The sequence below is a fragment of the Lutra lutra genome, chromosome 3 (genome assembly GCF_902655055.1).
Source record: "Lutra lutra chromosome 3, mLutLut1.2, whole genome shotgun sequence".
Taxonomy (NCBI): Eukaryota; Metazoa; Chordata; class Mammalia; order Carnivora; family Mustelidae; genus Lutra; species Lutra lutra.
Window position 1 is genome coordinate 181,652,194 of NC_062280.1, and position 144,179 is coordinate 181,796,372.

Here is a 144,179-nt window from a genome sequence, read left to right on the forward strand (position 1 = left end):
AAATATGTCCATCATGGGGCTGCTGGGTGGCTCAGGCCCAATTAAGCATCTGACTCAACTTTGGCTCAGGTCATGATCTCAGGGTCATGGAATAGAGCCCTCCCTAGGGTTCCGCACTCAGCACGGAGTCTGCTTGAGGTTCTTTCTCTCCCTCTTCCTCTGCCTCTCCACATGCGTGCATGCATGTTCTCTCTCTCTCTCTCTAAAATAAATACATCTTAAAAAAAAAAAAAAAAGAATCTGTCCATCACCCCAAAAGATTTCTTCATGCCACTTCTTGGTTAATCTCCTCTAGTATCTAGTCCTGGCAACAAATTATGTGATTTATACCTTTATCTTCCCTACAGTGTTTTACAGATAGAATCATACCATCTGTAACAACAGTAAATGGTTTACTTCACTCAACATAATTCTTTTGGGATTCATCCTTTTTTCTTGTATCAAGGTTCATTTCTTTATTTTGCTTTTTATTCCACTGCATGAATATGTTGCAGTTTGCTTACTCATTCAGATGAACATTTGGATTCTTCTCAATTTTTGTAAATTATAAGTAAAGCTTTTATAAATATTCAAATACAGTCTTTGTGTGGACATATACTTTCATTTCTCTTGAGTAAATAAATATCTAAGAATGGGATTTCTGTGTATGGTAAGTATAGGTCTACCTCTGAGAAACTGCAAAAGTGGCTAATTAATAATATTATGCATCTATTCATGTGATGATTTGGATTTACACCTCTTACTTTGTTACTGTTCAAATATTTTGCCCAATATTATTCTGTTTGTCTCATCACTGAATTATAAGAGCTCTGTACATGTTCTGGATAGAAGCACTTTATCAAACGTGTATATTGCATTATTTTCTCCCAGTGTATAACTTATCTTTTCATTTTGTTAACACTTTCTATTAAAAAGCAGAGTTTTCAATTTGGATGAAGCTTAATTTATCAATTTTGTTTTTAATGTTTGTGCTTTTTAAAACTGCCTAAACTAAGATCACAGGGATTGTTGTTGTTGTTGTTGTTGATTCCTTGAATTTTATACCAAACTAAAATGTTGATCTACGGTCAAATTCAAAACTGATTTTGTACATGGTGCAAGGTAAGGTTTGAAGTACACTTTTCAAGGAAATGTTCAGTTGCTCTATTAACACTTCCTTAAAAGTATTATTACTTCTCCATTTTACCACTTTGGCGTGTTTGCTAAAAGTTATAATTGATCATATATGTAAGATTCTACTTCTGGACACTATTCTATTTTATTGAACCATGCTTTTCTTCTACATGTAAAGACCACACTGGCTTGGAATTAGAAAATTGTCTTTTCTCCATCAAATAATGCTGTAATAACTGTATATACATCTTAAAATTTACTTAATAACACAATAAACATAAATATCTTATACTTATATAAGGGAGTCTTATATAAGGGTGAATCTTAAAATTTACTTAATAACATAATAAACATAAATAAAAATACTATTAAAAATTGGACTTCAGGGGCGCCTGGGTGGCTCAGTGGGTTAGACCTCTGCTTTCAGCTCAGGTCATGATCCCAGGGTCCTGAGATTGAGCCCCACATCTGGCTCTCTGCTCAGCAGGGAGCCTGCTTCCTCCTCTCTCTCTGCCTGCCTCTCTGCCTGCTTGTGATCTCTCTCTGTCAACTAAATAAATAAAATCTTTAAAAAAAAATTGGACTTCATCAAAATTAAGAATTTTTGTCTGTCAAAGATGCTTAGAATAATGAATGGGTGAGCAATAGTGGTAGGGCATAGTTGTAGTACATGTTTCTGACAAGACTTTTACACAGAATATATATAACCATTCCTATGAGTCAATAAACAAGAAGAAAAACAACCCAATGAAATGGACAAAGAAAAAAAAAGAAAACAGAATTTGAACACATAATTCAAAAAATATGTGATAAACACATGAAACATTTCTCAGAGTCATTAATTAGGGAACTATAAAATCAAATCCCAATACTACTCAATAGAATGACTAAACTTTCATCCATTTTGAGTTTGTCTTTGCGTATGGTGTAAGAGAATGGTCGAAATTCATTCTTCTACACATAGCTGTCCAATTTTCCCAGCACCATTTATTGAAGAGACTTTTTTCCACTGGATATTTTTCCCTGCTTTGTTGAAGATTATTTGACCATAGAGTTGAGTGTCCATATGTGGGCTCTCTACTCTATTCCACTGGTCCGTATATCTGTTTTTGTGGCAGCACCACGCTGTCTTGGTGATCACAGCTTTGTAATAAGGCTTGAATTCAGGCAATGTGATACCCCAGTTTTGTTTTTCTTTTTCAACATTTCCTTAGCAATTCGGGGTCTTTTCTGATTCCATACAAATTTTAGGATTGTTTGTTCCAGCTCTTTGGAAAATGCCAGTGGAATTTTGATCAGGATGGCATAGAAAGTATAGATTTCTCTGAGCAGTACAGACATTTTAACAATGTTTATTCTTCAGATCTTTTTGTGTCTTCTTCAATTTCTTTTCATAAGTGTTCTATAGTTCTTTGAGTACAGATCATTTACCTCTTTGGTTAGGTTTATTCCCAGGTACCTTATGGTTTTTGGTGCTATAGTAAATGGAATCAATTCTCTAATTTCCCTTTCTGTATTTTCATTGTTAGTGTATAAGAAAGCAGCTGACTTCTGTGCATTGATTTTGTATCCTGCCACATTACTGAATTGCTCTGTGCGTTCTAGGAGTTTGGGGGTGGGGTCTTTTAGGTTTTCCATATAAAGTATCATGTCATCTGTGAAAGAGAGAGTTTGACTTCGTCTTTGCCAATCTGAATACTTTTTATTTCTTTTTGTTGTCTAACTGTTGTTGCTAGGACTTCTAGTACTATGTTGAAAAACAGTGGTAAGAGTGGACATCCTTTTCATGTTCTTGATCTCAAAGGGAAGGCTGTCAGCTTTTCCCCATATAGGATGATATTCCCTGTGGGTTTTACATAGTTAGATTTTATGAAATTGATGTATATTCCCTCTATCCCTATACTCTGAATCGTTTTAATCAGGAATGGATGCTGTATCCTGTCAAGTACTTTTTTTGCCTCAATTGAGAGGACCATGTGGTTCTTCTCTCTTCTCTTATTGATTTGTTCTATCACATTGATTGATTTGTGAATGTTGAACCACACTTGCATCCCATGGATAAATCCCACCTGGTCATGGTGGATAATCTTTTTAATGTACTGTTGGACCCTAATTGCTAGGATCTTGTTGAGAATCTTGGCATCCATATTCGTCAGGGCTATTGGTCAGAAATTCTCCCTTCTGATGGGGTTTTTGCCTGATTTGGTGATTAGGGTAATGCTGGCTTCATAGAAAGAGTCTGGAAGTTTTCATTCTGCTTCTATTTTTTGAAATAGCTTTGGAAGAATGGGTATTATTTCTTCTTTGAATGTTTGGTAGAATTCTCCAGGGAATCTGCCAGGTCCTGGGCTCTAGCTTTTTGGGAGGTTTTTGATCACTGCTTCAATCTAGTTACTAGATATTGGTCTATTCAGGTTGTCAATTTCTTCCTGATTCAGTTTTGGAAGTTTATAGGTTTCCAGGAATGCATATATTTCTTCTAGATTGCTTAACTTATTGGCATTTAAGTTGATAATAATGTCTGATGATTGTTTCTATTTCCTTGGTGTTAGTCGTGATTTCTCCTTTTTCATTCATAATTTTATTAATTTGTGTCCTCTCTCTTTTCTTTTGGATTAGTTTGGCCAATGGCTTATGAATCTTATTGATTCTTTTCAAAAAACCAGCTTCTAGTTTAGTTTATGTGTTCTACTGTATCTCTAGTTTCTATCTCATTGATCTCTGCTCTAATCTTTATCATTTCCCTTCTTATGTGTGGGGTTGGCTTAATTTGTATAAAAGACCTCAACATAAGGCAGGAAGCTATCAAAAGCCTAGAGGAGAAAATAGGCAGTAACCTCTTTGACATCAGCCACAGCAACTTCTTTCAAGATATGTCTCCAAAGGCAAAGGAAACAAAAGCGAAAATGAACTTTTGGGACTTCATTTAGATCAAAAGCTTCTGCACATCAAAGGAAACAGTCAACAAAACAAAGAGGCAACCCACAGAATGGGAGAAGATATTCACAAATGACACTAGAGACAAAGGGGTGACATCCAAAATCTATAAAGAACTCCTCAAACTCAACACACACAAAACAGATAATCATGTCAAAAAATGGGCAGAAGACATGAACAGACACTTCTCCAAAGAAGACATACAAATGGCTAACAGACACATGAAAAAATGTTCATCATCATTAGCCATTGGGGAGAATCAAATCAAAACCACATTAAGATACCACCTTACACCAGTAAGAATGGCCAAAATCAACAAGACAGTAAACAACAAGTGTTGGAGAGGATGTGGAGAAAGGGGAACCCTCTTACACTGTTGGTGGGAATACAAGTTGGTGCAGCCACTTTGGAAAACAGTGTGAAGATTCCTTAAGAAATTAAAAATAGAACTACCCTATGACCCTACAATTACACTATTGGGTATTTATTCCAAAGATACAGATGTATTGAAAAGAAGGGCCATCTCTACTCCAATGTTCATAGTAGCAATGGTTACAGTCATCAAACTGTGGAAAGAACCAAGATGCCCTTCAACGGATGAACGGATAAAGAAGGTATGGTCCATATATACAGTGGAGTATTATGCCTCCATCAGAAAGGATGAATACCCAACTTTTGTATCAACATGGACAGGACTGGAAGAGATTATGCTGAGTGAAATAAGTCAAGCAGAGAGAGTCAATTATCATATGGTTTCACTTACTTATGAAACATAAGGAATAACACGGAAGACATTGGGAGATGGAAATGAGAAGTGAGTGGGGGAAAATCAGAGGGGGAAACAAACCATGAGAGCTATGGACCCTGAAAAACAAACTGAGGGTTTTGAAGGGGAGGTGGGTGAAGGGTGGAATGACCCTGGTGGTAGGTATTATGGAGGGCACGTATTGCATGAAGCACTAGGTGTGGTGCATAAACAATGAATTTTGGAACTCTGAAAAAATTAAATTAAATTAAATTTAAAAAATAGAATAGCTAAACTTAAAAATATTAAACACACCCAATATTGGTAAGGTTGTGGGACATCAAAAACTCACACATGGTTGGCACATTTGTACAATAGCATGACCACTGCTGAAAACTTCATGTAATTTCTTATAAACAAACACCTATTCTACAATTAAACCATTCTTTACACAAATATAAACCCAAAGGAAGTAAAAGCTTTACCCAAAAACACATGAAAGTATTCATAGCAGTTTCATTTACAATAGTTAAAAACTAGAGACAATCCGTAACAGGAGAATTACCATAAACAGGAGAATAGACAAACAATTTCGGAATATATCTGTACAAACTAGCATTAAACAGCATTGTTAAAACTCAAAAACATTATATTGAGAGTAAAAAGCCAGACCCATAAAAGCACAAAGTGCATGATTTCATTTACATGCATTTCTGAAGCAAGCAACACTAATCCAATCCGTGGTGATAGAGATTTGCATAGAGCTTGCCTCTCTAGGAGCACAGTGACTGAAAACAGGCTCAAGGGGACTTTCTGAGTGATGAAAATGTTTTTTATCTTGGAAGAAGTACAGGTTACAAGGTGCTGCTTTTGTCAAAACTCAAAAGAATTTACACATTAAATGTGTTTATTTTGATGTATAAAGCAAGAATTTGATAAAAAAGGAAAGCAATTATGGTACATTAATAAACTACAGGATATGGCACCATGAGATATTCATATAAGTTCTCTGCATATGTATGTGCCTGTGTGAGTGACTGTGTGGTGTGTGTGTGTGTGTGTGTGTGTGTGTGTGTGTGTGTGTGTGTGTGTGGCTTGAGAGCAAAAAAATATGTATGATAGAGTGCTTCTCTTTTGGTTTGCTGAATTAACATTAAAGCAAATTTGTACCAGAGTGAACTCAGTACCAAAACAAAGCACATATGTGGTGATAGTTAAGATGTAATTGTCCTCAAATTCCTATATCTCTTTACCCAGTTCAATATGTTTCCTGCTGTAGTATGAGAGATATGTCCTGTCCCAGTACAGATTAATGAATCTTCCTATGCAGATCAAGGTAGCACAAAATTGGTTTATTAAAGCAACTCCTAAATAGCTCTTACTATGTATAGTTTAGGTCTCAAGCTGTGTTCTAAACTTCCACACCTCTGCAGTATTTTCTTCCTAGCTCACTTTTGAGCTGCAGGTTTTATCATATTAGTAAGAAAGAATCATAACTCAGTCAGAGTTAAGGGAGTGTAGGTTGTATATCACCACTGACTGTCTTGGTCTCTTTGCACAGCTAAAATAAAATACCACACACTGGGTGGATTACAAACAACAGAAATTTATTTCTAACAGTTCTAGGGACTGGAAGTCTGAAATCATGGTGTCGGAATGGTCAGGTGAGGGCCCTCTTCTGAGTCATAGACTTTTTTTTTGTATCCTTACATGGTAGAAGGCAGTAGAGAGCTTTGTAGTTTCTCTTTTATAAGGGCATCAATCCCATGCATTTGGACTCCACCCTCAAGATCTAATCTTCTCTCAAGAGCCCCACTACTAATACCACCACTCTTGGAGTCAGGATTTCAACATATGAACTTTAGGAGGACATAAACCCTTAGACATAGTGTTGACATTATAAGAAATTATAACAAAAGTGTGGGAAGAAGTTCTAAGAGAAGCAGGGAAGATGTTGTACATGGGGAAAGGAGTAACCTCTGATTCATACGGTGAAATTGCAAAGACAGAAAAAAGATAATTTTGTGGAGAAATGACCCATGTCATAACATCCCTTGTTCTGTTTCTTGGGAAAGTAGGAGCCTATCTTCAGTGGGTACCTTGCTCCGAGTTGTAAAACTACCTCTGGTCATAAAGATAGAAGAATTTACTTTTCCTTTGAGTAAAGTCAATTAGCAAACAGAGGCCTGTGACTGGACTATGGGAGACTAGGACTCCATCACTACCTCCACCTCAGCTATTAAAAACCCTCTCGCCCTCCGATTCAAGGAGTCCATTTCCTACTCTTTTCCCTATTGCAATAGTCTTCAATAGTCTTCACCTGTTTAACTTGGCCCTGTGCAATTTTTACTTTGACACCTGGTTATCTTCCTTGAATTCTCCTGGGAAGCTGTACTTCTCCTGACTTGCCTTCATGCACCGGGAGGTCTAGCTTGCTGCTTGGAACACAGTGTTAAAATGTTCTTACAGACAGGGGCAATAATTTGGTTTATAGCAATCAGCTAGAGAAGAGGCACGTTATCCTTTGGGAGTAAAAACCTTCTTAGATTAAGTAATGCTTAAGTAACAGTCTCTGTTTTGTCAGTACTGTATGACATCTTTTCTCTCCAGATGCTGACAGGTTCTATTTGAAGAACTGTGTAAACAGTTGTGACTGATATTTAATGAGGCTGCGTCTATAAGCCACACATATATGCAGTGTGCATTCATTTATGAGCACAGCTTCATGGTCGTAGCCATCCTAGGAACCCACATTGCAAGATGCAACAGAACTCCTTCCTTTGGTGGCATTGGTGGCTTCAAATTCTCAGAAACTGCTCCATTAAGTAGGCAAATGCTGTGACTGTGGTGGGGACAGTAGCTGTGCCCACCTCACAGAGTTGGTGTGAGGGACGCTGAGGAGAGCTGCAGGCAGCTTGTGGAGGCATCTCCTCAGCGTCCCTCACACCAACTCTGTGAGGTGGGCACAGCTACTGTCCCCACCACAGTCACGGCATTTGCCTACTTAATGGAGCAGTTTCTGAGAATTTGAAGCCACCAATGCCGCCAATGCATTGTCTAGGCAGTTGGAGATTGCTGCTTCAGGTGTCAGTGTTGTTCCAAGCTTCCTACTGATGCTATGATGTTTCTATCAATGCATATTATTCTCTAACTGGAGCTGAAGTATGCTGTTTAAATGTTTTAAAGTGGAATATTACCAATTAAAGTTAGTAGATATCCCTAGAAAGTGTGTAAATTTGCAAATGCACGTATCTTTATCCATCTTTCCCTTTTTCAAAAATTCTGAATTTGAAAATCAAGCATACCAGAGAGCAAAAGTTCTAAGTGGTTTAATTATTCTATCTGCTTTGAAGAAATAGAAAGAGACAATGCTTCAGATAACCAACATTCAAGCTATTTAGAGATATACAGGATAGATTCATCTTTTTGAATTGCTCTTGACACTTAATAATTTTTAGTTTGAAGTAATTTTACTTTCTTTGATTTTCATGCTTTTAGATTTTTCCAAAAGTATAATTTATTCAATTACATGAGATAATCTCTATTATTAGGATGATATACAGTTTTCAGATTCTTTCAAACTTCTATGTTTTCTCTTACTATCCACTCTATTTTTTCTTACTTTGAGAACTCTTTTTCTATTTATTTGATTTAGGCCTACCATCTAACTGCTAAAAACTTAGATTATTATGTTTACACATAAACCATTCAGATGTATTTAAAATATTAAGTTAAAAAACATATTTGACCTAATTTTTTCCAATGTCTAATTTGCTTATTTGAAAAATGTTTTTGTTATAATTTTTGGTTAGTTGGATAAATTAAAAATATATATATACCAAAATCCTGTTTAGATACCCTAAAGGTCCAAATGAATTCACAAGTCTTCATTTTTTAAAAAAATATTTTATTTATTTGAGGGAGAGAGAGTACATAAGCAGGGGGCAGAAGGAGAGGGAGAAGCAAACTCCCCACTGAGTAGGGAGCTGGATGCGGGACTGGATCCCAGGATTCTAGGATCATGATCTGACCCGAAGGAAGACACTTAACCAACTGAGCCACTCAGGTACCCACAAGTCTTCATTCTTGACACTCAAAGAAAGGATACCAATATATTTAAGCATTATGAACAAACCTAAACCTATGTTTAAGGAGGAACCAAGCTATTAACACTCTATTTCCCCACCCCTGATCCTAAAGGAAAATAATCTGGAGATTCAGATTTTTATCTTTTTTTTCTTATGATGGATTGCTAGTAATTAATGTGGTGTTAACAGCCCCTTTAGGAGTTACGAGTCTCAATTTCCAGACTACATTAGAAAATAAAAATTAGGAAGGATATATAATAAGAAATAAAATAGTGAATTCAACATAGTTGACAGAGATGAATAATTAATAAAAATATATAACATATGAATCTAAAAAGTAAATTTGCTGATTTTAAAAACCCAGGATTGAGAAATTAAAAGGATGATGAAATGTATGTCACATAGTTCCTGCATTAAAAGCAATGCAAGGAAGATTAACATACACAAGTAGAAGCAGAAAAATAAAACATTATGTGAACATATAGGGATCTTTTTTATTAATATGTTAAATTTCAGCTTGTGAAATTGGCAGTCATAACTCATTCTGAACCAAAGAATTTAGCATTAAATCATGTAAATAACAATTGTCAAAAATAAAGGAGAGATGAAAGAAACAAAACATAAGCATAGACGTTAGCATCCAGTCTACCTCTGCAACCTGTCAAATAATTAAAAATTATTTATATAATCACAAATACAAAGTACCTATAATCATAAATACATCATAAATACTAAAATACATAGTACATATACTAGATATACTTTGTGCTCATCATGATAAGAATACTCTTAATTCCCTTCACCTATTTCACCCATCCCCTTCCCACCCCAAACCCCCCTCTTGTAACCATCAGTTTCTTTTCTATAGAAGATAATCTATTTTTGGTTTGTCTCTTTTTTTCTTTGTTCATTTGTTTTGTTTCTTAAATTTCACAGTATTTGTCTTTCTCTGTGGCATTTGTCTTTCTCTGACTGACTTACTTCACAGCATTACACTCTCTAGATCCATCTATGTTGTAAATGGCAAGATATTCTTTTTAAGGCCTGAATACCCCACTTTTTCTTTATCCATTCATCTATCAGTGGACACTTGGGCTGTGTCCATAATTTGGCTACTATAAATAATGCTGCAATAAGCATAGGGGTGCAGATATCTATTTGATTTAGTGTTTTCATATTTTTTGGGAAAATACCCGTAGTAGAATTATTGGATTGTATGGTAGTTATATTTTTAATTTTTTGAGGAGCCTCCATTCTGTTTCCCACATTGGTTGCAAAAGTTTACATTCCTACCAATAGTGCACAAGGGTTCATTTTTCTCCACATCCTTGCCAAAACATGTTGTTTCTTGTGTTTTCTATTTTAGTCATTCTGACAGGTGTGAGGGGATATCTCATTGTAGTCTTGATTTGCATTTCCCTGATGATGAGTGATGCTGAGCATCTTTTCATGTGTCAGTTGGCCATATCTATGTCCCCTTGGAGGAATGTTTATTCATGCCTTCTGCTCACTTTTAACTGAATTATTGCATTTTTCGCATTGAGTCATATAAGTTATTTATGTACTTTGCATACTAACCTTTTATCAGATATGTCAGATATATATATCATTTGCAAAAATCTTCTCCCATTCAGTAGGTTTTCTTTCACTTTTCTTGGCTGTTTTCTTCTTTGTGCAGAAGTTTTTTTATTTTGATGTACTCTCAATAGTTTATTTTTGATTTTGTTGCCCTTGACTCAGGGGACCTATCCAGAAAAAGTATCGCTATGGTCAATGTCAGAGAAATTACTATCTGTGCTCTCTCCTAGGATTTTTATGGTTTTGGGTCTCAAATTTAGGTCCTTAATCCATTTTTTAACTGAGTCTCTTATAAGCAGCATATAGATGTGTCTTGGGTTTTGTTTTTGTTTTTGTTTTTGTTTTTGTTCTGTTTTGTTTTATCCATTCCATCACCCTATGTCTTTTGAAGGGAGTATTTAGTCCATTTGCATTCAAAGTAATTATTGATAGGTATGCACTTATTGCCATTCTGTTACTTGTTTTATAGTTGTTTTTGTAGCTCTTTTGTAGTTCTTTTCTATTCCTTTTTTCTCCTGCTCTGTCTCTGGTCTCTTGCTCTCTTGGCTTTTTTTGGTGATGTAGTTGCATTACTTTCTCTATTTTTTGTATATCCATTACTGGCTTTTGATTTGTGGTTACCATTAGGTTTGTTTATAACATCTTCTGCATATAGCAGTCTATGTTAAGTTGATGATCATTTAAGTTTGAACCCATTCTTTACACCTATCTCACCCCACCCCCCACATTTTAGATATATGGTATCATATTTTACATCCTTTTATTTTGTGAATTTTTTGACTGATTTTTAAAAAGATTTTATTTATTTTTTGGATAGAGAAAGAGATAGAGAGAGCATAAGCACAGGGAGAAGAAGAGGGAGAAGCCAGCTCCCTGCTGAGCAAGGAGTCTGATCCAGGGCTTGATTCCAGGACCCTGGGATCCTGACCTGACCCAAGGGCTGTCACTTAATCAATTGAGCCACCTAGGCATCCCTTGACTAATTTTTATAGATACACTTACTTTTACTGTTTTTGTGCTTCCTACTTTTCTTACTCCTATTTATGGTCTTTCCTTTTTAAAGTGTCTCCTTTATCATTTCTTGTAGGGCTGGTTTAACTATTCTTTGTCTGGAAAGTTCTTTATCTCGCTTTCTATTCTGAATGACAGACTTGATGGATAGACTATTCTTGACCATAGGTTTTTTTCCTTTCAACACTTTGAATATATCAAGCTGCTCTCTCTGGCCTGCAAAGTTTCAGCTGAAAAAATATGCTGACAGCCTTATGGAGTTTCCTTTACATGTAACAGTTTGTTTTCTGTTGCTGTTTTTTTTTTTTTTTAAATCCTCTATCACTATTTTTTAATTACTTTGTGTCTTGGTGTGGACCTCATTGAGTTGATTTTATTGGAGGCTCTCTGTGCCTCCTGAATCTGGATTTCTGTTTCATTCTCTAGATTCAGGAAATTTTCAGTTATTATTTCTTCAAATAAATTTTCTGCCTTCTTTTGTCTCTCTTCTCTTTTTGGGATCCCTGTAATGCAAGTGTTATTAGGCTTGATGGTGTTGCTGAGTTCCCCCAGTCTATTTTCATTTTTTATTGTTTGTTTTTTTTTCCTCTATCCTGTTCAGCTTGATTGCTTTCCATTACTCTGTCCTCCAGGTTGCTGACTTGTTCTTCTGTTTCCTCTACTCTACTGTTTATTCCATCTAGCATATTATTAATTTTAGTTATTGAGCTCTTAATCTCTGATTTTTTTTTAATGTTTTCTATCTCTGTTAGGGGTCTTACTGAGGTCCTTCCTTATTTTTAATTCTGGGGTGTATCTTAACTCCAGTAAGTCTATTACCTTAAATTCTTTATCAGGCATACTACTTATCTCTGTTTCATTGAGGACTCTTGTGTGATATTGTCCTGTTCTTTCATTTTGGACATACTCCTCTATCTCCTCATTTTGTCTAACTCTTGGTGTCTATTTCTATGTTAGGAAAGTCAGCTACATATCCTGCTCTTAAAAGTACCAACCTTGGGGCGCCTGGGTGGCTCAGTGGGTTAAGCCGCTGCCTTCGGCTCAGGTCATGATCTCAGGGTCCTGGGATCGAGTCCCACATCGGGCTCTCTGCTCAGCAGGAAGCCTGCCCCCCCCCCTCTGCCTCCCTCTCCGTCTACTTGTGATTTCTCTCTGTCAAATAAATAAATAAATAATAAAAATAAAAAAATCTTTAAAAAGTACCAACCTTATAAAAGTTCCTATAGTGCAAAGTTGCTGCAGTGAAATGTCTCCTATTCATGAGAACCTGGTGTTTCAGGGGTGTCTCCTTGTGTGTTGCATGTGACCAGCTGCTGTGGCTGAGCTGCATTTACCTTCACTCTGGTCATTGGCCATGGCTCTTTGCCTGTTGTGGGCAGGGTTTGGTCCCTGTGTTGTTAGTGGGTTAGTCTGGGGCTGCTTTGGGCTTGAGTCAAGTCACATCAGATGTTTGCCAAAGATGTAGTAGCCCTCAACTGTAGGGTGATTTCCTTGTTTTATCCCCTGGGAATCTATAGTCAAATGAGATGTCTGCCTCCAGCCTACTCTTGGGGCTGCAGACTAGTATATTTTGTTCTCTTTTCCTCTCCCTAGGACAGGAGTCACTTTGAAGGTGTGCTGGCCCTGTCAAGCTGGCTGGTTACACATGCTAGGCTTGTGATAACTTTTTGCTGGCCCTGACCAGGGTGTACTAGAGGGGGCAGGATCATAGAAGAATACAGGGGCAACATGGGCAATATTAGGAAGGTTTCTGTGGGTCTGCTGTGGGAGGAGACCAGAAGCTTGCCTGGAGGGGGCATGTCTATAGAGGAATGTGTATATGTGGTGGACTGTTAGCAGGTTAGGTCGTGAATTTCAGGGCCACATTGGTTCCTGCAGGTGTCCATGTGTCTAGGATGGAGTGGGGGGGGGTGGAAATGATGCCCACCAGCTCTTTTGTTCCTGGAGAAGTTGCCCAGGTATCTCTGCCCCTCCAGCACAAGCTTTGAGATTAGTAAACAAATTTACCTCCTGTATACCCTGGGTATTTTTCAACTGCTGTTTCAACTGCTGTTTCTCCAAGGGACTGTTTGTTCTTTGTTTCTTTAAGGGTGGGGACACAGTTTCTCTCCCCCTCCAGGCTCTCCCAGAACTGAGCCTGTCAACAGGTTAAAGTTCTAGGTGTTAAGTCCCACTGATTGTAATAACTCAAGAAATTAGGCACCCTGATTTTCAAAGCCAAATGTTATGTAAAAAGAAAAACTAGAGCTAAAAAAAAAATAAATAAATAAAGTAATGTGGATTCTTCTTCCATATGTGGGCTTCCTGGTATAGTAGTCTTTTTTCTCCCTTCCTCCTGCTTGGATGGTGCCTTCCTATTGCAGACAGTTCCATAGGTCCCTTTAGCTCCTGACTGCATCTCTGCCCTTCCTACCCTCTTTGAAGTGGCCTCTCCTCTACATTTGGCAGTGAAGAGTCTGTTCTGCTAGGCTTTGAGTCATTTTCTGGGTTATTTACACTGATGTGAGTGTTGTCCAGTTGTATCCGTGGATGAAGTGATATCTAATTCTCACCCAGAGAAAGTTGTTTTCCAACAAACTGTTTTGGTATAATTAGAATTCCACACTAAAACAACAACAACAACCACCTTCATCCACATCTTGCATCATATTAAAAATGAATTCAGAAATCAATCATAGGCCTAATGTAACATACCATAAAGTTTGAAGAGTACAAGACAATATCTTTGTGACCTTGGGTTAAGCCAAGATCTCTTAGGTATGACACTAAAAACACAGTACATTAAGTAAAATCATAAATTGGACTTGATCAAAATTAAAGTCAACTGATTAGCAACATTACTTCCAAACGTAGGGTCTCTTCTGCTATGTAAGATCCCATAATCTCAGGTTCCAAGAATGAGAGTGTAGATATCCTTGGAGGACCATTATATAGTTTACTACAAATCTCAAATGAAATAATAAATTTAAACGTGAGAGTCAAAGGCTACAGGCTGTATGATTCTGATTACATGACATTCTGTATGAGGTCAAAAAGAAGTACTGAAAGTAGATAAGTAATTTCTAGGTTTAAGAGTAAGCAGAAGAAATGAACATCAAAGAGCCAAAGAAGAATTTTTGGTACTGATGGAACTTTTCTATATCTTGATTACAGTAGTGATTCTACAACAAAGCTTGTTAAATCTTGCAGAGCTATATGCCAAAAATTATGAACTTTAGAGTATATTAATCATAACTTAAAAATAAAGGAAAATATAAAAATAAGAGAGTGCAGAGAATTAGTTTCCTATGTAAATTATCATCATATGTAGAAGGAAATGTAATATATATTAAAAATAAATGCATTATAATAGAAAAAAGATAAAAGAAAAACAAAATGGTTTTAAAAAGTAGGAATGAGATGTCATCAAGATCTTCTCAACTTTAATACCTAATGATGTCTTCATCAAGATATGAAGTGGTTCTTTAGAGTAGTACAGTCCTTAATCCTTACTACTGCCTTGTAGCTCAACATTTTGAGACACAAGGAGAAGCTTGTGCAATTTGTGCACTGACATTCTTTTTAAACTCTTATGCAAAGTTGTCAATTAATTAGAAATTATAGGATATTCATGCCAGCAAACCTCATCTTGTTCCTTAAAAATTGTCCTGGACAATATCCTATTGTGTGTCACTATTCAATTTAATATGGTAGGCTTTCACAGTTTTCCAACCTGAGTTATAATAATAGAGGTAGCTTTATCATTTTAATTATTTTTTATTTTCATTAATTTCTTAACACCAATAAATAAATAATACAAGGATCAGCACAGTTATATATTACCAGTGGAGACAGACTGAGCATACAGTGTCAATTTGATTAAAGTAATAGCACTGCACCTAAAATGCCCTTGTGGCTTTTCTCAGTACACTCTTTCCTTTTAATTTGTTCTTTCCTGGAATTTAGCAAGTATAATTTGTTCTCATTGTTTAAATTGTGAAGAAATAAATCTCATAATTATTACAATTTTTTTCCTTCCATTTACTATGCCTCATATGCTCCACAGGAAGTAGTACACACAGAGGTCATTGCCAGTATAAAAATCATTTTGAACTCCACTTATTTTTTTATTAGATTCCCCTAATTTACTCCAAAGAAAGGGAAAGCAATTTTCATTATCTTTTCAGAAAAGTACTATAATTCCATATATCATTCATTTAATTTTAATTCTATTTTATATGTGACCATTTAAATGCCTTTCCAAGTGATAGGTGGATCCTGTGGTTAAATGTTTGAACCATATAACTTGAGTGAGAGATAGTAAGGCCAGATGCAGATCAAGATGAAGAAAATGAAGAGTTTTACAGTTTTATTATACTCACAGTTTCTCAGGGAGAGTACAATATACCATGCAGTGCAACTCAGAGAAGCATGTGATCGGTCATGATGCAGAGAGAATGAAGCTGTAAGCAAGCACCTTTTCTGTGGTCTCCACAGGAAAGAAGAGTGAAGCAGGGTAAGGGAGTTTAGGACTGCCTACCTATGTTTGAAAGTAGCTCCCTGGAAACTTCATGTTCACTATAACCATGAGAACTTGTGGTTTGGGACTATCTAAAATCTCCAGATGTTTAGGGTGAACCAGGATTTACTTGGGAAGAGCTATTCTATAGATGTTAAATTTTCAATTTGCAGAAATTAGAAGTAAATTTAATATATTAAGCCCAAGAGAAATTTTTTTTAAAAAGTAAGATCATATTTGGATGATTTTAGTAAATTCAATAATAAAAGATGAATTTCTATATTTCTTGCTTTTTGCTTTTTGATTTGCTCCATAATTTTTACATTATAATGCTGATGTTCTAGTATCAACAATATACATGAATATAAACTATACATTTTAAGTCCATGTTTTAAAATTAATATTTGTGACCAAATAAAATTCCTAAGTGAATAGATAATATTAGAATATACAATGTCTAAGACTATCCTGTCTGAAAAAAATTAAAATTTTATAACAGAGCTCATCAAAATAAATGCATGCTGACTGATGTCTTAAAAATCATTAATCTAAATGGATCAGATCTTGAACAAAGTAAAACAAGAAGCTATACCAATATTAATATTTGCCTTATAGACTTTTAAATTAAAAATTAACATTTCCAACTTAATCTTTATAATTGAATATTTGAATCCTATCCAACACAACAATAAAAATAAAAGGCAATAAACACATAATGTGGACAATCTCACTTTTGAGAAATAATTTATCATGTAACATGTGTTATTCAAGAATTTTCTGAATGATTTTTAAAAGTGAATTGGGAACAAACAGAATTACAGTATCTGTTGAATATACTTATCCACAAACCTTACTAACTTCATTTTGTATAGTGTTCATTGTTTAGTGCATGATAGAATTCTCAGAAAATTCTCAGAAAAGCTGAAAAAAATACAATTGAAGGAGAATTCTAAAGGCAAAGCTAGTGTCTCTATAGCACTCCCTGTCCCTTCTCCATTTGTGCACATAAATATATACATAAGCTCTGATTACTGTTGGAAGCCACCTTTATCAATCACGGAAACCTGTCTCACTTCCTCTGCCCCTCCTTTCCATAGCTTCTACATTACTCCTTCATCACTTCCCTCCCTTCTCCACACACAATGTTCCTCTGTACAGGGTCTTTCTTATGGATAATAAATTGTGAGACTGTCCCCCCAAATATCTCATCCACAGGTTTTTTTGGTCACTTTACTCCTTTTAACTCAAATGAAGTGTATCACCTGGAAGAGGCAACTTCTGTTAAGTCCAGGGCAATCATTATAAGATTGATAGGGAATAAGCTCTTGGATGGCACAAAGGACAATCTATCTTTGCAACTAGCAATGAAGATAGATAGAAGAGGAGCTGGAAGAAAGAGATGGAAGAGATTAGAAAAAGTGTGATGTCATCTCAGGGATAATCTAAGAAGAAAGAATCAATTGGGTGAAACTTGTTATATAGAAAGGAGAGAAGAGCTTTCACATTTTTCAGAATATTGTATATACCATTTCTTCCCTAACCGGAGCAGAAATTTCTCTAAGTCTACACTAACAATGCATGATGGTCAGTGAACTACTGATACCAGGAAGTAACTGTGTTTGTACAATCGTAGGATCCAGAAAAACACAGCGCTGTCCTAGCATCCAGAACCAGAAAAGGAAGCAAAAATGCGATCTGACCTAGACAGGGACTAGAATATCCTAGCCCCTCTCTACTCAAGGGTTGGCCAACATTTGGTGAGAGAAGCCTATAGCTACCCTCAGAACCACATGACAATTATACTAAAAACTTCTTATAATCTACTACTATGTAAAGGCTACAGTGAACTCTTAGCCAATGACATTTAACACGACTTTACTAGAGGATATAAAAGTGGAAAGAATGGCCAGACAAACAACTGAGATCTGAGTAAATAACATCGCAAGGGGAACCAAAGGCCAAACTCTGGCAATCAAATGAAATGACTAACGGTATGTGGTGGGGAGGTGGGGGAGGGCACTATGGAGTTAAGGATCTTTCTGCCAAAACTGGGAGAAGTTTGTGAGGGACACCTTGGCTGTGGAGTGGTGATGCCATCTGCAGAGTTCAGGATGGCCAGCTGGACACAGAATGTGTAGCACCTTGAGCATTAGGGAGGTTTGCTGCAGAAGTGCTCCCAGATAAAAGTACTTGCCGTATGCTCAGGCATGCCTTACATATTAAAAAGTGCAGGAAATAAAATACCTTGAAAGCTTGATATTATAGTGAATGGGAATTGAATTTCCAATTTTATTCCTCTCAAATAAATGCTCACATGTTGTTTCATGCTAGCCTGCTGCCTAGACAGATTCCCTCTTTTGAACATTGACAGAGAACAAAGTCTTTAGAGAAGCCTTACTTCTGCAGCAAATCCTTACAAGAATGCCATGCTCTAGACAACCATGCTATGTCTGGAGGTGTGCAGGCTTGAGCATTCTGAGCACCAGAACAAGAGAGAGCAGAGAGCTCCTCCCCACAGCCAAGGCTGTTTAAGAAATAAATAAATAAATAAATAAATAAATAAATAAATAAAATTTAAAAATTAAAAAATAGAAAGGAGTGTCTAGTTACTAAACTGTCCTCTAAAATACAAATGATACTTGAGCTGGTTTCCTGGATTAAAGACAAGCAGTCATTTCTGCTAGAGATAACTCCAGTGACTGCATGTCTTTAATCCAGAAGACCAGTTGAAATATCATTAAACAGCCTTGATTATTTGTGATAAAAGGAGCCATACCACTTTATCCCACATATCCTTTGTCCACTTTATCCCACACATCCTTTCTCCTTTGAAATCTTGTAAGGGAAGATACACAAAATTAAATTCTGCACTTACTGAAATTTCCACAATATAGAAAATCACTTCCTATTTATTTGCCCAAATGTATTTTCTGCATCAAGACAAAACACTACTTGTCCAGTGCTCTACACATTTGTCTGTATTTAACCTATATCATAATTTGGTTTTATGAAAAATGCACTATTCTTTCAAAGCACTTATTTTTATTTCATTGCTATATTATATATACACATATATAAAAGGTACCTTCAAATTATATATATATATATATATATATATATATATATATATACACACACACACATATATATGTATATATATGTAATCTATAAAATTTTTCCAGTTCATGAAAAAAATCTTTAACATATATTTCTCATTAAAAGTTTAGAACAACCAGGGCACCTGGGTGGCTCAGCGGGTTAAATCCTCTGCCTTCGGCTCAGGTCATTATCCCAGGGTCCTGGGATCGAGCCCCACATCGGGCTCTCTGCTCAGCAGGGAGCCTGCTTCCTCCTCTCATTCTCTGTCTGCCTCTCTGCCTACTTGTGATCTCTGTCAAATAAATAAATAAAATCTTTAAAAAAAAATGTTTAGAACAACCATGTGATTCTTCTATTATCACTCTCTCAAAGATGAGGAAACTAAAATTCTAAGAGTTGAAATCTACTTGCTTGAATTCAAATGAATTGAAGCAACTTCTGAATGCCAGCTCAGAAATTAAACCTCATCTTAAAAAAAAATAAAATCTTAAATTCTTTCACAAAGACATAGTACTTTCATTGCTTAAGTTCCTTAAAATCTTTTTAGGTCCATCTTCCCCTACATGAATAAATTAAATCTTTTCTAATCCTTCCAGTTGTGCTATTGTAAATTCTGCTTACACGGATTAAATTTGGGTTTTTGATGTCCTGTAGCAGTTAAATTCCAACTAATATACAACATAGACAGAAATTCCAAGACAGAACATTTCCAAGACAGAAATTCACACTGAACTTAACCAAAAACAGCTTTCTTAGAAGGGTTAATCTCATTAGAATCCCTCCATGTAGGTTCTCATGTAGGTAAATAACCCAGTGGTAAAGGAAAATGAGAATAGCATATATACTGTATTTCAAGGTTTTAAAAAAGAAGAAATCTTCTCTCCAAAGAATAATTGGTCACCAGAGATCCCAGTAGTCAGCTAACCTGTCTATTAACCTACAGGGTAACTCAACCTGTAAACTAAAATATCTCATTACTAACAACTTTGATGTTTGGGGTTGTGGATAAATGCTTGCCTACTGAGTATAACACTAGAAATTGATTTTATTTTCCCTAAAGGAAACACTGCAAAGACTTTCTGTCTAGTAACTGTATTTATTTCAAGCTCTAGGCCCTGATTTTAGGGACAGCAATTGTTCAATTTTTGTTGTTGTCATTGTTGGTACTTTGTTTTGGCTCTGTAAATTTTAGATACAGAGGATAGAGTTAATCAAATTCCAAAGCTATCCATGCTATTATCAGAATCCCTGCTGGACTCCTCTTTTATTTCTTTACTTCTGCACCTGTTTTTTACTCCCATTTGTGCATATATATTCATTCAAGGAAATATTATTCTGCTTTGACTTCATTTTATTTTTTGCTTATTTTTACTGAGAATCTGCATTCCAAAATCTATCATGCTTTCTGCGAATATCTAACAAATTGCTTTTAACTGCTTTGCATGATTTTTTTTATATGTATCTGCCATTTTTCACCCATTCACCAACTATCAAGAAATTGAACAGTCCCTAAATGACTACTACAGTCATTTGGAGGGCCTGCAAGTGTGACATAGATTTGCCCAGCAAGGAAAAGACACAATAAGCCTAAATACACACACAGCGTAAGCAAGATCAACAGGGTGTCAGTTACTTGTGCCCCATAGGTGTCACTGAAGTAGAGGCCAGATGTTAGATGATAAGCACTGAGTCATGGAGGATCAAATTCTTGACCATAGTTAGGTGATTTTATAGTCTGCAGATGCACCAAAGGGGCAGGGGCAAGGGGGCATACTCTATGCATTGCCAGAACCAGGGTGATGTATAAGAAATTGTGCCTTCTGCAAAATAAGATATCTCTCTGGCACACACAAGGGCCTTGTGGCAATTGCTCACAACTGCCTACCTTTGTATATTCTGGGGAATACATAGGGACAGTCTGCTAAGGTTTTGGTCAAACGGGGGCTGAGCTTGTGAATACTGCCTATGTGGTATTATGGATGGACACCCCACGGATGGACACCCAGCTTGAGTACTACTCCTCACATCCTTGTTCAGGTCTCTTAGAGATGTGTGAGACTCTCCCTGGAAAAATTCAAAGATATATATATACTTCATTTGACTAAATTGTACCAAATTACTCTGTAGCATGCCTCTAGCAGGTTATATGCTCAGCATCCATGTGTAAAGGTTTTGTACCTCTGCTACACTCCTCCTAACACCTAACATTGTCTAGATTTCTAATTATTAACAATTTAACAGGTGTACAGTGACAATTTTCCTGTCATTAATTACTAATGAGTTTGTGCGTCTCTTAATATGCTGTCTGTCCCTAAACATTCTATTTTACTCTACTGAGTTATTTATCTCTTCTTATGCCAATACCACATATTTTTTCCCTAGGGCTCTGTTTTGCCTTTCAATTGTGTTAATTTTTCTTCCTTTCTCCTCTTTTCTAAGGTTGAATTCCTTCTTGAGAAATACTTCTATCAGTTTCTATTTCTAACCCTTCATTCTGCAGGTGTTTCAAACCAGTCCAAGAAACAGATGGGACAGATGTCAGAATGATGTGTCCCATGTCTTACTCATCATTTCCACAAGGCTAAATACTAAACATCTCAAAAATGCTAAGTCTAACACTATGCTACCTAACATTCCCACTGCAAACATGGTCAACCTACAGTCCTTATATTAGTAAATGACTATTCCAACCTTACAGTTCTTAAGGCACTGAACCTTGAAGTTATCTTTGTCTTTCCCCTGCTTTCTTACTACATGCAATTGTTTCATTAGCAATTTCTATTAGTTTATATGCTCTATCAGTTATACAGTCAATTCCTGACAACACATTGTGACCAATGATCTCCTTCTTACATCTTAACTTTATATATGATGTCTGATACATATTTTCCTAATAACTCATTTTAATTTCATTCATTTTTGTTCTTTATGTTATTACTATTCTATACTAAACAGAAGCTAATTCATTATACTTAATGGAGAAAATTTGGAAGCATTCTCTTCAAAATCAGAAACAAGAGAAAGATACCAGGTATTACAACCATTTAACATATCGTTTGCGGTTTTGGCCAATGTTGTGAGGGGAAAAATAGCTGAAGTATCAAAAGGAAAGAAAAAAATGTCATTACTTGTAGATGTTATGACTACCTTATTCAGAAAACTAGCAAAATTTATGACTAATGCATAGTAGTAACAAGAATTAAAAGGAAAGTTCCTGCTGGAGTTTTAAAATTAGGGACTCTTTTTTAAATTACGAAAGTTATTTCAATCATGGAATTGGGTGTTTACAAAGGGAATGATATAAATACAAAAAAAAAAGAAATACAAGACTTAGCCCTGAGTCACTCAAACATTTAGAAGTGGAGAATATTATAAAGTATAAAAGTTTATTAAGAACATGAAAAGAGGCCAAAAACAAGTGCACAACAAAGGAGAAAATAGCTTGAATGTGGTCCTGGAAACAAGAAAAAATAAAGTCTTCCCAGGAGAAGAAATTGACCAAATATGTCATATGTTATTGCTAAGTTAAAGAAAATAGAAACTGAGGGTTGACACTGGATTACCTTTCACAGCATCAGTGACCTCGAGAAGAGCCATTTGGTTAATGGTGGAGGAAAAAAAAAGTAATTGAAGTAATTATGAAGTACAAGAAAATTATACACATAAGTATAACAACAACTTTGATGAATCTTCTTTGTTTTTAGTTTGATAAAAAGGGCAGCTTATTTATTTGTTCATAAAAATAATGCAGTAGGGGCATCTGTGTGGCTCAGTTGGTTAAGTGTTCAATTCTTAATTTCGGCTGAGGTCATGATCTCAGGATTGTGAAACTGAGTCCTCCATTGGGCTCTGCACTGGGTGTGGAGTTTGCTTAAGATTCTCTCTCTCCCCTCCTTCAGCACCCCCTCCCACTATTTCTTTCTCTTTCCCTCCCTAAAAATATACAGTAAATAGGAAAGGACAGTTTTAATAGGCAGAGAGATTGAAGAGAAATATTGGAGATATGTACCTACTGCACATTGGTGTCTCTGAGAAACACACACTGAAACATATATTTTTATCCATATTTTTTTTTATTTATTAAAGTTCACTTAAGATTAAGGCCTGTGGGCAGGGTAGGCTTCACATGAAGGTTACCTGTATGCGACTCTAAAGAGCCTCATATTCAAAAGGACCCCACTCTTAGTTTTATGCTCTGCTGTCACCATTCTGGAATTATTAATCATTTTTGAACAAGGGGCTCCATAATTTTAAATCGCACTGAACTCTGAAAATTACATAGACAGCCCTGTCTATAAGAGAGCAAAAGATGCAGGGCTGGGCAAGACCAATCTAAAAAGGACCTTTGAATCTGTGCTAAATCTGAGTGAAGGAGCGAGACTTCTGCACCTTTTATTGGCTAGTCACTGGAAACTGGCTGCCCTGGAAAGGGGGCACAGCTTTGTATAAGAAGCTGTCTTCAGCAGAAAGTAAACTCTGGACAGAGATACCAATGTGGCCAAGTCAGTCATCAAGATTTCCAGCCACTACACCAAGAGTGCTTCAGCCTTGGAAGGAAATCAAGGCAGGAAGCAATGAAAACCACTATAGTGTTTGAGGTAAAGATGGGGGATATAATGCACAAGGTCATGACCTTTTATAGGAGTACAGAGACTTATCATTATAGGAGAAAAGCCAATAATGTATGCTAATTAAATGGGTAGAACTGGATATGGCAGTTTGTGGATTTTTTTTTTCTGATTGCTTCACTGTACTCAATGAAATACCACGCTAGGTAATCAGCTGAGAATAGGGTAATGAGTCAGAGCTGAAGTTTAAGAGAGATAGCAGCAAGAAATATAAGAAATGCTAAATTACTCCTGAAAGTCCAATATTATTCTAACAGAATTTCTATAAACAGGATGAGAATTATTGGGTGGATGTTTTGTGGGATGAAGTAAAGAAAACAATAAAAAATAAAATCTAAGAAGGAAGTTTACCTGAGCTTAAGAAATTAAGCTTAAGAAATTAATGATAAAAAAACTCCTTCTAGACAAATGTTTATAAAATTTCTGTGCTCTAAGAATAAGATATAATCGTGCTCGCTTCGGCAGCACATATACTAAAAAAAGAATAAGATATAATCATAAAACCATGGAGGAAGAAAGAAAAGAGATTACCTACAAAGAGACTATGAACAGATGGCATGCACCTTCTAATTAGCATCATGAAACTCTAAAAAATGTCAGACAAGTGCTTCAGATACCTCAAGGGACATTTTTAGAACCTAGAATTGCATATTCAAAATACTTTTCATCAGTGAAAGAAAATAAATACACTTTCAAATAGTCAATTACTAAGATCTTTTTTCTCCCATGCAGTTTGGTATGAAAGTTGCTGAGAAAAAACCTGCAGTAAATGGAGAAGTCTCAGAATGAGGAAGTCCTGGGGATCAGGAAACAGAGACTCTAAACCCAAAGAACATCTCAGAATGGCATAGCTAAAGGAAGCCTGTGGAACAAGTGTACTATTTTGGATTAGTAGTCCAAGGAATTCTAAAAGAAATATTCCTTGGGAGAAGCACTGATTGGTATTATTAGAAGCCGGAATAGTTATGAATAATGTGTAAATTCACTATTCTTCAATTAGTAAGGGGGAAAGAGAAAAAAATTCCAAAGGAAAAGTTAAAAAAAATTATCTACAAGAAATATAGATTTCAAATATGAAGTGAATTATTTTAGGACACAATTTGAGCAGCTAAGGGTCAAATAAAACCATGTGACTTTGATGGTATGGACAATTTTCACTGAGAGGCACAGATACCTTAATTTTAATATCCAGGTAAAGCAGAGGAGGAAATGTAATTATAGAACATTTGATTTTACAGAAATAAATAAATAATAAATAAAGTGATAAAATAAATGACATAGTCTCAAATTCTGTTTAAAGATTTACAGTTTTTAGAACCAAGGGATGACAAAAAATAAAACATAAGTAGAATTACCAATGAGAGTATCCACATGATGCTTCTTGATAATGTAAAAGTCATGGTGTAGCTGCCAGTCACAAAACCGAAGGAGACATGAAAGAAGGGACTAAAGTATGAATATTTCTCTAGTGGTGTGTCAGAAGGCAGATAAAGGAAATGAAAGAACAAAAATAAGGTAACAAATAATGGCATGGATGGCAAATTGAATATGGAGATAGAGGGAAGATGGTAAGTTAAAAAGGGTTTAACTCTTATCTAGAATTGGAAAAATCAATGAATAAAGGTGGCAATAGTTTCTTCAGAGTTGTCTCAGCAATAGGAAGCAGAAATCCATTCTGAATAATTATAATTGGAGGAAAGAAGGTGAGAAGGGCAGCTCTTCTGTATGGAGGACAATTATAATATTTGTGTATATTGTTGTTACAAAATGTTTTGTTTTGTTTTAATTTAAGAAGCAGAGCAGAACTGCTGAACCATATGTTAAATATATAGTTAGCTCTTCAAGAAGCAGACAAGCTACTTTTCAAAGTTTGGTACCATTTTACATTCCCACACAATGTAGGGGTGTTTCTGTTTCTTCCCATTGTTCCCAACATTTGCTTTTGCTCATCTCTGATTGTAGCCATAGCAGGTGGGAAGTGGACTGGCACTGTGATTTTAATGTGCATTTTCCTTATGACTAATGATATTGAGCATGTTCTCATGTGCATATTGGCCATTTGAAAATTTCCTTAGTGATATACCTGTATAGATGTTCTGTCAAATGTTTCATAGGGATATTTTTTATTACAGAGTTGTAAGAGTTCCATATATATTAATACAAGTTCTCTAACAAATATACAATCTTCAAATATTTATGCCCAATCAGATGCTTGGACCTTCGTTTTTTTTTTTTTAATGGTATCTTTTGAAGTACAAAGTTTTTAATTTCAAGGTAGTACAATTTATCTTTTTTTTCTTTTTTTCCTGGATTGGACTCTGGTGTTGTTTAAGAACTCTTTATTATCCATGGTCACAAAGATTTTATCTTAAGTTTTTCTTCTAGAAGTTGTATAGTTCAGAATCTTATATTTAATTCAATGATCCATTTTGAATTACTTTTTTGTAAGTGAGGTAAAGATCTAAGTTTACTTCTTTGCATACAGGTATCCAATTTTTTCAGCATCATTTGTAAAACAAAAGCAGCAACAAAAAACACCTATCCTTTCTTCACCAGATTGTCTTGGCACCATTGTTAAAAATAAATGTAAGGATTCTTTCCAATTGTCAATTTTATTTCACTGACTACATGCCTATCCTTATAGGAACACTACATTATGTTGTTACTGTAGCTTCATAGTAAATTTTGAAATTGGGTAATATAGATCCTTCAATTTTGATCATATTTTCAAAATAATTTTGGGTATCATAAGTTATTGGAATTACTATATACATTTTAGGATGAGCTTGACTTTTTTTTTTGCAAAAACTCTGTTGAATTTTCTTTTTTTTTTTTTTTTCAAAGATTTTATTTATTTATTTGACAGACAAAGATCACAAGTAGGCAGAGGGGCAGACAGAGAGAGAGAGAGGAGGAAGCAGGCTCCCTGCTGAGCAGAGAGCCTGATGCGGGGCTCAATCCCAGGACCCTGGGATCATGACCTGAGCAGAAGGCAGACACTTTAACCCACTGAGCCACCCAGGTGCCCCTGTTGAATTTTCATAGAGAACGTGTTGAATCTATAGATCAATTTAAGAATTGCCATCTTGATAATAATGAGGTTTCCAATCCATGAGGGTGATTTCTTATGTAACCTTCCTTTATTAGTTTTAGTAGAGGTGTGTGTGTGTGTGTGTGTGTGTGTGTTCCTTTGGAATTTTATTACAACCAGATTATGTCACCTGCAAATAAAGCTTTATCTTTCCTCTCTAAACTAGATAACTGGAAGTCTTTATTTATTTGGCCTAAAACTTCCAGTATAATTAATTAATCATATTTCACTATATCATTTGAACTATCATGAAAACACATCCTGCTCTATTAAATCTCCTGTCATATTTGGAGAACTATGAATATTTCATCATATGTAGAGCTGATGATGCTACTGCTAAAGTGATAATAATCTGCCTTGGTCCAGAAATGAGATGTTAAATTCAAGATAATATATCTATATCTTTATCTATATATATCTATATATATAGATAGATAGATATTAATGTCTGAACAATTACATGTCATCCCAAACTCAGAGTATATCTGAGATATTCAATTTATAAATTTAAAATTAATATACAAACTTCCTTGTAATTCACCTTGAATTATATATTAATTTCCATCTTTATTTTTATGTAATAGCAGAAAGGGAGAGTCCAGAAGTGCTTAACAAAACTACAAAGCATGTCATTATTTGAACAGAGCTTCCTGTCTAGCCTTATGTCCCCTGTACAGTCATTGCCTCCATATAAATTCTTTATCCAATCACAGAGATTTTATCTTAAGTCTTCTTCTTGAAGTTGTATAGTTTTGGATCTTATATTTAATTCTATGATCCATTTTGAATTACTTTTTTGTATGTAAGGTATCATTTAGTAAAATTTGCAACCATACAGTTTTCCATGTTAGTACATTTCAAGAACTTTATTATCATTGAATATTAAATATTACATTAGATATTAATTTCTACATGTGATAAATATAATTTCTACATGTGATTTTATATGGATTTTATATCTGTAAATACTAGAATATTTCAGCTATTCTCTTAATCAAAGGCATTAAGGTTATTTCGAAATTATAAATGCTATTATAAGCAATGTAAATTATATAGCAATGACATTCTTATATAGGTCTCTTTTGCACATAAACACTTCTATTTTCAGAGTGTGTGTATATATATATATATATATTTATTTATTTATTACGATTCTTTTTTATTTATTTATTTTTAATTTTTAATAAACATATGTGTTTTTATCCCAGGGGCACAGGTCTGTGAATCGCCAGGTTTACACATTTCACAGTACTCACCATAGCACATTGGACACTCCCCAATGTCCATAACTCCACCCCCACAAACCCCCTCCCCCCAGCAACCCTCAGTTTGTTTTGTGAGATTAAGAGTTACTTATGGTTTTTCTCCCTCCCAATCCCATCTTGTTTCATTCATTCTTCTCCTACCCCCTTAACCCCCCATGTTGCATCTCCACTTCCTCATATCAGGGAGATCATATGATAGTTGTCTTTCTCTGATTGACTTATTTTGCTAAGCATGATACCCTCTAGTTCCATCCACGTCGTCGCAAATGGCAAGATTTCATTTCTTTTGATGGCTGCATAGGATTCCGTTGTGTATATATACTACATCTTCTTTATCCATTCATCTGTTGATGGACATCTAGGTTCTTTCCATAGTTTGGCTATTGTGGACATTGTTGCAATAAACATTCGGGTGCACTTCCCCCTTCGGAGCAACCATGTTTGTATCTTTAGGATATATACCCAGCAGTGCAATCGCTGGGTCATAGGGTAGCTCTATTTTCAGTTTTTTGAGGAAACTCCACACTGTTTTCCAGAGTGGCTGCACCAGCTTGCATTCCCACCAGCAGTGTAAGAGTGTTCCCCTTTCTCCACATCCTTGCCAGCATCTGTCATTTCCTGACTTGTTAATTTTAGCTATTCAGACTGGTGTGAGGTGGTATCTCATTGTGGTTTTCATTTGTATTTCCTGATGCCGAGAGATGTGGAGCATTTTTTCATGTGTCTGTTGGCCATCTGGATGTCTTCTTGGCAGAAATGTCTGTTCATGTCCTTTGTCCATTTCTTGATTGGATTATTTGTTCTTTGGGTGTTGAGTTTGCTAAGTTCTTTATAGATTTTGGACACTAGCCCTTTATCTGATATGTTGTTTGCAAATATCTTCTCCCATTCTGTCAGTTGTCTTTTGGTTTTGTTAACTGTTTCCTTTGCTGTGCAAAAGCTTTTGATCTTGATGAAATCCTATTAGTTCATTTTTGCCCTTGCTTCCGTTGCCTTTGGCAATGTTCCTAGGAAGAAGTTGCTGCGGCTGAGGTCAAAAAGGTTGCTGCCTGTGTTCTCTTCAAGGATTTTGATGGATTCCTTTCTCACATTGAGGTCCTTCATCCATTTTGAGTCTATTTTCATGTGTGGTGTAAGGAAGTGGTCCAATTTCATTTTTCTTCATGTGGCTGTCCAATTTTCCCAGCACCATTTGTTGAAGAGGCTGTTTTTATTCCATTGGACATTCTTTCCTGCTTTGTCGAAGATTAGTTGACCGTAGAGTTGAGGGTCTATTTCTGGGCTCTCTGTTCTGTTGCATTGATCTACCACAACTGAACCAGGAAGAAATAGAAAACCTGAATAGACCCATAACCAGTAAGGAGATTGAAACAGTCATCAAAAATCTCCAAACAAACAAAAGCCCAGGGCCAGATGGCTTCCCAGGGGAATTCTACCAACCATTTAAAGAAGAATTAATTCCTTTTCTCCTGAAACTGTTTCAAAAAGTAGAAATGGAAGGAAAACTTCCAAACTCACTTTATGAGGCCAGCATTACCTTGATCCCAAAACCAGACAAGGATCCCACCAAAAAAGAGAATTACTGGGGGCGCCTGGGTGGCTCAGTTGGTTAAAGCCTCTGCCTTCGGCTCAGGTCATGATCCCAGGGTCCTGGGATCGAGTCCCGCATCGGGCTCTCTGCTTAGTGGGGAGCCTGCTTCCTCCTCTCTCTCTGCCTGCCTCTCTGCCTACTTGTGATCTCTGTCTGCCAAATAAATAAATAAAATCTTTAAAAAATAAAAAAAAATTTAAAAATTTTAAAAAAGAGAGAATTACAGACCAATATCCTTGATGAACACAGATGCGAAAATTCTCACCAAAATACTAGCCAATAGGATCCAACAGTACATTAAAAGGATTATTCACCACGACCAAGTGGGATTTATTCCAGGGCTGCAAGGTTGGTTCAACATCCGCAAATCAATCAATGTGATACAACACATTAATAAAAGAAAGAACAAGAACCATATGATACTCTCAATAGATGCTTAAAAAGCATTTGACAAAGTACAACATCCCTTCTTGATCAAAACTCTTCAAAGTGTAGGGATAGAGAGCATATACCTCAATATTATCAAAGCCATCTCTGAAAAATCCACCACAAATATCATTCTCAATGGAGAAAAACTGAAAGCTTTTCCGCTAAGGTCAGGAACACGGCAGAGATGTCCATTATCACTACTGCTATTCAACATAGTACTAGAAGTCCTAGCCTCAGCAATCAGACAACAAAAGGAAATTAAAGGCATCCATATCGGCAAAGAAGAAGTCAAACTCTCACTCTTCGCAGATGATATGATACTATATGTGGAAAACCCAAAAGACTCCACTCCAAAACTGCTAGAACTAGTACAGGAATTCAGTAAAGTGTCAGGATATAAAATCAATGCACAGAAATCAGTTGCATTTCTTTACACCAACAACAAGACAGAAGAAAGAGAAATTAAGGAGTCAATCCCATTTGCAATTGCACCCAAAACCGTAAGATACCTAGGAATAAGCCTAACCAAAGAGGCAAAGAATCTATACTCAGAAAACTATAAAGTACTCATGAAAGTAATTGAGGAAGACACAAAGAAATGGAAAAATGTTCCATGCTCCTGGATTGGAAGAACAAAAATTGTGAAAATGTTTATTCTACCTAATCCATTTTTTTAAAGAAATAGAACAAATAATCTTAAAATTTATATGGGACCAGAAAAGACCTCGAATAGTCAAAGGAATATCGAAAAAGAAAGCCAAAGTTGGTGCCATCACAATTCCAGACTTCAAGCTCTATTACAAAGCTGTCATCATCAAGACAGTATGGTACCGGCACAAAAACAGACACAGAGTGTATATATATTATAAAGGTGTTACCAGAGTGACACATACACACATTGTAAACCTTCTCTAAAACTTTATTTAGATATATGCCACATTTAAACTTCAGAAAGTGTGTGTGTGTGTGTGTGTGTGTGTGTGTGTGTGTGTGTACCTGTGTGTGTTTAAAACTTTAGAAAGAAATCTGAAAATATATCCACCAAAATCATAAATGTGATTACGTCTGGGTAAATAATCAGGAGTCCTATTAAGGATGGTAATCAAAGGAATTTTAGCCTTGTCCAATGTACATTTACAGGCCTACATACAAATTCATCATTGTGAAAATAGTTTAAAAAATAAAAAAGATAAAAAGTAAAAAATGTGTCTTTAAGCATCTATCCTCTGAAAGGAAAACAAAAAACTGTGTATAACAAAATTTCTTGTGCTACACTTGTCTGGAGCATATTAGATTTGCTAGCTTTAAAAGAAAGGGAACTGACCAATCATGACTAAATGTGGACACCAGAAATATTCACCAATTTTCCTGTTCCTGAGAGTATTTCTCATCACTGTACCAATTTTCTTAAGTGTTTAGAAAGCTGGTCATAACACTGACCTGCATGCAACTGTTGGTGTGTTACTAGACCACTTTTTTGTGGGTGATGAATTTAATATCCATGAAGCCCTCATTACATGGCACTGATTTAAAGGCACGACGTTGGCAATAAAAGATGATGTAGAACCAAACTCAGATACAAAGCAGTGCATATCCTTACCTCGATGTAAATGATGAGAATTTCATTAAGGCAACTGCCTAGTCTTTTCAGATAGTTGAATACAAATGTAAACATTATAAAGAAATGCATATTAATATTGTTATAAAAGAACGTATAGTTCGATAACTGGATTTATTAGGCTATTTATTTCAAGGAACACTATGCATCTAGGAAATGAGAATTTTGTCCTCAACTGTTGTCTTTCTGGACCGGTGCTTGGCTACAGATTACTGCCAATTACACATGTAATGGAGTACATTTGCAGTTATTACAGGATTAAGATTTGTCATTACAAGTTGCAAATGACCAATTTCCCTTCACAATTGTGTGGTAATTATTGTCAAAACGGAACATCAGTACAACCACTTAAACATGTTATATATATTTTTTTTCCTTTTCACAGAAAACAAATGATCTCTAAAATCAGCTATTACCATGGCTAATGAACACTCTGTCACAACATAAAGATCCCCTAAATTTCCCTCTGGACCAATCTCATTAAGTCCGAAGCATAATATAATTTAAATATCTGTGTTATGATCCACCAGCATTGCCTTCTACATGGATGGCCTGTCAGAAAACAGTAAAGGGCAGAGAATCAATTCTTTAATTTCACCATCTCTCTCACTCTGTACTCTCTATATTTACTAAATTATCAAATGCTACCCATTCTGTTCTCCTTGCCCATTCTCCCCATCCCCACTTTTAGTATCATCACTCATGCCTTCATTTCTTTTGAGGGCAAAAAGCCTCCTATGGCTTTTTCTTATGCTTAAGTGTTCCCTTATCCAGTTACAAATGCACTACCTTAGAGAAAATAATTTAAAACATAAAAATTTTCAACTTAAACTTTTTTTTGTTAGTGTTTTCCATATAATTTGTGGATAGTATTGTCAAGCTAGAGTCACAAGTTGAGATATCTGTTGATTCATTCAATTAATATTTATTAAGTACCCCTCCTGGCTAATTTTCTTTCTCTATTTAATCCCTGGTTTACTGTTGTGTTTACATATTACACTTAATAGGTGGCCTTCTTAAAACAAAACACGTTTATTCAGAGGTAAGATTTGAATTTGATCTAGTCTTGATTGCCCCATTCTGAACTTCAGAATCTTCATTTCAGAGACCTGGAATCTTCACCACTCAGTGTCTATGGCCATGCATATTTTATGGCTATATGTCACTGCACAGACTCATTTAAGCGTTTGAAGTGCAACTCTAGTTCAATCATGACAAAGCTGTTGGCTCTAATTTCCTTTGACTGCTTGGGTGATGCCATCCTCATTCTCCTGTGGCAGGCCCTAATTCTGCCACAATAATGGGTGAGAAGTCAGGAGAGGACAATTGGTCTTAATGGTCCTTCAGCCTCTTGAATTACTTTCTTTTGTAATAAACTTAAAAAAATTAAAAACAGTTATAGATTTACAGAGTTGTTGTATACACAGTACAGAATATGCTCATATATTACACATCTAGGATCCTCAATTATATAGTAGCATCTTATGTTAGGAGACTAAATGTAATTAGGATGCTTGTGTTAGTATTATTTGTGGTCTTTCAAATATTATGGATACATGTCCCTCATTAGACATCTATTTTATAATATATTCTCTCAGTTTATGGCTTGTTTTTCCATTCTCTTAATGGTGTATTCTACAGAGCAGAATTTAAAATTTTAATAAAATGCAGCTTATGGATATCTCCTTCATGGATTATGCTGTTGGAATTACAATCAAACTTGAAGGAATGTAGTTTTTTTTTTTCCTATTTTTTAGAGAATTTTCATAATAGTACATTTTATGTCCAGGTCTATCATCCATTTTGAGTTAATATTTGTGAAAGACATGAGGTCTGTGCCAATATTTTTTTCTCCATACAGATGTCTATTTCAGCACCATTTAGTAAGAAATGAAATCTTAACAGTATTGAGTCTTCCAATCAATGAACAAGAATATCTCTTAATTTGTTTAGATCTTCTTTGATAATTTTTCTTCAGTGTTTACAGCTTTTCATATGCAGATCCCAACATATCTTGTGAGGTTAATACCTAACTGTTTCATTTTTCAGGCTGCTACTTTAAATGATATATTTTCTTTCAAATTCTAATTAGTTGTTGCCAGTATATAGGAAATCAGTTGATTTTGTACATTAACTCTGTATTGTGTAATGTCTTTATTATTTCCAGAACTTTCACTTTTATTGTTGCTTATTCTTTTGGATTTTCTGGATAAGAAATTATGTCATCTGCAAACAGAGATAAGTTTATTTCTTCTTTTCTAATCTGTAAACCTTCATTCCCTCCCCCCCACTTTTTTTTTTTTTTTGGTCCTATTGTACCAGCTAACAATTCCAGTAGGATGTTGGTAGGAGTGATGAGATTGGACATACTTGAATTGTTTCTGATCTAAAGGGAAATTGTCTATCTCTCACAATTACCTGTGAAGTCAACTATAGTTTTGTTTTGCTTTTAAGTTGTTTTTTAACAAATTAAGGAAGTTCCCTTTCTTTCCTGGTTTGAAGAGAATTTCGATCATGATGGATGTTAGGTTTTGTCACATGCTTTTTTCTGTGTTCATTGATATTATCAGTAGATTCTTCTTCAATCTGTGAATGTGGTTGATTACACTGATTAATTTCTGAATGTTGAATCAGCCTTGTAGAGTTAGAATAAAACCCCTCTTGTTCATTTTGTATACTTCTGTTTGTAAATTTTTAATTCAATATGCTAATATTTTGTTGAGGATCTTTGAATTTATGTTCATGAGAGATGTTGTTCCATAGTGTTTCAGGTTAGTAATGTCTTTTGGGAACATTGAAGTTTGAAGTCTTAGAAGTGGTGGCTCACATGGTCTATTAGGAAGTTCTTTCTGCTTTCGTTTTGTGGAGAATTGATATAATTTCTTTCTTCAACGAACTCTCCAGTAAAATTGTATGGACCAGTTGATTAGTTCTTTTGAAAGTTCTTTATAAGTTAATTATTGATTAAACCTCTTTAATAAATACAGGGCTATCGAGGTAACCTATTCATCCTTGTATGAGATTTTGGTAGTTTGTGTCCTTCAAGGAACTGTTCCATTTCATCTAAATTATTTGTGGGCATAGAATTATTCCTTACATTTCTTTATTATTTTTTTTTATTCCTGCTCATGAGATTAATAGTGATGACTGTTCATTCTTTTCCGATATTGACAGTTGTGTCTTTGTTGGATAGCTTGACTAGAAGGTTATCAGTTTTTTTTTGTTTTTTTTTTTTTAAGATTTTATTTATTTATTTGACAGAGAGATCACAAGCAGGCAGAGAGGCAGGCAGAGAGAGAGGAGGAAGCAGGCTCCCTGCCGAGCAGAGAGCCCGATGCGGGGCTCGATCCCAGGACTCTGAGATCACGACCCGAGCCGAAGGCAGCGGCTTAACCCACTGAGCCACCCAGGCGCCCCAAGGTTATCAGTTTTACTGATCTTTTCAAACAGCTTTTGGTTTTGTTGATTTTCGCTTATCATTTTCCTGTTTTCAGTTTCATTGATGTCAGCTTTAAGTTTTATTCTTTTCTTCTACTTGTTTTTAGCTTAAGTTTCTCTTCTGTCTTTAATTTCTTGTCATGGAAGCTAAAATGGTTTAGCTTTGTGTCATAGAATTTAGTGATTTCAGATCTGTCTCATTTCTAACATATGCATTTAACATTATAAATTCCCCAACACTATCTTCCTGCCTTTGCTATCTCATATAGTGTTGTACCTTGCATTTTAAATTAGTTCAAAATATTTTAAATTTCTTTTCAGACATTTTCTTTGGCCCACATGCTATTTTGCAACATGTTGTTTAATTGCCAAATACTTTGAAATTTTCCAGCTATCTTTCTGTTGACTTCTAGAAAATTCTGTTTTCTGAGAATGCATTTTGCACAATTTTTACTTCTTCAAATTTGTTAAGGTGTTATGGCCAAAAGCAGTTCTATCTTGGTAAGTATTCTCTCTATGTTTGGAAGTAAATTTTATTCTGCTGTTGTTAGATAATATGTTGTATAGATTTCAATTAGATCAATTGGTTGATAATGCTCTTCAAGTCAACTATATCCTTACTGAAGTTTGCCTGCTTGATCTACCAGTTACGGGAGGTACTGAATTCTCCAAGTATAACAGCATATTTATCTATTTTCCCTGTAGTTTTATCAGTTTCTGTCTCCTGTATTGTGATCCTCTGTTATTAGGTGCATACAGATCTAACATTGGTGTAACTTTTTGGAGTACTGACAACCTAATCATTATATAGTATGCTTTTCAATGTACTGGTAATTTTCCTTGCTCTAAAGTCAGCTTTTTCTGAAATTACTCCAGCTGGTGTTAACATGTTTACTCTTTCTCCATTCCTTTACTTTTAACCAAATGAGAGGAATGCCCTCCCCTCACAGCTCTGGGACAGGGTTCTGATGAAGTGTTCCCGCCCGGAAGGCAGGCTTTTGTGGAGTAGGTTCTGGTCTTGTTGTAGAAAGATTATTCCTCCCCTGACCTGCCAGAATCACCGGAGTATCTTTCTTGGCTCTTAAACACGAGCTCCTAATGGGGTTCCTGGAGATAAAACCCATGAAAGTACAGGATACTTCCTGATTGCAGCCCCTGAAATGTCTATTTCTCAGGCTAGTCCACACAAAACTTGCAGCTACTTGTTAAAGATTCCATTTACATGTCTCTACAAATATATTGTTCCAGCAGCTTGTGCTCCAGGGAAGCAGATGTTGGTTATGACTCTCTGGATTTTCCTGTCTCCAATTTTGATGTCAGATTTTGCCCTACAAATTCAGTTCTCTAATAGGTCTGTTTGTCCAAATTTTTTCTTGTTGTGAAGGTGGGCATGTCAACTGCCAAGATCTTTACATGTTGGAACTAAAACCGAAAGCTCAACCAATCCCTTTTTAAATGACTTAAACTTTTTTAAAGGTCTTCTATAAAGACACCCAATTTGTTAAGCACATGCTGGTGAGTTAGTAAGAATTAGGATAAAATATCTTCATAATGCTCTTATGTACTATGTAGGAAGCCTCACTCAGTGGTTTACTAAAATGATGTAAAATAGTATAATACTGCTTATGCTTAGAACATATTTGGAAATAAATATTAACTCAAATTCATTTTTACTCTGGATTTTATTGCCTTCAGTTGTGAGTTCAATCCATCTTCCAAATAAATTTTAAGCCATCATCCCTATACCCAATATAAATGATAAATAATATCATGGTTACTGCATATGCCCTGGAGTTTTTGAGCCTGCAATATTTTGGAGTCACTATGTGTAAAAGTTAATTTTATGTGTCAACTTGACTGAGCTAAGGGGTGCCCAGAGAGCTGGCAAACATTATTTTGGGGTGTGTCTGTGAGCGTGTTTCCAGAATAGACTAGCATTTGAATCAGTAGACTGAGTAAAGAAGGTACACTTTCACCAATTTGGGTGAATACCCTCCAATCCATTGGGGGCCTAAATAAACAAGAAAGTGAAAGAAGGCCAAATTCTACCTCTTATTTAGCTGTAACATCCACCCATGTTCTCCTGTCTTCAACACAGAAGCTCTGGCAGGACTTTAGCCTAGGACTGAACTATGTACCATTGTTCCTATTTCATCGGCTTGTAGATCTCAGCCTATCTGATAGGATATAATGTATTAGCTAAGTTTCTCTGGGGAACTCTGACTGAAATACCATGCAATACACAAAGCTGTCTGAATGACTGGAAGTAATTTTTACTATCTGTAAAGAAATTAATCTTTGTTGATATAATTTTTATATTTTCTTTTAGGAATTAGCTTATAAGCAGAGTTATGTGTATTTTTGGTAGAACACACTGCTTCTTTTTTGTTCTCTCTTTTCTTTTTTGTCCTAAACAAGAGTAACAGTATGCATTCATATATTGTGTAGTATTCAGAATGATTTTACACATTACCACAGCATGGTGAAATCCCTAAATATTCAGTAAATTGTATATTAAATTAGTGCACTGCAGTGTTTATAGATTATGGAGAACACCTATGTAGTCTACATTGTAGTATTCAGTTCAAACATAATCACTTAAAAATAACATACAAAGAATCAAGTATGCTACTTTCCCCCGAAACGAATAGTAAATCTTAGCTAATATTCACTGGAAAGTTCAGTTACAGAAATGATGCTAATAAGACCAACATAAAGCAAATTAATTCAAAATTGCTTTTGAAAAATACATTTCATAATATAAATATTATCTGAATATGCTTCAGCTTAAATCATATACTTTTGTGGAAACTGAAGTTTTATAGAATGTAGTCATCTTGTTAACAATTAAAAAAAAAACTGTTGTGTTTATAATTGGAAAGACAAGGGGAGATGTGTTCTTACCTGGGGTATTCGGCAGAAAGACATCTCCTTGTGATTGACATTAATAGGAGTTCCACATGTGTATTTGGGAAAGAAAATCTCCCTAATTAGTGTTTTCCTCCCATACATTTCATTTCTCATAAGGTTTAGTTGATGAGCTGTATCAGCAATACAGTTTTAGAAATGTTTACCAAAGAAAGAATGAATCATGAAAACATTTCATCCTTTGCATTTAGCAAGAAATCCAATATAATTTCATGCATAATTAGAGTTTAAATGATGCCATTAAAACACATAGTACAAAAAAGTAAACATATACATTTCCCATCCCAGAGTTCTAAGCCTTGGCATTTGAAATTATGCTCTTTGTAGAGCTAGAAATTAAAATAAATAAATAATGATTAATGAATATAGACAGAGACTTTTTAACTTTCCAACATCTATAGCTTCACAAAGCGTCCTAAAATTAAAATCATTATAAAGCATGGAATTATTTGAACTTATTCTATACAATCATTTTGCAAAATGTTTTCAAAGTTTTACAGATCCAATAAGTTTGAAATGCCTCATTTTTTAAATTATAGGTTATTTTATTTATCGATGGTATTACTATGTCTTAGGTGTATTTTTTAAGAAAAGGGACTATAATGTTCTTATGTTTAATTGCTTTTTAAGTTGCTGTAAAGCTTCACATTCTACTTACTTGGAAATTATTGAATATATCTGTTCTGAGATAGTTACCTGATCCATCCTTCCTTCCTTCCTTTCTTTCTTTCTTCCTTTCTTTTCCTTCTTTCTTTCTTTCTTTCTTTCTTCTTCCTTTCCCTTCCTCTCTCTCTCCCTTCCTTCCTGCCTGCCTGCCTGCCTTCTTCCTTCATATAAAACAATGGACATTATTAGAGCTGGGTACCGTAGCACTTATCAATTTCATCCCTCACTCCCTACCCATATTATTTGTCCCCTCCCAACTCTAGTTATCGTTTTTCTCAAGATAATCTTTTAAAATAATGATGTATTTAATATGAGTTTTATATATAACATGCTTCTTTTAGGCAGCATAATGACTCCCCAAACATATCCACATCTTAATCCTAGAATCTGCGAATCCATTATGTTACATGGCAAAGGAAATTAAAGTTGGAAATGGAATTGAGGTTGCTAATCAGCAGACATGAAAATAAGGGAATTATCCTTGATTATCTAGGTGGACTCAATGTAAACATGAGTCCTCAAAAGTCAGAGGGAGACAGCAGCAGCATCAGAAATGTTACATAAAATAGACCCAGTTAGCAATTCCTGTCTCTGAATAGGGCAGAAGTCATGAGCCAAGGGATCTGTACAGTCCCTTGAAACTGGAAAAATAAATAAATAGATTCTTTTCGCCCTAGGACCTCTGGAAGGAACCTAGACTTGCCAATGCTTTGACTGGAGTCCTGTGAGATCCATTTAGGGCTTTTGATACTCGGAAATATAAAAAGGTTAAGTCTGTTATTTTTAGCCATCAAGTTTGGCAATATTTTACAGTAGCAATGAAAAACTAATATAATATCCAAAATATAATTAACAATTCACTTGGGCATGCTGACAATAAAATGAACTGACAAAGTCCTCCTCCTTCTCTTACTCTTCTCATTATTTTAGTTACACCTTCCTACACCTAATTTCAATTTTTAAGATTGTCTGTCTCCATTCCATACATATATTCAATTTTTTAAAATTCATTTATTATTTTTTTTAAGAGAAAGGGTATGTGTGAGCAGGGGGAGGGGCAGTGGAACGACATGGGGAGTGGGGAGAGAATCCTAAGCAGACTCCCCCCTAAACATGGAGCCTGATGGGGGCTCAGTCTCACAACCCTGAGATCATAACCTAAACCAAAATCAAGAATCAGACATTTAACCAACCGAGTGGCCCAGACACCCCAATTATGTATCTTTTGAAAATCCTTTTAGTTTGTCTGGTTTTGCATTGCCATGTGCATTCTTGGCAGTCTGATTCTCACTTTCCTGCTTCTAGACAGAAGCAATGGCTTCCTGAAACATCCCCATGGCTTCTTTCCTTCTTTGCACTAAAATGTGCTTCATATTTCCAATAGAAATATAGGGAGCTTAAGTAAGGATTTGATCTTTAACATAGCTCTTCTCACAAACATACTTCCTAATTAAATCTAATGAAATTATAGTCATGATGATAATGGTTAACTCTTGTTTGGACACAACACTGAATAAATAATAGGTACCAGTCTAAATGTTTTACTTTTATCATCTCATTTTTGTTCTCAGATACCTTACTAATTACTTAATTTTCTATATGATGAATGAAGACATTAAAGTTTATAGAAGTGAAAAAATTAACCAAAGGTCATCCATCTAGGTAACTGTATAACTATTGTATGAAATTAGAGACATATAAATCTAAAACGATTACATTTAACCTACAGTATTATAGAGAGCTCCAATGATGAGCTAAGCCCCAAATCATGCAAGCAGTTCCCTTTTCCTCACTCTCATATAGCCATAGAGATCTGTCAGCCTACATTCAGGCAACTGGTCTATTCATTTTTAGATTTATTTATTTATTTGAAAGAGAGAGAGAGAGAGAGTTGGATGAGAGGGGGAGTGGGAGAGAGAGGATCTCAAGCAGATTCCACTCTGAGTGAGGAGCCCAGTGCAGGGTTGTATCTCATGACCCTGAGATCATGACCCAAGCAGAAATCAAGAGTTGGACACTCAACTGAATGAGCCGCCCAGCTGCTGCAATAATCTTATTATTTTTAATTGAATAAAAATGTTTTCAAAATAAAAAGATGTATTAATGTATTTCCAAAAAGAAGTCTTCTTGCCTACCCTTTCTCACCTGTTTCCCACTTGTCCATCAACATTCTCTTTTAATTTTTATGCAGATACAAGAAAACACAAACATGTATTCTTATTTTACCTTTCTTTTTTTAATTTCTCTTTTTTTAAAGATTTTATTTACTTATTTGACAGAGAGAGAGCACCAAAGAGGGGAGATGCAGAGGAAGAAGCAGGCTCTCCACTGAGCAAGGAGACTGATGTGGGACTCGATCCCAGGACCCTGGGATAATGTCCTGAGCCAAAGGCAGTTGCTTAACGACTGAGCTACCCAGGCAACCCTCTTATTTTACCTTTCTTACACAAAAAACATATCATACATAATATTCAGCACCTTCTTTTTTTTTCTTGTGAAAAATTCCAAAACTACAGAAATGTGAAAGATAGTACAGTTGTCAGTCACATATCCTTGACTTAGATTCATAAATTGTTTTGTGCAATACTTGAAACTGTTGTGAATAGTGTTACTATTAATAACACTTCCAATACCATGTATTAGAATACAAAAGAAAGCAATAAAAAGAATGATTAGAAAAGCAAAGAAATAACTCTATGTTATGAAAGAATCAACTGTGCTCCTGTTATCTGGAGGTAAAATTCATCATTTTAATAAATTTTCATGTGTTTACCTAAGTTCTTCCACTGCTCAAACACATATTATTTTTCTAGGCAGTGTTTATTCTAGTATCAACAGTAGCATATCACAGAAGCTTTCAAGATATAACCACCTGTGGGGGATGTTACAGAAGCATCCTGAGCCTGAACAGTGTTTGTGTGATGCATGACCTTCTAAATGTTGGGATCTAAGAAAGAGGCTCTTCCTTCCTGGACTTAAAAGACGTACTGAGTTTGAGAAAGAATAATGATGATTTTTTTTTTTTAAGGAAAGCTTCTGTTTAGAAAAGGGCAAGTAAAGCTTCTAATGTAAAAATAAGAATAAGTCAAATTGAAACAACAAAGGCAAAATAACAAAAGAGAACTAATTGAATTAACTGACAGAAAAAAAAAAAACTGGGTGAATCAGAGAAATTGAGCATGTTTTAAAAAGAAAAAGAAGTTCTAACCATAAAAAAAACCACAAGTTTTCTTCTGACTTAATGAATTACATGTAATAATACTAAGTAATGAGCACAATAATGGAAACATCAACAACTTTTAATCTATTTGAATTAATGTGTTTTTTTGTTTTCTAACTTCTCTACATCACACAACAGTTATCAATGCATCAATAACTTCACAATTGGAAGAAATGCTTTATTGTTTAGGGTTTTCCAGAAAACAGAGCCCTATAGCATATACATAAATAAATATATATATTTACCTTAAGAAATTGGATTTTGCAATTATGAAAGCTGGCATGTCCAAAATCTTCAGAGTGGGCCAGCAGTCTGAAGACCAGGAAAGATCCATGCTACGGTTGAAGTCATCTGCTGGCAGAAATCCTTCTAGCTCCAGGGAGGTTAGTCTATGCTCTCTGAAGACCTTCAATTTTTGAATGAAGCCCACTCACCTTATAGAGGACAATCTGCTCTACTCAAAGTCCACTGCTTTAAATGTTAATCTCATCTAAAAACATTTATGGAAGCATCCAGAATAATATTTGACTAAGATTGGGTAACATTGCTCAATCAGATCACCACATAAAAATAATGCTTACAATACAGTGTGGCCCATATCTAATTATAAATTACATAGGTAAATAACAAAATATTATGTGAAACTCAGGACGCCCGGGTGGCTCAGTGGGTTAAGCCTCTGCCTTCAGCTCAGGTCATGATCTCAGGGTCCTGGGATTGAGCCCCGCATCAGGCTCTCTGTTCAGCAGTGAGCCTGCTTCCCCCTCTCTCTGCCTGCCTCTCTGCCTACTTGTGATCTCTCTCTCTCTCTGTCAAATAAATAAATAAAATCTTTAAAAGAAAATATTATGTGAAACTCAAAATATACACATGGCTTATAGTAACTTGTGATATGGTATTGTCAAGTCAGTAAAAACAATCGTTTCTCCAAGATACCCCTGTGCACACATGCGCGTGTATATTTTTTATTTTATGTGCCAGCTTAGCAGCTTGGCTAGGTTATGGTGCACAGTTGTTTGGTCAAACAACAGTCTAGATGGTATGGAATAGCATTTAAATTAATAGAGTTTGAATCAAGCAGATGACTCTGTGTAGTATGGGTAGGCTTCATCCAATCAGTTGTAGGCTTTAAGAGAAAAGTATAAGGTCCCTTAAAGAGGAAAGAATTCTGCTTTCAGACTGACTTTAGACTTGGGACTGCAACATTAACTCAAAGAATTTCCAGCCCCTACCATTCTGCTCTGAAAATTTCAGACGTGCCAGCCCCCATGATCATGTGAGCCACCTTCTGAAAATAAGTCTACTTACCTACCTACTTATCATCTTTCTATATTAGTCTAGGTTCTCCAGAGAAATGAAATAATAGGATGTATAGATATGAATATTGATACAGATAGAGATAATGATAGAGATATTAGCAAGAAACTCCAGAAGAGCAATCAGATTGTGACTTCTGACATAACTTAACAACGTCCTAGTCACCCAGAATATATGATTACAGGGGAAGCAGAATGGAAGCAGAGGAAAAGAGGAACATTATCAAGAAATATGAGACAATCGCCATTTCAAGTATAATCATCCATGTTATTTTATCCAATCCTTCTGAGTATTTGGCATTCTAGGATAAACTCAGAGAATAGTTGTATCTATTAGAAATAGCTTGGCTACAAATGACACAAAAGCAAAAAACTGTGGCTTAAAACGTATCTGTACACTTCTGTCATCTAACAACTAGTCTGGCATTAAACTTAAGTGCTAATTTAGAGAGTCAAAGAGCTCTCAAAACCTTAACCTATTTTTGTCATTCTTTTCAACCATTCGCAGTGCATTGGCTTTCTGAACTCCTGCTTATAGCTCTCTTGTCACAAAATGACTACCCCAGCTCTAGAAACACAGTCCAAAATCTAGACAAAGAGAACAACAGAAAGGTCAGTACCTCATATTACCTGTCCATTTTTATAAAAATAGACATAGACATTCAAGAAGGTCTGCAGAAGATTTCTTCTTGAATTTTATTGGCCGGAGTATCAAATGAAGTCCCAGTACTGACAAAGGTAGATTAATTTGCATTGGACCAACCTTCCCTCAGATCAAGATTATTATAAATCAAGCCCCGCTCTTTGAAGGTTTTGATCAAATAAAATTTCTTACTGCAAATGGATTTAGCCCTCGAGGGAAAGGAAACACAACATACATACTAAAGTGCTCAAATCAGGGAGCGGCTTGAAATGAAGTGGAAAGGCACTAACTTATTGTCCTAGGGAGGCAAGATCTGGAGTTCAAGCTGACCAAGACTGCCAGGAAACTGACAGCAGATACATTACAGTGGAGAGGACTTCCAAGTTTTTCCATAAATACTCAGTTTCCTGTATGACATTAAATTATACAAACACAGGTAAGACCACAAGGGACCCCTTTAAATCAAAATTTGGAAGACAAGTTGCTGAGCATCTATTTAAGCCACTGCCCACAGTGGGGACACAGTTTGTAGTTGTACTTGGAGGGGTTAAATTAAAAGAACTAAAATTTAAAACCCATTGATGAAAACAGAATGGTCACGTCACAGCGGTAACAAGTCTCCCAGTCCACTTTCTTAAAGTATTAGTTTCTAACCTTCCACAGAAAACAGAGCCAGCTTCCTGGGTTTAAGACCAGGGTAATCATTTATGACCACATGCTCAGAGGGAACATGCTCTTGGAAATAAATGCTCTCGTGTTTCCATCATGAATTTTTTTAAATATTTTATTTATTTATTTGAGAGAGAGAGAGAATGAGAAAGTGAGCATGAGAAGGTAGAGATCAGAGGGAGAAGCAGGATCCCCACTGAGCAGGGAGCCCGATGTGGGATTTGATTCCAGGACTCCAGGATCATGACCTGAGCCGAAGGCAGTTGCTTAACCAGCTGAGCCACCCAGGTGCCCTCCGCCCCATCATAAAATTCTTGATAAACTTATCTTGGAGCATGGTTAACACATGGTATCTCTCCTAGTACCTCTCTGCCTTTCTGGAATGTATTACAGAATATTTGCTGCTGTGTTGCCCTTGGCACCCATGTCCTACCCAGCCTCCCCCTTCCCAGTTACTGCTGCCCACTGCCATCCCCAGCAGAAGTCTGGGTGTGGAGAGGTGCAGTCAGGAAAGCATGTTCCCTGTTGTCTCAGGTTAGAGCATAGCAGCAGCTGCCCAGCACCATGATATATTAAGCGGGACATGTGGCAGGATCAAATCTATCTCCCATTTCTAATCTAGGTATCAAACATGTCCCAGTCAGACATTACAAACTTTTGGTGGGTCACCCATTAAGCAAGAGTTGGAACAGAAAGCTTACAGAAGGACCCATACCAGGCTTTGCTTCCTCATCCTTACTGGTCATGGGATGTCAGTCCAGTTCAGTGGTTGTACACACAGGTGTGAATCCATCAGCCAGACGATGGAACCCTGATGCCTGCAAGGATCCTTACTCTATTGGTGATTATCTCCATGCTGCGTAACACAATGTTAAATTGCCAGAAATCACTGTGATAGTTAAAGAGAGAGCCTTTGGGGGGGGGGGGGGAACGGGGGGGAAAAAAAAAACCCAAACTTTCATATTTTAGTACCCTTAATATCAGTTTCTCCCTGCTATCTGAACTAAAGGAAACACATTTTCATTTTGCACTGGGCCCTACAAACAATATATCTGGCCCCAAATTAAAAGGACCCCTTAAAGATCACCAGTACCTCACACTTTTTGTCAAACCCAAGGGGAAATCATTTGTCCTCATTTAACTCAATTCCATGGAAGGATTTGACATGGCTGACTGATCCCCTTTCATTTTTTGAAAATCTTTCCAGGTTCCTCCTGCTTGTGTCCTGGTTGTGTGAAATCCACTCTGGCAGTTCCTCCTCTGCATAATTGCTTAAAGTGGCACTGACCTGAGCTTTAGTTTTAAGCCTTCTTTTTTTTCTGTAGACAGGATCTTCCAGATTGAGCTCACTGACACTCACACTATCAAATACCATCTGTATGTTGATTGATTCTCTGATTTATACATTCAAATTTGACCCTTCCATTGAGGTGCTGATTTGACCTTTCTGCATGAATGTCTAATAATCATCTCAAACTTGTTATGTCCACAAAGTTCCCTTCCCTCAACCTCAGACCTTCTCCACCGCTTATACTACTGAGAATTGTTACAAAGTTATGAGTTGAGAAATTTGATTGAATTGGTTCTTAAAATATACTAATGGGAATCTAGGGTTATTTGTGATGAACTCTTAAAATGAGTATGGAATAGGAAGATAGGTGCACTTTTCTACTTCAAAATCCCTCAAAACCATGGGTGAACAGGCTTCTAATAGCACATCTACTACTGAGTATACAAAAGATAATCAAATTTATTTAACCATTATTTATAGAAATGATGTATATAACGGAGCTGATGAATTTATTACAAATGTTTAAAGTCTATAATTTTTTTAAACTGTGAGCAATATTCAAAATGAATATACTTTAAAATCTGAAAGACAAACATAATTACAGTTAAGTTTTGAAAATCACACTGAATTGTTAAACATTATGTAAAAGTAATTGAACTTATTTTAATAATTAATTTTATTTTATTTAAGAGAGAGAGAGATTGAGTGGGAAGGGGCAGAGAGAAAGGGAGAGAGAGAATTTTATGCAGGCTCCATTCCCAGTACAGAGCCCAAGGTGGGGCTCAAACCTACCATCCTGAGATCATGACCTCAGCTGAAATTGAGTCAGATGCTTATCTGTCGAGCCACCCGTGCCTTAAACTTATTTTAAATTAATCATTGGTGAGTCCACTTTTTTTCTTTTATTATAAAAAATCTGAGTCAGAATCCTGTTTAGATACCCTAAAGGTCCAAATGAATTCACAAGTCTTCATTTTTTAAAAAAATATTTTATTTATTTGAGGGAGAGAGAGTACATAAGCAGGGGGCAGAAGGAGAGGGAGAAGCAAACTCCCCACTGAGTAGGGAGCTGGATGCGGGACTGGATCCCAGGATTCTAGGATCATGATCTGACCCGAAGGAAGACACTTAACCAACTGAGCCACTCAGGTACCCACAAGTCTTCATTCTTGACACTCAAAGAAAGGATACCAATATATTTAAGCATTATGAACAAACCTAAACCTATGTTTAAGGAGGAACCAAGCTATTAACACTCTATTTCCCCACCCCTGATCCTAAAGGAAAATAATCTGGAGATTCAGATTTTTATCTTTTTTTTCTTATGATGGATTGCTAGTAATTAATGTGGTGTTAACAGCCCCTTTAGGAGTTACGAGTCTCAATTTCCAGACTACATTAGAAAATAAAAATTAGGAAGGATATATAATAAGAAATAAAATAGTGAATTCAACATAGTTGACAGAGATGAATAATTAATAAAAATATATAACATATGAATCTAAAAAGTAAATTTGCTCATTTAGATGAGAAACAGACTCTTGATTTCTGTTTGGGTCATGATCTTGGGATCGTGGGATTGAATCCTTCATTGGGTTCCACACTCAGCAGGGAGTCTACTTGAGATTATCTCCCTCTGCCCCCTTCCCCTACTCTTATCTCTCTAAAAATAAATAAACAAATCTTTAAAAAAAAAAAAGTCTGGCAATGATCTCAAGAACAATGATACTTTTAGAGCTGCTATATATTATTTATTATATTAAAAACACTAAGAGCATAATTATCTGTAGTAGATAATTTTGATTGGATGTCTCAATGTGATTCGACTATCCCACAATTTTTAATGACTATTGAACACTACATTTCCCTCTCTAACCAGAATTTCAGATATGAATTAAATTCTGCTAATTAGAAGCAGTCTTGAGATATTTGGAAGGCAGAAGTGGGTTATTTGTATCTCCTCTGTTGCAGCTATTAATTCTTAGATGGAAGTTTCCTATGGCAGCATTCTGATGTCATGTCCATTCCCTAGTTCCTTAAATCAAGAGATAGTTGCAATTGTTCCAGAATTTTAATGTGACTATCTAATTTCTGGCCAGTGATGTTGGAAGTCCGTAATCTAGTCTTATAAATATGACAGGTTTTCTCACTATGGCTTAGCTCCAGTGACAGTCTGAAAGCAAGTTGTTCCCCTAGAGGATTGGTTGTGAAGTGGTTACTCAAAAGGCCTGGATTAGAGTCCTTCAAATAATTCCTTACGTACCCAAGTCCTGTATTAAAATAGCTAGAGTAGTTTCTGTTTATTTTAATGAATTCTACTAATTGAATAATAAAATGAGAATGACCAAACTGGCTTAAAACATCTTATCATACATAATTGATTGACCAAGGGAACAAGTCACTTCAGTCCATGCTGAGAATGCAAAAGCTGGCATGTACATGGGAAAATGTCAGTGCTACTTCATGACAATTAGGTATATAAAAAGTCTAGGAAAGGGTATTTCTGAAATTAGGGGTATTATGATGCCTGTCTAGGTTACTGTGCTGATAACAACCATCGGCCTCACCAAAATAAGAATGACAATGATTAAAATCTGGAACATAATTCTATATTATGGGCAAAAAATAATGAAATAAACGAATTTAGGAATTTAAATCTAGAGTAAATTCTCCTGAAATTCTAGGATGCAAGGAGAAATTACATGTCACGGAACACCCATAGCCAAGATCACCTCTCAGAGCAGACACCAACCCATAATCAAACATCTCTGATAAAAATGTTTCTCTGAATTTGGGGCGCCTGGGTGGCTCAGTGGGTTAAGCCCCTGCTTTTGGCTCAGGACCCTGAGATCAAGCCCCCCATCGGCATGGGCGTACTTGTGATCTCTCTCTCTGTCGAATAAATAGATAAAATAATTTAAAAAAAAAGTTTCTCTGAATTTGACAGACAGGAAAAATTTATATTTTTAGAGACATTAAAGGAGAGATTCCAATTGATAAGTAATTCTGCAACACACAACCTTAATTTGGAAGTATTATTTTTAAATCTCAGTTGGGGGTGCCTGGGTGGGTTAATCCCCCTGCTCAGCAGGAAATCTGTTTCTCCTTCCCCATTGCTTGTTCTCTCTCTCTCTCAAATAAATAAATAAATCTTTAAAAATAAATAAAAATTAAAAATCTCAGTGAACACATATAGAATAAATGGAATTCAATGCAAGAAAGACCAACAGGAATAAAAGTCCATTGAGTTGATAACCGCATTGCATTGAAGGAAGGAAGATTGTTCAAGTAGTCAAGCCTTTGACTATAGGGAGAAATCTACATACTGTCTTCCATCAGAATGAAACAAACTGAGGGTTTTGGAAGGGAGGAGGGTGGAGGGATGGATGAGTCTGGTGATGGGTATTAAGAAGGGCACATATTGCCTGGAGCCCTGGGTGTGGTGCATAAACAATGAATCCTGGAACGCTGAAAAAATAAAATTAAATTTAAAAAAATGAATGCTGCCCATCAGCATATATCTATCTCTACTGATCATTGGCATGCTGTGAGGTGTCATGGAAGTGCTGCTGCATGAATTACAGCTCATTGAGATCATGACTGTCCACCAGGAGGTCAGTAGAGCTGACTGAACACAAAAATAAACCAATGGCTAGGTTGTAATATGCTCATGATGATAGTATGTTGATACTTCTTTTCAACTGTTAGCTTGTATGTTATGGTTGATGACCTACAGGGAATGTATAGTAACTTTTTTGAGTGTTCTCCAAATGGATTAAAAATTGATGCTGATATATGGGTAGACCTCAAACAAGAAATGTTGGGAGATTAATAGGTATAAATGTAAATGGCTGGAAGAGTAAAGGGGGCTGCTTTAGGAGGAGAGGAAGCATGTCAACTAGAAAGGAAATCTACTAATATCAGAACAGCTGCAAACATAAATGGAAAGAAATTTATCAGAGTGAAATCTAACCCAAGTTAGATCATTCTTAGGAATGATCAGTATTAGTTATTGGGCTATGACATTTATGTGGAACTGTGTGTGCCCACATGTGGAAGGTTGTCAGTGAATCTCTTAGACTGACCAGAGAAGTCTGAGCCAATTTTCACATAAGCATCATAATGTATATTATGATGTGATTGATCTGAATTACCTAAAGAGAGATGACTCCACATAAAATGACTTTCTAAGAAAAGAGAATGTGGGAGGGAGGTCAGGGCAACTAAAGTAAATCTAAGAGGAGTGACTTAATTTGGCAAGCAGTATAGAGAACTATGTATGTGTGAGATTATATTTAACATTTATTTTCTTTAAGATATTCTGATTATTTCAAAATGTTTAAATCTTTATAAGTTAAAAAGCATTCAACTGTATGAACAGAAACATAAAAATAACTGACTTTAATTAGTAATAAATATATGATATAGATAACAAAAAATCAGAGATTGGTGATCCGGGGCTGTTTGGTAGTTTTAAAATACAATCACATCTCTAGAATTCTCACAGTGTTGACTTTTGGTCTTTTGACAGCAAGATGGCCATTATATCTCTAAGTGTCACAACTGTATTCAAAGCCAGAAAGCAGGGAAATCCAGACAGGATGCAAAACCCCTTTCTCTGTGGCTCATTTTTTTCAATAACAGAGAAACTATTTCCCAGAATCTCTCAGAAAAATTTTTATGCCTACACTGTCACAAAATAGCTACATGACCCTTTATGGCTGCAAGAGAGGCTGGAAAAGAAATAATATGACTTGACAATTGATGTGGTAAGATCTAGGCAAGGGTGTCTGCTACAATGATCATGCATATGTTGTTTTTATAAAATTAAAGTTTTAGGGGCGCCTGGGTGGCTCAGTGGGTTAAGCCACTGCCTTCGGCTCAGGTCATGATCTCAGAGTCCTGGGATCGAGCCCCGCATCGGGCTCTCTGCTCAGCAGGGAGCCTGCTTCCTCCTCTCTCTCTGCCTGCCTCTCTGCCTGCTTGTGATCTCTCTGTCAAATAAATAAATAAAATCTTTAAAAAAAAAAATTAAAGTTTTAAATACCTCAGACTATTAAAAAGTACAAAATTAATGTAACACATTGTATTAATAAAGTAATGTTAATGCATACCCCTAGATATATACTTAGTTTTTTTAAAAAAATATTGCATATATATGTATATATATATATATATATGCCAAGCAACTTATCTCCAGAGTCACACTCCTTCATGCCTATCACAAGTAAACACTCACTTGAATGTAATGTTTATTAGTCTAATTCATTTGTTATTTTTACTGTACATACTACATATACAAACATGTATGTGTATGTATATTCTATATATAAAAATACAATTATATATGCATATACCAAGGAAATATAATAAAACAATAAGATACATTTTCAAGACACCAGATGGAAAATAAACCAACAAAATCTAATAATACCCATGGTGATGAAGATATGCAGAAACAGGAGCACTTACATGTAAGCATAAATGGGTACAAATATTGAGGCAACTATTTGCCATTATCAATTAATTGAAGATGTGTATAAATCAAATCCTGTGATTCTAGTTCTATGTATAGACACTAGGATAACTTTCCCATATGAACACTAGGAGGGATGGATAGTAAGAATCTTACAGCATTACTTATAATAGAACAATTTGGAAACAATTTTCATTCTTTCAAGTAGAGAACTGATAAATAATACTATTTTCACCCCTTTGAACATGAACCAACAGCTATCGATATTTACAGATGAATCTCACAAATATAATAATGAGTCAAAGTATTTAATAGAATATAGCTTATAAAGTTTAAATACATGGAAATCAATACTATGTATTATATTGGTAGAGAAAAGGGATGGAAAAGGTATTACCTGAACTCTGTTGGGACAAATTCAAGGAAACCATGATTAGGAAGAAGATGCAGAAAATATATATATTTTTTCCTATCATAGATAGTTAAGAAAAGCATATGGGAGATTGAGGGAGAAATATTATCCCTGGGGCATCATTTGTGGTTTTTTTGTAATAATCTCCAACACTCATATGTGGACACATTGATATGAACACATACTGTATCCATAATGAAGCCTTAAATCAACAAGGAGAGAAGGCACACACACCTGTACACACACACACACACACATACACACACACACACACACAATCCTGTAAGGTTATATTAATTTACTGATTTTATTTAGTCAGAATTACCAGAAAAAATCATGTTCGTGGGACACCTGGGTGGTTCCGTGGATTAGGTGTCTGCCTTCAGCTCAGGTCATGATTCCAGAGTCCTGGGACAGAGTCCTGCATCTGGCTTCTTGTTCCATGGGGAGCCTGCTTCTCTCTCTCCCCCAACCTGCTGCTTCCCTCTTTTGTCCCCCCTCCCCTTTGACAAATAAAAAAATTAAATAAAAAAAAAATCATGGTCCCTGAAAGTGAAAGGAAATGAAACATATTTTTGTGGTCATTATTAAGTGTAAATTATTTAAAGAAAACTCTTTTAAATTTTATTGTACATTACTATAAATCATTTTGGTCTTTATTTCAGTTATCTACTACTTTGTAACAAATGTTTTCAAACTGTAGAGGTTCAAAATATGATTTTTTATTTTTTATTTTGATTTTATATTTTTAATTTCACCCACATTAAAGAAGTAGTCAATCTCATTTCCTTATAATCTAAAAAAAGAAAAATGGTCTCTTTTAGTTTTAGTTTTTACTATTATTTCCATTCTATGCCTGGTCGCATGTAAGAAAGCATTCACAATGTAAGTTTTCTCCAGTTGTGATTTCAAAAATATAAAAAGACGAGCCATCTTGAGAATATGAATTATTCTGAATCACATATTTAATGTTTCATGGAGAAAATCTGTTCTTCACATTTTATCCAAATACGTAAGATGTGCCTAGATACGGTCTCATCATGTGGGAATTACTCCTAGGTTGCCTTTCTTAATCAAAAGTGTCTCCTTCTTGGGGCACCTGGCTGGCTCAGTCAGAAGAGCATGCAACTGTTTTTTGTTTTTTTGTTTGTTTGTTTTTTCTTTTCTTTGTGTGTTTGTTCAGAGCATGCAACTCTTCATCTCAGGGTTGTGAGTTCAAGCCCCACGTTTGGTGTACAGATTACTCAAATAAGTCAAGAAACTTAAAAAAATAAAAAATGTCTCCTCTCACTTTATCCGGATCAATTTTGTTAATAGAGGAGATAATCTCTTTGATTTACTTGTTCCTCAATCCACTTTATAAGTAATGGAGAAGTTAGTTATTTTTGCTTAGCTTCTTTTCCTTTCTTTACATGATACATTTAGTAATTAAAAATATAAATTCCCTGCATGTTCACATCACTGATCCATTATCCTGATTATTAATATTTGTGTTATATTAATATTTGCCATTCAAACCTATGTTTTCCATCTGTTTTCTTTTGCTCACTTCTAAAAGGAAGATAATAACAGCAATACTATTTAGAAAATTCCATTTAGGGGTGCCTGGGTGGCTCAGTGGGTTAAAGCCTCTGCCTTCAGCTCAGGTCATGATCCCAGGGTCCTGAGATCGAGCCCCGCATCGGGCTCTCTGCTCAGCGGGGAGCCTGCTTCCCTCTCTCTCTCTCTCTCTGCCTGCCTCTCTGCCTACTTGTGATCTCTCTCTCTGTCAAATAAATAAATAAAATCTTAAAAAAAAAAGAAATAAAATTCCATTTATACCATGGAATTAATACCTCTTCTACCACCACCAAGAAACTATGATGACTAATAAAATTAGAATGGAAGGAGTAGGTTGTGCTTTAGCATCTGTGTGTAGTGGGGGAAACTAGTAGTCAAAGAAAACACATGAAAGGACCAAAGATGGGAACAAGAAACACAGTCACAAGTCTCAAGAGATTGCAATAGTCAAAGACCAGGAAAAAAAATGCTAAATTCTCTTAACCTCCGTGGTTACTTACAATGTGATTGGGCCACATGCACATTGTAAGACCAATAACTCCAGCCTCTGTTAGAATGTTATCTTCTCCTGAAAGATGTGTGTCTGTAGGACTCACACATCCAGCACAGTATCTGAACTATACTGGCACTTAATAACTGTTTCTTTAATTAGTTCATTATGGTTATACACAATCTTTGCAATTTATTGTGTCTCACCTGGTACCTATACCACAGAAGAACAGTATCTTTCATTCTCATAGTCTAAAGGACTTTTTAAAAGTTCTTACTTGTTTAGACTTAAAACAAAAAATTATTTATTTATTTATTTGAGAGGGAGAGATAGCAAGAGAGAACATGAGCAGGGGCAGGGAGATACAGAGGTAGAGGGAGAAGCAAGCTCCAGCTGAGCAGGGAGCCCAACTCAGGGCTGGATCCCAGGACCCTGGGATCATGACCTGAGCCGAAGGTAGACACTTAACAGACCGAGCTACTCAGGCACCCCACACTTGTTTAGATATTATTAATATTATTGCCCAAATGTTTTCAAAGTTCTTCAATTCAGGCCACTTCACTGTCCGAGCAATAGGAGTAACCCCTAAGTCAGATTCCTCATCCCTAGCATTTACCAGCCTATGGGATTAAACAGTTCTGTACCACTTTCCTGTGCATGGTGCTGACTTAAGAGTTTTATGCTAAAAGGGGAGCAGCGCCTGGCATGAGCCAACAGCAATATTGTTCCCATGGTGGTAATAATGCAATAAGTATTTAAACACCAATGTGTTTGCCTGGAACACAATTTTATACCAAACAAGATTGTTTTGGGCAATTTTAAAAGTATCTGTCAAGACAAAACTCAAATTTCCAGACAAGAACAAAATATCTCTTAAATATCTACTTAGTCTTTCAGTTCATCAGAGAACCACATTCTGGTTCCTTTTGAGAATGTCAGCAGCACTTATGATTGTGTGTGATGGACTTAATTACTCCTCCTGCATGGGTCATAACTCTGTGACAAAAATGCTTGACTATTAATAGTAAAGCACAGACTTGTTTTCCACATTGCAGAAAGATTAAAAAAAAAAAAACCTACTATTTATAAGCAATTTTTTTTTTTAGCAGACTGAGGCTTATTTTCCAGTTAAATGATTATTATCTGTTTTAGTCAGTAAGTTTTAGAAAGAGTTCTAGAGGTGAAAATCTTTCCCAACTACAACTGTTCTGTTAGAATCTTCTAAATTGGAATGTCCTCACAAAGGGAAATTCAAATTCTTTGATACACATTTTTCTTTACTTAACTTCTGGATTACAAAGTAAACAAAATTTATAATCTCCTTTATTTCTACATGTATTCATTATGCAAAACCAATATTATTTTTCCCACATGATGATCAGGTAAGTGAAGAAGAATCATACCTGTGGAAATATAAAATTCAATGGTATGATTATCAAAAGAAGTTTGGACAACTAACTTTCTAAAAGTAGAAAATTTTGCTCTATGCCAGGGGTTAGCAGACTATGGTCCATGGACGAAATCTGCCCCCACCCCACCTCCACTCCCACTTGGTTTCAATCATCCACCAGCTAAAAATGTGTTTTTTAAGAATATTTTAAGTGGGGGCGCCTGGGTGGCTCAGTGGGTTAAGCCGCTGCCTTCGGCTCAGGTCATGATCCCAGGTCCTGGGTTCGAGCCCCACATCAGGCTTTCTGCTCAGCAGGGAGCCTGCTTCCTCCTCTCTCTCTGCCTGCCTCTCTGCTTACTTGTGATTTCTCTCTGTCAAATAAATAAATAAAATCTTTAAAAAAAAAAAAAAAGAATATTTTAAGTGATTAGTAAGTATCTACACAATATCCTAAAATTGCCTCTTGGCCTGTGAAGTCTATAGTACTGCTCTCTTATGCTGTGAAAATTCTGTCCACCTTTGTTCTGCGTATGCTGTATGCATTTTTTTGTAATGTATATGCTGTATGAATTAGTAACCTAGTCACTAAAGGTATCAACATATCTAACCTCAGTCTCTTCTTTCCCAAATGATAACAGGAGAATTTCACCACCTAATTTTTCAATAATCACAGAACTGGACTTTGATCTACAATCTTACTTTCAAATTTATGAGAGCATAGTAAGAGACTTTCTATCAATACAATAATAACAATAGTATATTAAGTTCAGTAAGTTCATAAAGTTCAGTATATTAATTTCATACGTATTCCAATATACAATACTGACAAAATCCATAAATCACACAGAGCTATCTCCATAATCCTACTTTATAGGTGGAAAGGAAATTAGTCTGAAAGAGGTTAAGTGATTGGCCCAAGGTTGTAAGTCTCATAATTGGGAGGGTTCTTCTGTAACACTCTTTTTACATAGACTCATGATGCCTTTTCAAATTAATCTGAACTCTTAGCTCATTTAGTTACTTATGCAAGAAAAATAATCATGAACTAGTTATGCATATAATAGTAAAGCCAAAAGATAATAGATATAATGCAATTAACAGTATTTTGTTGCCATTAATGAATAAATCATAACAATCAGGTCACCTCGTAGACAGACACCCTAGTAAAATGAATAAAAGAGTTAACTATATAGCATGCACTATAGGAGATAAAATAGATTAATGGATTAATTAAGCAATCTAAAAGTACTGATCTCAACTCTACCAATGAGAATAAAACCTTTAAATCAGCTACTTATTTGCATTAAATCTTTGACAACTTTTAACAGTGTAATTTTTGCAACCATCTCTCTAGTTACTAATAACTTCTATGTTAAATTTCAATTTCATTAAGCAATTCCAAGTCAAATTAACAATTGATTTGTATTTCAGTAGTAAGTATTTGCCTTATACAAATCCAATGTTGTTATTACAATTACATATCCATAAATTTAGAGTATTTTCTTTTGATTTCCTAGGAAAAATCTAAAGGTACATGATTATCATAACGAAAGACACCATGTGGAGTGAAAATGGGGTATTAAAGCTCACTGTTGTAAAATGGCAGGAACAATTAAAATACAAATTATATATATTTTGTTGGAGTACTGTTATAAGATTGAATTAAGGCACAGCATCATATTTAAATTTTTTAAAGATTTAATTTTGTGCTTATGTTTTACATACGATGATGGGCCTATAAAGGCCTTATGTGAATTCTTGATGCTATTTGGCATTTATATCAGATAACTTGAAAAGGGCTTTAAAGACTTGTTTTTTTAGAATTTGGTTATAATTTCATACTCTTAAATATCTGATTATTTTCCCCAATTATCTTTGGAAATAACTTGGTAAAAAATAAAATTACTAGATCACTAACATTTTGTTCAATATTAGGTAACTGAAGGTAGCCTGAGTGGCTCAGTCATTTAGCTTCTGCCTTCAGCTCAGGTCATGATCCCAGGGTCCTGGGATCAAGCACTGCCTCAGGCTCTCCCCTAGGCGGGAAGCCTGCTTCTCTCTCTCTCTCTCTCTGCTTGTGTTCCCTCTCTCGCTGTGTCTCTCTCTGTCAAATAAATAAAATCTTAAAAAAAAAAAAAATACTAAGGGGGCACCTCGGTGGCTCAGTGGGTTAAAGCTTCTGCCTTCAGCTCAGGTCATGTTCCCAGGGTCCTGGATAGAGCCCTGAATCGGGCTCTCTGCTTGGCAGGGAGCCTGCTTCCTCCTCTCTCTCTTTCTCTCTCTCTCTCTCCCTGACTGCCTCTCCACCTACTTATGCTGTCAAATTAAATAAATAAATAAATAAATAAAAATAAATTTAAAAAATACTAGGTAATTGATATGACAATTATTTTCTTCTACTTATTTTCGAGATCAGGGTCTGTAGAGTTTTTTCCTTTATTTTTCAATTGAAAAAAAAAAAAAGTCCCCCACTCCTGCCTAATTGGTTAATAATTTCTGGTATGTGTTTAAAAGTATATTCCATTTCTGTTTCAGGTGCTTATAAGCATCTCTTTGGTTAGAGCTTTTCCAAGTTTTTCTGTTGGATAGTAATCATCTTAATCTGATTTTAAAGCCCCCTTTCTTTTTCTGCATTCTATAACAGCATTTTAAGATTATCCCTCATATTACCGATTATATTTTCTTCATTGTCATTTCTGTTCTTTACATAAAATGCATTTTTAAATTTCTATTGGATTTCTGTTTTTTACACAATTGTATTTTGTCTCTTCCAGTTCTATTTTCATCAGTAGCCTTTTCATGACATTATCTCGTTTCATGTTTTCTAATTTTTAATTAACAAAAAGCAGAAGCCTTGAAATAAGGTTTCTATGTTTATTCTTCCAAAACAATGATGTCCTCTCAACTTGGAATAAACTAGTGAACAAACTTACTGTTAGATCCAGAATAATTCCTTTTTTTCTTTTCTCTCTTTAACTATTTTGAGCAGGGAACACTATATGCAGATTCAGTGTTGACTTGAAATTCTCCTTGTCTTTCTTCTCTGATGACCCAGTTTCTCCTTGAATCTTTCTTTTAAGTCTTGAGATGGAAGGCAAGTTAATATTAACAGCCCCAAGTTGGCTTTCTGTGGTCTCCAGCATTAGTTAATATGATTCAGCAAGAAGTAAAAGGAATACTTTTGTGATTCTGCTTCTTCCCATAAAGAGTGAATTAGGGCTTCTAATTTAAAGTGGTATATAGTTCAACCATAGCCCAAAGCACTGCATAAAAATTTGTAACTTCCAGACTATAAAATTTTCAGTACTTTTTTTTCCTCTGTCTCTCGTTATTACTGAATTCATATCCCAGGTTTTCAATGTGCCACCGCCTCCCTATATCTGACTGGAAGTATTTAGAATTACAGGGAATTGAGAGACTTACATCAATATGGGATAAAGGTAGAGTCAGGGGAATGAGGAGCTATCTAACTCTGGCCCTCCAAGACTATGGCCAATGTTTCATGAACAACTTAGACTTTAAGTTAAATCCTAGCATTCAAGCTCACAAACAGTTCAATGCTGTCATTGTTTGTATGGAATAGAAATCAATATATAGAGGCGCCTGGGTGGCTCAGTGGGTTAAGCGTCTGCCTTCAGCTCAGGTCCTGATTGGGATCGAGCCCCACGTCCCTGCTCAGCGGGAGCCTGTTCCTCCCTCTGCTCCCCGCTTGTGCTCTCCCTTGTTATCTCTGTTATCTTATCTGTCTCTCTCTCTCAAATAGATTCATAAAATCTTTTAAAAAAAGAAATCAATATATAGGCTTCATTTTCTCTTGTTTGGTGGGTAAAAATAATAGCATCTTAAGCAAAATTCATTAAAATATCTTAAATTACTTATTCCCCTAGAAGGTGATACAGCATAGTCTTGGGCTTTGTGTTAGTATCTATCAATGGAAACAACCCAAAGTAATAGGCTCATAAAACTTTCCTTATTTGGAATGACTCAGGAAGGTGAAACAATTGATCAAACATTTCCCACAAAACTTGTGCCCTAGTGGAGACTCTAGAGTCCAAGAAGAATATGACAACATGTACAAGAAGGATTCCGTTACCAGGTGCATTTGGAAAGAAACGTGGTAGCGTGGATCAAAGTATACATATACAAGAGTGTGGATGCCTGACTCCTGATCCTGCCCTTTAGCATCTGTAAGTCTTCAGGCATTTAGTCTAATCTCTTTCCGAGAATGAAAGGCTAAGTACAATGTACTTAGAATAGTGCTTTCAACAAAATGTCTTCCCTTAAACAAAGGAATTGAAGATGCTCAGCGGGTTATAACTTAAGAAATTGAAAGGATGTCATTTCCTCGGCCAGGATGAACAAGACTTAGGTATTACCTCAGTTTAAGTTGTCCGAATACAACTTTATTATGAAATAACACTGGGCTACAATATGGCTAAATATGTCAAATTTGTGATGAGTCAAACTTGTGAAAGGTATGGGAGTCTAAGCATGATGTTCAGCAAATTGTCCATAAAATCTGTTGAATATTTTTTTGTTTCTGAAGTAGGTGGAGTGGAGCTACCACACAGCCATGAACTGTTTTGAGTCTATGCTCCCTCTCTATTAAAAAACCATAGTATACATAATTCATATATATGAGGGAGAGATAAACTTTGTCAAATTATAGTCTCAACCCTACTTTATTGATTACATCTGCCACCTTAAAGAGCTGTTTCTTCAAAGTACTTCTTAACATAATTATACTTCCAAAATATGCTAGCAAATCCAAACAGTTCATAAGCCTCAAACCTCTTTAACTGTGCACAAAAAGCATTTAAGTCACCCTAAATACCCTCAGCAAGTATTGTTTTACATTTTTGAGGTATATGGATGATTATTATTTAAAGCATGTATTTCTTTTCTTTTCAGGAGGAAGAGCTTCATTGTGAGAGACAGGGATAGGAACGAGAAACAAAGCAAGGGTTACCAATACAAAAATAGTAGATATTTTGGTGTGGATCTCAAAAATTAGTAAGAAAATAGCTAAATGGGCATCTTGGACACATCTTTGGAAATTTTATTTTTTAAAGATTTTGTTTATTTTTTTGAGAGAGAGAGAGCAAAAGCAGGGGAGACAGAAGGAGAAGCAGACTCCATCGTGAATGAGGCGCCTGAGGCAGGACTCAAGCCCAGGAGTCTGGGATCACGATCCAAGCCAAAGGCAGCTACTTAATTGATTGAGCCACCCAGGTGCCCCTGGAAATATGTGAGAAACATAAAAGAGCCATAAACATAGCCTAGGGGCACCTGGGTGGCTTCATCAGTTAAGTGTCAGACCCAGGTCATGATCTCAAGATTATGGGATAGAGCCCTGTGTTGGGCTCTGCACTCAGCATTGAATGTGCTTGTCCCTCTCCATCTGCTCCTCTTCTCCTCCTTGTGTTCTCTCTCTCTCTTCTTCTAAAATAAAATAAATAAAATAATATTCCAATATACATTTGGCCAAGTAACTATACCTCCCATGTAATAATCTTAAATCCAAAAAAATAGTGTAGATAAAATCTAATGTAGATAAAAGTATTTATTATCCCATTACTCACAGTAGGAAATTATAAATTATAAATACCCAACATTTCTAACATAAGAAAGGACAACTAATCTATAATAAATGTCCTATGTTTTTAAGTATATTTTAGTGCTTCTAGAAAACTAGTGCTTCTAGAAACTTAAAAAATTTCTGATGATTAATTTTTCTGTCTCTTACTAGTACACTCAAGTATTATAAAGACATAACAAATGCTTTTTGATGTCATAAAAATGTTTATATGATCAAGGCAAATAAAATGCCCTCACAAAACTTAATCATATATTTAATAGGACCATACTTATATGAAACAAGTTCACCACAAAAATATACATCAAAATACTTTGAAATAAATATACCAACATATATTTTTTTGTCACTGGGTAACTGGAATGCATTTGGGTTTTGATTCTTCTTCTAATTTTTTTATTAGTTCTAGAAGATTCTATAATGAACAGAAGTCAATGTATCTTAAAAATATAAAGTACAGTCAATTGTTAGTATGTATTAAGAGAAACCTAACCAGTGCCACAATTTTGCCTATAATCTAATCTTCAAAATAATTTGTAGGGCTTAAATTTTCATCAAATACAAAGAGAAGATAAGTTTTCCAGATACCTTAAAGCTTGTTTGAGTTCAGATATAAATTTCTTGAAAAAATTTTTCCCCCAGGTGTTAGACTCAAGCTACTCTATGTAGTATATGACTTCAAAACGATTTAAAATCACTTGCCAGAAATAGCGGAGGACCGTCCATAAAACTCTTAAATCCCATATATCAAAAAGAATTTGAAAGAGAATTTTAATCTTTTAAAATGCTGCCTCTGCATTTCAAGGTGCAGGTCCAAGTATCCTCCTACCTTCAGTGATGTGCAAGAAGGGAAGCATTAAGTCTTAACAGGGGGCAAAAAATTCAAAAATTGCCATTTATTCTTCTCCTCCCTTCCATTCTTATTTTCCTGTCTGGTCTTTATTTCTTCTACAACAATATACACATTTTTTACTCAAAGCATTGTGGTGTACACACCTTAAGGTGATCCCCAATAAACTACACTTTTGAATAACTCCCTCTCCTTGAATAAGAGCAGAATCTATGACCTGATTCTCACCAATGGTAAAGGCAAAAATGGAGAAATTTGCAGATGTAATTAAAGCACCTAGTCAGCTGACTTCTGTTAATCAAGAAAGAGTACCAGGGGGTGACCCAACCAATCAGGTGATCCTTTTAAAAGAAGGCCCAATTCTTACCTCTAGTTAAAGAATCAAAGTTACAGAATAATTCTCTTTCCGTTCTGCCTTTAAAGAAGCCAGAATTTTATAGCTAAAGGAAATGAATTCTGCCAACAATGTGAGGGGGTTTAAAAGCAAGTCCTTCCCTAGACCACCCTCCAGATGAGGCCAGATCCCAGACAATACCTTGATTTTAATCTTGTGAACTTTTGAGCAGAGAACTCAACTTAGAAAACCTAGACTTCTGACCTACAGAAAGTATGAGATAAGAAACGAGTATTGTTTCCAGCTACTAAGTTCGGTGATTTGTTGTATGACACAATTATCATAGGGATGAACTGGTTATACGCACATCTTTGAAGCGTTTTAAAAGCTAACTAGGGGCGCCTGGGTGGCTCAGTGGGTTAAGCCCCTGCCTTAGGCTCAGGTCATGATCCCAGGGTCCTGGGATCGAGCCCCACATCGAACTCTCGGCTCAGTGGGGAGCCTGCTTCCCTCTCTCTCTCTGCCTGCCTCTCTGCCTACTCGTGATCTCTCTCTCTCTCTCTGTCAAATAAATAAATAAACAACAACAAAAAGTTTAAAAGCTATACTAGTATTTTCATTCCACAAATATAAAGGCATTCTGAACATATGCAATACATTTAAGACTTAAAACAACTCTAGAGGAGTATTAGTTTCTCATTGTTTGCTTTCTTAATTGAGAAAACTGACATTCACTGAGTTCAGACACATAGCTCCAGAGATAGGAGCTGATACAGGACTAAGACCCAGGTCTTTCTTAGTTTAAAGCTTATCTCTTATTTATTGCCCTTCACTGATGTTCACTCAATGATTGCTATAGGTGATACAATGCTCGTGTGTCAGCAGACAGAATTAATTACACAGTTAAGAATATCTGGCATAAGGGTGTTTATTTTGCTTCGTCTTTTGTTTTTGCATTTTAATACCATTATACCTTTTGGGGAAAAAAATTCTAGCTGTATTTAGATTAAGAGAAAATAAACTCATAATGACAAAGTGTTACTGATCTAAATGTTTTGGGGACAGAATAAGACAAATAATGTGGCAGGTCTAGTTTATCCGGCAAGGATGTTTGCATTCAAGCTGTCAGTGTGCCTTTCAGAAACTGAATTGCTAAGAATAGTGCAGAACTGGGGCACTGCTTAGAATACAGTGCAGGAGAAATATTCCATTAGTTATCACAAGTGAAATCACTATTTCTAATGATAAGAAGAGATCAGTTGGGATGACCCAAATAAGTTCTCTGAAAAAAGGTCTATGCCTTCACTGTGCTACTGTGATTAATGGTTCTTGCTTCAGTCCGGCATAGCGCTCTCTTTAAAGAGATGAAAGAGAGGCACGTTAGGATTATGTAAGGTAAGAAATTGAATGCAGTTTGTTTTTCATCAGTTTTCAGAGCTTGCAAATCACTATTCAAGTCACATAACTCTTAGAAAAAAAGAAAACTGGAATATCGGGTGTGTTATGACAGAGTAATATATCCTGAACACATTGTGATTCATCCTGTGGAAATCATCACAGAAGAAAAGGAACTGAATTGAGGTAGAGGCATTGTTACTAACTGGAGGCAAGGAAATACACATTTTTGGTCTTGGTTCTCTTTAGTCAAAAAGTGCCAGGATAAAATAATGACAAAGTTAGAATTATTAGCTGTTTTTCCTACCTTCTAAGAAATTAGTATGATTCAAATAAGACTGCAAGTTAAAATATTTTAAGTAGTATACAACAGTATATAAATGTTAAGAATTATCATTTTGGGGGCGCCTGGGTGGCTCAGTGGGTTAAAGCCTCTGCCTTCGGCTCAGGTCATGATCCCAGGGTCCTGGGGTCAAGCCCCGCATCTGCCTCTCTGCTCCACAGGAAGCCTGCTTCCTCCTCTCTCTCTGCCTGCCTCTCTGCCTACTTGTGATCTCTGTCAAATAAATTTTTTTAAAAATCTGTAAAAAAAAAAAAAAGAAAAGAATTATCATTATCAAATTAGACATTCCACATACTGTTTTCTTCTCCCAAGTAGATTAGAAATTATAAAAACCACTCATTTCCTTTTATTAGAACTATAACAATAGATTTTGCTTTTGATAATGCTCGAGCATTTTATGGATAAAGTCCCCTCTGGAATCTCCAGTTTTATTAAAAGCTTAAAATCCATAAAAGTACCGTTTACTTCATCACCAAAAGTTGCATGTGTGATAATTAAGTGTATGGGATTGCTATTTCCACCTAGAAATTATAGAAAACTGAAGTAATGGAAATTTTATGTATGAAGGTACAATAAAATAGAAGTGACCAAAGCTGTTAAGGTTGTGATTTGTGGGGAACCAGATAAAGGAAACTAGTAATGCTCTAAAAGTGGGCATGGGCATCATAAGATGAAAGGGAATTAGCAGCAGCAGGTAATGAAAAGTTGCAAGTATAGAAGCTTATCTGCTTTCACATTATTCCCTTAACGGTGATATCTACTCAGATATGATATTGTTTGTATCCACATTACATTCTCAAAAAAAGACCTAGACAAACTACTGTGTCCCCATTATTAAAATAAACAAGCATAAATATAGAACCAATGTCATATCCAGGCAGTAGCAAACGTTTCATTTTCTCTGGATATAAATGACATTCTCTTCCCTTCCATTTTGTCAGTACATCGGATCACCCAACATCTCCATTCTATATTTTAATATACTGGAAAAGATTAATGAGCATTTTTTTTTACCTGACCCACGACATGTTTTTCCTGACTAACTCTGTCTGTCTCTTCATTCATCTTTTGTAACCTTTGTGTTTTTGTTCTGTGGATTTCATAGTTTACTTCACACAGAACAAATCTCCTTTTTTTCCAAGCTCAACGTTCCATCTTTTTTGATCAAAATAGAGTACCTCAATTTCTACTTTACTGAGAGTAAGAACGTCAAGCAAGAACTATCCAATTTACCATCTTCTCGACCTTTAATCTACCACTTTCAACTCATCAGCCCCCACAGTATTCCAGTCACGTCTTTGTTACTTTTCAGGCCTAGTCTTTGCTCTCTTGACCTCACTCCAATGATCCTCTCTCCACAATCTTCAGCTTCTCCTTCTCCCTCAGTTCTTTTACTGCTACATAAAGTTAGATATGCCTCACCTCTATCTAAGGAAAAGAAATCCTAGAGCTTCTAGTTTAAAGCAGCATCTGAGTAAGTTTTTGATCCTTTCTCTTTTACAGAAAACAGAATTAGAAAACCCAACAACTTTGAAATTAAGTTTGATAGTCAACCAATTTCTCAAATATACAAATGTTTTCACTGATCACATGATATGTAAAGCTTAATCAAGCCTGAGCTTTGATGGCAGATGTATGCTTCACTCCCTAAAAGAGAAAAATTGTCCTGATTTGCAAGCAGATGGAGAGATCCTATATGCCTCTTCCATCACCTGCCAATACTTAGGAGGTCAAGAGAATATTTGCTAGATGTGGAAGGAAATCTTGTGGCAATATATCCTTTTTTATATTTTAATGTGTGTGACTGTGTGTATTTATATTTTCTGGATATTTGTTCAGAATGACAGAAAATGAGAAGTCTTTCTAAAAGGAAAGATCTACTCTTACATATTTTGATTGTCTGATACATAATGTAATTGGGTCATGAACCTTTCTGACATTTGAAAATCTGATTTTCTACTAACACATAAGTGCACATCAAAAAGCCCCAAAAACAAAGTACAAGCTATAATTGAATTCCCAACGTATCACATCTATCATGCCTTCTCCCCACTGTCAATTCCTTTAAGTCAGTATTTAATAGGCTCTGGCCATGGGCATTTTTGAGGACTGCCTATAAGGCCTCTAGTAATGTCACTGCCTAATCTTAGGTCTCCTTTCTCTCAACATCCATACTGCCCTCTAATTTACCTCTAATTATAAGACAAGCCAACAATATGTCAAATATCTTTAGTACAGTACCTTACAAGTAGTAGTTTGCCAAAATATGTAAGCTCTGTTTTTACTGGTTCTTTTTTTTTTTTTTAAGATTTTATTTATTTATTTGACAGAGAGATCACAAGCAGGCAGAGAGGCAGGCAGAGAGAGAGGAGGAAGCAGGCTCCCTGCTGAGCAGAGAGCCCCATGTGGGGCTCGATCCCAGGACTCTGAGATCATGACCCGAGCTGAAGGCAGCGGCTTAACCCACTGAGCCACCCAGGCGCCCCTGTTTTTACTGGTTCTTGCTGATCTTAAGGTATTTACTTATTGGATGATTTTTATGATTGATATTAACATATCTTCAATGCCAAGTACCTTCCCTAAGCCCATTTAAAACTTACTCCTTGTGAATAAGTAAGCATAAACCTCTCTATCTCTCCAGCATGGTTCATACTCTCCATTCTCCATACTATAAGATATATTTTATATTGATAAATGCAAGGAGTGGAAAAGTCTGCCTCAACACAATAGCAATGAGGATAATAGTTGACTTTCTTAATCAATAATCCAAATCTAAGGAACCCTTTAGAGTTGGAATATTCAGTTGCTAAAATATTTGCAGTCACCCAAAGTTTTTCTTCTTTTCCCTTTACTGTAAGAGTTTTTTACACTTAAAACTTTACTCTTAGTATAAGAGGTTTTTATCTTTTCACTGAGTATTCTTATTTTAACAAGATGCCTACAACAGTTTCAGGAGATAAACACAGCAAAAGAGATTGCCTATCCTTGTATTTATTATTTTACTTATTAATTGTAAGGAAGCTACTAGTAATCCCCTAAATTCACCCGGCATCTTATTGGCCACAGGTGAATCACATAGTCATGATTAAATCTATTTATACCAAAGGAAATGGGATCCCCTGATTTGATTAGAATAACTAAGACCCATGCCTTAGGTTTCAGTATGAATGAATCTCTATTGGATGAGGGTAGATACTGGAACAGACTCAGGAAACTGTTAAGGAGATAAGGTGGAGGAAAATAGAGGTGAAGTTGGCCACCAACACAGCCTTATTCCTCTTTCCCTCAGTCAAAACTAAATCTCAAATAAATACACGTAACTTTATAAAAACTTACCTATTTGTGATTATCTCAAGTCTCCTTAAAACTCTGAAAAAGTAATGTTCTGTACTGTTCATATGATGCCTAAGATATACTGTGTTGTATTTTTAATTTTAACTTCCTACGTGCACACGGTCTATAAAAGTGGTATTAAGCTCTCTGAAGACATGACTATCTTATTATTCTTACAACTTCTCTTCTAACCTAATATTCTACATAGGAAAATGATACAATATGTACACTGACTGAATTCCACAAATTTTACACTTATTTCATGATTTTTTAAAACATTCTTACTTGTACTTTATTGTGAAATTTTAGAAAGAGCTTAAACCAGTGGCAAAATTGATACCTGAGAATAAACTACGTAAAATTCACACATACTCGGAAGGAGCAACTTATTTCCCAGGAACTTTTAGATGTGGGGAGGCCAAGGAAGTATACAAGAAACAATTATTGAGGCGCCTGGGTGGCTCAGTGGGTTAAGCCGCTGCCTTCGGCTCAGGTCATGATCCCAGGTCCTGGGTTCGAGCCCCACATCGGGCTTTCTGCTCAGCAGGGAGCCTGCTTCCTCCTCTCTCTCTGCCTGCCTCTCTGCTTACTTGTGATTTCTGTCAAATAAATAAATAAAATCTTTAAAAAAAAAAAAGAAACAATTATTCACATAATATATAGCCATACAATATAGTCACCAATCAGTTAATACAACTATGTGTTGTAAGATTTATCAAATATTATTTAATAATTAAAAACAACTTCTTCAATAAACTTTAAAACACAATTGACAGCAATGTTTTTCTGTGATGTCTTCAGGGTAACAGCCAAAGTATAGAACCATCTCAGTATGCAATGATCCATTTAGGTAATCTTCTTACAAAGATGCCTAGATGAGTTGCCCCTTCTTTCACAACTTAGAAATTTGCAAGACTCTTCTCACTTGTTTTTAGTTAGGAGATGTATTGGCCAAGGTATTCAGGATAAATTAACCAACTAAATCAAAGATAAATTCATAGGTTATAAATGATAAATATGGTCTTAGTTAATGTATATGACCAAGTCTGATTATGAGTAAATCCCATTCCTGTTTGACATAATTCACAGAGACAGAAGATGAGAGAAAGAGAGAGCATGTGTTTTGTTTTATTTTTAAAGATGCACGTGTTTTTAAATTGAAAAGTTAGAATATGAAATATGAGGATATTGAGGGTCAAAATAAACATAAATTAATGTTAGTGAAGACCTGAAGTTAGCAATGGACAAGAGAATAAGCAAATAATATACAGAGGAAGCATAATATGTAGTAGAAAAATAATATTGAAAACCAAATGACACCTTTGAGCCATGGCCATCAAATGTATTTAGATACTACCCTTAGAGCAAATGAAAAATATACAAATACTCCACAAATTAATACACAATACAAATTAAAGAAGAAATATTAAGATTGCTGTTAGGATATGATCCTGGAATTTATCTGCCCACTTCCTTCTCTCACTCATGGAAGTAGCTCCTGGAAAAATTCTGAGGATCTCTTGACCTTCAAATAGCAGAGTTTGAAAAATTTATAAAACTTCAGTGAAGAAGGAAGACTCCTGAGGTAAAATAAACTTAGTTATAAAAAATAATAAAGTTTGGGCCGTTTGGGCAGAAGCATAAATCACAAAAAAACTACTAGATTTGAAAGAGCACAAAACTATTATTAGAAAAAATGAAGTGCAAATCCAATAAATATTTCCTGTTTACTACTAGGTATATTAATAAAATAGTCATACTGAAACAATTTTCTTTTATATAAATATATTTAACAAATGTAACCAGGCAAAAGAATATAAACTGGAAAAATAAACCACAATGTAATTGTACCCACATATCAACCAAAATCCTTGAAAGTTTTCTCATTAACTCTAAAGAACTAATGTTATTCAATTCTGAAGAGGAACTTAGAAGTCTGAGTTTCCCAACTTAGAAAGAAGAAACGACATTTATTCACTCTTTGATGTTGTTTTGTGGAAGACAAAATAATTAAATGGTTACCTACATGTACTTTCTAGCTCTCTAATATATTTTCTATGCCAGTAAACATAAAAATGTGAAAATGAAAATATTCATGTGCACCTACAATAAAGCAGCTATTGATGATACATGGTTTAGATTTATGTTCAAGCTAGCATTGTAGAAAATACATACCAAAATATATTGACCAGATTAGAAATAAATACTGGGTACAGCAGTGTGCAAAAATTACAATGATAAAAGGTTTACTGAGCTAATATTCTCTGGAGGTGAATTAGGAATTAAGAATAAAAAAAAATTGAAAAGGCAAGAGGAATAATGTCAAGGGAGAAGTCAGAAAAGTATTCAAAAGTGGCCAGGAATTACCCATAAACTTAGGTTGAAAGGACAAATTAAAGTATTTATCCTTAAATAGCTAATTTTCTCTGGAAGAATAAAGCTTTTACTTGCTTGGGTTAAATTGGCTTCCTGGTCATGAGTCCTCATCTTGAAAATGAGTGCAACTGCCTTCAAAATAAAACTAAGCGCAGAATGGTAATTCTATAGAGCAGGGGAATTTAAAACCGTGTGTGAGTTGAAAAGCTTATGAGTAAAGGTACATTTATCTGCCAAGATCTCAGTGTTGTGTTAAATCCCTAACATTCAGCCCTGGAGATCTCTGGGGACTGTTGTAGACTTTAATCAAAAGAACATTTTGCAGTTTAGCTTAAAAGGTCAAACTTGCTAACTTATCCTTATGCGATGGTAGTTTAGTAATGGTCTAGTAACTTGGCTTGTAGATTGTCATGACCCAGATCATTTTGTGGCAATAGGAAATTGATGTGAATACTTTCAGCCTTACTCAACCATTAAAAAGAGCATTAGCCAGGCTTTTGTGTCAAGCAAACTACAGCTACTTACAGAAAGAAAATCTAAGAAGTTGCAAATAGAACAGATCCAAGAGTATTAATGCTTTTTCTTTTTTGCAAACATCGGTAGGTAGCATAAAAATATAAACATCAGGCTGCTTCATGAAGAATGGAAAAAAAAAAAAGGTTATGAACAAAAAGCAGAAGGTCCTCAGGGTCCATCTGGCTACTGTGAGTGTCTGTATCCCTATTAGTTCTCAATATTTTCTCCAAGATGGAAACAAAGGAAAACTCATCTCTCAGACCTGTACAATCTGCATTTCTAAAATGAGCATATCATAGGTACTTAAAGGCAGAATGGATTTTTATGAGTTGTCCAGTTATACAAATAATTAATGGAAATTTTGGTACCACAAACCAAGAGAAAAGATCTATAGCTTTAAAACAAAATGTTCTCAGAAATTGAGTTGAGAAGGGAGAAGCCATGGGTCAGATAGTCTTGGATACACTGTACATATGAAGATAACAAGCACAACCTTTGAATTATCTCTAGAACTCAGATTGACTAATCTTAATTATCTGGACGGATAGTAAAAATAAATAAGTCAGTACAAAAACCATTATATAAGCAGGACCTTGCTGGATTCAGTTTAATTCTCTGCAGTATTGTATGTAAAAGCAATTTTTTTTTTGCTTTTAGTAACAGCAGCTATATTAGCTTTATTTGCTTTAAATAAATATCCAGAATATAAAGATGGGTTAAGTCTTTAGATAAACACATTGTAGTATTAAAGCTATATCCACAAATGCTTAGATACTTCTCCCCTCAACAGGTAAAATTTAATTCCCCCTACTTGAGTGTAGACTGGTTTTTATGACTCATTTCTGGAGAGAATAAAATGTGAGAGCAGAGATCGGTTGCCTCTTCTGAATTAGATTCTAAAAAGACTGCAGCTACGCATTTTCAATTTTCTTTCTTTCTTTATTTTTCTGTCTCTACTCCTTTGCTCCCCTTTCCAACTCTCTCTTGAATTACTTGCCCTGGGAGAAGTTTGCTGCCATCTTATGGGGATACTCAGACACACATGGCAAAGGGAGAGGCACACATGGCAAAGAACTAGGGCTTGTCAAGATTCACAGGACATGGGAAGCAGGTCCTTCCCCAGTCAAGCCCTGGAAAGATTAGCCCTGGTCAGTCGCTGGATGGCAAGCCCCCAGGAGACCATGAGGAATGATTTCCCACTTAAGCTGATCTTTAATACCTGATTCATGGAAACTGCTATAGTCAACATTTGATTTGAGGTAACTTGTTATGCAAGAAAGGGTAATACATATCAATATGTACGTTAAAACTAACACTGAGGGGCGCCTGGGTGGCTCAGTGGGTTAGGCCGCTGCCTTCGGCTCAGGTCATGATCTCAGGGTCCTGGGATCGAGTCCCCCGTTGGGCTCTCTGCTCAGCGAGAAGCCTGCTTCCCTCTCTCTCTCTCTCTCTCTCTGCCTTCCTCTCCATCTACTTGTGATCTCTCTCTATCAAATAAATAAATAAAATCTTAAAAAAAAAAAAAACTAACACTGAATATATATACATATTGATTAATTTCCACAGACCACATCAAAATAAACAGGAAACATATTCAAGGAAAATGATCAAGTATTCTTCATTTTCACATTAAGCCCGGGAAGTATATGTCATATTTTAGTCCAGCCTATTGAGAGAGGTCTTTGGACTTGAAAGGGCTGTTTTACTCTGCTGGCCACGGAGGGCAAACCTAGTCTAGCCCACTCAACAATCTGGCCAGGAAGACAGAAAAATACTGAGAGCAGCCTGGAAAGATTTCTTCCTCCCTCCTTTCCTTCCTTCCCTCCCTCCATCCCTCCCTCCCTCCCTCTCTTCCTTCCTTCCTTCCTATAAGGTAGAAATATCTAATATCCAATATCTAATCTTGTTTAGAGATATCTCCAATATCTAATCTTGGGGACCATACTTCTGTTTTATCTCTGCAATAAAAACAGGGCACTTATGATTGAATGGAAATAAGTCAAGGGTATCATTAAAGCAATACAAATGAAAGAAGTATGTTGTTAAGAAAATAACCATCTAGGGGCGCCTGGGTGGCTCAGTGGGTTAAGCCGCTGCCTTCAGCTCAGGTCATGATCCCAGGTCCTGGGTTCGAGCCCCACATCGGGCTTTCTGCTCAGCAGGGAGCCTGCTTCCTCCTCTCTCTCTGCCTGCCTCTCTGCCTACTTGTGATTTCTCTCTGTCAAATAAATAAATAAAATCTTTAAAAAAAAAAAAGAAAAAAGAAAATAACCATCTACAACATCCATGTATAACATTGAGTTTCAAAAATATATTAAATATTAGATAATCCTTTTAATATCTTAATCAATCCAACCTTATTAATCTCTCTCAATCTAGTAAATATTTGGATTTCTGTGTTTTATAATAACTCGGGCATTTATTTATAATAACACTTAAGCTTTTGGTGCCAACTATCTCATTTAATCATTACAAAAACCTCTGAGATAGAAGTTACTAAATCCATTTTTAAGAAGCTAAGACTCAAAAAAGAAGCCAATGGTAGTACACACGAGCAAGGGGTCAGATGGTGACTGCATTTTTAGCCTGTCTGTCCAGAGTGTATATTTTTGAAAGATTCTATACTGCCCAACACATGGAATGGGGGGAAAGTGCAGAAAGTGGAATTTCAGAATATGCATCCTATTTATTACTCAACTTTTAGGTAGAGCGGTGGTTTCAAGAAAATTCCTGAGCAGGGTTAGACCTCAACTACTTCCTTATATGTTTGTTGTATATATTTTTATTTTGAGGAATACGAGGAAAATTAAACTCATCAACTCCAACATTGTCCAATCAGGTTTTGTCAGCTAATGCATCTAAAATTAGCCACAGGATATCAATTGTTCACACCTCTCTATATAAAGCCCTATGTGAGAAGTTCCTTTTGGAATTTAGAACCCAAAAAATGTTGCTTGCAAGGTGCACATAAAAACATAGCTATATTTTCTAAAATAAAACCTTAAAATGGTGAAAAGTTTTAGCTTTGCTAATGTTTTGAAACTAATGTGTATGATAACTCCCTCTTACAACCTCATAATTGCTTTTGTCTCTTTTTTGTCTTGATTCATTGCCTTTTTAAATGTATTTTACAAATTTCTTTTATTTTTTTTTAATTTTTTTATTTTTTTCAGCATAACAGTATTCATTATTTTTGCACCACACCCAGTGCTCCATGCAATCTGTGCCCTCTACAATACCCACCACCTGGTGCCCCCAACCTCCCACCCCCCACCCCTTCAAAATTCTCAGATCGTTTTTCAGAGTCCACAGTCTCTCATGGTTCACCTCCCCTTCCAATTTCCCTCAACTCCCTTCTCCTCTCCATCTCCCCTTGTCCTCCATGCTATTTGTTATGCTCCACAAATAAGTGAAACCATATGATAATTGACTCTCTCTGCTTGACTTATTTCACTCAGCATAAACAAATTTCTTTTATATATTTTATATTTATGTGTAAATATATACAGTTTATATCTATATGGTGTATATATGTGTGTGTATATATATATATATATAGTTATGATGTTTGCTATCTCAGTTAATGTATGTTAATATGTAATATCTGAAATCCTTTGTGAAATGATGTGGGACTTTCCTTTTCTTAAATTATATAAAAAACAGAATTCCAGAGGTGCCTGGGTGGCTCAGTGGTTAAGCCTCTGCCTTCAGCTCAGGTCATGATCTCAGGGTCCTGGAATCTAGCCCCACATTGGGCTCTCTGCACAGGGGGAAGGCTGCTTCCCTCTCTCTTTCTCTGCCTGCCTCTCTGCCTACTTGTGATCTCTGTCTGTCAAATAAATAAATAAAATCTTAAAAAAAAAAAAAAAACAAAACAAAACAGAATTCCAAAGACACTCACATGAACTGTGTTTAACAATATTGCCAAACAAAAATTAAGCCAACTAATTAATTACACTAGGGGAATCATGAAAAGTCTATCAGATTGGTTGCTTTTAAGTATAAAACTTAAGAAATACATCTTTTTTTTTTTTTAAATCAAATTGGTCTCAGACTGTCACAATGCCCTTAGACCTCTGTCTTGTTAAGACACACACACACACAAACAGGGCATCTGGGTGGCTCGGTTAAGCGACTGCCTTTGGCTCAGGTCATGATCCTGGAGTCCCGGAATCGAGTCCCACATTGGGCTCTCTGCTCGCCAGGGAATCTGCTTCTCCCGCTGACCTCTCTCATCTCATGTACTCATCTCTCTCTCTCTCTCATTCTCTCTCTCTCTCAAATAAATAAAATCTTAAAAAAAAAAAAAAAGACACACACACACACACCAGCACTCACAAAAATCACATTCCTATCTGTTGACATGTCTTTTAAATTAAATGGGGCACAAATCAGTGAAAGCAGTTACCTGGCGCAGTACAACCAAAGCAGCTGGCTGATTGATTGGATTTTTCCATCTGTAATTAACTATTGTATAAGTATAACTTCAAAATTAAAGTGCTAAAAGAATCTGAAGCAGATGCAAACTGTATGCTCTTCTTTGGAAAGCAATTTTAATTTCATGCTTTTTTGCTATATTGTTTTGGAAGTCCTTTGAAGAAAGCACACATTATAAAAAATGTTCATTTCAGTCTGTAGCTTCAGCTATGTGGGGGAGTTCATGTAACAAAATTTATACAAGCATGCAAGTCATCACTATATTCTAATTTCTTAGGAAATGGCTTCCTGGCATAATTTTCCTGCCCTTCCATGTCCTTGAATGTATGGTATAAAATAACTAAAAAAATTAAATCTCAATTTTAAATCCTGCCTTTTGATCTACAAATAGTTTAGACTTTGGAACTGAGTGTTCATCTTCTAAATTGTTTTAAATTAAAGCATTTTATTGATGTTAATCTAAGAAACTACTGTTTCTTCCTAGGCACCTGAATTATCACTCATGGTCACTCTCTTCAAAATGTAATGAGGACTTTGTTTTTCTTACAATCTTTGAAGTGATGAGCAAAGGCTTTATTTTCCTGAAGCATCTATCTCTGGATAAGTATTTCCTAAGAAGTTTCCTAAGAAGAATCAGAAGTAAAATCTCAAGTAGTAACGGTACCAAAAGTACCAGCCTAAGGATCCTTTTCCCCCCGAAGCCTTCCTGCAGGGGAGAGGAGCTTACTGACCTCCTAGAGAGAAATATCCTCGTGGCCTAAGGCACTTCTTTGATCTAAACACCACAGTACTAAAGGTAAATTCTCTATGTGCCTCTTGGGAAGTAAATGATGGTTATTCCACTCGTGTTTGTTGTTGATATAGAGGACCAAATAAGTTTCCTAAAACTGAAGTTTATTTTCTTAAAAGGAAAAAAAAAAAATCAACCATTCAGAGCAATGCGAAGCTGCATTCCTGGGGTAAATTCTAAAGGTGTGGTTGACATCTTGGGTTTGGCGGCTGGAACGCTTGAGCCAGATTCTGCCCAAGGAGCTTTGTCAATGTAGTTCCTTGACAAACCTCTTTCCTCTTCTATGACTTTCACACTCTTATGGTCTTTGTGAGGATGAAATTCAAGGAAGCACAAAGATCTCTTGGTACAAAGTATGATATCTAATAAATATTCAAAGAATAATGAACTGAAAGTTAAATTTTTGTGCAGCTCACTTTTATAAACAAAATCCTATTATTGTTCACAAATAATTAAGCAATGAAGCAAACCCTTTCATATACCTAGTTTCTTACATTTTCTCAGCTTCTATCCTCATGACAAGGACTAATTTAAGTACTTATGTTGTTATGCCATTATTTTGATATATTTATTATCATCTTTTGTCTTTTCCAAATTGTAAAATAAAAAGAAAAACAGGTAATACAGTGCACATGGTATCAGACCATAACTGTTGAGAGAACAGGTTTCTGGTAATTCAGCTCAAGAGTTGAACCCAACCCACCCCAGAACAATAACATCAAGAAAAATGGTTAGAGAATGGGATTCACACCTCATAAAATTGTAGGCTACCTTGGATAACTTTCCCAGAGAACAAACAGTACTTTGGTGATCTTGATCAAGGATTTTTTTTACTCAAATTATTTAGGATGATTTTGCTAAAATATGTATGATTTCCCTTGGCCAGGAGACAGAAATAAATCAATTTGGTTCCTACTAAAGCAATATTTACTTGAATTAAATTTAGCAAAGTATTTCAATATTACAACATGTGTAAACTTTTCAGATATAGATTCTTTCTGGGCGAAAATGTATTTTATGCCTATTGCTTTCAAAGATAGTTAAAATATTGCAGTTAGATGTACAACAATATTGATAATACTAGACTGGGTATCACCAGATTTAAAAAGTGTCTCTGGGGGCACCTGGGTGGCTCAGCGGTTAAGCCTCTGCCTTCGGCTCAGGTCATGATCTCAGGGTCCTGGGATCGAGTCCCACATCGGGCTCTCTGCTCTGTGGGGAGCCTGCTTCCTCCTCTCTCTCTCTCTCTCTCTCTGCCTGCCTCTCTGCCCACTTGTGATCTCTCTCTGTCAAATAAATAAAATCTTTAAAAAAAAAATAAAAAATAAATAAATAAATTAAAAAAAATAATAAAAAAAATAAAAATAAAAAGTGTCTCTGGAAGAACTCAAATGTATAAGCCCTATTTTCCACACTCTTCAAATGAAAATAATGGCATTTTCCCCCCTGCATTGAAATAAAAAATAAGAAAATAGTGGTTTTATTCTTTGAAAAAATATTAGCTCTGTAATTGAATATTATCAAAGTGGAATTATGGGAACTCATGGAAAAAGGATCTATTGGGAGCCAAAATGACTAAAGAGAACTGTCATTATTGGTTTAATTCAGAGTAGAAAATCTCTCTGTTTATGGCAGCTCTATTTCTGATCAAAGAGTTAGAGATTTGAATCAAATCTATTCTGTCTTCTGTATTTCTCTTCCATTTTTCTTTGTCTTTCTCTATCTTGCAAATTGCAAAATTCATCATGAATATACAGACTGCAATTCGAAATTTCAAAATTTATTTTATCATATATGTGTGGCATCAATATTCATAAGACTGTCACAAATTAATGCATTCTTAGTTCTCTTCAAGTGACTGAAATTATGTTCACTGTAACCATTCATTATGTACAGGTTATATTTAATTTTGTTATTATTAATGTAAGGGGATGTTAATGATTGATGAAATGAAATTAACCCTATATGGGAAATTTAGAAGACTCATTTGTATGGCTCCTATATTTTTACCAGTAGAAAGTTCCTCAATTGTGTAATGGAAATAATAGGTTACTGAAATGTGAATGGTGTACAAAATTAAGCTTATGAAACAGGCAATCACACAACTTCTGAAATGATTCTATAATCATTATTCTCAGAACATGCAATTCTGCCCCAAGTGTAGAGTGTACCAGGCTTTAGGAAGTTTGAACAGTGCAGCAGTAGCTGCTTCTATGAGTCAGGTGACCAAGGCAATCAATTCTGAGCTGGTTATATTACATACATACACAGAGATGTAAGTTTGAAAACCCACACTCAGTATTATTAAATTATTGTTTATTGTTACAGAGACAACTGTCTTCATTATTTCTTGGACATTTTCCCACTTTGGAGTGCTGTTGAATTTAAAGATTAAGAAGATTTCAAAAAATCTTTCAGAGGAATTAAGATTGTACTCTATGTCGTCTCTGTCTCTTTCTCTCCACACACATATACAGAAACACACACACACACACCCCAACATTCTGATCTCCATATTGAAAATTTCCATGAATTGACTTACAGGCAATAAACCCAAGTCACATAATGAAATGCAACTTAGTTTATGCATGGAAAATAAAGCTTAGAAAATTACCATCTGTCTCCTTAAAAAAATTAACTATTTGTACTAATAGAAATATAATACTACAGTGCAATAGAGATAAAAAAGATACAGTCATCTCATAAGTAGTAAGCAAATGGGATTTAGGGTAAAGACAATATATTTTTGTTATTGTGTTTTAAGTTATTTATAATTTTATTTTCTCTAAATTTGCATTCTCTGATTAGTCTATTTATTTCCAGATGGCATGATTAAGTTTCCAAATTTCTAAGATTCTGCTGTTATGGTTTAACTTGTTTATTTATATCAGAACAGCTGACTTCAACAGCTGGTTTTCCCTGAAATAGTTTAAGTCAATAATTTTCCATTTCAATCAATTCAGACCATCTGAATTACTATAGTAAAATAAGTCTATGGAGCATTTCAGGAGTTTTCCTAGCACTTGCAATAGAAACTTGATATTAAATTTATAGATTTTTTTTTGCTAGTATTTCTCTGAAATTTTCTAATGGATTCAAAATAATATATACATACCTGGCCACTGTAATTAACTTATTTGATAATACAGATTTAGTCATTGCTTTTCCTGTAAGTTATTGTATATATCTTTGCCACTCTAATAAATTCAGATGCTCATATTTCTTTCTTTTTTTTATTTTATTTATCCATTTGAGAGAGAGACAGTGAGAGAGAGTATGAGAAGGGAGAAGGTCAGAGGGAGAAGCAGACTCCCTGTGGAGCTGGGAGCCTGATGTGGGACTCGATCCCAGGACTCCGGGATCATGACCTGAGCCAAAGGCAGTCACTTAATCAACTGAGCCATCCAGGCACCCTCAGATGCTCGTATTTCTTAAAAGTCAATTATAAGTTATGTTGACACATTTTTCCAGTTAAACTGTTAAAGTCATTTTATAACTAAATGTGTTAGTATACTTTATTACTATAAATATTAAATGATTTGATACACTCAAAATTCACAAACACACGAAGAAAGGAAGTGAAATGGGATGTAGCATGGATAATTATAAAAATTCAGACATGAATTCACATAGCCCGTGTTTGATTTTCCACTCTACCTATTTGCTTTGACCTCAGGCCCATAACCTTTCTTTTCTCAATTCTTTCAACTCTAAATTACTCTGAAAGTAAATTAGAGATCAATAATTCTTAAACAAATACAGAACTTATGTTTGGAAACAAAAAAGAAAAATATACTTCTAAATACATTTTAGGGGTGACTGGGTGGCTCAGTTGGTTGAGCATCTGACTCTTGATTTTGGCTGTGGTCTCAGGGTGGTGGGATCCAGTCGCATTCTGGGCTCCAAGCTCTGAGGGGAGTCTACTTGAGATTCTTTCTCTTTCTCCCTCTCCCTCTGCCCCTCCCCCCACTGCTCAGGCTCTCCCTCTCTAAAATAAACAGATAAATAAAATCTTTAAATATATTTTAGGGGTACCTCAGTGGCTGGTAATGATCCCAGGACCCTGGGATCGAACCCCACATCAGGCTCTCTGCTCAGTGGGGAGCCTGCTTCTCCCCCTCCCCCTCCCCCTGCCCATGCTCTCTCTCTCTCACTCACTGTCTCCCTCTAATAAATAAAGAAAACCTTTAAAAGGAAAAAGGAAAATGTAATAAATGAATAGGCAGCTCACATTTGTGGAAAAATGAATGAATAAATGAATAGATATCTCATGTTTATTTATAGGAAGATAACAATATGATAAGGTCAATTACACTGACATCAGTATATAAAAACAATGCACTTCTAACCAAAATTCCCCACCTTATTTTTAATCCCTTTGATCTGAGAAAATAAATTAATATTAAAATGTGTATTAAAAAGAAAAGGCCAAAAACAAAAATGTCAACTTTGAAGAAGAAAAAAATGTAAGTTCCACATATTAAGTTCCATTAAATATCAAGGCTTATTATAGAATAACATATTGTGGTATTGGTAAAAATCATCCAATGACAAAAATAAAACCCCAGGCAAGATTAGAATCGGATATTGGATGGGATGGAAAAATAAAAAGTAGACAAAGATGATACTTCTGTAAATAGATCCAGTAACTGACACACATATGGGAAAACATAAATACAAATCCCTACCACTCACACACAAAAATTCCATGTCAATTAAATAACTAATTTTTAATACAAATATTTGAAACTTAAGAGAGAGAGAAGTTCCTTTATGAATTTATACATGAGACATTTCTTTAAAATGTTCCAAAAATCATGAAACATAAAAAGATTAGTTAAATTATATTAATGTTAAAAAAAAGTCACAACAGAAATTGTAGTGGAAGGAATTTTAATGTCACATAATTGTATATTGGCTGCATCCCATAAGGCAAATAGTTATTAAAAATCTGAGAAAATAAGAGCAAAAGAGATAAACAGTGAATACAATGAAAAGGAAATCCTAATGAGGATTATAAAATTAAAAAATGAAAAAAGTCAATATGACTAATAATGAAAGAAATGCCAACTGAAAGCAGTAAGATAAAGCAATTCATACCCTATAGATGAATAAAACAACTGACAGCACCAAGTGTTGTCAAGAATATTCAACATCAAAAAATAAAAAGAATATCCAACAACATAAAATATATCATATACTCCATGTGTCATAAAGACCCTAAAGTTGCTCCAGTGGTCCCAGTCCCCTGGCATTTCTCTTCCATATAATCCCCTGAGTATGAGCGAGACCGGTAACTTCCTTCTAATCTATAGAATATAGAGAGGTCAAAAAGTATTGCAGCTATAATTAAGGTTTGTTACTGCTTGTTTTTGAGTTAATGAAAAGAAAATATCTTGAATTGGCCTGCCTTAGTGAACTGACTGTCCCTAGGAGCTTGGCCTTCTCTGAAGTCAAAGATTCCAAGCACTGTGTAGTTTTATTGAAGTAAGCATTCACCTTAGAGAAGCCTTCATGATAGGAACTATTGGCAGCTCCTAGGAAATGTAGGTGATCTCTAGAACAACAGAAGAACTTCTGGCTAACATCCAGGTGGGGGAGAAACAGGGCCCCCTATGATACAGGTGCAAGAAAATGAATTTTGCTAGCAAGGAGCTTGAAATTAGATTTTTCTTCAGTTGACTCACCAGAATGGAAATTCAGTTCAGCCAACACCTTGATGGAAGACTTGGAAGACCCTAACAAAGATCCAATTAAGCCAGGTCCAAATTTCTGAATGCAGAACTTGTGAGTTAATAAACATATTTTGTTTCAAGTTACTAAGTTTGTAGTGATTTGTTACACAGCAATAGAAAACTGATATAACCACTTTCATAAAAATTTGACGACATTTAGTGAAATTGGATTTGTCACAATCTACAACTCACCGCATATTTATGTTTCTCATTTATTCCCTGTCTGCCAACTAGAGCATAATAATGATGAAGACTGAGCATTTTTACTTTTTTGTTCATCTTTTGTAACTGTGCTGAGGGGGCCCTTCTCTGAGTCCCATGCGTTAGGGTCTGGGTATGTCCCAGCTCTCTTTGCAATACTATAGACAGAAACAGAACCACCAGGAGTTTGAGAATCCTAAATTCAAATCTTGTCTACCTGGACTTTAAGATCTATCTGACAAGTCAGAAGAGACAGCATATTAGAAATTTGTTCACTGATGTAGCACACTCTAGAGATGCAGACAAGTGGCACATACACCCTCCATTTGTACCCGTCTCCTGGGCTACATATATCTCAGCAATGGACTTGTTCACATGTTCTGCACGTGGCAGACACTGCCAGTGATCTGCCCAATGCCCATTTCCCCTCGTCATTCTTAGAAAGATCATGCTGACAGAGGCTTTTATCCCGTAGATGGATACGCCTAAAATCGATGGGAGGGCATGAACATCAGTGAATGATGACTCCATTCATGGAGACAGGGAAACTTGGAGGAGGATCCGGTTTAGAGCGATGTTAAAAGATAGATTTTTGAAATATTAGGTTTGAAGGGTATCAGTTTTCTACTGCTGCCATAACAAATTACCACAAACCTGAGTTAAAGCAATACAATTTTATCATCTTATAGTTGTTGTAGGTCAGAAGTGTGGTATGGGCTTCCCTAGTATAAAATCAAAATGTCAGCAGGACTGTGTTCCTTTTCCTGCAGGCTTTAGGGAGAATCTGTTTATTTGCTCATTCTTCTCTTGGCAGAATTTAGTTTCTTGCAGTGGAAGTTCGGAGGTCCCCATTTCCCTGCTGGCCATCAGCTAACGGCCATTCTCAGGTCCCAGAAAACTCTCTCCAGTCTTTGGATGCAGCCCCTACACCTCAGACCTAGAAACTGGGAGACACATTGTTCTTATACTACATCTCTCTGAACTTCTTCCAGTCACATCTCTCTCCAACCACCATCAGGAAAGTTTGTCTGCTTTTACGGATTCATTATTAGATTGGGTTTACATAGATAATCCAGAATAATCTCCATATCATAACCTTAATCACATTTGCCATGCCCTCTTTTCTACATAAGGTATAATATTTACAAATTCCAGGGATTAAAAAAACATAATCTTTGGTGGGATGTTTGTTCTGCCAACCCCACAAAGTGACAATGAGATAGTCAAATTGATATGCAGGACACGTGTAGATCTTGTTTAATATGTAACAGCAACTTTAGCTGGCCCTCTGTTACTTTTCAAGACTAGGAGCATACTTACTGAAAAATACCCTGCTGGGGCTATACATGGTTTCTTGATTTTGAGTCCAGAGTTTTTCTCCTGATTAGAACAGGGAGAAACAATATGTACATATAGTAAAATTGTTTTAAGACTGAGTTGAGTAATTTCTAGATATTTTCTCCCATTTTTTTAACATACTTTAAAACTTTAAATACATTTCTCTTAGACCCGGGAACTAAACAAAAGTAGAAGCCACACAGATCTCTATCTGCAAAATCTAAGTCTCCTGGGCCAAGGGTAAGCAATCTGATGACAGAAGTGTCTGTCTTCTGGATTGATAAATTTCTAAGAGATGGGTGTGGATATTGACCTTTCTAAAGAAAGAATTGACTTATTCTGGTCTACACCACCATTTGCTTTGTTTCCTTTTGTGGGAAACATCATAAGTGATCTAGATAATCTGTAATTTATCCTCCTTCTGCATCTCTACACAGGTCCTATATGTCAGAAACAAGTTTGACCTTGACAAGATACCATCCCTCCAGGCAATCTAATCTGTTCCATTGGAAGCAGGGACATAATTCCATTTGCATATTTACACAAAATTTACTTTCAAAAAAATGGGAAGAAAGAGCTTCTCAATTATCAGATCCATAGAAGCAAAGGGAGCCCTCTCAAGTCAAAAATTACTGTTCATGGATGAACTGCTTTATTTGACAAAAGGAAGAAATTTTGGCAAAGCAGCAAACATTTTTGTTTAGATGGAATGACTGAGACAATATATGTATCTATCATCCATTGTCTTCCTAGATCTATTCACCGTCCAAACCATAACTTAACTCCATGTTTTTTTTTCTTTTATCGCAAGCATAAGCTATACTAATAACATTAATCCTTAATTTCCAATTCCTAAACAAATACTTATTTTCCATTTTCTTATTTTTTTAAGGCAGTGCTTTCAAACTTGGGTGTTCTCAGAAGTACTTGAAGGATTTATTAAAAACACAAATTTTTGGGAACCACCTCCAGAGCTTCTGAGTCAGTATGTCTATGTGGGCCTGAGAATTTGCATTTCTTTTCCTTTTTTCAAAAAGATTTTATTTATTTAGTGCACACATTAGCAGGGAGAAGGACAGAAGGAAAGGGAGAGAAAGCATTCTAAGCAGACTCTGCACTGAGCATGGAGGCTGACATGGGGCTTGATCTCACAACTCTGATCATGACCTGAGCCAAAATCAGAAGTTGGATGCTTACCGACCGAGTCATCCAGGTGCCCGCCCCAAGAATTTGCATTTCTGATAAGCTTTCTGTTAACAGTAATGGTTCCATTAGATAAAAGCAAAGAAAATGTTGAGAATATCCTATTCATATTATGATATGAAGAGGATAGTTATAATCCCTAATCTGGTCTCCAGGATTTTAAACATAAAAAACACCAAATTTAGTCCACGAGAGCAAAGTGATATTCCTATTAGCTGAAATTTGCAATTTCTTGAATATAATGGTCCTTTATAGTGTTCACATTTAAATGTGTCTTTCTAATCTAGGCCACATAGGATCACCTGATCTCTCTGGTTTCAGACTTAAGGAGCAAACCTAGCTCAATGACATCAACTAAACTGGCCATAAGCAGGATGAAGCTGGAATTCTGTACTGAACCCAGAGAAGTAAAAGTGAAATGACAAGTTTAAGAATTAAGGAGATTCCAGGAACCCACTTAAAGAAGTTTGTGTGTAGACTGAAAAGAGGCACATGGAAAGAAGAAAGCCATGTTTTGCACCGCATCCTGGATTCTGAGTGCCCAGGATCAACTATGAATGATAATGGGTTCTTTCTGCTAATGGTCTATCTGCACTTGTGTGCCCTGCCAAATGCCACAGGCATAACGGAAAGGTTATGTTTTTGTGCACTATCACCCAGAGTTGTTGAACTGTGGTGTAATAATCAGCAGCCTCACTTGAAAGCTTGCCATCAAATTGAGCCAAGCACACCACACCATTACATCCAAATTGCTAATGGAGAAATGCCAGGGAACGAGAGTAGATCCAGAAAATACAGTTATGGCTCCCAGAGTATGCACTCAGTGAACAAAGGATGCCATGTAGACCATTAGCTGGTGTAAGATTCCAGACTAAGTGTGTCAACGGGAACACAAGAATCACACTTAACAGTTGTCCATTCTTCTGGAAGTTTCCCACTGGAAATTTCTGCCAGAAGATATTAGAGAAATAGAACTACCAAGAATCAGTTTGGATATGGTGAGATAACTGCAGCTCCTCTTATCCTCCTAAGTATATGTTCAATTTAAGTAAAAAATAGTAGTTTCAAGGAACATTTCTTTATCAGGCCATTTTACCAATTGCTACTGCCTCCATCCTTTTATAATGATGCCACTAAACAAAAATGAGAAAGAGAAGCTCGCTATTCCATATCCCTGTATCTTCTAATTTACTGTGTAAGAGTTAAATCAGCAGATCTAGGTTGTTAAAACTCTTTGCATTCCATAGTCTTCAGAACTAACCTTCACCAGCTCCTGGAGATAATCTCTGAACCCTTGGAACATCCTGCCTAATGAAAGTATCTTTGTATATTTGAAATCTTGGAGCATGCCAGGTAGTTTATAATAACAATGCAGTTTATGGTGAGAGTCTTTTTTTTTTTTTTTTTTTTTTAAATCCTGGATCACAGGTGTCAGCTTCACTTTTAGGAGCTACATGCCAAAGTAACTGACCTCCAATAAACACCCTGGAGGCCAAGGCTCAAGTGAGCCTCCTTGATTGACAACGTATCATATGTGTTGTGACACACTGTTGCTGGTAACTTTGTCCCTGTGACTTTATTGAGGGAGGACAAATGGAAGATCATCCTTGACTCTCCTAGACTCCATTGTAAGCATCTTTTTCCTTCCCTAATGGTATTCTGGATCCTTTCATTGTAATAAACCATAATCAGAAGTGTAACAGCTCTTCTGAATTCTATGAATCCTTCCAGAAAATCATCAAACCTGACTGTGATCTTTAGGATCTCTGACACAGTACTTTCAAAATAAAGTCTAACTTCTCCTCTGGAATAAAAGAAAATTAGATAATGAGTACTTTTGGCAAACCTAGTGGGACAACTCAGTGTACCCTGGATATAAAGATACAATATAAGTTACACACACGTATGCACACACAGGACACTGTGCTGGAGGTCTTGGGACAAGCCAGACATAAAATTCACAAAGTTCAATGAAAATTATATACTAAATGTACCAAACTAAAGGTTATTTATTTATGTATCCATTTGTTCATTTTTGGTTATGGGTGACATCTATTGAGTTTGTTTATCTAAATTTGATTATATCTGAGAAATTACAAATGAAGGAGCTCACACTTGACATTCTTCTATATGAAGTGAAGACCAAACATGCCAGGGTAGGGCCTGTCGTTTAAAGAGTAAAAACAGATATATGTACCGACCTAAGTATTAGATTACCCAAGAGAGATAGTAAAAGGTCTTTCTGCTTTTCAGGAATAAAGTAAAAGAGGAAGATAACCTGAACTGAAGGAGGTAGTAGGTGTGAGTGAAAATGACATCAATACCTCATTTAAACTGGTGATGCTGCTCTCAGGACCGAGGCTGGCCTGAATGTCACTTGTGGGAGCATTAGAAAATCACCACATTTTTTAGAGAGTTGACTGCCATTTGCCAAAAACTGTCATAATAAATATACACATCTAGGAGACAGTGAAGTGAACAGTGCCCCCTGAAGAGCTCTGTATGCCAGCTGCGGCTCAGGCTGTTCTCAGACGAGGCCTCGGTTGTTGGCAGTCGTGACAGAGTTTTAATTGAAATATATTTGACATACAATATTGTGTAAATGATTGGTTTTTTAAATTTCAGATCCATCAAATACATAGTTAGTGGAAGTTTGATTCAAACTCAGGAAACACATTGCATTTGAGTCTTAGTTTTACTGCCATCCTTTTACTTTTTTTTTTTTTCCCCAGAGATATTGGGTGTGGATGATTAAGAAGGCTATGTTAGAAACTGTCTAGACATGACTAAAATTCAAGCTCATAATCTAACTCTAGTTAATTGTAAAGTCTGACTTTGATTAGGGTCAGTAATTGTCTGATCTCTGCTTAACATTTCTTGATAATTGCATAATGGCATGCATGAATTAACAGAAACATAAAGTACTTAAATATATTTCTGTAATTCATACTAAGCTAATTTTCATGATAACTAATATGAGCATACTCTAGAGGGTAATAAATAATCAATAACTTCATAAGTATACCTTCTGTCTTACAAACACCTGGTTCAAAGGTTTATTTCCTTAATGGTAAATGAAATAATTGTGATAAAATATTATAATTATTTTATTTTTCATTTTAAATTTTAATTAATTTTTAGAGTTGCCTGGGTGGCTCAATCAATTAAGCATCTGACTCTTGGTCAGAGCTCAGGTCATGATCTTAGGGTCATGGGATTAAGCCCTGCTTCTAGTTCCTCCACAACACAGACTCTTGCTTGAGATTCTCTCCCTCTCCCTCTTGGCCCTCCCCCCACTCATGCTTGCACACTCTCTCTCAAATAAAGAAATAAATAAAATCTTTTACAAATTAATTAGTTAATTGTTTTAATTAATTTTTGGATCTGAGGAGTAAATTACCATTTAGTTTTAGTTACATATTATTCATGCATCTATTCATTTTCTCTTTTGCTTATTCCCTTCTTATATTCCCCTCTATCCAAAGTGCTTAGTATGTAACCTTGAGTTTTTATAAATTCTTTTAATTATATAGCTTGGCATGTATTTTGAACATACATTTAGATAAATGGCATTTTGATATAGAGAGTTTTCTATGTGATATTTTTACTCAACATTGGTTAAAGATCTAAGCACATTGCTTATCACAGTAGATTTTTTGGCTTTTAACACTTCAAAGTATTTCTTAGTTTGTATCCTCCTATCTGCATCCACTTCTCAATGATGGGCCCCTAGATTGCCCCCTATTTCTTACCACCAGACAATATTGCATTAAAAATTTCATTTCTGCCTGTTTGGGAAATTCATGGGAATTCTATTTGTATTTTTGAACTATGAAGAATAAAATGGCTGATACTACCAAATTGTTTTCCAGTATGGGAAACCTCAATTAAATGTCAAAAAGTGCCAGGTTGAATTTTAAATAGCAAGACCCAACTATGTGATACCTAAGCTAAATGTACATTGAATATAGACACAAATTAGTAAGTGAATAAAAAAATTATATCATGCTAACACCAAACAAAAGAAAGCTAGGTTGGCTCTATGAGTGTCAAACAAAATATGTCTATGCAAAAAAGTATTACCATATTACCATAGTGATAAAGAGGTCAACCTATCAAGAAGACCTAATGCACCTAAACATTACACATCTATTAACCAAATCCAAAATACATGAAGTTGCAACTGACAGAACTATAATGAGAACTAACCAATGCCACAATTACAAGTTGAGAATTGAATACGATTCTAATGATAATTGACAGAAAAAGAGCATATAAAGTCAGTAAGAATATAGTGACTATGGGGTGCCTTGGTGGCTCAGTTGGGGCTGCCTTCATCTGGGGTCATGATCCTGGAGTGTGGGATCGAGCCCCACATTGGGCTCCATGCTCAGCAGAGAGCCTGCTTCTCCCTCTTATATGCCTGCCACTCTACCTACTTGTGCTCTCTCGCTCTCTGACAAATAAATAAATAAAATCTTTAAAAAAAATAGAATATATTGACTAACTTTACTGTCGTGATATCTAAAGAACCCTGTACCTAACAAAAGTGAAATTCACATATTTTTCTAGAATAGGTGGGATATTTATTGAGATAGATCTTAATCTGGGCCATGAACAAACATCAATTATTTTAATGGTACTGTCTCTAATCCTAATGTGATTAAGTTAGAAATTAGTAACAGATCTCTATAAAATCACAAAATATTAGGCAGCTAAATAACATACTTCCAACTAACACATAATCCAAAGAATACATAAAAACAAAAGTTATAAAGTATTTTAACTGAGTGAAAATCAAAACAAAATATTTTAAAATATGTGGGATGTTAATGAAGAAATAAGGATACTTAGAAGATAATTAATTTATAGGGCTACATGCCTATACTATAAAAACAGAAATGCTTTGTTAAGTCATTTGTCTCAGCAACCACCATAAGAAATTAAGAAAAAAGGAAATATAAAATTCAAAGAAGAGGAAGGGAAAGAATAGAGATCTGAGTAGAAATCCATAAACTAGAAAAATAGGAAAATAGAAAATCAATGAAATCCAGAGCTGATCCTTTGAGAAGACCAATGAAATTGATAAACTTCTTCTCAGATAGTTGGGGGTAAGGGGAAGAGAAAAAACAAAAGGTTCAGTTATCAAGAATGAGAATTGATATTAAAGAAATTAAATTTCTTGTTAAAACATTTACTGGGAGGAATGCTCCTGATCCAGATGGCTTAACTAGTAGAGTGATTATATTATTCAAGGAAGAAATATTATCAATTCTAAAAAAATTTTTTCAAAAAATTGAAACATAGTAAAGACTTCTTAACTTGTTTTATTGGGTTAGCAAGATTCTAATATCAAAATGAGACACAGACACTACAAAAAACAAACAAAAAAAAATGGAATAAAAAACAGCACAAATTCCCTCATGAACCCAAGAGCCAAAATTTTAAACAAAATTTTAGCAAATTGACTCTATCTACATAACAATCCATCTATGGATCTAAATACCCCATGTCCTAATGTGGTTTATCCTAGGATTCAAGTTTAGTTCAACATTTGAAAATCAATCAATGCAATACACCAAATTAGCAAGCTAAAAGACAGATAAATAAAAGGCATCCAGGATGTAAAGGAAAAAAACATAACTGTCTTTAAATGGAGACAGCATGGCCATTTATATAGAAAATCCAATGAGATCTACATAAGGGACTACTAGAACTAATAAGTGAGTTCAGCAAGGTTGCAGACTAAAAGAGTAAGCTACAAAAAATAATTGTATTTTACATAATAGCAATGAACAATTGAAAAATTAAGACAAATAATATTTACCATAACATCAAAGTATAAAATAATATAAAATATATGAAAGTATAAAATAATTGGTACTTAAGGTTAAATTTAACAAAAAGTGTGAAAAGCACAAAACGCTGGTCAGAAAAATTCAAGGAACTCTAGATAAATGGAAAAACATCCAGCGTCCATGACTCAGAAAAATTACTACTGCTAAAATGCAATACTACCCAAATTTATTACAGATGGAACACAGTCCTTATCAGTATTCCAACTATAATTTTTCAGAAATTCATAAGCTGATTTTAAAATTCATTTCAAAATGCAAAGGACTTAAAGAGCCAAAATAATCTTTAAAAAGAACCAAGTTAAAGGACTAACAGTACCTGATTTCAAATTTCAGTTTAAAGGTAAGCAAATAGACAACGGAACAGAATAAAGCATCGTGAAAACACACTGACTTACATGGACAACTGATTTTTGATTAACGAGCAAAAGCAGTTCAAAGGAGAAAGTACAGATCTTGCAGAAATTGTATTGGGAAGACTGGATATTCATATATTTTTTAAAGAGCGTTGTTCCTTAGTTCACACCATATTAAAACAGTAATTCAAAATGAATCATACACGCAAAGGCAAAACCTGAAACTATAGAACTTCTGGAACAAAAGATGAGAGAAAATCTTTGTAACCTCGGATTAGGCAACAATTTCTTAAAAACAATACCAAAATCACAATCTAGCCAAAAAAATTATAGATTTGCTTTATCAAAATGTAAAACTTCTGTTCTTTGAAATATACCACTAAGAGGAAAAATACAAGATATGGGTTGTATTAAAAAGTGTTTATAAATAATATATCTGATAAGTTACTTGTATCCAGAACAAAACACATTTTCAAGGTTCATATGAAAACCAGCAATCCAATTTTTAAAATGAGCAAACTATTTGATCAGATGCTTCACCAAATAAGGACCTGAAATAGGTGTATGAAAGGATACCCAACATCATTAGTCATCAGAGAAATGCAAATTAGAATCACAATATGATACTACTGCACACTCAGAATGGCTAAAAGCAAAAAGACTGACTACCAAGTATTGACAAACATATGGAACAAATGGAACTCTCACACACTATTTGTGGGAATGTAAAATGATATAACCATTTTGGAACATGGTTGGGAAGTTTTTCAGAAAGGGAAACATATATGGACTCCATGAGCCAGAAAATGCACTCTTAGCATTCATCGAAGAGAAATGAAAGGGAGTGTTTCTACATTGACTTGTACATGAAGAAGAACTTGGCTTGTTCACAAGAACTTCACTTGTTATTACCCAAAACTAGAAATAACTAAAGTAAATGAATTCAAACAGTGTGGTATACACAGGGGAGGGAGAGCCAGCCCTCTTCACCAGTCTCAGAACCAGTGAGGACTCCTGAAACCCTTATTCATTCCTACCTTGCTATTTCTTCTTTTTCTAAATAGAACTGGATTCCTTCTTACCTGCTACATATGTGCTACATGAGAAATCTCTACTATGATGCTTATATTGATTACAAATACATGTGTAGCCTACTAATCCTCTAAATAAGAATGGGAAAACAATTTTGTATTCCCAACACGTGTATAAGGCCTGAAGATTATGGGTGCTTGTACTAGTAAAGAAAGAATTTGAAAAGGCCATTGTTCCATCTTAAGCATGAAAACAAATTGGTTAAATTAGAAAATCAGATTTTATCATAGAGCCGAGGACATTAAAGAGTTCTAAATGATTTAAATTCAATAAAGCAAATGACAAGTCCTTCCTAAGAAGGAAATGGCCTGTGGATGCTTTCATCCCTACCGAGTATCTTAGTTCTGCATTTAATCAGATGTAATTCAGATATCTAGATGGAAATAGTGCTTTTCCATTATACCTATTTCCAAAAATTTTACTGAATACTCTTTTGTACCTATTTGCATTACTTCTGCATTATCAGTCAAAGAGATAGAAAAAGATAAGCATAAAATCAATAGTTAAATAAAAGCTTCCAAATATAAAACCTCTGAATCCTAACTCTGTGTAATAAAAATGCTAGATCTAGAGTTGACCTTGCAGATTAAATAGAACTTAAAGATTGTTTTCCATGAAAGCATCAAATAGTTACTTTTATTATAATGGAAAGTTTGCAATCTTCTTTGAAATGCAAATCTAAAGCTTAGGTATTTCACAGAAGCTATGGTTTGGGATATATATAACAAGGAGATACATGTTTCAGAAATCCTGCAGTAAAATGGTAATCAGTGTATGAGCAACCCTAATCTCTTGCATATTTCAAAAGCTGAGCAAACACTTTTTGGTAAAGGAAATCAATGGAAAAGGATACTAAAAAATTTAAGAAAAAGAAACCAAAGTCTGATTGAGGAACATACGTGAGTCACACTACCACTGTGTTATTAGGCAACTTTAAATACTTAAAACTTTAGTAAGAAACTGGACAGAAGAATTATGGTATGTTTACAGGTACTATAATACATGCTATTACACTATGAAATCAGAGCTTCACCAAATTACTCCTTATTGCACGGTAGCCAAAAAATTCTTGAATTTATTTGTGCAATTATTAGATGTATCTAAGGTTTCTTTTAGAGGCCACCTGATAATGAAAGAGATATGGAACCTGGCAAGGAGTCTTTCAACAAAGCACCTTGCAAACATATATTTATACAGTCATTTTCTAGGGTCACAGTCTTCCTAGACTACAATCATAGAGGGTAAATGATAAAAAACTGGTTATAAACTCAAATGCCCTATTTCATCTCATTTTACCTGATTATGCCTGGAAGTAGAGGGCTTGATCAGCCAGATAAACACAGTTTGACTGGGAAACAATGAAATATGAGGAAGTTTGCGTGCAAGAATTGGGACCAATGTTTGTTTGAAAGAGCAAATTCATCTTTAAAAAAATCTTTAAAGAAGTGAGAATACTAGGAGTACTTATTTAATAGGGTTATATGAAGCTCAAGTTTGGTGTTATTTATAAAATACTTACTTAGCTTAATGGTAGCACATATTAGGCACTCTGTTTCTCTAATATAAATAAAATTAATTAGCCAGTGAATTGAATCCTCAGTTGAAATTCCACTCTTAAAACATATATTAAAATAACATTAGAAATGATAACCAGAATAAGGGCCTGTTTGTTTGATATTCCATAGTTTCTGATAATCTTGGTGAATGATGAAACACAGAAATTGATTTTTAACATGTACCAAACCTATTTTCCTCTAATATTAATTGCTTTGGTGAGGCTTTGATGGAAGGTCCTTGGACAAATCACATTCTTTCTGGCTTTTTCATTGATTGAAGATCTTAAAATAAGGAAAATCTTTTTTTGAAAAGATTTATTTATTTATTTTTTAAAAAGAGCATGTGAGTGGGTGGGGATGGCGATGGAGAGGGACAGAGGAAGAGAATCTTTAAGCAGACTCCTCAGTGAGCACAGAGCCCAAGGCGGGGCTCAATCTCATGACCCTGAGATCAGGACCAGAACTAAAATCAAGAATTGGATGCTTAACTGACTGAGCCATCAAGGCACCCCAAAATAGGAAAATCTTGAGTCCTTACCTCTTTTAAATTCTATAGTTCTGACTTTAATGTGTAATAGACTATTTCATGAGCAATTAATTTTAAGTGACTAAAATGTCCTTCATAGTACATATCTTATCATTTCTAATATCAACATTTTAATACTATTTAAATAATGAAGGATTTTCCAATACCACTAGTAGTCATTTATGTAAAGTAAAATAATTTGGGGAAGATTTGGTGATTATGATAAGTAATAGTAATTGCTAACATTTACTGAGCACTGCTGATTTACCAGGCACACTTCTAAGGACTTTAATTACTTTATTTAACATTCCTCTAAATCTTGTCAGTAAGCATCTGTAGTTTTTCTTCATTTCACAAGATTTTTATAGAGGTTAGGCAATATAGTCCAACAGGCTGAAAATGGACCATCAAAGTTTAAACAATAATGATATATATGAGAAGAAGAATTGAGGTTTAGGTAAAAAGAATGTTACCTTGAAGTTGAAAGCAAATTTGAAGCCAGTGAAAGTGCCTCTAGTGTGTGGTGTTTGGCCTGTCCAGCCTGTTTGCTGTCCAGCCTGAAATGCAGCTGAGGTCAGAGGGTAGGGATATCTAGTGGAGTCCCTGTCTTCCTTCAGTGGTATTAACAGAGTATGAACAGATTAAACAGATGGTAAATGGTTAACGTGATTACACTGACCAGATGGAACTGGATGATAAACTTGAAACAGTTTGAGAAAGAAGGCAATATGGATTTGAGTACATAGACCAACAAATCACCAGAGAACATAAAAGCAGCTGTAACCCAAGCAGGGAAAGATCTATGAAGAACAGCACTGATTTTACTTACTAAAGAATTAGATGACCAAAGACTCTACCAGAAAAAATTGGATTGAATTAAAGATTTATAAGAGTAATAAATAAAAGAATATAAAATTATATATGTACATATGATTTATGTATATGTGTGTATATATATATAATTTTATATTCTTTTATTTTTATATATATAAATATGTGTGTGTGTGTGTGTGTGTATATATATATATATATATATATATATATATATATATATAATGATAGTTGGTCTTTATTTGAAGGAATGATTTATTCCCTGTTAAATCTTAAAAGGAAGCACTATTCCTTTTTAAAAAATCTAAAACCATAGTCATATGTATTTGTAGTCATATGTATCATTTGAATTTTTACACAACTGAGAAATTTAACATTGTACATACACTACTTTAACTATTATAGACAAAACAATTTAAAAACCATGCAAGATATAAGAATGATTGTTGATAATTTTTAAAGGCTATAAGATAAAGTCTTAATCAAAGTAGTAAGAAATTTAAAATTTTATTAAAATAACAATGGATTATAAAGAATTTCTAATTTTTTCCACTATTACAAGAAGCAATAAAAAAATGATGACCACTATAAACTTTTTTTTTAAAAGATTTTATTTTTATTTATTTGAGAGAGAGAGAGCATGAGAGTAGAGAGGTCAGCAGGAGAAGCAGACTCTCCGCCGAGCAAGGAGCCTGATGTGGGACTCGATCCCAGGACTCCAGGATCATGACCCGAGCCGAAGGCAGTTGCCCAACCAACTGAGCCACCCAGGAGCCCTAAACTTTTTTTATTTAGCATTTTCATTTGGAATTTCTAGCCAAAACAAAAACATGTATAACATAAAAAGAGGTAAAAATAATTGGAAAGGGTTAAACAAATTTTTCATGCTTTGAGAATGATATGTGGTTACAGTACACAAGATAATATAACAAGAAAACCTAAGATGTCAAATTTAATATATTTTTAGAAAAATTTTCTTTTAATTAAAGGTAGAGGATTCTGATACTATTGTTTTTTTGAAGGCTTGGTATCTTCTAACATTACAAATTCAAAATCTTAATTTTAATTCCATATAGATATTATACATCTACCTCTCATTATTTCAAATGAGGTTAGTTCTGACATTTCAAAATAGATTACTACTTTTGTATAGAGGGTCCGTGCAACTCAGGGTGTTTACCACTTCTGCCAGCTCAAAACTAAATGCCCACTCCAACCTCAATCACTGGAACTTTCAAGAAAGCCTTGCATAATCCTAAACCACCCATGCAGAGTAGGATGGGGAGGAAAAGGGCAGAAGGGAACATCATGCTTTGTTTATAAACACAGATCTAGAAGCATAACTCTTTACAACATTAATCTTTTATTCAATATGCAATATGTAACTTATATTATCAAGACATTGTAGGTGGCTCCAGTAAATGCTTTCAAGTACATGAATTCTAAAGGTATTTTCTATGAAAAGAGAGGATTATGTAAATGTGCCTTAATATAAGTAGAGCTGTTCTTGGAGAATAACTAAGAAAAAAGTTTCTGAGGACGCTTGGGTGGCTGAGTCGGTTAAGCATGACTTCAGCTCAGGTCATGATCTCAGGATCCTGGAATGGAGCCCATGTCAGGCTCTGCATTCATCAGGGAATCTGTTTGTCCCTCCCCCTCTACACTCCCACCCCCGCTCATTCTCTCTCTCTCTCTCTCTCATGTGCGCACACGTTCAAATAAATAAATAAAATCTTTTAAAAAAAGGAAAAAGGTTTCTGTCCCTATCTAAATTTGTATGTCTATTTTCATATTAAACTTTTGTATTAATAGAAATACTTCCTAAAACATTTGTTATACATCATAATCAGAAAAAGGTAAATATCCCAAGACATAAAAATCATTCAATAAATTAAAGTTCATAGCTGTAATGGAACAAAATTCAATCAGAAATATATATTGGGTAGCTACTGTGACATGCAATATGAAGAACTTTTGAAAATAATAACCACCAGGTACTGATATATATATATATACATTATGTATAAAATATGTGTATGTATATATGTGCATATATGAATATTATATATACATAATCACATACTTTATTATATATAACACATATACATATATATTTTTATGTAATTTAATTACTATAACATTTCTAAATTTAGACATTATCTGTTTTGCAAATGAGGAATTTGTAGCTCTAAGAAATGTGTAACAATTCAAAAATCACTGTTAATATTTAACAAATGACATTTTAAAGATCTATTTATTTATTTATTTATTTATTAGAGAAAGAGTGCACAAGCATGGGGAATAGCAGATGAAGAGGGAGAGGGAGAGAATCTTAAACAGTTGCCCTGCTGAGCACAGAACCAACATGGGGCTGATCTCACAACCCTGAGATCATGTCCTGAGCAGAAATCAAGAGTAAGACATTTAACTAACTGAGCCCCCAAGGCACCTGCAGAAACATTTTAATATAAATTGGTCTAATGCCAATGCACACCAATACAATTAATCACACAGCTATTTTAAATAAGGTCCCACATCAGTCTGAATATTTGAAACATAATATTAGGGGGAAAGAGTAATATAGAATTATGTTAAATGGATATACAATGTTGTGATTGTGGGTATCCATGCATATAATACATTTATATAAACAAGAAAATATTTGAATATGAAAAATTATTCACCATACTTTTTTTGTAGTTGAAAATGACCCTATGTTTTTGTTATTTTTGTGTTTGTCATATTTCCTGAATTCAATTATGTGCAATAATACTTACAAACTCTCTGATACTAATAAATTGATTTTGTTTGTTAATTTAATGGCTACTAAAGAGGAATACATAGATTTTTCCAGAAAAAAATCCACTCTGTGTTATAAAATATTTATTATGAATATGAGGAATATGATAATTAGAATATCAGATAATTAGAGTACCTAAACTTTAAAAATATTTTTAGAATGTTCAAAAAAATCCAATCATAGTTCAATTGGATGGATGAAAATAAAAACTTTTTATCTCTGTGTAAATGTTACCGGAAGGATACTGGTTATCCTATCTGGTATGGCAGAAAAATAATAATTAAACAACTGATACCAGAGCACTTCTAAGAAGTACACTGTATTTGTTTATGAACATTGAGAGAGAAAGGAAATGGTGAATCAACTTGCTGAGTGGGCTGAAGTTTAAGCCACTGAGAATGAAAGAAGGAAAGGGAGTCTAAAATCATTTTCATTTATATCATTATTATAAATCATTATTCATTTACTCATGTATTTATTCAAAAGTCTATTTTCAAAACACTTGTTTACCAAGCATTATGATGAGTGAGAGTGAAATTTACAAGGTATTCTCATGGGTCATACTTGGTGTCAGTGGTGGGAAAAAAGGGTTGGCAATAATGAAGTAGGGACATAGATTAAAATATGTATTCAGGAAAGGAAAAGTGATATGAAATAACAAACAAAAGCTATCTTGTGTTGAGTAGCTGAGAAGCAGAAGTTTCAGTAGAGTGAACGGAAGAGAACTCTCTGAGTTGGTAATATTTGCAGGAAAAGCAAAATAATGAGAAGTGAAGCTCTCTGGGAAAAGACAATCCCAGGTCCTATGTTTATAAAGTCTTGGACTCTGTGTTTGGAAATACTTTGGAGAATTTTGCAACTATGAGACTCTGTGGGGATATTTTATAAAGACACAGGTAGAGAGAGAGTTAGCAGCATAACACTCAGTGGTAACAACTTTGAATTTTATTCCAAATGCAAATGGAAGAAAATGAGAGTTTTTGTCAAAGAGCACTCTCTTAATCCATTTCTACTGATCTTAATCTCAAAAAAGAAAGAATTTCATTAACAGAATGTATGTTTTGTGTGACAGTTTTTAGGGGTGGGGTAGGTGGGTATTGCTGATCATCAAGAAGGAGCTGTGTAACCCATTTGGCTCTACTTGAAGATTAAAATAAAATAAGAATTGTAAGATAAAGAAGAAGGAAATTAAAGTAATACATATTAGAAATTTTACCTATTATGAACTTTTGTCTTCATATTTTCTAGATTTGGGGAGTACAGTTTGAGAGATGACAAATGCAATACAAATTAGTATCTTGGGTTTTTTTCTGTTTAAAGTGGCTTGAGATCAGGTGAAGACACAAATACAAAGTACAAACTAAAAGCTGCTTTAAGTTTCTTATAAATATGAATTTTAAGAGGAGACAAAATTTGTAATTAAGTAACACCCTGTACTTGAGAGGTTTAGGGCTAATTGGACTGCAAGAAAGCCAGATGACATTTTTTTTTAATGATGTAAAAAACACTGATAATATTTCAAAGATATGGGCAAGGCCATTTGCACTATATCTTCTATTTAGGGGACAGTTTCAATTAGCATCCATTTGGCTGCAAGTAACAGAATATCAGATCCCAGTGTCTTTAATATGAAGTCAAGTATGTCACAAAGCAAACAATATGGAAATAGGTGGTATTGTGAGTGATTCCGTAAGTCAAAATTCACATAAAAAACAAAGCTCTTATCATCTTCCCATCTGCATTTTTTCAAATTTTATTTTTACTTACTTGACAGAGAGAGAGATCACAAGTAGGCAGAGAGGCAGGCAGAGAGAGAGGGGGAAGCAGGCTCCCCTCTGAGCAGAGCCTAAGCTGGGACTCCAACCCAGGACTCTGGGATCATGACCTGAGCCAAAGTCAGAGGCTTAACCCACTAAGCCACCCAGGCGCCCCACCCCATGTGCATTTGTGCATTTCAACACATTACTTCTTTCTTCCTAGTCACAAAGTAGCTGCCATAGCTCCAGTGAACATATTTTCATAGACCCATTTAGAAAGAAGACAGCCAAAGGAACTTCTGTCTGGTCTATCTCTATTTTTATCAAGAAACACTCTCTCTCTCTCTCTCTCTCTCTCTCTATATATATATATATATATATATATATATATGGCTCATGGACTGCACCTTACCTCTCTGCTTGAGTAGAACTGAATAGCTGAGTTCCAGTGCTCCAACCAGAAGCAAAATGGAATCAGATTGCTCTGACTTGCTCAGATACTTCTCTGAGGCTGCTCAGTTTGGCACCTAAGAAAATCAAGAGTCAGTTGGTGAGGAAGAGGGAAGGACAAGGAAGCAACCAACAGTGTCTGCCACAGTAAGGAAATAGGTTTATGCTAAGCAAGAAACTATCTTTCTTACATAAAGCAAAATCTGATTCCCCAAAGAAAGATTGGGAAACTATTTTCAATAAAGATGATTATCTAATTGAATATAATGAAAAGTAAGAATAGCACAATCATTGCTCTCTTCAGGGAAATAAACAATAAGGACATTAAGACCATTCATAGGAAATAACTGCAGGGAAATTTCTCAGGCAAATCACTGTAATGTTTTGATATGTTCATGAAAAATGGGATTTTTGCCATATACTTTATGATTAGGTATTATTGACAAGACATCTTTTTATGAAGAATAAACCAAAATAACAGGAAAATAAAAGCAAGACCTCAGAAAAACAACATAATTCAAAATACACAACAATATTAGAATGGTTAAAATCTATAATGCTGACAACACCAAATGCTGGTTGAAAGGTGGAGCAGCAGGAACTCTCATTCACTGTTGGTGGGAATGCAAAATACTACAGCCACTTTGAAAGACAGCTTCATAGTTTCTTATAAAACCAAACACTTACCATACAAATCAGCAATTTTGCTCCATGGTGTTATCTGAACAAGTTGAAAATTTTTGTCTGCATAAAAACCAGCACATGTATATACATGGCATTGTATTTCTAATTGCCAAAACTTAGAAGCAGCTAAGACGCCCTTCAGTAGGTAAATGAAAAAAATCAACTTTGATACTTCTGTACAATGTAATACTATATACTGGCAGATAAATGAGCTATTGAGCCATGAAAAGTCATGGAGGAAATTTAAATGCATTGGAGTAAGTGAAAGAAAGCAATCAGAAAAACCCACTTACTCTATCATTCCAACTACATGACATTCTAGAAAAGGCAAAACTATGGTGACTAAATATACTAGTGGTTATCAGAGGGTTTTTTATGCAGGGAAAAAAGAGTAGGTAGAGAATATGGTATTTTTAGGGTAGTGAAACTATCTTGTATGATACCATGGTGGATACATGTCAATATACTTGTCAAAAAACATAGAACATGCAACACCAAGAGTGAAGTCTAAGGTAAACTATGGACTTTGGGTGATACTGATGTTAATCCTGGTGTATCAACTGTGGCAAATGTACCATGCTGGTGAGTGCATCAGGGCAGAAGATATGTAGGAACTCCCTGCTTTCCATTTGATTTTGCTATTTATTAACTTAAAACTGTTAAAAAAAAAAAAGATGAGTTTTACACTTTAAATTTCATGGGAATACACTTTGAAGTCATTACTCTTGAAAACTATTTCAAAATATATGCTGGTTTAGGCTTAGAATTTGGAGCATTTATACCTTTAGTAGTATGAGGTAGAAATTAAATGTATGTATTAGAAACATCACTATTTAACACAATCATTTGATTATCAGAATTAAAGATGTATGTGATGTACCAACAGTAGAAATTTATGCAATTTACTATTAAAGTTAAATTAGTATTACTAACCAAAATCATGTATTGAGAATTTGATAAAATCAGTGAAATAAAATAAAGAGAATAGTATCAAAGAAAGTCATCTCAATAATAATCCAATACTTAAATGGTGTGATTATGTAAGTATGAGTATATGAGTTTACGTATATAGGCATATATACACATAAAGGTTAAGGAATAAATCAGGTTCTTAGAAACCAGGTCTGACTTTTGTTATTATTTTAAAAATGGGATCTATGGAAAGTCATTTTTCAGTTTATAAAATCAGTAGAACATTAAGCCAAGTTTGGAAAATATATAACAATGAAGGTCAGGTCCCAGAGGAATTATGATCTAAAAAAGTCACTACTTCTTTAGAAGGTTACTTTCACACTCTAGTACTTGATACTGCCACTGACACAAATTCCAAATAATCCAATTTTTTGTTGTGTGCCACTTGCTCTTGATTTAAAACGCTGAATAAGAACCCAAATGAAAATAATTGAAGAACAACATTTTAATTCCCAGATTAGTATGAGGAGAATAGAAAGAATTGTAAAAAAAAAAAAAAAAAAAAAAAAAAGGATTACCAGGAGTATCCCATCATGATACATTAGGAAAAGGGAGTATAGACTAGTAGCCTAATTTAATAGCTTGGTTCTCACCAGCTTAAAGTCTCCTAAAATATATTACAATGGGAGATTTCAATAAAACTACTTTTTAAAAAAGAACAAGAAGTAGCTATGGTTCATGATATGATATTGAACAATCAACAATATAGAGAGACAAGAACATTTCAAATTTGAAATATTATTCTAAAACTAGAAATATAAATTTCTGCATGGCCTGTTCTACCATATTTAATATGTTTGAGGATTCCTAGGGCAACTTGGACTTGCCCCTGGAGTCTTAAGGCTTTGGATTGAGGGGCAGAGGGAGCAGGGTTCCAGACTTCTGTTTTAATTAGAATAGTGCTATTACATTTTTTGACATTGCAAGTCTCCATAAAATGGTTTTTACAAAAGGGTTTGGAGGGCCTAAAGTTTGAAAATCAGTGATGTATAAAATGGCACCTTCTAATTAAACACTTAAGAAACAATTGTATTTTGTTGTTCCAGGAATTTTTTTTTTTTCATAAGAGATACTTTTGACCAAGTGCTTACTATGGAACAGATACTTTGCTAGCACTTTCTCTAAGCTATTTAATTGCAATAAGGGTTTAATTATACCTTTTAAAGATAGAAAAATATATACATACACACATATATATATACGAAGAGAGAGAGATTGAGAGTCACTTCAAAATTCAGTTTTGTGTTTAGAACCACTTGGGATGTTTTGTTTTTGCCAGTTAATTTTTCTCTAGCCAAACATTCTGGTCTATACTAATCCTTAAAAGCCTTGCCACAGTTGGGTTGAAACAGCAGGAGGCTCAATAGACTAGTGGGACCAATATATATCCCCCTACTGTGTTTATACAGGTGAAATCTCTCATCAGAAGACTTGTTCAGCAAGTCTATGTTTTCTTAAAAGGTGCACTTGAATGTTTTGTTGTATCTGGGATAGATATTATAATTCTAAAAGACCTACATTTACTCCAGCCAAGATAAAAAATCAATGTTTATGATAATCCTCCTATTGGCAACAAATTGCTTTCATTTCCTCTTAATAGTAGTGAATCAATCATATTTAGTCTAGTTTTCTAACCAAAAGAAATTAAAAGGTATATATGGAGTATAAAGAATAACTTCCTATTTCATGTTTCTTTCAATGCAAGCTCTGTAACCAGCCACAGTCTTGATGTTGATTTCCTAAAGTCAACATTTCTATGCACTTTAAAACCTGGCATCCATTCTTTTTGGTTTAATTGTTGCTTTCTTCTTGGCCCCCTTCCTGATTCTAGATAATAACAAATGCCTGACCCATTCTTTTATCTTTTGTGTTATAGCCCTGTTCATAGTTAAAATGAAAAGGTTTCTAACTCTCCCGATTGCTGCCCACGATCTGACTCCTAATTTTAATCTCTTATGCTTAAAGAAAATTAAAAATATTTATCCTATTTTTTTCATATAATAAAACCTTTATCTCTTGCTTTTAGCTTGTTAGGGTTGGCAAACCTATAGAATCCATGCACATCTTCTGATTATCACCTTTCTTCTTTCCTCTCTCTTGTGCTGGGACACAAATGTGATAGCTGGAGATGCAGAAGCCATTTTACAAGAACGAGGATGAATGCTGCGCACTAAGGAAGATGGAATAGAAGGCTAAAGAAGTTTGGGTCACTGAGGACATAATGAAGCTGCCATATCTTGTCTGAACAGTCCTCCTTTATCCTACTTATGTGACAGCAAGAAATTTCTATTTGATGAAGTCAAATTACCCTTTTATGTAGCCTTAATAGCAATTCTGATATGGGTACTACAGATATTTTTTGAATTATATACAGAAGTTAAAAAAATTGAGATGAAGAAACAGGTAAGGGAAATGAGGTGTAAGTTTATATTTATTCCTTTTCCTACCATTGCCACAAATTGCTACAAACTTCCCAAATTAAAAATGCATAGATATCCAGTGTTAGATATATTAGTAAAATAATAATTTTATTTAATAGAACATTTAAGCATATATCAAAATCAATTTATTATATCCATTATATGGACACATAAATGTATTTTTCTAAGGCAAAATTAAGCAGTATCATTTATTTAGCGGATATAGGATATGAAAAGTGTTTTTTTCGTGTCCATTTGGTCTACATTCAATTTAAAGCAGGATTTATATATATAATCTCACCAGGATTATTGGTCATGATCCAACTTGCTTAGTCAACCCTTTTGGGGGGGGGGATTTTTAACATTTTCTATGATAAATATTTACGTGGACTTTTTAAATAGCATTAGTTCTGTGAGTATCACCTGACTAACTCTGCAAATTTTGAAATTTATCTGCGGATACTGTGAAAGAAATGGGTCCTTGTGCGGGGTTTGGATCAGCTCTGTACAAGGCCACCCTAATTCTTGAAATGCGGCCCCTGCGGGAGGAGGGACACACAAAGCCTATGTTCTGCTAAAGGGAGAAGTCAAACGGGATTTGCACTGCTGATTTATACAACTCTCAGTTCTTACGTTGTAGAAGATAAGTGGACAAATACGATCACGTATTTTAAAACTGTTTAACTCGTTATGCTGTTGTGGGTCCTCTAGTCAAAAAGCACACGCAGGAGCCTAGAGGAGAAAGATTTGCTCGGGTTCTGTTACTTGGCAGCCCTGGAAGCTCTCCAACTGAAATCCGACGCTGGCCCCGCACCCAAAGGGCTAGGAGGGACCTCACAGGGACCGCCACCCCGGACTGCCAGGTGGCAGGTTGAACAAGCAGGAGAACTTACTTATGAGGCTTGTCGTAGGCAGCCGCCAGACGAGCAGATCTCCGTGGCTGCCGCCAGCATCTTAAAGGTTCATACAGTGCCCTTCACAGGATTCTGCCACAGATACAGGTCCTGAAGGCCTCAACCACACATTCTCTCAAGGCTGCATCCTTGAAACTGCTCCCACCTCAGGAATGGTTGGCAGAACATTCCAAGGGGAGGGGCTGAGGAGCCTCCAATTGCCCGGATGGGCTCCCGGGTCAACCTACGGTCCTGTCCTCTCAATGACCTCCTTCAACAAGCACATTGAAAAAAAAGTCATCGCAAGAAAACAGTTCATAACCTTGAATATGTATCGTATAAATCCTAAATCATACCTTGATCATACCTACTTTTTCCTCCCAAGTGGACTTTTGTTTATTAGACACAGTTTAGGAATATACATTTTATATAACTCCTCCTTTTTAACCATTAAAAATGAAAAGCCAGAATATATGAAATTGTCGAAGTGCTTATGACTACAATATTTTTCTCATTATCAGATTACTTATCAAATATAATCATAATTTATAATTACATAATGAAATTTATTCAAAGTTAAACATACACACTTACACTAGAAACATCATCATTTTTCTTGTGTGTAGATCCTAATTTGTCAATGTGATGCTAAGATTTGGGGGAGCAGAAAAGGCATTTTTTTTTGTCAGTTTGTGACATTGATATGATTAATATTGCTTCATGTGTTTACAATTTAATCAAACTTTATATATTAGAATTATATCAATTCTTTTGTACTGATTTTTTTAATGATTTTTAATACAGTAAAATACACATAAAATAAAATTTACCATTTTAACCATTTTTATAGATAATATTTTTATTACATTGTCAGCTAATTCAAATACATTGTTGAAAACAAAAAAATAAGAAAAACACAAAACAAAAAAGGAATAATAAGTAAATAAGCATGAGAAAGGTCTTATTTGATAACGAATGGGATGTGTATTTATAATTCAGTAGGCAAAAGGACACATAATCAAAAACTAACACTGCAGGTGAAAGTGTATTGTAACTAACACTCCAAAATGTATCTTAAGTTTATATTTCTTGATTCAATTTATTTCACATTTGCATATCTGAGGAAATGATCCTATCTGTTAGGCACAGCAGTTCATTGAAGCTTTATTTAGTTACCAGGTCAAAAAGAAGAAGAAGACGGAGAAGGGGAAGGGGAGGGGGAGAGGGAAGGGGGAGAAGTCTCCTCACAAAAAGGGAACTACGAAACATTCATTAGCAGGATATTCAGCAGCCATTTATAATGAAGTATGTTCACATCATGTTAATTTGAAACTCAACAGAAATTAAGTATGGATAAAACTACCTAAGAAATAGGCACAACAATGATGGCAAAATAATACAGACAGAAGTTTCAGGGTAAGGACATCAAGATCCTGTGCTTTTGCTTTTTAAAAATTTTCCTGCAAGGTGCTTATCATGTGAAATGTACAAGTTAGTGATATTAACGCATTCATAATGCTGTGCTACCATCACCACCACCCAATTCTAAAACACTTTTCATCTTGTAAAACTGAAACTCTATACCCACTAAACAATAACTCTGCCTTCCTTTCCCCCAGCCTCTGGTAACCACCATTCTACTTTCTGTCTATATAATTATGCCTATTTCTTGTCCCTCATATAAGTGGAATGATGTAGTAGCTATTTTTTGTGACTGGATTTATTCACTTAGCATAATGTCTGTAAACTTCATCTGTGTTGGAGGATTTGTCAGAATTTCCTACCTTTTCATAGAGGAATAATATTCCATTGTGTGTATACAGTTTTGGGATATATACATTTTGCTTATCCATTCATCCATCAAGGGACACTTGAACTGCTTCTACGTTGTAGCTTTTGTCACTAATGCTGTTACATATATGAGCATACGAATATATCTTTGAGACCCTGCTTTCAATTATTTTAGGTAAATACCTAGAAGTGTAATTGCTAGATCAAATGGTAAGTCTATTTTTAATTTTAGAGGAAATTTCATACTGTTTCCCAGAGCAGCTGTACCTTGTTACATTCTCACGGTGTGCATGAATATTCCAATTTCTCCCCACCTTCACCAACACTTGTAATTTTGATGGTGACCATCCAAAGGGATGTGAGGTGCTTCGTTCTTTTTCTTAATTCAAACAATCACTATACAAGTCAATGTTTTTATATAAAATAAAAATTTGTTTATATGGAGAATTGTAGGCAACACTGAAAAGCACTTTAATAAGTAACAAAAATCATCTTGTATTCATTCTTTTTCCTCTGTTGGCATAAACCACCACAAATTTACCAAGGTATTCTCATAGACATTCAATGTTAGATGTAATACTGAAATAATATTTTCAATTAATTACTTTTCAGTGCATTAATAAAGCTCAAGAGATTGATTATATTGAAATGACTCCAAGAAAAAAAAAGTACTTAGAAAAGTAGCATGTGAAGTATGAATCTAGCAAACTTTAAGAAGAAAATATGTAATTTAAATCTCCATGAACCGTGTGTTCTTTTGGTTGAATAGGTGATGTGAATGTTAAAGAAATGCTTATTAAGAAATGATCAAATCCTTGACATATGCTACCCATAAACCTAGAAACATAGTAACATAGGATGTAGTATAAGATGAAAGCGATGCTATTTTCATTGATGTTCTGTCATAGAAAGTTTAGGCCACTAGTAACAGTATATAATAAAAGAATAAAGTGATGCTAAGTTTTCACTGATATATTTTCTGTCACAGGAAGTTTAGACCATTGTTTTTCCAACACCTCAAGTGGGAAAATAAATACCTCCTAGGCAAATAAAAAGTTTCTGTAGGCCAAGGTAATTTAGTATCTGCTCTGGCAGATGACATATGCAATTTTTCATCCTCTCTGAGACCACCTGAACAGCTGTCCTTGTGTGCTTAAATGGTTATTAAAATACCACTTTGGAAGTGTTTACCTGAAGGCTATAGAAAAAGTGAGATGTCTTCTCAATTCTGGAGAAATTCAATTTAATAAAGTTGATTTTAAGCTCTATTACATCTCAACTCTATTTTCTCCATGGTCGTTTCAGATGGAAAGAATGAATGTCTGTTGGAAAACAGATCTGTGGTGTCAAAAGATAGTATTTGGATTCCTGTCACCATAACTGTGAAAATAATTCATGGGTAATCTCTAAAGCCATCCTGAGGGGGGAAAAAAAAAAACACAAAAACAGAGCCTCTTTAGGAAGAGGAGAGAATGTAAAAATGCACCTAGATTCTTTTTTCTTTTTGTCTGTTTTACATCTAGATTCTTTTTTTTTAAAGATTTTATTTGTTTATTTGACAGAGAGAGATCACAAGTAGACAGAGAGGCAGGCAGAGAGAGAGATAGAGAGAGAGGGAAGCAGGCTCCCTGCTGAGCAGAGAGCCCGATGCAGGACTCGATCCCAGGACCCCGAGATCATGACCTGAGCTGAAGGCAGCGGCTTAACCCACTGAGCCACCCAGGCGCCCCACATCTAGATTCTTAATAATACTTCAACAAAAGTAATTTCTGTTCCTTGAATATATTAGATATTTTCCTGCTTTTTCTCTGCCTAGAGCAGTTTTCGCTTAGAAATTCAAGTGGAAATCTAGCTCACTTCCTTCAGATTTGTTCTAATCACAGTCTCTTTATGAGGTCTACCTTACCCAACTCCCTATGCCAGCATCCTTAATCTTTCTTAACTTGTTATATTTTTCCTTTTACCTGTAACATTTCTCTTCTTTTAATGAAATGGGTGATGTAACAGATTTATTGTCTGATCTCTTACTATAGTCTGTAAGTCCCGCAATGACAGGTGCTTAATAAAATCCATGGAGTTAATGAGTGAATGAATGAATAATTAGTAAATCAGGAAGTGTTTAATTAGTTTTTAGTATGTGCACGTCCTGTTCAGAGCAGTAGAAGAAAATATTTTCTTTGCTTTCATGCATAAATCCTTCTGGTGGGAAATACAGTCATTAGGTACATTATTTTGAATGTGATCAATAAATTTGGAGCACTTGCAGAGTTTTTAAAGAGTATAATGTCATATCATCTGGGGCTTCAGAGTTCAACTAAGGAATTGCACTAAAATTCTATTCTTACAGATGAATAGAAGTTTCTAAGTTTAAGCAATGCCTTTTTTTTTTTTTTTTTTCCAAAATTTGTCTGAGCCAGGGACGCCTAGGTGGCTCAGGGAGTTAAAGCCTCTGCCTTTGGCTCAAGTCATGATCCCAGGGTCCTGGGATCAAGCCCCACATCGGGCTCTCTGCTCTGCAGGGAGCCTGCTTCCCTTCCTCTCTCTCTGCCTGCCTCTCTGCCTACTCGTGATCTCTCTCTGTCAAATAAATAAATGAAATCTTAAAAAAAAAAGTCTGAGCCACTGTGTTTGTTGATCTAGTATCATTTTCATACTATACTCCACATTTTTTTTTAATCAGTAACTTGGATTCATTCTTTCTTTTGTGCCTGTTCTGCAGTTTTCCAAAACAAAAGATAGAATCATTTTATTGATTAATAGAGGTAGTCAAGACACTTAGAAACAAGTGACTGTTAACACATGAAATTGAGATATAGCAAATATTTCCTTAATATGCAAGTGTTAGGGATGGGAAGATGGGATTAGGACTACTACATCTCTTACTTCTGTACAACACATCTATCAACGACAGCTGATAAGGGGCACCTGGGTGGCTCAGTCATTAAGCATCTGCCTTAGGCTCAGGTCATGATCCTGGGTTCCTGGGATCGAACCCCACATCAGGCTCCCTGCTCAGCGGGAAGCCTGCATCTCTCTCTCCCGCCCCACCACTGCTTGTGTTCCCTCTCTTGCTGTGTCTCTCTCTGTCAAATAAATAAATAAAATCTAAAAAAAAAAAAAAAAAACAGCTGATTAAACCATGTCCAGTAAAACACAGCTTGTCCCCAACTTAGAAGAAAAGACTTGTTCCTTTCCTCATGATGCTGAAGTACGAATGTTCCACGGGATAGCAATCAGAAGGAAGGGAGACACTCTGAAGAAAGGCTCTTTGAGTATTTGGATTCTCATCAGAGAGATTGTTCTTCTTTACACTCCCTAGCAGAATGAAGCAAAGGCAAGAAAAGTGAAAATTGTCTGCATTGTAGAGACAAGAAGATCAGGCTTCCCGGGTTGCTTTGGGGAAGGGCAAACACAGACAGCCTGTGGATTCCTAGAGGCCGGTTAACAGTCACTTACCACCTCTCTGACAATCTTCACACTCACGGGATAATATGTTTTTGGCAAATATCGTAACAGCCTAAGAAACTCTAGAGGATAGGTCTGCAAGTACAAACGTACAGCTAATGTGCTGTTAGGAACTGTTCTGTGTATTTTGTGAAAACAAAGAAGGAGGAGGAGAAGAAGAAGGAGAGGAAGAAGGAAAAGGAGGAGGAGAGGAAGAAGATGAAGGAGGAGGAGGAAGGGGAGAAAGAGATGGAAGAAAACACTAATGTATGTGTTGTTATTTGATAAAATTTAAAAATGAGAGGACAAAATGAGGGATTATGCTATTTCTGAGATTTGGGTCAATTTTAAGCCAAAAGAGCACGTATTCTTTTTTATTTGCCTACCACTGATGTAGCAAAACAAAATAAGAGAGAGGGTAGAGGATGTGTGATCCTTCAGAGAACATGCAGAAGGCTGGTGAGCCCAGAAGTTGGGCATGTGGAATGTTCTTCCTGGTCATGCATTCAATATTCTTTTAACTGTACGGGAGAAAGAATCTTGATTAATCACCAAATGTTTGGTTGCTTCTTCGCAAGATTTATATGAGACATAATTTAATGTTAAAGCTACGATTAACCTTATATTGAGCTTATAAGTTTCATATATCTCGTTCTTTTATATTTAGGTTTTTCACTTCTATCTATCACGAGACTTAGAGAAATCGTTATATACATGCAATGTATTTTGTACCAGGTAAATATTTTCTTCACCATCAACCCTCTCAGGTGGGTGGGTTTACTGTAATTTATTAAGAACAATATATATTTGCATCTAAGGTCTAGCCAGGTGTTACTGTTACTTAGTTAGCTGGTTTATTTTTCAACTGGTTTATGTCTGACTATGGTCTTTGTGATTCCCGCCAGCTGTGCACTGAAACATCTGTGTCTCCCTCTTTTTTACTCAGAGCAATTTCCAGGGACTCGTATTTAAAGGAGAGTGAAATGTTGTCTCTAATTATAACAGCAATCTGTTCCACAGCAGTTTTCACACTCTACTTACATTCGCTACTGTGTTTTTCCAGTAGTTTTACCCTTTCTTCCATTTCTCTAATTTTGGATTTAAAATCATCAAACTGCTGGTTAACTGAACTAACTTTAAAGTACATTGCTTCTAGTGCACTTTTTGGAAGCGCATGTGATTGTTTACATTGATATTTAAAATTGAGTTTGAGTTATTTTTTCAAGGACAAGGTAAACTGTTGGGTATTCGTGAGGGATGGTGAATCCTTGATATATCTTTATCTTCTGCCATTGGTGCCACCTGCTTTATGATGACTAAGGAGCATGCGTGGAAGAAGAGCAGTGATGTGTGTCAATACAGAGGCCTTTTCAAATATGTTCTTCCAATTCTTCTGCACAATTGCCATTTTATAGAAAAAAAAAAAAACACAATGCAAAGGAGTTAATGAGCATCTGCTTTATTTAAGAAATGTGGCAAATCAATTAAATCTCCACTAACTTTTCAACAGAATATGTGCTCAATTTCCAAAATAGAGTATAATGATATAATTTTAGAATTGGCTATGTAGTTATTTAAACCTAGTCCTTAATTTTGTGATGGCTTCTCAGCTAAAGAAAAAGTAGTTAAACAGTACCTAAACATGACCTAAAGCAACTTTATGCCCTTCATGCTCTGATTTTGATATACTGGTAACATAAAGGTTTGAAAATAACAACCTTTTTTTAATAGTCGGAGGTTTAATACCCAAAACATAAAAATGTCCTATAATCTAAACATGTTTTATAGCCAACCAGATTGTTATTTAAAAAAGAAAGAATAAAAGTCCATAAATTATCTAAAATGTATTTTATATAATATTGCTTCAACATATATTTTGTTACTCAAGATTCTAGTTAGTTTATCATTCATACTTTTCAGATTTTCATAGCAAAGTAATTCGTTTTCCACAAGGAAGTTAGCATATTTTACCTATTTATTAAAAAAATACCTTCTCTGATTTATTTGTTATTGTTTTCAACAGATAGATTAAGGAAGAACTGCTGTCTTTATTTTTATTTGCTATTGAAATAGGATATTTTCTTCCAAAATATGATTTATCTTTTGACAGTTTATACATTAAAAGTTTTTGATTCTTGATTATTAATTTGACCTGCCCTCCTACTTATTTTGATTGTTGACTCAAAAACACTTATGTGATTCTTTTAGATTTTCTTAGGTTTAGATTTAGATTTTCTATTCACATAATCAGGTCAAGTGAGAATAATAAATTTCACTCTGCGTTTTTTTTTTTCCAAATGTACATCTCTTGCTTCTTTCTTGGCTCTAATAGCTTCTTCCCTTAGTTCCAGAACAATAATAGTAAGGTGATTTTTGACATTCTTCTCTGTCTCCTGATCTTAAACACTGTGCTTTCCGTATTTGAACATAAAATTTTGATTCTGATTTGAGATATTTCTCATAAATATTTTCGTATCCAATTTGTGACATCACGAAGAGAGAACTGAGGAGTTTTGATGCAGAAGGAGAAAACCTAACATTCCTTTCCATGTCATTCTCCTGACAACTTAGAATTTACTCTTTCTCCAAAACCTATTTCCTTCCAAAATCTGAGTGTAGTAATATTGCTAATAAAGCATCATTAATACTACCACAAAATGTATTAGTCTCCTCCTACTCAGTTAAACTCTACATAAAGGATATAAAGAGATACTTAATAGCTTCTATTCCTCATGTCAAAATAAAAATGCCAAAAAAATTGTCCTCAATTAAAATTAATTAATGCATTTGTCTGATTCCTATAAATCTAAAGTTATTTTACTAGCACAACATCATATACAGTGAATTTCAAAGGCAGCAAAGATACTGAGGCAGTCTGGGATATGTGTTTCCCCCATTGGACATGAGCCCTCTTCCTCATCAAGGATGGTGTTTCCCCTTTAATTACTTCACCACATTCTCCACAAATTTATGAAAAATGAATAATGCTAGATCCTTGTGAAATTTCTGGCAATAGACTCTAATGCTAATTATATCCTTTCCACACACAGAAGGAGGTTGAAATCGAGAAAGCAACAAAAGTTGCAGAATTGGAAAGACAAAGTTGTTGGTCCATCTCTCATCCTATCACCTGGAGCAAGAGCCAATGGAATGAAATGGAAAGTTAGGATAAATGACCTTTAATATTCTGTGTGTGTGAGTGAATGAAAACAAGTATTTGTATTATGTACATATATTGCTGAGTATCTGTGGAACAATACTCAAAGTTATGTCTCACGAACACTAAGCCATGGAAATCCATTAATTCATAAATAAAAGCATTCACAGTCTACCCCACCCCAATCAGTTACTATGAATAAACTAAAAATGAGTACTGTTGCTTTTGATGTGTAATAATTTATATTCCTCAATAAGAATTGCCTTAGTTATGATTCGTATTCAGCCTATATTTGTTAAAACGAACACGAAGTCTTTATGATAAGCACTCTTGTTAAATATAGCTTTATCTATTCCTCTTTCGATCAGTAAACAAGAACATTTTCTTACATGAAGCGGAAAGACTTCATGTCAACCTCTCCCCTCCACAAGGTGTCTTTGAGTAGAAATAAATAAATCATTTTAAGGAGGGACATTTCTTGTCATGGCACTTGTCTTCTGACAGTTACTCGGTGATGCATAGCTGAAAAGGGCTCTGTGCTTATTTATGGTGAAAAATAATTACCAGAACTTGACAAGGAAGAATGCCTTCATTCCAATCTACAGCAGAAGTCTGCTTGGATAAACAAAAGAAAGATAGTTAGTGAGCAAATTAATCGAGACCAATATCATGTATTTCTCCCCCCGGCCTAAAGGCTGATGTCGCTCTCTTCCTGGAAGCAACAAACTGGAAAACCAGCACTACAAAACAGAAGCACCTGGAAGTCAATGGGAGCACAATTTTGCTCAACAAGACACTCTGACAACTAACAACTAATAACCATCTGCCTGAGACTCAGTTTGAGTTTGTGAGATGCATCAGGTCCCCCTTTTTAGCCTCCAGCTTCATGTCCAATAATGCTTCCAGTGCCTGACATCTTGAGTCACGGAATTATAAACACTTGGAGCTCCTCGGGTGGACAATTATCTGAGGCAACACTCAGACTTCACAAATAAGGATAATGAGCATAGGTTAATTAAGTAACAGCTCAAGGTCATACAGCTACTTCAGCAAAGTGATCAGAATAAAATCTGGCTTTTAAAATCCTAGTCTAGGATCCTTTTACTCTAAAGTCTCCCTTAAGTAATTATTTTTTAAAGTAAAACTAACAGTAATCAAGGCAGAGGAAACCTCTGAAGTAATATGCCATTTTGAAGACTATACTGACACTGATTTTTCCAAGCAAGCCTTCTTACCCCCATCTCCAAGCAATCGACAGTAGTTTTAATTTGATGATGAATCTTCCATGCTTTTTTTGCCAGATCTCCCAGGTGAATGAGCGGAGAAATCTTTGAGTTGGCAGCAAAAGTTTAGGAAAACAATCTGTACACGGGAACAGAGAGAAGCTAACTGGCACATATGGGGAGTGAAAACATGACCGTGGTCTCATTAGTACCATGTGCTAAAAAACAGAGCTGAGCAGCCAAGTGTGAAGGTGAACCAGTCATGGAGAAGGTCTGGGCACCCTGAAATGGACTTGTTTTGCTTCTCTGTGGGGTTTTTCCTGGATGTAATTAAAGCCTGATCCTTTCCAGCTGTAGTGCCACAGATTGTTTTAAGATAAACTCAATCTATAATTAAAAATCTCATTAATCATTTCCGAAATTATTTGTTGTAATATAAAATGGAAGTTGAAACCATTCCTGCTGTGAAAAATGGTTATAATATTAATAACCATGGCTGTCACAGATGTTAATGGCAAAGAGACCTTTGTGTCGCTGTTTATAGAGTCTTCCATTTTCTCAACTTCCTCACTGAGCAAGCAACTGAATACCCAAGTATTCTGTAATTCAATGAGCTTTTTTACTTTATAATACATTCAGCATTTTTTTAAAACTTCTGACTGTTGAATGATAAGACATTAAATAATTGTAATTCCAGATTAAATTTATGTGACTCACTGTGCACAAATGTAACTGGATTAAAAATGAGAATATCTGGGGCACCTGGGTGGCTTAGTGGGTTAAAGCCTCTGCCTTCAGCTCGGGTCATGATCCCAGGGTCCTGGAATCAAGCCCCGCGTCGGGCTCTCTGCTCGGCAGGGAGCCTGCTTCCCTTCCTCTCTCTCTGGCTGCCTCTCTACCTACCTGTGATCTCTGTCTGTCAAATAAATTAAAAAAAAAAAAAAAGAGTTCTTTAGTTAAAAAAAAAAAAAAGAGAATATTAGGTTGTTTATTGTGATTAGCAATCCATCCAGATACGACACTCATTATTTGTAGCTATCTGAGTGAGATTTTTCCTTCCTAGAACTTTAAGGTTCATATCAGCTTTTAGTTCATAAATGCAATAATGGAACTCAATCAAAATTACAGGGATAGACAACAGAACTCTATCCAGGTGACAATTTCAAATGTGGTTCTACGGTATAGAAGTGTCAATATCATGGGTGACCAGATGTTGGTTTTCCTGGGATATATCCAATTGAACCTACTGTCCCTGAGACCCATCTGGTTTATTTAGTATTTGTTCCTGATTTGTCATTGTTATTAAAAATTATTATCAATAGTTGCATTGATGATGAGTAGGAGGAGTATGGCATATTTTCACTTTCTACTTTCATCTTCTGCCTTTGTCCCGGGGTGGTAGAGACTCATGAGTAGTGAACTGAGTTTTACCATTCATTTAAGTCTGAAAGACGACTAAAATCCCAGTTCTCATTCCCTAACCTTTCCAAGACCCAAGAGAACTAATCTCTTACTTTTTTAATTAATTAATTTATTTATTTTACAGCAATCACAAGTAGTCAGAGAGGCAGGCGGGGTGGGGGGGAAAGCTGAGCAGAGAGCCCGATGCGGGGCTCCATCTCAGGACCCTGAGATCATGACCTGAGCCGAAGGCAGAGGCTTAACCACTGAGCCACCCAGGTGCCCCAGAACTAATCTCTTTAAAGATAACATTTTAACTAATAACATGAGGTACATTCTCTCACTTGGCTGTCTTTATTGACCCTTTGATAAATAGCTAGATGTGCCATGAATGACACCTGATAATGTTTACAAGACACCAAAAGCCACAAGGAGTAAGGAGAAATCATACACTAATTATATTTTAAATATATGTATTTCATAGAAATTCAGTAGCCCTGCAACAGAACATATTGGTATGGATGCTTTTGTCACACTTATTATTTTTGTCATTTATGGTTCAAAGCTCTAACTCTATATTTATTGTTTGGTCACACATCCCTTTGGCTGCTTTGTGTTATTAAAAAATTATTCAGTGGCAATAAACTAAAAAATATACTTTTTTAAAGATCTTATTTATTCATTAGAGAGAAAGAGCACACAAGCAGGGGGAGAGGCAGAGGGAAAGGGAGAAGCAGACTTCCCATTGAGCTGGGATCCTGATATGGGTCTCAATCCTAGGATCCGGAGATCATGACCTGAGCCTAAAGCAGAAGCTCAACCATGGTGAGCCACGCAGGCACCCCCAAAATATATAAATTTATTGGAAAATTGAGTTATATGATTTTATTGTTCAAGAAAGTTGTTATTGATTATGTAACCACTCAGAATGTTGGCCAATACTTACTGCCCACCTTGGTGACAAGATTCAGTACAGGAAGTCTAAGATATCAAGTCTGCTGAAGAAGAATTAATAAAGCTAGTTGATGTGTGAATAAGTATGTGTTCAAATGTAAGGATTTAACAAGTTTCTGTGCTAAAAAGGAATCATTCTGTACCACAGAACCATATTTGAAATTGTGATCTGGTTAGAGTTCTGTTGTCTATCCCTATTATTTTGGTCAAGTTCTATTATTATCTTTACAAACTTAAAGCTGTTATGAAAGAGTGTTTACATATCATTATATAAAAAAAAAATTTTACCCAAAGGTTGCTTTCTTAATTATTTGTATTCTATTTTCATCTTCAATTTTTCTTATACAGCATGAAAAATAGTCTATATACTAGCTTTGTTATCAGAAAATCCTTCACGGGTAAAGTAATTATTCCAGTTTTATATCAATACCATCAGATACTTCAAATAAGAAGTTACTTAATACTTGCTATCGGCTGCATACTTTCATCCAATTTATGAAATCGGAGTGAAGCTATTAGAAATTCATTTTAAGAAAGATTAAACATCAAACATTAGTTAATGCTACCGTAAAGTCAACATTAATGATAAATTTTGGTGGCGCAGAGAGTATCATATTTTTAAAAATTATCCTTAATAAATTTAAAAACACATGGAGTAAAAAGTGTACTTGAAATAGGTTTCAAGCCACGGACATAATTTACTCTTACATTCAAATAAATTATCATATTCCAGCAATTGAAATAGAGGCTATAGCTATCAAAATTTAATATGTACTACATACACACACATATATATACACATATGCAAACACACATACTCACAAAAACTGAACGTAACTGAATTAAAAATATTTTGTTATGTGGCTCTTAAATTTTTGCATGATATTACATCTGTTTCTTCTAGTGCCCATTATCAGTTGTATTTAAAAAATATCTGACCTTTGGAAAAACCTTTAGAAATCACCTTCAAGAACCCAGTGTGCTTTTAGACGTTTTTAAAAGCAACACTTTGTATTTTAGTTAAAATTTATTTGAAATCAGGTAGAAATTTTAATAGAATATTCAGTGAATGAAAAACTAAAATCTAATCCTTTTAACCTTTTAGGATATTGAAGTTATTTAAAACAAAGCTCAAAATAAGGAAGAGTGAATAGAATGGCTTTTTTTCCCTCATATAAATATTTATCCGAAAAAAGACACTCTGGAATTCACAGGCTAAGTACAGTAGCTGTTAAACATTTGGGCTATAATATATTCACATTTGAATAGTTAAAAAAAAAATTGATACTATTGTTTTCTTACCAGGACTTTTTCTGAGCTTTCTCCCAATTAAAAATATTCTGGTCTGAGCTTAAGAGTCAATTGAATGTGTCAAATATTTTTAATTACTTAAGCATACAAATTAATTATGATGAAGGTCATGATCAAATTTATTTTAAAAATTTAAAATGCTAATCCTTCAACTGTTGAAAAGATACATTCTTTAGAAATGTACAAATCACTTGGTATTAGAAACTCATATGGTTGGGAAAGTGATTAAAATATGCAAATATATGACAAGAATAAGTTTTCTGATTTGCTTATTTTTGTTTAGATAATCAATATAAAATAGTTGTTTTTTTTAATTTTGCTGAGATATATGTATAAATATTACTTTATACATTTTGGGGAGCAGATTTTTTTTTTCATTTTATTTTATTTATTTCTTTTCAGTGTTCCAGCATTCATTGTTTATGCACCACACTACTTTATACTTTTTTTTTTTAAGATTTTATTTATTTATTTGTCATAGAGAGAGGAGCGAGAGTGAGCACAGGCAGACAGAGTGGCAGGCAGAGGCAGAGGGAGAAGCAGGCTCGCTGCCAAGCAAGGAGCCCGATGTGGGACTCGATCCCAGGACGCTGGGATCATGACCTGAGCCGAAGGCAGCTGCTTAACCAACTGAGCCACCCAGGCGTCCCTACTTTATACTTTTTATAAATAATTTTATTTTTATTTACTTTTTTAATTATATTCTTTAAGATTTTATTTATTCATTTGAGAGAGAGAGAGTGATGTTGAGCAAGAGCATGAGTGGGGGGAAGGGAAGAGAGGGAGAAGCAGGTTCCCTGGGCTGAGCAGGGAACCCAGCATGGGGCTCCATTCTAGGACCCTGAGATCATGACCTGAGCCCAAGGCAGATGCTTAACCAACTGAGCGACCCAGGCGCCCCAAGAATTTTGTTTTTAAAAACTAGAAGAAATTGAAAAAATATGAAAGTTTTTTTACAAATATCTAATAAACCAATTTGTTATTGTAAAATTATTGTTTTACAACAATTTTTGTTTTATAATTTGTTATAAATTTGTATTTCAATTATTTTTAGCAAAATTTTTTACTTTCAAATGTCCTAGCTTGGAGAGTAAATTACATGTCCAACTTATTGGTAAGACTTACAGATCTCTTTCAATTTAATTTAACAAATGTCATATCAACATATCAAAATATCACTCCTTGATTTGAAGATAAACAGAAATCGAGAAGAATGTTTCCAAGAGACAAGGAAACCTCTTAAAAATAATCATGCCATTAATTTGTGGTTAAAAAACTATAAGAAAAAAAATTAGTTATCTAACACTATAGCAATTGCTATAAATTAGAATTTCCATGTAGTGCAGTTTTACTAATCAGGATAATCTATCTTATCTTACAAATATCCTACAATTCCCCATGGCTTATCTCAGTTAAGTTTTGTGTTTGTCTCATGCCATATTATAAGGCAGGTGAGCAGTAGTCACTTTTCCACGTTGTCAATCAAGTGCACTGGCTCCTTTCATCTCAAAACTGTGCCACATTTAAGATCTCAGAAACCTCCACTTAATTGTTTATAGTCACATAAAGAAAGAGAGAGCTTGAAAGAGGTCAGGAAGTCATTAGAGGCCAAACCCAGGAGGGACTTCCTCATTTCCTTTTATATACCACTGGTGAGGACTCAATGACATGACGCTACATTACTGCAATGGGTGTTGGAAATGTAAACTAGAAGTCTGTCAAAGAAATGAAAATATAGATATTGGTGAACAACAAATATATAGATATTTCTGCCAGTCTTCCAAGAGAGGGTACCTATTTATTGAATATTAACTCATTAGTCCATTTCCAGCCCTGTAACACAGTACTTCAGGGCTCATTACAAGAATACAGTATCAAATGCTTCCAGGGAGCAGATAACAAAGGAAATGAGTAGAGCAGCCAAGAAGGTAAGTAATAGGGAGTGGTGGAGACTGAGGCAACAGGTGAGCAACGCTCCTAGCACAGAAGAAACAGATGCTGCCAACCTGCATGCAAGGTCACCTCGAGTTATTAGCCCATGGAAATTTAAAGAGAAACTGGTCATACAGACTTTTTATGAGCATATGTCTGATGTCCAATTCTTTTTCAAATCAAAAATTTCTTTCAAAAGAAAAAAAAAAAGACCTTACAGTCGAACCCAACATTTATGAGCCCACCCCCCTTTTTTAAATGGGGGAAAGAAGAAGGGATTAAAAGAATTGCCCAGCTATAAAATACCAAAAGAAGAAGAAGAAGAAGAAGAAGGAGAAGAAGAAGAAGAAGAAGAAGAAGAAGAAGAAGAAGAAGAAGAAGAAGAAGAAGAAGAAGAAGAAGAAGAAGAAGAAGAAGAAGAAGAAGAAGAAGAAGAAGAATTAGAAGAAGAAGAAGAAAGGGGATTATAAAGAGGCAATATGTAATATAGTCACAAACATAAAAGCTACAGTTATCTAGAAATGTTGTTTGAGGCTGAAAGGAGGTACTATGACTCTAAGGAATGGCTATAGAGGAGAGACAGATTAAGGGACAGATCAACAACGAGGAGGAGAAACTGACATGGTCAAGATGCCTCCAAATGACAATGGCAAGGGCCATTGTCTTGACAGAAGCCTGGTAAAACTGCTGAAATTGGTCAGTGGACTAAAGGAAGATGGATTGCTTCTGTTCATTCCATCTTCCTTTTTCTCCTGCTATTTTATCTCATTTTCATCATAAGCGCTTCCACTTATCCATATAGTTAAAGGTTAACTTGTCAGAAAATGTTTCTCATGCTGAAAAGTTACCGATACCTTCTTTGGAAGAGCTGGTTCTAACAAATGCCTCTGTATCTATTCTGTACCACGTTCAGTCCTCCTCTTAATCATTCCATTTCTGAGACCTGCCCAAATGAGTTGAGTTAGACTTTCAGTACTTTGGTGTGGCATCCTACTTAATTAAGCACCAAGGGATATTTAGCTATCATTACTATAAGTAGCAATACAGATTGAGACCTCTCTGTTATGTATTTGGGTGTTAGCCATACATTGAGAACTATATAATAAAGTGTTCATGAACTAAATCTTTAGGTTGTATTTTCTAAATAATCCAAGTTTTGTTTCTGGTAAAATAATTGTATTAAAAGTTCTGAAAGATATGAAGAGTTCACCGAATTCATTTCTTATATTACAGTCTATCCATTATTACATTACAGTATATCTAATTAAGATATATGATATATCTATAACGATGCTCAATTTTATGATGATTTTCAAATCACTATTTTTCTTTTTTTTCAAATAACTGTTTTTCAGAAGCATTTTTCTTTTCTTTTTTTTTTTCTAAGATTTTATTTATTTGTCAGAGAGAGAACATGAGTCGGGGGAAAGGCAGAGGGAGAAGCAGGCTCTCCACGAGCAAATAGCCCCATGTGGGACTTGATTCCAGGATCCTGGGATCATGACCTGAGTTGATGGCAGACACTTAACTGACTGAGCCACCCAGGCAGCCCTCGAAAGCATTTCTCAAGTGTTTTTCAAAATACTTACCTGAGTTGAATTTCGAAGTGTTTTTGTAGCAAAACTACCCTGTCCAATCATTTACATTTTGTAGATCAAAATAATTATTCTCTATATGAGTAAGAAACTGATACTGTTTTTAAAAGTGGAACTGATCAAATAACAATAACTGAGTCTATGTTGGTAGCTTTGTCTGGCTTGTATTTTCTATTTGGAGACTACACTAAATGTGATTTAATTGAATGTATTGTATTTATTTTGCATTGTGAAAAGAATGGCATATAAGGCCTATATAAAGGTAGAAAGCTTTTCAGAAAATGATTTGAAGAAGTAATATGTCCGTTGTTGCTTTCGGTGTACTAAAAATGTCAGCATTGGCACTGCCTATCAGGTGAATGGGATTGCTAGTAAACATTTCAAAGCATAGAAGGGAAGGAAATGGGGACAGAGAGTGATATGTACAAGGGAAATAATGGTCCCTGGTTGGAGGCTGGAAAGTATGGATCGTTATAAGGTAGAAGCCATATGGAAGGGAAAGAAGGGAATTGCTTCAAATGACTTAATTGAATTTCTGGTCTGCAGAATTGTCCTGTCAATTCAGTCACAGTCAGACATTGCTTTGCATACCCGCAGCCTCCCCCGTTTGTCTGTTCCCATTCGTCTAGTGTTATAAGATGGTATAGGGAGAAATACAAAGGTGTCAATGTCAATCTTTCCTCATTTGATCATTTTGGCTGGCACTGACATTTTTAAAAAGTCATTTAATAATACAATAATGACATTTTGAAAGTATTTCTGATAAAGTGGCTTGTCTACTACCTGAGCAAATGGAATATAGAAGAACCTTTATATATTTTCTTATAAATTTGTCTCTAGATAATGCCCTTAAGATGACTACAGTAATACACTTTAGTATGTTGTATTATTAATTTTCAGTTTGTTCTAAATCTCCCTGAATGTTCCTTCTTCAAGTTTGAGGGTTTTTTAATCTGAAATCAATTTATCAATACATTTATCTTATATAAATATCTCTAATGAACAATTCTGAATGATAAATTCAATTTTCTTCATTAATTTCTTTAATGGTTAGTTGTTAATAATAGACATTAAGTATATAAGCTGATGATATTTGAGTTAGAGATCATTCAGTAAATTATAGAAACTCAGGATTTATTCTACTAAATTGTATAAAAATAATTTTAATAAATGCAAGAGAGCTAAGCAATATTACAAATAAATAATCATCTCCAGTTATGTTTTTTAAAACATTGGATTTCAACCTCCAAATATATAATTACTTTTTGAGTATGTATTATTTTTAGAATCTTTGCATTTCAAGTCCAAATTTGAAATATTAAATTCAATAGAGTCATTTTATATAAAAAGGAATTTGTGTTTTAGAATGATTTAAAATATCAATCACCACTGAAAATATTCTCATAACAAAACAAAGCTAAAGTTAGTAATTTAATATATTCTAAAATTTTCAGAAACCATGTCCATTCTGAATATATACATCATTTCTTTAGTCTGGAATAACGTGAGAAATTTGTATTGTACAAAATAAAATATATACATATTAAAATAAAAAAATTAAATTTCTCTCTATGTGTGCATAGATATGCATGCATATTACTTTTAAATCACCAAATATTTGCAGAAGATCTAACAGTTGATCTAATTTGGGTCCCTTTTGAACATGTTAGAACAATAAGTCCCTGGCCTGCTTTTTTCCTGGTTCTCTGATGAGATTATGGGTAATAAATAACCATAAGATATATATTGCCCAAATTATTTACCTAAGATCAGAAAACTCTTCTTAGGCAATTATAGAACTAGAATAAAGCTCTCCTAACCTCTAGTGTAGTGACTTTTTTTTTTAAGCAGACATACCTAAAGCCATAATATATCAAAAATGTTTTATTTACAGAGCTTTTCATGAATTTATATATATATAGTACACATTTAATTGAATTGTTTTCTTAATATAGCATTTGCATCAACTTTTTATATAATTCTGGCTCTTATTATCACAGACAACAGAGACTATGTAAGAAAAAGACAATAATGAAGGTAAACCAATATGGCTCTTCATACAACAAAATCTTTTGGCCACCAAGTCATTAATGTCTCTGTTTTTTGTTTTCCATCCTTTGTCTTTCATATACAAAAAACAGTTCAGTCTCTTACAGATTATAGCATTTTATAGCAAATGCAAAAGAAATGTGTATTTTCAAATGCCCCCTCGCTACTGCTAATTTCTTTCTTACTTTTGCCTAATTGGCTTAGCAATTCTGAGGAGCTGTTTGTGCTTTGTATTTGGATGATTTTTTTAGTAACAATTTTAGACCAAAGACTTCATTCAATCAGCTCTTTTGAAACTTATTAATCTTGTGGTGATGGTGGTGAAGGAAGGATAAATTAGGATGCCTTTATTATTGATCTGTCCAAAGCCTTCGTGTTACTGGATCATACTCTATTGTTAATACAGCTGAAGGCGATTAATTTTAGAAGCAAGACAAGTTGTTAACACAGAACAGTTTGTAAGTCTTCCCATTGAAGGCACTGAACTTTATTGTAAAGTGTTGGATCATTTCAATTAATTTTCTTTCACTTTTCAATTAGCTGAGCATTCAGATGTGTACTTGCTCTGTTCTGTGAATCTATCTATTCTTCGATCTTTCAAAATCAAGTGTCATCTTGGAGTGTGAAGTGGAGAGTCAAATGTAAAAGTAACAAGGATCTTAAATTGTTTTGGCAGACTCCATAGCATTGCATTGCTCACTTTCTTTTCATACTTGATAGTTGGAATATTGAGTAGGTTAAGTATTTTAGCTAAAAACAATTGGTTTCTCTTAACTCTTAGGTATACTTTCCTGCTTAAAGATTGATAATTTCCTCATATACTCAGAATTCAGATTTCTACCAATATTGTAGATTCACTGTTAATATTATAGAAAATGACTTATTCAAATAACAAAATAAACTAGATAATATTGATTATACCAGTCCATTCTATATAGTTTCACTTAAATTGGTTAATGTTTCTTTGACATTTAAAAGTGTGAAATTCTATGAAACTGAATGTGCCTTTTAAGATATACATACTGGGGTGCCTGGGTGGCTTAGTTGGGTAAGTTTCCAACTCTTAGTTTTGGCTCAGGTCCTGATCTTAGGGTTGTGAAATCAAGTTCCACATGGGGCTCTGTACTCACCATGGAGTCAGCTTGAGTTTCTCTCTCCCTCTCCCCCTCCTCCTAACTTGTTCTCTCTCTCTTTCTTTCTCAATCTCTCTCTCAAATAAATAAACAAATCTTTTAAAAATAAATAAAATACACATACATACTAAAGAAAACATGACCTAAAATAAGTAAAACATGCTATCCAACCTTCTCTGACTTTAATTAAATCCCGTTTTCTTTCCACTTTAATTTACAAGCCTAACATCTTAAAAGAAAATTACATGGGCTAAAATTTATGACCTGGTATTTCTGTGAGTGCTATTGTGAAGAATTTCATGACAAAGGATAAACACAATAAATGCGATGTATCAATCGGAATCATAGCTACACTAAAATGGTAGAAACTTTAGGATCATACACATTTTCATTACATTCCTGACACTTCTCTACTGAAATCATAACTATTAGCATCAAAACATTAGTTCAAATTTGAGAAAGATTTTGACTGCTGTCCCCAGCATTTACAGTTCAGAATTGTTATATCAAGTACCAACACAACCAATGAGTTGAAATGGTTAAGTACAAAACAATTAGATATAGTACCATATTTCCAAAATATAAAAATTAGTCTATTTTTGTGAAGTTGACTATATTGATCAAATTATAGTACGTATAAATTTTATGGAGAGGAGGATATGCCTGTATTTGAATTTTTTTTTTATTCTGAGTTTATCTAAATCATATCTTCCCAATTCTACATTAGGGAGATATTTGTATTGTAACAATAGACACCAGAATTAGCTTCACTGAGTTAACTTATGTGATGTGTTGGAGATAAATATGAAAGAAATTGTGCACATACAGGTCATGTATTAAGGGATCTTAGGGGAATATGTTTAGAGGAATTACACAGACAAGCTTTTTTTCCTTTGTTTTCATCATTACAAGATTAAAGAAATAAATATTGCAGTATGTGAATATAAAAAATCAATTTTGATAGACATAAAGACAAAATAGATGGAAAATTCTGAAGAAAGCTAAGGATAAATCATTGTTGAAGAACTGAAAGAAACATTTTTTTGTATCTCTGCATTTTAAAATGGCATTCTGGCTCTCCCAGGTAACAGGGAGAAGTTTATGGAAAATTGTGAATGCTTTCTACAGGTAAACAAAATACAATGCATTCCTAACAATTTTCCTTAAACCAGTCATGCATATTTTGAAAAATATATAATGTTTGTGTAATGAATTCTGCACGTGATAATGTCCTTTTATTTTTCCTAAAATATATTCTTCTATCTCTAGGGAATCCCATTTAATTTTTAAATAATGAAATTTTATCATCTTGCATGAACCCTAAAAATAGACATGCTATTTTAATACAAATGCATATTGGTTAAATTATATCTAGATGATAAAACTTATAAGAATGTGTATAATGTGTCAGGAACAGTGACAAACACATCAAACCCCTACATAGGAACAGAAAATATGCCCAGATTTTAAGAATAAATAGTTCAAATGTCCAAATTACTTTAAATAGACATGTGTGCTGAAATGTGCACATTTTTGACCCAATGACTTTAAAGGCATGGGGCTAATCACAATGTTTGAATAACATCTGGACTGACAATCTGTTATGGCCTCTAGTATAATTTATGTATCACCACCTGTGAAATATAATAGATAGTCTGATAGATTCTCTTCTGAGACTTGGTTATATGTAGAATTCACCTCCTTATTAAATTTTAAGGGATTGAATACAAGTAACAATTTCAGTGTTTCCTCAGTAAATTGCCTTATATTAATATATTGTATTATATTTTAGAATTAGGATATTTAGCTTTGCAAAAAACAAAAATTATTCATCATCACACCACCAAAAAATAGGCAAGATCAACAATTGCAAATTATTTCAGACTTTTCTCTGAGTGTATGGATCAGATATTATGTTTAATTTATAAAATTGGAATCCTATGATACATATTGTTTTGTAAACTATGTATCACTTAAACTCCTGTAGGTGACATATTTTCTAAGTAGTATATATTTTGGTACTGTAGAATTTTTATTAACTTCTAATTATGCCATTATAGTATATGCATTTACTTAGCATACCACCTACTCATGGGTTTTCAAATGTTTTCAATTTTCACTATTATATAGCATTAAATACCTCCCAAAACAATATTTTTCTATTAAAACCAAAGTTAAATAGTAAGATGTTTGACATTTATTAACAAATGACTTTCAAAGGGAACCTGGGTTGCTCATTTGGTAAGCATCTGCCTTTAGTTCAGGTCATGATCCTGGGGTGCTGGCGTCGAGCTCCATGTTGGACTCCCTGCTCAGCAGGGAGTCCACTTCTCCCTCCTCCTCAGCCCCTTCTTCTGGCTTGTGCTCTCTCTCTCCCTCAAATAAATGAACAAAATCTTTAAAAACAAAAAGCGAAACAAAACAAAAATAAATGTCCTTCAAGAAATTTAGTAGCAATTTATTCTACTTTTAGAAATGTATGAATGTCTTATTCCTAAATATTCAAATATTTAGCCTTAAATATTTTCCAAATTTACATAAAAAGAGTTACATACATAATAGATACATACATCTATATCCTATCATCAAAATTAGACCTCTTCAGTTAAGTGCTCTTTGGAGTGGTATCAGCATGGCTTTCCACAAATCACCATATCTCTTTAAGTTGCAAGATCATTTATCATAATTTTCTGAAAACTTTAGATCAATGAAATATGGTCATTGTATAACTTTCATAATTATTTTAACTAATACTATATTTTAATTATGTCTCTGCCTTTCACCGAAGTAGGATAAACAAGTTTTCAACTATGTAGCCAGATGTACAAAAACAGAAACAGAAAATGGTATGGAGTAGCTATTGAGCACATGAGACTGACTGATATTGAAGAGTCTGAATTTTGCCAGAGCCTTGTCTGTAAAATAGAAAGTGATCTTATATACTGTTTCTGATTCTGATAGTCTTCACACCTCTCTGAAAATTGTAAAAAAAAAAAAAAAATTATCAGATTTTTCTCAGCATTACCAGCTCATAGTATATGTTTTCAGGACCATCTGGCCTGTTGGCCTATATAAGAGCAGTTTCCGAGTCAAATAAATGTTGGAGCCAGATGGATGAATATACAAAAATTGAGAAAGTGAAGTTGGTGAGCATAAAGCATTATTTCTAGAAACTTTACTTGTAAAGTTAGAAGGAGAGATATATCATGGTCTAGAATTTAACTCTCAGTGTGTTTGGTGGTTTGATGATTTTGTTAGTCTATTTAGTTTTTGTGATAGAAGAGATTCAAGCAGTATTACATATTTGCAACAAAGATTCAGGAGAAAAGAAGTTGGTGTCATAGAGAGAGCTGATAGATAAAGGCTCACTTAGAAACTATAGGGAGGATGAAGACATGAGCAGAGGTAGAAGAGTTATGTGCAGATTAGAAGAGATACATCACTTCCACTTAAACTGAAGGGAGAGAGAAGAGAAAATGTATTGGGGGAGAAAGTAGGTAGTTAAGGGATTTCATGATATATAGCCTCAATTATTTCTCCATGTTAAGAGTCCAGGTTATCCAATCAAAGAATGTTTTAAAAGGAGAGCAGGGTAGTGCAAAGCTTAATTGATTCTTATAATGATTAAAACTAACTGTGTTTTGAACTCAGCCTGAGGAATGTCTGGTGGCACAGGTGGTTAACCGTCCCACCCTTGGTTTTGGCTCAGGTTGTCTCAGGGTTGTGAGATCAAGCCCTGTGTGGGGCCTGCACTGGGTGTGGAATTAGCTTCAGATTCTCTCTCTCTTTCTTCCTCTGCCCCTTCCCATTGGCGTGCAGCCTGGAGTTTGCTCGAGACTCTCTTTCCCTCCCCCACCCCATATGATCTCAAATAAATAAATATTTAAAAATAAATAAATAAACTTAAAAAAGAAAACAATCTGAATATAGGATAGGTATTGTTTAAAAGCAAGCAAACAAGCCAAGCATGACCAAAATCCTTTGTAAAGTTGGTTGAGAAATATTTGAAAATTGTTAAAATATTTGAGAAACATTTAAGAAATGCAGGTTTAAAGATATACAAACAAGAGATTTTTCAATGGAAAGACCTTAATATAATAAGGTTCATGGGTTTTGAAGAAGATAGAGGAAATGAAAAAAGAGTTAAACACATTGAGTGTCCTGCAAGAAAAAATTATTACAGTCATGAAGTAGGGGCATTAACCCATGCAGAGAATTAATTGGATATATACAAAGGAGGAAAAAGAGAGATCAAGACGTAGTCAGAATTGCTTAAGAGAAAGACAAAAACGGCGCACCTCGGTGGTCAGTGGGTTAAAGCCTCTGCCTTCAGCTTGGTCATGATCCCAGGGTCCTGGGATCAAGTCCCGCAGCATCAGGCTCAGCTGGGAGCCTGCTTCCTCCTCTCTCTCTCTCTGCCTGCCTCTCTGCCTACTTGTGATCTCTGTCTGTCAAATACATAAATAAAATCTTGAAAAAAAGAGAGAGAGAGAACGACAAAAACAAAAACAAAACAAAACAAAAACTGTTGGGAGAATTAGTTAATGAGGAATACCATTACAGTATGGGACACTATTTCAATATATAGCATTACTGATGAGTTATTGAGGTTGACTGGGGTTGATCACTTGTCATGTTGTTTTATTTATTAATTTATGGGATTTAATGCATTTTTAAAATTCTATTTATTTACTTGTGAGAGAGCTAGAGTGAGAGTGAGAGAGAGAAATCACAGAGAGAAAGGGAGAAGCAGACTCCAGGCTGAGCAGAGAGTCTGACACTGTGCTCAATCCCAGAACCCTGAGATCATGACCTAAGGGGAAGTCAAACACTTAAACCATTGAGCCACCCAGGTGCCCCTACATTTTTAAAAGATTTTATTTATTTATTTTAAAGAGACAGAGAGCAGGAGGATCAAAGGGAGAGAGAAATTCCCTGGCTGAGCTCAGAGTCTGACTCCAAGCTGGATCCCACAACCCTGAGATCATGACCCAGGGTGAAACCAAGAGTCAGATGCTCAACCGACTGTGCCACCTAGGGGCCCCTAATGCATTTTTTATTTAGATATAGTCCACACAATGTTACATTAGTTTCAGGTGTACAACATAGTGATTTGACAAGTTTAAACATTATGCTATGCTCACCAAGAGAGTAGCTACCATCTGTCACCATAGTTACTACAGTATCATTGACTGTATTTCTTGTGCTGAACCCTTCAATCTCATGATTTATTCATTCCATAACTGGAAATCTGTACCTCCCACTCCTTTTCACCCATTTTGCCCATCTCCAACCCCTTCCCTCTGCCACATTGTTTTAAAGAGGAATCCCGGGTTGAGGATGGGTTAGCCTTTGTGCATTCTGCAGATGTTGGGAATTCTGGAAAGAATTTGGAGAAGAAAGAGAATTAAGACCTTATAAAAAGGCCTTAACAAATGAAATAATCTAACCATTAATAGGCTACACTAACAAATCCAGGAGGTATAATCAAATAAGATGAACTTCAAAGATATTTTTCCCGAGGGTAGCGTCTAGCAAAGCCATGGAGAATTAGGAGAAATGGGGGCAAAGAAACTTACATGTTTAAAATCACTTTGAATTTTATCTAATAGAATGTTACTTAAAAGTATGTATAACAACATTAATATTTATCATCATTAAAGTAATAATTGGACTGAACACTTAACCCTTGTCAAACTTGTATTCTGTAACCAAATTCATATATAAATTAGCTCAATAAACTCTTATTTTAAGAAAGTGGTATTATGATAACTTATAGGTGAAAAAAAATCAAGACTTAGACATTTAAATAACTTTTTGAAGTCCAAACAGCCAGAAAAATAAAAGGGGGCCTATATAAAAAAACAGGTCTGTATGGGAGAGAGGAGACAAGAGGTTGAAATCAGAGAACTGAAGACTGGAGGTGCCTGGTGGCTCAATTGGTTAACTCTGACTCTTGATTTCTGCTCAGATCATGATCTCAAGGTCCTGGGATCAAGTCCCAAGTCAGGCTCCTTGTTCTCTACCTCTCCCTGCTCCCCCTCCCCTCCTGTGCGCATGAGTGAGTGTGTGTGTGTGCCCCCTCTCTCTCTCTGAAAGAAAAAATGAAAAAAAAAAAAAAAGAACTGAGGAGTAAAAGGGTGATTTAAAACAATTAAAATGTCTTTGAAAATATTAGTGAGAAATTAGTGATAAGGAGTAAGATAATATCTATATTTTAGCAGTGAGATAATATTATAAGAAGAATCAGGATAGAATTTGGTTTGTTTTGTATGTTTTTTGTTTTCACATAAAGAACAAACAACTTTTACATATTTGGGAGAGATGATGCCTCTTGTTGAGGCAGAATGGAAGATAAGCCAAGATAAATTGGACGAGATAACTTTTCATAAAATGAGACGGAATGAAAGACAAAGGGTATGTACAGCAAAGTGTCAAGGAAGAAGGAAAGATCAGCAGCATATGTTAATCTCTTATTGGTTTTTAGATAAAGACAGACTTGGCTTTGAAAAGGTAGTTCTTTTTATTTGAAAAAGTAGCACTATTACAACTTCATTCCCTGCATAGTTCTTTCTATTGGAAGGATTTCAATTAATTTAAGATGTATTATTAAATCATTCTTCTGTCAAGAATGATCAAAGCAGGAATGAAAATTACACAGTGAGAAAGGAAGGAGGATTGAAAGCAAAAAACAAAATGAGAGAAAAAGGAAGGGAGAAAGTGTTGTTTATTAATTTATTAATATTATTGATTGTTCAGGATCTTTTCATATGTATTTATTCTTCGGTGAAATGCATTTTCAAATATATTGCTCACTTCTAAATGCATTTTTCTTTTTCTTATTCGTGGGTTTAGGGTTTTATACATCCACAACAAGACTTTTTTGAATGTTTTTTTCCTTTTTTTTTTTAATTTATTTTCAGCATAACGGTATTTATTGTTTTTGTACCACACCCAGTGCTCCATGCAATCCGTGCCCTCTCTAATACCCACCACCTGGTTCCCCCAACCTTCCACCCCCCCACCTCTTCAAACCCTTCAGATTGTTTTTCAGAGTCCATAGTCTCTCATTGTTCATCTCCCCTTCCAATTTCCCCCAACTGCCTTCTCCTAACTCCCCATGTCCTCCATGCTATTTGTTATGCTCCACAAATAAGTGAAACCATATGATAATTGACTCTCTCTGCTTGACATTTTTGAATGCTTAAATTGAAACTATCAAGGCTCCTGGGTGGCTCAGTGGGTTAAAGCCTCTGCCTTAGGCTCAGGTCATGATCCCAGGGTCCTGGGATCAAGCCCCACATTGGGCTCTCTGCTCAGCAGGGAGCCTGCTTCCCCCCTCTCTCTCTGCCTGCCTCTCTGTCTACTTGGGAGCTCTCTCTGTCAAATAAATAAATAAAATCTTTAAAAAAAAAAAAAACTTTTAAAATAAATAAATAAATAGATAAATAAATAAATTGAAACTATCTCCTCCCCAGTCAGTGGTTTATCTTTTCATTTTCTTAACAGTGTCTTTCACAAAGTGACAGTGTTTACTTTTTTTTTTAATTTTGTTTATTTATTTGACAGACAGAGATCACAAGTAGGCAGAGAGGCAGGCAGAGAGAGAGAGGAGGAAGCAGGCTCCCCGCTGAGCAGGGAGCCCGATGCGGCGCTCGATCCCAGGACCCTGGGATCATGACCTGAGCCGAAGGCAGAGGCTTTAACCCACTGAGCCACCCAGGTGCCCCAACAGTGTTTACTTTTGATGAATTACAATTTATTAATTTCTTTCTTTTTTATTTTTTTATTTTTATTTTTTTTAAGATTTTTATTTATTTATTTGACAGACAGAGATCACAAGTATGCAGAGAGGCAGGCAGAGAGAGAGAGGAAGGGAAGCAGGCTCTCTGCTGAGCAGAGAGCCTGATGTGGGGCTCCATCCCGGGACCCTGTTTCATGACCTGAGCCAAAGGCAGAGGCTTTAACCCACTGAGCCACCCAGGCAGCCCAATTTCTTTCTTTTTTAAATCATGGATTTGGCATGATGTAAAAAACTCTTTGTCCAACCCAAGGTCATGATGATTTTCTCCTGATGAAGATCATGGTAATCTTCCAAGAGTTTTATAGTTGTTTATTTTATATTGTAGTGGCCCAGAACAGGCCACCTCAAGATGGGCCACTTTGACATAAAAATTATTTTGAGTTAAAATTAATCAAAGTCCAGCAGGGGAAAAAAGTCTCTGCCTCCTCTTCAACCATCTAAACTTAAAGTGGGAAGGAGAGCCTGTAACAGGAAGAGAGTTACTAACAATGACTGTCCTTTTCCTAAGGAACTTACCTGCATAGCAGAGCAACCTTATTTTTCCAAACATCTCCTTCGACCTAAGAATGTTTCTTTCCTTTGTATCCTCAGGCCACTATCCCTTTCCTTAACTCATGAGCTTCCTGCTGCCTCGTTGTTTTTGGAATTTTATATCTTTGTGGATTCCCCATACATAAGCTTATTAAATTTGATTTTCTCCTGTTTATCTGTCTGATGACAATATGATTCTAAGTCCAAGCAGAAGAACCACAGGGCAGAGGAAGTTCTACCACCCAGACAATATTTATTCTATTGATCCATTTTTAGCTAATTTTAATATAACATTGTAAGGCATAGGTCAAAATTACTTTTTTTTATTGTGGACATCTAATTATTCCAGCACTATTTCTTAAAAAATACTTTTTCTCCATTGCTTCTTATTTGTAGCTTTTAGAAATCAATTGGTCGTATTTCTGTGGGTTTATGTCTGGACTCTATTATGTTCCATTGATTTATGTGTCTATCCTTTCACTAATACCACATTGTCTGGATTAATGAATCTTTACAGTAAATCTCATAATGTGTTAGTCTGATTCTTTAAACTTTGTTTTTCTTCTTCAAACTGTTTGTTACTTTATTTTTTTAAACATTTTTTTTTATTTATTTTCAGCATAACAGTATTCATTGTTTTTGTACCACACCCAGTGCTCCATGCAATCCGTGCCCTCCCTAATGCCCACCGCCTGGTTCCCCCAACCTCCCCCCCCCCACCTCTTCAAACCCTTCAGATTGTTTTTCAGAGTCCATAGTCTCTCATGGTTCACCTCCCCTTCCAATTTCCCACAACTCCCTTCTCCTAACTCCCCATGTCCTCCATGCTATTTGTTATGCTCCACAAATAAGTGAAACCATATGATAATTGACTCTCTCTGCTTGACTTATTTCACTCAGCATAATCTCTTCCAGTCCTGTCCACGTTGCTACAAAAGTTGGGTATTCATCCTTTCTGATGGAGGCATAATACTCCATAGTGTATATGGACCACATCTTCCTTATCCATTCGTCCGTTGAAGGGCATCTTGGTTCTTTCCACAGTTTGGCAACCATGGCCATTGCTGCTATAAACATTGGGGTACAGATGGCCCTTCTTTTCACTACATCTGTATCTTTGGGTAAATACCCAGTAGTGCAATTGCAGGGTCATAGGGAAGTTCTATTTTTAATTTCTTGAGGAATCTCCACACTGTTCTCCAAAGAGGCTGCACCAACTTGCATTCCTACCAACAGTGTAAGAGGGTGCCCCTTTCTCCACATCCCCTCCAACACATGTTGTTTCCTGTCTTGCTAATTTTGGCCATTCTAACTGGTGTAAGGTGATATCTCAATGTGGTTTTAATTTGAATCTCCCTGATGGCTAGTGATGATGAACATTTTTTCATGTGTCTGATAGCCATTTGTATGTCTTCATTGGAGAAGTGTCTGTTCATATCTTCTGCCCATTTTTTGATATGATTATCTGTTTTGTGTGTGTTGAGTTTGAAGAGTTCTTTATAGATCCTGGATATCAATCTTTTGTCTGTACTGTCATTTACAAATATCTTCTCCCATTCCATGGGTTGCCTCTTTGTTTTCTTGACTGTTTCCTTTGCTGTGCAGAAGCTTTTGATTTTGATGAAGTCCCAAAAGTTTATTTTGGCTTTTGTTTCCTTTGCCTTTGGAGACATATCTTGAAAGAAGTTGCTGTGGCTGATATTGAAGAGATTACTGCCTATGTTCTCCTCTAGGATTCTGATGGACTCCTGTCTCATGTTGAGGTCTTTTATCCATTTTGAGTTTATCTTTGTGTACGGTGTAAGAGAATGGTCAAGTTTCATTCTTCTACATATAGCTGCCCAGTTTTCCCAGCACCATTTATTGAAGAGACTGTCTTTTTTCCACTGTATATTTTTTCCTGTTTTGTCGAAGATTAACTGACCATAGAGTGGAGGGTCCATATCTGGGCTCCCTACTCTGTTACACTGGTCTATGTGTCTGTTTTTATGCCAGTACCATGCTGTCTTGGTGATCACAGCTTTGTAGTAAAGCTTGAAATCAGGTAACGTGATGCCCCAGTTTTATTTTTGTTTTTCAACATTTCCTTAGTGATTTGGGGTCTCTTCTGGTTCCATACAAATTTTTGGATTATTTGCTCCACTCTCACCACTCTTATTCAACATAGTATTAGATGTCCTAGCAACAGCAATCAGACAACAAAGAGAAATAAAAGGTATCCAAATTGGCAATGAAGAAGTCAAACTCTCTCTCTTCGCAGATGACATCATTCTTTATATGGAAAACTCAAAAGACTCCACCCCCAAACTACTAGAACTCATACAGCAATTCAGTAACATGGCAGGATACAAAGTCAATGTACAGAAATCAGTGGCTTTCTTATACACTAACAATGAAAATACAGAAAGGGAAATTAGAGAATCGATTCCATTTACTATAGCACCAAGAACCATAAGATACCTGGGAATAAACCTAACCAAAGAGGTAAAGGATCTGTACTCGAGGAACTACAGAACACTCATGAAAGAAATTGAAGAGGACACAAAAAGATGGAAGACCATTCCATGCTCTTGGATCAGAAGAATAAACATTGTTAAATGTCTATACTGGGTTGCCTGGGTGGCTCAGTGGGTTAAAGCCTCTGCCTTCGGCTCAGGTCATGATCCCAGGGTCCTGGGATCGAGGCCCGCATCGGGCTCTCTGCTCAGTGGGGAGCCTGCTTCCTCCTCTCTCTCTCTCTGCCTACTTGTGATCTCTGCCTGTCAAATAAATAAATAAAATCTTAAAAAAAAAAAGTCTATACTGCCTAGAGCAATCTATACTTTTAATGCCATTCCAATCAAAATTCCACTGGTATTCTACTTTATTTTTTTTTAAAGATTTTACTTATTTATTTGACAGACAGAGACCACAAGTAAGCAGAGAGGCAGAGAGACAGGGGGAAGCAGGCTCCCTGCTGAGCAGAGGACCCAATGTGGGGCTCGATCCCAGGACCCTGAGATCATGACCTGAGCTGAAGGCAGAGGCTTAACCCACTGAGCCACCCAGGTGCCCCTGTTTGTTACATTAATTCTTTTACATTCCCATGTAAATTTTACAATCAGCTTGTCTATATCTACAAAGATTACTGCTTGTATTTTGACTGAATTTGGATTCAATTTGTAGATCAGTTGGGGGAGAACTGGAACATCTGAACTACACTGAGTCTTCCAATTCATGAGCATTTGTATTTCTTTTAACAGTATTTTTCAGCATATTTATCTTGCACATATTTTGCTAAATTTATACCTCACTATTTCTTTTTTTTTTTTTTGAAGTTACTATAAAGGGTCCTGTTTCATGTTGAGAACATCAAATTCATTCAAAAAATGAAAATTTTATTTTGTATTAGAAAAAAAATCAATGTGATTCAACATATTAAATGACTGGTAAAATGACATTCCATAATTCAATTAACATAGGAAGAGAATTTGATAAACTTATGAATTTATCATTTTAAAATAATTAGCATAATAGAAAAGAAATTTCCATAACCTTATAAATTATATCTATAAAAATATAAAGCAAATATTATTAATGGTTAAAATTTGAAAGTAATCCCTGTAAAGACAAGTGTTTCGTCAAGTACACGATAAACACTTGACTCTGTATTCCTTCCAGCGAAAGCTGCTTAGTAAGGAAAATAGGGAAATCAAAGATACGTAAATTAGAAAGAAAGAAACGAAAAATTTTATATGTAGGTGATGATTGTCAACATGAAAAAGCCCAAGGGATCTAATTAATAAATATAGCAAGTTGTCTGATTTAAAAAAAATGTATGAAACTCAATTCTTTGTCTATACCACATTTGCCAATATTATATACATATTAAATTCATCAAAAGTACCTAATATTAAAATGCCATTAAAAAACTCTCCAGGCTTAAATGTAATGAAAGACTTGCATGAGTTTTGTGGAGAAAAGTATAAAACATCATTGAACACTATCAGAGCAAACTAAATGAAACAGAGAGATCCTGATTAATAATATCTGGTTCAAAAGTAGATTATGGCTGCTAGAAATAACGGTCTTCGGCGTCAATGCCCCTGGTGTATTTTAGTAATTTAGGGAAAGCAGTACATAATCTCTTTAAATCAATGTCTTCCTAAAACAATTAGAGAAGTCAAAACTGTTTTTTCTCTTTTCTTATTTTCGTAGAAAGCATGTAACTTAGTTATGGGAGAGGAAGTGGCCGCAGGGGCAATAGGCTTATATTGCCACTGCTTTGTGATGCCGTCTTAGCTAAAACAACACCCTGTTTTCTGGAGAAAACTAACCATAAATTGGCAAGCAAGTATTTAAAAAAATCACCTGAGCTTATAAGGAAAAACTGAATTTTTCGGGTCTGCCTCTGTAAGGCAGGGTCTAGGTATGGCATGCTTTGCTGAGCATATATTCTTAGACTCGAAACATCAGGATCATGATTTCCTCTCTATAATGTAATTCCAAATGACCTTTGATGTTCATGAGAAATAGGGCTTTGTGTTTGTCATTATCCTGCAACTGCAAATTATGAAATCGCTTATTAGCCAATATACTAACCTAGCATCCTTGTTATTCCAAGATCACCTTACGTGTGTTTTTCAGCTGGTGCTGATCCATGTGGCTAAAATAAATGACACCTTCAACAGTCCTTTCAACACTATATAAAAAGAGCTTATAAAGGAATGCAAAGAATGCAAGCAAAATCAAATATTTTAGTTAAGATAAAGATGCAGCAAAGTTTCTACTTGGTAGGCATTAGGGTGATAAAACTTCTATACACAACATTTTTAGCCAGATATTTAAGGCACTGTAGTCAATTACACTTCATCCTTTAGCGCAAGGGACAAGGGACATTTTTTAAGATCTATGTTGTTTTCATTCCACTTCATTGACTACAGTAATGTAGTAATCTAATAACTACACATAGTTTTGTTTTTGTTGTTTGTGATGCATTGACTTTTCATTGACTCAACATTTTCCTACTGCCGTTATTTATATGTGGATCAAATAATTCAAATTGAAAGGAAATTCTACCAAAATGGTTTGTGTCCCCTCCTTAAGACTTCCACAATTATTGACAGTTGAATTTTTTACTATTTCATCTTACACACCTGCTACTCTACACCTACTTCTAGTAAAGCACTTGAACTTCATACTTTAATTTTTAATCCTTTTGGATAGAAATAAAGCAGAGCAAATTAACAGGTTTTTCTCCATTGGATGTCAAAGGATCCCAGCAGGTTTATTCCAGAGAGCAGGTCTCTAAAATAAGCTGTGTTATTTAGAGGTCACATCTCTTTCTGACAAGAAGATTGTTTTAGCTTTTAATGCAGAATTTTAGTAGCTATAAAGAGAGCTGCTCAATTATCGCAGCTGAAAGATATCTTTCCAAGTTGGTTTCTAGAAGATAAGTAAGAAACGGGATGGAACAGGAATCTCAGACAATTATGAGCAGGTAGGCATGATTCTATGGTGGCAAGCACCAATATACATTCTTTTCCACCTAAACAGTAATTCTTGAAGACATCAGTTCACACTGTATTTAAGGACCTTATATACCTTGGTTATTCTTAATTTATTATTTTCTCTGCTCCTTCCTTTATTTTAGACTCTAATTATAGTAATCTAGTTCAGAAGCATTGAACATGTCAGTTTTTATTTGCTTTGTCGTGCCAGTTTAAAATGAAATAGGATAATTTTGCAAGAGGGGGTTTGAAAACCAAATCTCTACCACAATCACATAAATATTAAACACCAAGATTTCTAATTTTAAATTATTTTATCTTACAAAGGTGCCATTTCCCTATTGTTCCATGTTGTCAATATGTAAAGAAAGTATATTACTGGGGCACCTGGATGGCTCAGTCAGTTAAGGGACACTCTTGATTTCAGTTCAGGTGGTGATCTCATGGGTCAGGAGATTGAGCCCCGGTGTCTGACTCCAAGCTCAGCAGGGAGTCCTCTTATAGGACTCTCTCCCTCTCTCCCTCTACCCCTCACCCACGGCTCACACATAAGCACACACGCACACTCTCTTTCTCTAAAATAAATAAATAAATTTAAAAATATATATATATTGTTTTGTTGTATATTTTCTATTATGACTTAAATAGTAAAGCAGGCATACAATAATATGCCCTTGAAATACAAGTTACATATGAGAATTTCCATAAGTATACCCTTCTTTAAAAATTTAGAGTATTGTGTTTTTTAGAGCTAGATAGGCAGAATTTAGTAAATATGTATATATTTATATGATCATTTAGACACATACAGACACACATGTAATTTAGTTCCTCTGTAATTTCTTTTACGTAGGGTGATTGAGTATTGAAAAAAATAATGCATCAATATCTACACAAGAATTCCTGATAAATCTTTGAATAAAGATGATGAAAATGATAAGTAAAAACAACAACAGAAAATAGCACATGCATGGACTACTCTCTAGTGCATCATCTCTTCCTTAAAATTATCTTAAAACATTTAGCAAAATCTCTAAGTTCTAAAAAATGAGGTATCACCAAGCCTTCTCCCAATGAAAGGTTCTAGAACTTGTTCAATTCAGCACACTCCACTGGATGAATTCCTAGAATATTCCCCTACAATGTCCTCAATGCCTCCTCTCACTTCCTGTACACATCCATCCACAAGAAGAGATCAATGGGTAGAGATTATGTTTCTTTTCTTTTCATTCTTTTTCTTTCCTTTTCAAATTCCAAGGAACAAGCTGAAATGTCAGTGACACTATTTCTGGTGGCATTAGACATGTCTAAAAATGTAATCTGCATTCTCTACCTCCCAAGGAAATGAGCAACTACAGTATTTTATTCCTGGTTAGTTAAGCCTGAGTCTAAGGGGAAATGATTTAATGGTAACATAATGCTTCCTGTATCCTGATTATAGGATTCTAAGGACAAGTTGTCCATATATTCTAATTCTAGAAACTTTTAAATAGCATTTATGTAAGCCAATACTGCAGAAAAGTCTCAAATTTAAGTTTGACTTCTTATACCATCTGGGACCAGATAAGTTGGATCCAGATCAGTTTTAGAACCATTTTTAATAAGATTAAATTGATTATGCAATGCTATCAAAACCAGGCATTGCTATTTTTGGGAAACATCAATTATTTCCTCAGTTTTTGCAGTTATGAACTAATATAGTTCTCCATTAGTGATATGATCTCCAGGTTACTAATTAGAATAGCACCCCATTAGTGAGTTCTATTTGCTTTGTAATTTGGCAAAATTTATTTGTCTTTGGAGAATGTCCTAAATCTTTGGGCAAGAATATTCTCTTATTTTTCCCTTTAATCTATCCCCACCTCAAAATCTGTCCATTATGCCCCTATCCATGTTTTTTTGTTGTTGTTTTTGTTTTTTTGTTTGTTTGTTTTCTGCTCATCCCAACAAAGTTAATTAACTCTACTGCTCACCTGTAGTGAGGAGAGAGTCAATCCTCCTCAGCATCATATTTTACTCCCCCCTTCTCTGGTACCAAATTGTTCTGCTCCCTTTGTAAAAATGGCATGCAAATGGTCTGTTTATGAGAGGGAATCAATAACCATATTGCTGAGATCTGCTCTATAATAAACGTAAAACATTCATCCAATAAAGGAGAGTAAATAAATTCATTTATAACATCTTTGTCATTGAATATCTCTTAGAATCTACTCCAGAGGACCTCTAAATATCTTTCATCACACCACGTCCATAGGTCCTAGGAATTCTAATTTGAGATGTGGTACAGGCACGATGCCTGAAGTTAGAAACTGTTCTATTCTGTGCATGGCTACAGGTCTCTTGGATCCAATCAAAATATAAAAGTGACAGTTACTTTCACATGGACCCAGATCACGCTCTTTAGCTCTCCAGGGAATACTTGCCTGGTGATTACATAAAGCACTTATAAATAGGTTTATACAAACATGCTGTAAGGGACAGCCATTTTATAAAGTGATATAGGCCATGTGTTTGCCTAGAATCATTTGAACGTAGTGATAACATGTAATGCATTATCTGGGATGACTATTCTTCAAAATCCTTCTGTCTTTGCCTCCAATGTCAACTCCACTCATGACCTTGCCTATTGGAAGAAGATTGTGAACAGGCAGAGTGACCTGAAATGAAATTGTTCACAGAGAGACAGAGGAAAGACCCATCCTCAGAACATTTTCTATTTATAGCATATTTTTAGTGCCTTCAGCCCTTTAAGGTACCAGAGGTGATTTTTTTTTTTTTTAAGATTTTATTTATTTATTTGACAGAGAGAGATCACAAGTAGACGGAGAGGAAGGCAGAGAGAGAGAGAGAGAGAGAGAGAGAGGGAAGCAGGCTTCCTGCTGAGCAGAGAGCCCGATGCGGGACTCGATTCCAGGACCCTGAGATCATGACCCCAGCCGAAGGCAGCGGCTTAACCCACTGAGCCACCCAGGCGCCCCCCAGAGGTGATTTCTTATCACAGTTCTCATTTTTTTGTTTTAGGGAAATCACAATGTTAAGAAGTTACACAGGCACCTGCTTTTTGGCTTACAGGCAGACCTGGGAGATAATACGAGTTTGGTTCCAGACCACTGCAATAAAGCAAATATTTTAATAAAGAGAGTCAAGTGAACTTTTGGTTTCCCAGAGCATACAGAAGTTATGCTTACATTCTACTGTAGTCTATTAAGTTTGCCATAGCATTATGTCTAAGAAAACAATGTACATACCTCAATTTAAAAATACTTAATTGCTGGGGCACCTGGGTAACTCAGTCGGTTAAGCGTCTGCCTTCAGCTCAGGTCGTGATCCCAGGGTCCCAGGATCGAGTCCCACCTCAGGCTCCCTGCTCAGTGGAGAGTCTACTTCTCCCTCTCCCTCTGCCTGCCACTCTGCCTACTTGTGCTCTATCTCTCTGTCAAGTAAATAAAAAAAATTTTTTTAAATCTTAAAAAAATAATTCATTGGTAAAAAATGCTAACCATTAACTAAGCTTTCAGCGAGTTGTAGTCACTGATCACAGATCACCACAAGAAAATGTATAATAGGGGGAAAGTTTGAAATATTGCAAGAATTACCAAAATGTGACACAGAGTGTGACCAAATGCTCTGGAAAAATGGCACCAAGAGACTGCTGCTGGAGACAGGATTGCCACAAACGTCCAATTTGAAAAAAAATGCAACATCTATGAATCATAATAAAATAGCAGCCCAGTAAGACAAGGCATGCCTGTACTCTGTTTTTCTGACCTTTTCAGTTAGCCCAGGGAAGCTTGAGTAAGAACGTCGATACCCAAGTTCCCAAAATACAGCTGTCGTGCCTGTGAGACATTTAGCCGTTGCATGTGCTTCTCCCCCACACTGCCTGTCAGGGTCTATACAGGAACTACCAGCAGGCTTTCCTCCAAATCGTGCATTACCTCCTCAAGAGAGTGAAAGTTAGGCTTTCTCCCCCATGTGCCCAGATGAAATAGCTGGGGGTGGGGGGTGGGGAGGGAAAAAAGCTAAAGAAAAACAAAATGAAAAGTGGAGAATGGTCGACCACATTGTAAGGGTAAGCTCAGAATAAAGGTTTCCATTAAAGTAAGTGCAGCCTGAAAGGATATCAAGCTGGTCTCTTTGTGTGTCCAAAACCCTTTGGTCAGAGACCCCTAAACCCCAATCTCTAGCCCCATGATATATATAGACATTTGTTTCTAAGCCTTCTGGTGGATATCCATGCGTTACTGCTTTAGAGCTCCCAGGACTCCTTATGCCCATGAATATCTGGACATTTTGACTCGGTCATCATAAGGCTATTTCCTTAAAGGACTTGAATGATCTCATAGGCTGGGATTTTTTTTTTTTTTTTTTTTAAGATTTTGTTTATTTGCCAGAGAGAGCGAGCGAGCGAGCACAGGCAGGCCAAGTGGCAGCAGAGACAGAGGGAGAAGCAGGCTCCCCGCGGAGCAAGGAGCCAGATGTGGGACTCAATTCCAGGACGCTGGGATCCTGACCTGAGCCGAAGGCAGCTGCTCAACCAACTGAGCCACCCAGGCGTCCCTAGGCTGGGATTTTAACACATCACCAGCCTCTCTCATATATCAGACTCTGATTCTTGCCATTTCGGCAGCATCTAAGTATTGCTCCCCAACCACGAATAAGTATCACTTCCTGGAAATAGCCACAGCTTTCCATAACAGCATTTCTCGGTTATCAAAAGCCTAGTTTCTCTAAGGGTCTCTCTTACTCTATGCTTAATCTTTGATCATTCAGAAGAAGCTCTGCACTCGGAAAGGGACTTTATAAATAAAATGTATAATGAAACCCTCCAGGAGTTAAGCCAGCATTTTAAGGAAAGCTACTTTAAAGCACGTGATTTGTATGTTTTATCTCAATCCCCTCACATTTGCTCTCCAAAAAATTCTTGGGGAAAACTACATGACAGTAACTACGAGTTTTCTATTCCAATATCCTTTCTTTCCTACTTTATAAGAAAGATGTGACTCGACTCCAGTCTGTCTAAGCAGAGTTGTGTTAAATCTGTTTCAGGATCATTCCTAATAGCACCCAATTTCACTATCAATATATTCTAATTTTACAATACATTCTGTGATCATCCTATTTATAATAAAACTATAGTTGATCAGAATCAAAACTTTCAGAATCAAAATTTTCAGCCTCCCTTTCAGAAAAGTAGGTGCATGTGACCAAGCCTTGGATAAGAAGATAGAAACCAAAGCATTGTGTGGGACTTCTGGGAAGTCTCCTTGGAATAAAAAGACACCACCTTTGCTTTCCTGTCTCCTACTGCCAATATAGAACCTAGAGACAATGATTAGCCCTTTTGTGAGCAAACTTAAGGACAGAAACCACATGTATTAGTCAAGGTGGATGCTAGTAGCTATAAATACTAGGAATAGAATGGGAGAAAAAAAGCAGTGGTTTAAAGACACATTAAATTGATTTCTCTTTCACGCAACAATTCTCAGGTGAGTCAATCCAGGACAGGGAAATAAATTTGCTCTATGTGGATATATTGAGACCCAGCTTCCAGCTACCCCTTTTCCACTATTCTGTAGTTCTTTGCCACTCAGAATACAACCTGCAGGCCAGGCTCACTGATAGCACTTAGGAGCTTGGTAGAAATCTATGCTATCAGGCCCCAACACAGATCTACAGACTTGCATTATAGCAAAATTTCCAGCAGATTGGTGTGTCCATTAAACGTAAAATAAATAAATAAATAAATAAAAAGAGATCACTTCTCTAGAGTACCGTTAAATCTGCATGATCAAAAATACAGAAAGAAAATGTTTAAAGTTCATTGTTTCAAAAATGGAAAATGGAAGCTCTTTTTCCCCCCACAAACTAGTAACTCCTTAAGTTATAAGATATAAGACTAAGTTATAAAATACTCTATTTTATAGAGTATTTTATTAATTAATTTAATTAATATTTATTTAATACACATTAAGAGAATGTGAAGTTTGGCTCTTAATGAAAAGGTTTAAGTAGTGTATTAGTCTTGTAAATAGATACCATAATGCAGGCTGATCGCTTTTATCACTAGAAATGGATTCAAATTATATAGCTCATACCAGGATGTAGGACCTATGCATAAGGAGGGTGTTTAAAGACAATGAAAGGGATTCTCTTGGGGAAAAAAGTCAAGCTTTATGGAAAAATTTCCACAAAAGGGGAAACTAGCTTAGTATGAGAAATATAAGGGTGGCGTGAAAACATGAAACTCACATTTTCTCTCAAAAAGGCTACTAGTGTTGAATGTGCCTTCCATGTTAAACAATCAAAAGAGGTAAAAATGTAAGAGAGAGCTTGGAATGTTTGCCATCAATGTAAATAACCCAGAGAAAAACTAACGTTGTTTTGCTTGACTTAAGGTTCTACTTCATACATTGTAACATTTGCATAAATCCAATTCCCAGAAGTTTTTGAAAATATGTAGACATTTTACCAAAAAAAAAAAAGTTTTGAGGACACTCTGGAGACTTACGCAGTATAATGAGTTTCCATGACTT

General features: G+C 35.3%; 1 long non-coding RNA gene across 1 annotated transcript; it reads right to left on the reverse strand.

The window, feature by feature from the left end:
- Window positions 1–45,277: 45,277 nt before the first annotated feature.
- Window positions 45,278–103,982, reverse strand: LOC125095465 (uncharacterized). Its single transcript, XR_007125905.1, has 3 exons — window positions 103,830–103,982; window positions 98,823–98,937; window positions 45,278–45,482 (listed from the first exon to the last, which is right to left on the reverse strand). It is a non-coding gene; the product is annotated as an uncharacterized LOC125095465 (long non-coding RNA).
- Between the last annotated feature and the right edge of the window lie 40,197 nt (window positions 103,983–144,179).